This window comes from Terrapene carolina, unplaced genomic scaffold, assembly GCF_002925995.2.
Source record: "Terrapene carolina triunguis isolate 2854851 unplaced genomic scaffold, T_m_triunguis-2.0 Scaffold131, whole genome shotgun sequence".
NCBI lineage: Eukaryota > Metazoa > Chordata > Testudines > Emydidae > Terrapene > Terrapene triunguis.
In genome coordinates, this window is record NW_020664482.1 from 16,598,296 (window position 1) to 16,742,474 (window position 144,179).

At 44.2% G+C, this 144,179-nt stretch overlaps 3 protein-coding genes across 3 annotated transcripts; 1 reads left to right on the plus strand and 2 right to left on the minus strand.

Annotated features, from left to right (window-relative positions):
* The first annotated feature begins 6,480 nt into the window (after positions 1–6,480).
* VBP1 (VHL binding protein 1) lies at positions 6,481–23,016 on the plus strand. Its single transcript, XM_026653025.2, has 6 exons — positions 6,481–6,595; positions 12,532–12,656; positions 14,460–14,526; positions 16,962–17,060; positions 20,514–20,652; positions 21,758–23,016. The coding sequence occupies exons 1-6, from the start codon at positions 6,503–6,505 to the stop codon at positions 21,826–21,828; spliced, it is 594 nt and encodes a 197-aa protein (XP_026508810.1). The 5' UTR covers positions 6,481–6,502; the 3' UTR covers positions 21,829–23,016.
* Positions 23,017–27,270: 4,254 nt separating this feature from the next.
* RAB39B (RAB39B, member RAS oncogene family) lies at positions 27,271–41,432 on the minus strand. The gene is made up of 2 exons (XM_024202645.3): positions 40,829–41,432; positions 27,271–31,094 (listed from the first exon to the last, which is right to left on the minus strand). Exons 1-2 carry the CDS (start codon positions 41,041–41,043, stop codon positions 30,668–30,670), a joined length of 642 nt encoding a protein of 213 aa, XP_024058413.1. The 5' UTR covers positions 41,044–41,432; the 3' UTR covers positions 27,271–30,667.
* Positions 41,433–56,236: 14,804 nt separating this feature from the next.
* Positions 56,237–120,736, minus strand: LOC112108479 (synaptotagmin-like protein 4). The gene is made up of 17 exons (XM_024202626.2): positions 120,643–120,736; positions 102,305–102,867; positions 95,053–95,204; positions 88,408–88,519; positions 86,385–86,478; positions 85,518–85,599; positions 83,811–84,929; positions 82,179–82,277; positions 80,188–80,279; positions 79,275–79,376; positions 76,938–77,107; positions 73,385–73,487; positions 71,172–71,333; positions 70,239–70,317; positions 69,093–69,192; positions 63,785–63,990; positions 56,237–58,255 (listed from the first exon to the last, which is right to left on the minus strand). The coding sequence occupies exons 2-17, from the start codon at positions 102,403–102,405 to the stop codon at positions 58,110–58,112; spliced, it is 2,919 nt and encodes a 972-aa protein (XP_024058394.2). The 5' UTR covers positions 102,406–102,867; positions 120,643–120,736; the 3' UTR covers positions 56,237–58,109.
* Positions 120,737–144,179: the final 23,443 nt, after the last annotated feature.

The window sequence follows — 144,179 nt, forward strand, 5'->3', positions numbered from 1 at the left end:
ATGGCATAAAGGTCATAGAATTTCTGAACCAACTTTCAGACCTACACTTCTGAGTGTAATTAATAAAAGGAAGTGCCCAAGTATCCATGATCTAATGACAAAGAAATAGAAATACTGACTTAAGAATTGCTAATGTGCATTATTAGGGACTGAGAGGGTTTTTTGGTGTGCGTGTGTGGTGCGGGAAGGTGCTGGCTAAGGAGAGAATTATTATGGGAATGCTAATCAAGCTACAGAAATCTCTAACTGTTCCCTTCCCCCTCTCAAAGTAGTATGAAGAGATACAGTGTCATTTTCATAAGGTTAATAGGCTAGTTAATACTCAAACAAGTAATTGCAAAGGAAATAAAATGTGGAGAAAGCACAAAGCTAATGGAAGTGATGAGTCTACTCAAAGCTGTGAGGAGATTGATTTGGGGCATTGTGCAAGTACAGTTTGGAGTTAAGAGCATCATTTTTTATTATGTCCAACAAAATGTGATAAATGCAAAATTTCCCAATGAAATAACAGATTGGAGTCAAGTTTATCAAGCCCAAGGACTTTAGATTTTGCCCTCTATCTTAACCTATCTCCCTTTCACTGGCATATTTAAGTACATTTAATACTGGGTGTGGTGTGCCATAATAATGAATAAACATATGGCAGCTTCTTGATTTCATGTTCAAATTTGACATTTAAGTCATATAGAAATAGTATTAAAAGGCCTGAGTTCTACCTATATTCAGCTTCCACTGTTTCCAACATTAGTGGCCCTATTTTTGGCAGGTTTGACAAGGCCCTGTTAAATCTGCATTAGCTGTTAGTTGGTCATCACTTTGATATCAAAGCTGTGTCTCCTAACAGGCTTTCAACTGATGCATGAGTTTACCTTAGCAGGCAAAACCGGTTAGTCAGCTGTAAACTCATTTGATGCATGTTGGAACAGGGACTGTCTTTTTGTTCTTTGTTTGTACAGCACCTAGCACAATGGGGTCCTGGTTCAAGACAGACTCTTAAGCAATATAAATAATAAACCCAGCCATATAATAGTAGCAGAACTGTACCTCTGTACTGCTATTATGGCTCTTAATAGCAACAATATGGTTGACTTTTTATTCAATCTTTTTAATTTCTTTTGCAATGAGTAGTAAACATATTTGTGAGGTTTCAGCCCCCTACCTAACATCTAAAAGCAAAACCAAGATTATCAATAAAACTTTGCATGCAGAGAGAACTGGCTGAATGCAGGGGAGTTATGCAGGGGTCATGGGACGAGTGAGGGAATTCTTTCCCCGCAGCCCATCATGTGCTATGTTAAGAACAGTTGCTCTGCAAGCAACTGCAGTGAGGGTCCACCTGACCCAGTGTCACCCTAACTAGTGTGTCTCCCCCCTTCTATGGGAAGAATCAGCCAATCAGCTTCACCTTCAAATTTCCTGTGCATGCAACCTGTGCCAGAGTTCTTGCAAAGTGCAACTGCAATAACATAGTAGGGCAGCATGCTTTTTTGCCTCCATGTTCAGACCTCCCATGTAAGACCATATGGGTTGTTCTATGCTCTCTGGCTGGGGAGAGCAGATTTGCCCCCAGTGTTTACAACTGAATTAGTGGACGTTACTTGTATGTAATGGGCATCTGCCCCACACTGCCCTTTAAGGGGTTAATAGAGCCCTAGGGAGGCTGTGTGAAAAGCAGCCAATAGGAGAGGAGCTGTGAGGAGCAGCCAATCAGGGCCTATCAGGCTCATATAAGAAGAGCTGCTGGGCAGAGCAGATTCAGTGGTTCCCTGGATCTCAAGGAGGGAGGACTGGCTGCCTTGCAGGCTGAAGAAAGCTAGCAATCTGGACAGAGCAGTGTTGGGCAGGAACAGGGGAGTGAGAGAGAGAGAGAGCTCCTGCTGGCTGCTAAGACTAGCATGCTGAGGTAAGGGTGAAGAAGGTGCTGGGATTGCAGGGAAGTGGCCTGGGGAAATGTACTGAGAAGTTGGAGGGGATGCAGCATGTGGCTGTCATCTTCTGGGTCCCTGGGCTTGGATCTGGAGTAGGAAGTGGCTGAACAATTAGACTGCAGTGTTGGCCTCCAGAAGTGAGGAGCACAGATCGTCGCACAGCTGCAGGGCAGTGTCACGAAGAGGATGCTGCAATCCTTAGAATGATGTAGGTCCAAGAGCAGAAGTGGTGGCAACAAGACACCACTGGGAGTGGGTGTACCAACCTGATCCCTAAGATGACCAGCAGGTGCTGCTAGTGTGACGACTGGAGCCCTGTCATATTGTAGTAGATAGAGGAATATCACTTCTATGAGATTTAGGAACTCTTCTTGATGGGTATATTCTCCACTTGTATAGCTTCCAAAGCTCAGGCCTCCTGAACCACTTAAAAGCAGCACTGGAATAGAGAGCTGCCACCATGTGGCACCCAGAAGCCGAACAGAAATGGTGCTTTCTGCCCCATACCACTGCTAACTGCCAGTATGGCAACTGAATCATGTTTCCTGCAGTCTTGAATTCCAAAGGAGGTTCCTTCCAATGTCTCCTTTGAGGGCAGCCATGTGGAGAACTCATTGAGCAACTTCATGGGGGGCAGGCTGATGCAGAAAAACACATCTATGGGCAAGTTGTAGGCACACAGAGGAGCTGGAAACTGGCAAGGAAATGACCATTTTTATGGAATTACAAGACTGACGTCTTAAGAGCATCTTGACAAAGAGGTAAATTTGGATAGAAGCATAATCATATTATGCATAGGGACCTGACTAGCTATTGATTATAAAAATACGTTGGGGGGGGGGGGGGAGGGAAGGAAGGAGGCTTTTTTAAATTGTATCCTGTCATTCTCATTAATTGCTACGGTCTCAATTCCTTTCTGACTTGCAATCTTCCCACGAGGGGGTTCCTAGAATTGAAATATAAAGGTCAAATAATGTGGTTTTCAATTATTTATTACAGAAGCGTACAATAAAATAAAGTGAGCTCTCACTTTTTTTTTAAAATGACAACTTTTAGCTTGATCAACTGGAGCTTGAAGTCCACCTAACAATTACAAGTGGAACACATTTTTATAATTTTGAAGTATAAAAATAAGTTATGAATTGGTGCAGTAGGTTAGAGTCAATGTAGAGAAAGTGTTCTAGTACTCAGCAAGTAGTATGCATCAGTTACTACCTCAAATTTCTGCTATTTCTTGACTGGTTGAAAATCCATACAAGAATGGATCAAAGCCTCCGCTACATCAAAGACCAAATTTTGAACTATGAACAACGGTGACAGTTGTGCCCCTTGGACAATGCAGGTCACGGAACCCAGATGAAGCTTCTGGGATCTGGAGACAAAGCGTTCTCAGTGGAAGGGATCTGGTTATGGCATAATCTCCCAGAGGAGATCAGGGGAAGTCAGAGTCTGACCACCTGTGTGAAACACTGCAAACTTTCTCTTTGAGAAAACCTCGCTATCATAAGTGACGCTCACAATACGAACGCCCCCTTTATTCCTAAACGCCTACCACTCCGCACAACCTACTCCAAGTAGAGTTTTGATCCCAGAGAAGGAAAAATGCCAGAAACCCCAAGAATTCCACTGACTACTGCTATTGATTTCACATGGAAGGTAGGAATGTAAATATCGGTTTAAAAAGTTAACTGTTTAAACTAGTACACTTGTATCATTTAATGGGTTAACCAATTAAAGGGAGAGGGGCTGGGGCTGCTCCAGCCAGCTGGGGTTGGCACGAATGGGGCTGCTCTGAGTGGCTAGACTGGGGCTAGGGCTGCTCCGGCTGGATCTGGGGGTTAACTGTTAGGGTCGGTTAACCGGTAAGACTAATGCTTACCGGTTAACCATTTAATATTTTACATCCCTAATGGAAGGTACTCAGGATCCCTAACCTATGGTGAAGGGCAGCAGTATAAAACCCTATCATAGAAAGACATAAGATACACATGCTGGATATGATTAACAATGCTAATTTAAGCCCTGAAGCCTTGTTTTGCGGGAAGTGACATTCCTGTAAACATCATTACGTTAACAGAGCCATAAATATACTATCATTTGTTTTGTAAAGTCATGTCAATGCTCTGGGTCTATAAAGGTTGTAGCAGCATCCAGTTCCACAATCCTTTTCACAAAAAACTGGAGATCCTTCTTCCAACACAGAAGAAGCTCTTTGTGGAAAGATGCCCAGTTATTTATTTTAGAGAACCAACACACAATACAAAGCTTCTTCATCAAGCTCCTCAGTTCCTCATGCTCCTTATTCAAAACAAGGTTCACAGCACACACAAAAATAAAAAAAATACAGCATCTTTGGCCATACATTTAAAGATTAACTGTGCTGGGGCTGTTAACAAACTATAGTAATGCCCCTTCTCTGGGGGCACAGCTATGTTAAACCAGGACTATCCCAAGAATTAATACAACAGTATATGGTGACGGTCATCAAACCTCAAATAGGTTGTCAAGCATCTACAATGCTGAAGACTGATCTGAAGGTTGGTGATGTGGGAAGCACTTTACTTGACACTTTTTCCCCTTTCCTGCCTGAACCCACCAATAATAATCCAAACGATGGTAACAGAGGAGAACAGCAGAGAGATGAGCACCAAGGAGAGATGGGAGGTTGCAGGAGGGGGAGAGTTCAATGGGATCATCAGCAGAGCCCTTACTGCTCCTAACAGTCCTAGAGCCCTGAAGCAGGCCTGTGATCCTGCAGGAACCGCTGCCGTAATAGTGGGGGATGGGGGAGGTAAAATGTAACTTGTTGCAGGCGGGACTGGATGGGCAAAAAAACCCCACAGGCGCTGACTTTCCAATGTACAGGGGGTGGTCAAGCCGTGGCTCTGCATCAGGCCCTGCCCCCACCCCACTCCTTCCCCTAGGGCCCCGCCTCTTCCCACCCCATTCCGCCACCTAACCCGAGTGAGCTGTGTCCTCTCTCCTTTTTCCCGCCCCCCATGCACACCACGAAACAGCTGATCGCAGCAGGCAGGAGGCATGGGGAGAGAGGGGAAGCACTGAGTGGCAGGGCCCATGGGCGGGAGGTACTGGGGGGAAGAGGGGAAATGATGGGTGGGGGGTTGCCGATGGGTGCTCAGTACCCACCACTTTTCCCCTGTAGGTGCTCCAGCTGCCGCGGGGGCTGGGTTAGCTGCCGCCAGGGCCAGCTCCAGCCCTGGAGCACCCCCGGAGTTGGTGCCTGTGCCCTGGACTGCACTAATTTGTGGGAAAACACTAAATCTCTCGCCAGTTTGTCATAAACATGGTTTCAGCAATGTAAAGCAAGTTGTTTTAATATCTCAATTTCAGAGTTGGCGAGGAAGGAGAGAGAGTCCTGGGCAGGGCTCTGCCAGGGCCGGTGCAACCACTAGGCGGCCGCCTAGGGCGCCTAGTGGTTGAGGGCGCCTAAAAGCCCGCTCAGGCGAGGAGGTGGAGTGGAGGTGAGCTGGGGCGTGGGGAGGACCACCTGCACTAATGGGGGGGGGCACACAGGGGAACCGCTCCCCACCCCAGATCACCTCCACTCTGCCTCCTCCGCTGAGCACACAGCCCCCACTCTAATTCTCCTCCAATCAGCGCTGCAAGCCTGGGAGGGGAGGAGAATTAGAGCAGCGCCGACGTGCTCAGTGGAGGAGGCGGAGCGGAGGTGAGCTGGGGTGGACTCCCCGGGCGGCGGGGTTAGCTGCCGCAGGGGGGCTCCCCAGGCAGCGGGGTTAGCCACAGAGGGGGGTAGCTGCTGGGGGGGAGAGGGGGGCTGGGTTAGCTGCCACCAGGGCCGGCTCCAGGCACCAGCATAGCAAGCAGGTGCCTGGGGTGGCCAATGAAGAGGGGGGGCCACCTGGCCATTTGATGGCAATTCAGCAGAGGGGCCGTCACTCCCTCTCAGAGCGAAGGACCTGCCGCCGATGACAGCTTTTTTTTTCTTTTTTTTTTTTTTTCTTGGGGTGGCAAAAACGCTTGAGCAGGCCCTGGCTGCTGTGGGGGGGAGTGGCTCCTCTGGTGTGGGGGTGGTTAGCTGTCGGGGGAAGGGGGTTAGCTGGGTGGGAGGGGGGTGCAACGTAGAAGTTTCACCTAGGGCGCAAAACTTCCTTGCACCAACCGGCCCTGGTCTCTGCCCTGCATCAAGTTTCCCATGGAGGCAGCAGCACAGACAGTGAGAAGCCCCGCCCCACCAGAAACCCAGCAGCGGCAGAGCAAGGGGACAGCAGGCGGCTGGGACTAGACCACTCCCCCCGTTCCCTCTGAAGTCCCCTGCAGCGGCAGCGCCTCCCCCTCGCCCGCTATACCCGCGCTCCGCTCTCCCAGCCCACCGCTACGCCACGCCCACTAACCTATCCCACCCTCCGGACCCCGCCCATTCATCTAAGCCCCACCCATCTCTGGGCCCACCCTACCCTGTCAGTCAAAGAGCTGCAACCAATGGGCGCGGAGGGGAGGTGGGTTCCACGCTGACGCAGTGACGTAGGGCTCTTGGGGCTCGGCGGAGGGAGGCCGCGCGGACGCACGGCACGCACCGCCGTCGGTTCCCCAAGATGGCGGCGGCCACCAGCGGCGAGATTTGTTGCAGCGAGGCGCCCGCGGGCGGAAAACGGGGCCACCTGGGCATCCCCGAGGCTGTGTTCGTGGTGAGAGCCGCTCCCGGCGCCCGGCCTTCTAGGGGGCAGCGGGCAGAGCGGAGCCGAGCCGGCGGCGCCGTGAGGGAGATGGGCCCGTTCCCGGCGCTGGGGTCCCGGGGAGGCACCTCGCCCAGTCCCTCGGCCAGGCCCCGGGGTCCGTGGTTGGCTCTCCCCCACCTGCGGCTCTTGACAGGGGGTTCTGCCCGGGCTGGGGCTGCCCCCTGACCCGTAGCTCCCCCGGGTTCTTTTGCGCTGGCGGGCCCCGTTTCCGTGCGGCGGGGACAGGGAGGCTGCGCTGTGCGGGGTCGCTCCTGCTGTAACCGGCCGCTCAGGGCGCGGGTCCTGCTCTCCCGTCTGCGCTGAGAGCTGGCTGGGCTGCTGTGGCTCGCAACCGCAGTCGTTGGAGGCGCTTTGTGGGGCTGGGAGATAACCCTTGTGGATGCAGTTCTGGATTCAGCATTGTCGCTACATAGGTCGTGTCCTCTGGCATCTGTCTGCCCCAGACTCGGATACTAATGCAGTTTATGGTGGTGGGTGTGGGTGTGGGTTTAGGGAGTGGGTCGGTATCCGAAATCTGGGGTTTTCTTTTGTGTAATGTTCTATGACCTCCTACAGGTCAAACCGAGTAGAGTCTTGTACCGTACAACTCAGTGATCCCTGGTTAGCCCATTGTCCTCTTCATCCAAAGCAACAATACTCGGTGTGAAATGCTCTGTCTTTACCTAAAACCTTGTTTTCCCTTAAGGTGTTTTGATATCTCCAGAGCTCTTGGGAAAACTGTTGTTTTCCTGTACAGAGAAATTCTTTTGACTCTAAAGGTGGTGAACCATCTTTTTTCCTTTCAGAAAATTAAACAGCATCACGCATCTTTGAAACGAAGTGTGCTTTTTTTTGCTATATTGAATTTCCTTCAAAAGTCTGAGGGGAAAATAAAAATAAATAAATTTGCATTATGATCAACTTGCCAGAGTTTAGACTGAAAACTGACATGATCAATGACCATAAGTTATTTAGTTTGGTCAATATACTAATGAACTTGTAAAGGGAACTCGGTATTTAAAAAAGGAAAAGTGAGTTTGAAAAACCTTAATGGAAAGACTGAATATTGTGTAATGTGATGTAATAGGAAAAAATTTCATAAATTCAAAATCATTTTAGGAAGAAGGAAGTTGCCCTAATGGGTCAGAGAATCGTACTGTCTAGTCTGGTGTCTAGTCTTCAAGAGTGGCCAATATTAAATGCTTCACAGAAAATTGCTAGAATCCCTGTAATGGATATTTATAGAATAAGCTACTTATTTGGGAAGCTTCTAGTCAGTTAATACTTGCGACCCAAAGCATGAGGGTTTATATTTATCATAACTTTTCTAGTTCTGTATAATTTTACTATGAATGTCCTTTTGTATCCATACAAATGGCTAATCCTTTTTGAAGCCTAAGACTCAATTTGATATTGGGGCAAAAAGATCCACATGCATTTTATTTTTAAGTTTTAAATTTACCTTTCAAATTAATTGGCTGTCCCCTCATTCTTGTATTTTGAGAAACTTTGTGTATTAATAGGAATGACTGAATGACATTCTCTACCATTCATTAAACTAAGTCATGTTCCTTCTTATTCACATCCCTTTTAAAATAACCAGTGAGCTCTTTTCCACCTCTCCTCATATAGAGCTCTTCCCATGCTTCTAATCATTTTCCTTACCCCTTCGATTTCTGATACATATCATTTTGCAGTGCGGGCAGAACTGAACACTGGTCAGGATTTTCAGAGGTGATTTTTGGTGCTCAGTTTGACACTTCTTAAGTGTGACTTGATTTTCAGAAAGTGCTGACAAGTTGGGCACAGAATCACTCAACAGTTTAAAAATTGTTGACTGTTATTCAAGGGAAGGTAGTCCATCAATTTGTATAAAGGCAATAAAATTTCAGAATTATTTCACAATCTAGTTCTTTCTATAGCTTATCACTTTGGTGTTTTGACTGCTACTGAACAGAACTTTTTATTGAGCTGTCGGTGATGATATCTAGATCTCTTCTTGAGTGCTGTAGTTAATTTGGAACCCAGAATATATGTGTGTGTGTGTGTGTGTGTGTGTGTGTATATATATATATATATATATATATATGTGTGTGTGTGTGTATATATATACACACCTCCACCCCGATATAATATGACCCAATATAACACGAATTCGGATATAACGTGGTAAAGCAGCGCTCCGGCGGGGCGGGGCTGCGCAATCCGGCGGATCAAAGCAAGTTCGATATAACGTGGTTTCACCTATAATGCGGTAAGATTTTTTGGCTCCCGATGACAGCGTTATATCGGGGTAGAGGTGTATATATCTTAACTTATTTTTCCCCACGTTACTGCCTTGCATTTTCTAGCAATGAATTTCATCTGCCATTATCTGTCCAACTGCCTAGCATTTAGGAAGAGACAAGCTTTTGAGATTCACAGAGCTTTTTTTTCAGACCTAAGGAAGAGCTCCATGAAGCTCGAAAGCTTGTCTCTTCCACCAACAGAAATTGGTCCAATAAAAAGATATTACCTCACCTATCTTGTATTTCTCATGTCCTAAACAATGTCATTGGAAAATCTTAAACCATTTTGCTCTTTCTCTTGTCTTCCATTCCAGGTTATTAATGAAAATATTAAACACCTCGGTATGGACCCTTAGGGTATATTTCACTATACATCTTTTGCTACAATAAAAAGTTATCATTTATTTTCCACTCTTTGCTTTTTGTCTCTTCCACACATTTTCAAGGGTATTTAGGCTCCTAGAGATGTAGATAAGCACCTAATGGGATTTTCAAAAGTACAGTAACTCCTCACTTAATGTTGTAGTTATGTTCCTGAAAAATGTGACTAAGCGAAACGATGTTAAGCGAATCCAATTTCCCCATAAGAATTAATGTAAAGGGGTGGGGGGGCCATTAGGTTCCAGGGAAATTTTTTTTGCCAGCCAAAAGGCATTATATACATTTTAAACAATTTTAAACAAGCAATTTAATACAGCTGATTGCTGTGGGCAGGAGGCGGGGGGAGGCGCTGATCCACAGGTGGGAGGCATGGGGGGGGCTTAGGGGAGCTGATGGGGGACTGCTAGCTGCGGACAAAGCAGGCAACTAAACGATGTTATAGGGGAGCATTGCACAACTTTAAACAAGCATGTTCTGTAGTGGAGCAGGGACGTAATATCGAAACAACGTTAAGTGAGAGGAGGTTAAGTGGGGAGTTACTGTACCTATGCACCAAACTCCCAATGATTTTATTAGTCACTTTCTAATGTATGACAGAATGACCTCTATACCATGATTATTTAGTTTAGGTTCCCTTAATCCTTACTACTTCTTGGTGAGGGATTTTGTGAAAGACTTGAAAGTCCAAATCCATTATGTTCATCGTCTCTTTCCCCCGATATCTTGTTGCTTCACCAGAGAACTCTTGGAGACTGAAGAATCATGACTTTCATTTACAGAAGCCATGCTGGTCTGACTATTATATCATGTGAATTTAGGTGTTTTATAATACTTGAATTATTGCCATCAGTTTACTTGGCAGTAAAATAAGGTGCTAACTTGGCAGTAAAGTAAGGTTTGCAATATCCAGGATCATTCTTGCAGCTTGCTACTGTCTAGTCCTCTGGCATAGTAGCTGATTTTAATGAGAAATTGCATATTTTGTTAGTAACTTTTCCACCCCCTTCTCAAGTTCCTTCAGAACTCCTGAATGAATGCTATTGATCCTCTTGACTAATTGCTGTATAATTTGTTCAACTCACTTTCTTTTGACACTCCAGTCTCTGAAAGAGTCTCCTTTTTATTACTTGAAGAATAGGTTAAGGTAGATATTGCCATGTAGTCACTTAATTCTTTGCTTCTCTTTTGACTTTTAGCTTTGTATACTAGATCAAAAGTAGTGATTAGGTTTTACTAAGATTAGAAAGTTATGTTTCTCAGTGTGGGAAACGGACCTTTTCACGTACACCTACAGAACAGCTCTTCCTTTCAGTGTCATGCTACAGTATTTGGAAATTGATATTAACTTGGTACAGAAGGGATCCGGAGGTATTTTTCCAAGTGAATGAGGTGTCAAGTCTCATTGTATTACAAGTAGTTTTTAATGGTGTTCCATTGTGGGTGCCGTCTTGAATCTTTCATGTTTTATGGCTATTCTTATTGTGAATTCTTCTGCTAATGATATATTCTTGAATTGCCTTGAAATTATTGATGCATCTGCAGTGTCTGGCAGCCCATCTCATGTAGGCAACCAATTCTCTGATGTGTGGGTTGACTGAAAAGTGTTAATGAAGGTGTTGGTGACTTTGTACTCTGTTGAGAATGTGTATGAATCAGTGTCTAAACAGAGATTAATTCAATATGGAGTATGTCACTCCTGTTCAATAGGTATGTTGGAAATGGATGATAAATGCACATGCTTTTTGACTTGAATGAATGTATAACACCCCCTTGCCAATTAAAAGACCATCAGAGAGCCAAATTGTGACACAGTAGTGGATTGTTTGAAAACTGCAAAAGTGATGATCATATTTTGTCATCTCCAGATGGAGAAGGTAACGCCTTTAGTGAGCTGCTGAAATTCCCAAGTGAAAGTAAGAGTAAGAATTAGCACAGTTAATGCTGCCCCATGAGTTGGGTGCCACAGCTGGAATCTTTGTAAGCTATTTTCCTGGGAAAGCTGCTTGAAGTCTGAGGGATTTTGTGAACAGTTTTGCAAGTTGGTCCTAATACACTTTTTGCAAGCTGTCCTCAAGAGACAGGAATGTGTTTTCCTAGTTAAGGAATTAGTCTGGGAAGATGATTATTTGTAATTATAGATCATGCTTATATGGTGCCTCACATCCAAAAGGTGTTACATAAATAGCATCTATGAAATGCGGTCTCTTGACTCCCAGTCTAGTGTCCTGTCTACTAGACTTTGTAGATTATTTATCAGGAGGCAGCAGTGGGAACTCCTCCTACTTCAGATGAAGTTTGGAATTCACATTTGGTTGTTGGTTCTATGCTGAGACAGCAGGTTGACTGCACTTGCCTATTTGAGCAAGTGCACAGTGAGTCTCGCTAGCCCAAGGGGATTCATGCTGTCAATGGCATAGTAAACTATAATAAAACCAACCACTCGCCTGCCTATTTGAATAAATATCACTGCAATAAAGCATCAGTAACATACACAGTCTGTATTAATGGAACTGGGTTTTTTTTGTTTGTTTGTTTGTTTTTTGCATTAGTAAAGAATGGAAGCCTCTAGCTATAAAAGAGTAAATCGAGAAAGGGCCATATTTTTTTTGTCATCTAGCAAGATATATGTATTAAAAAAAGCTGTTAAGCCAATAGCTTGTGAATTAACTCTAACCATATTTTTTTAACATGAATGTCACTACTTTCCTGACAAAATACTCAACGAGAAATCTAAAAGTAGTGGCCCTAGAAAGTTTAATTCTTCGTATTGCAAAAGTGCCTAGACGTCCCAACAAAGATCATGGCCCCTTTGCTCTTGGCACTGTATTTATATATAGTAAGATGGTCCCTGTCCCAAAGAGCTTACAATTTGAATAGCCAAAGAGTGTGAAAAAGAAGTATGATCCATATTTTACAGATGGGGAAAATGAAATACAAAGAGATTAGGTGATACTACAATTTGAATGGAAAAGAAGATACAGTTTCATGTTGCATGTGGCTGAAACTGTAAGGCATACAGCACCGACAACTCTAGCATTGTGAAATACCTTCTATGTCCACAGTACATGATCTAGGTTCTAAGTAAGCAATGATCTGATTGATGTGTCAAGGGAAAATAATGATTGAAGGTATAAAATCACGTTTAGTGCAAAATAACTTTTGTCTACCTAATCTTTCTGATCACATAATTAGACCTTGGGTTTCTATAAAATTCTTAATTTTATCTTTTTCTTAAAGGAGGATGTCGATTCTTTTATGAAACAGCCTGGAAATGAAACTGCAGATGTAGTACTTAAGAAGCTGGATGAACAATATCAGAAATATAAATTTATGGAACTTAACCTTGCTCAGAAGAAAAGGAGGTGAGTTACAATTTTTGAAAGTTTGGAAATTGAAAATAAGACTTCAAAAAAAGGTTATATTTTGTTAAATATTTCCGACTGCCGTAAGAAGTGATAGGAAGTGTTAGCAGTGCCAATAATGCAGTAAATTTAGAAAGGTGCAACTCCACCTTTTTTCCCACAGACTGATCAGCAATGTCAGTAGGCCTGAGTTTATAGCTTGATAGACTTTAAGGCCAAAAATGACTACTGTGACTGTCTAGTCTGACCACCTGCATAACACAGGTCATAAAATTTCACCAAGGCACTTTTACATCAAGCTAGTAACTTTTTTTTTTACTTTTTGTTTTTATATGAAATATAAACACATAATAAAAGAAAATGTATATAAATATAGGCACAAGATAGAAATATCATAAACATAACAAAATTCAACATTAATTGTTTGCAAAACCTGGAAAAAGCAAAGAAAAAACCCCAAACCTGCAGAGGTCATGCAAGGCATCAGTTATTAAAGTGACTCAATAGATAAGTGAGAACATAACCTACGAGTGTCGGGGACTAGTATATATTAAACTTCAAAAGTATGCAATAGTTTCATGTATGACCAGACATCCTCAATTTTTCCAAGTGTTTCTATTCCAGTCATTTTTTTCCATTAATGCAATAGTAGAGAGCTCACTATGCCAGCCTGTGTATAAGGGAGGAATTGCAGATTTCCTATTTTTTCAAAATAAGTCTTGTGGCCACTAAAATAGTTATTGCAATCCATTTCTTAATGTTCACTGGTAGTACCAACTCATCCAGCACCCTTAAAATTCATAAGCTTGGAGAAGGAAAGATAGCATCACTTAGTTTTTGAGAGAGCACTGACTATGATGTTTCAGAACACATGCATTTTTTGACAGGTGAAGAGGACGTGTGAAAGCCCGTAACTTCTGCTCTAGCAAGATAATATCTTTTAGAAAGACATCGTCTTGATTTAAATACTTTCAAAACTTTTTGGTGTTGCTGAAATGAAATAAGATGCCCTGGGGTCTGGGAACTACGTTGTGGCAGCCTGCCTGCTTGGCTGCCCAGTTGCTTGTGAACCTAAGGAGTTGACTGAAATTGAAATGATTGTCAGATCCACTGCTGCCTGCCACTGAATAGCAGTATGAAACTGACCAGGCTTTATTAATTTTACTCAGCTGCTACTTTTGGAGAAAGCTGTGAGCAATAACAGAGGCAGATACTGGGGCTTGCTTTTATTGAGGGGGATCCTTATCTATGAATAACTCCAGTGCCTGCCTTTGCAGCCAACCTGGCAAGCTGCTGGGGAGTCTGGGTTGCCAAAGAGGTGGATGCACGAGCAGGGGAGCTGGCAGTAAACCAGGCAAGTTTCCATCAAAAGATTTGCTCAAATTGCCACATTCCCGCAAAACTTTTCAATTTTGATTAATCAGCATTTTCTGATGAATGTTCCATCAGAAAATTTCTGACCCGCTCTCATTTTAATTCTTTGCTCAGAGTAACATGCTTGTTCCATCAGAATTTTCCTTGTATTCGCTGTATTGATTAGAATGTTGGAACATGCCAGGTACACCCAGCCTCCCTAGTTAAGTGTACTTGCTAGGTCTCTTGTATATTCAGAAGTGAAGTGTTTGTGTTAACTTCTAGGCCTAATTATGCCTTTTTAACACCTGATTAAAATGAATAGAAAATGTCTGTAGAACTTGAGTTTCTAAAATGGAAAAAAAAAGGTTGGATTATATAATAGCTTACTGTTTGGGGAATCTATCTGTATGTGCAAAATACTAAATTATGACTGTTGTTAATTCACAGGCTAAAAAGTCAGATTCCTGAAATTAAACAGACATTAGACATTTTAAAATATATGCAGAAGAAAAAGGTAAACTATTTTGATTATTTAATGGGGTATGAATAAATAAAGTTAACAGCTTTTCCATACTAGCAGAAAACATTCCAATAAATGTTTTGGAGAGCACACATAATTCGCTTGTATAAAGTATAGTGGAATTATTCTTAAGGAACATAACTTTATTTACTAGCTTTCAGAAAGTTAACATTCCCACTGTAAACTTCACTTTTAATAGCTGCAAAAGATGCACTAAGCTTGGGCTCCATGGACTGTTGTTAGTCTTTGTAGCCATTTCTAATTTGTGTATAAAATCACCACCTTATAACATGCTGTCATCAAACTTGGAATTTTAACTTCTATTTTGAAGTAAAAGTTTACAGTAGTCCCCCAAAAGTTTAATATTCACATATTACTTCAAAAAAAAGGGCAGAAAAGTATGTTCTTTATTCTAGTTCAGGGGTCGGCAACCTTTTAGAAGTGGTGTGCCGAGTCTTCATTTATTCACTTTAATTTAAGGTTTCGCGTGCCGGTAATACATTTTAATGTTTTTTAGAAGGTCTCTCTCTATGTCTATATATTATATAACTAGACTAGTGTTGTATTGTAAAATAAACAAGGTTTTCAAAATGTTTAAGAAGCTTCATTTAAAATTAAATTAAAATGTTGATCTTACACCGCCGGCCTGCTCAGCCCACTGCTGGTCTGGGATTCTGTTCACTCAGGCCAGCTGTGGGCTGTGCGGGGCCGGCGGCCGGGACCCCAGACCGGCAGTGGACTGAGCGGCTCAGCCCACTGCAGCTCAGGGGTTCCATCTGCTGGCTCCTGCCAGCTGGAATCTCGGCTGCCGGACCCGCTCAGCCCGCTGCCAGTCTGGGGTCCTGTCCCTGCCCACATACAGTGGGTACCTACCTTCTCCCTGATTCTGGCCCATTCTTTTTCTCTCTCTGCACTGAGCTGAGGGTGGGAGTGCACTGAGCACAGGGCTGGGGGTGAAGGGTCTGGCCAGGAGCTAGAATGAGGGAGGGGGCTCAGGGTTGGGGCAGAAGGTTTGGGTGTGGGGCACTTACCTGGGCAGCTCCCATTTGGTGCAAGGGGTGCAGGTGAGAATGTGTGTGTGTGTGTGCAGGAGCTCCCGTTTGGTGCTCAGGGTGAGGGAGGGGATGTTGGGGGTGCAAGAGTCAGGATGTAGGGGGTGCAAGAGTCAGGGCAGAGGGCTGGGGGCATGTGAGGGGGGGTGCAGGTGTCAGGGCGGGGGGGGGTGGTATGTGTGGGGGTGCCAGAGTCGGGGCTGGGGTTGGGGGGTGAAGGAGTCAAGCAGAGGGCTGGGTGTATATGAGGGGGGTACAGGGCTCAGGGCAGGGGCCTGGGGGGTGTGCGGGGCTCAGGGCAGAGGGCTGTGTGTGTGTGTGGGGGGGGGGTCAGGGCAGGGGGCTGGAGGGAATATGCCCCTATTCCACCCCCCCTTACCCTAGCCCCGCCCTGCCCCCATCCACTCCCTCCTACTTCCCGCCCCCTGACTGCCCCCCTCAGAACCACCAACCCCCGTGCTCCTTGTCCCCTGACTACCCCCTCCTGGGACCCCTGCCCCTAACCACCCCCCAGGACCCCACCCCCTATCTAAGCCTCCCTGCCCCTTGTCCCCTGACTGCCCCCCTAGGGCCCTACCCCCTACCTGTCCCCTGACTGCCCCAACCCTTATCCACACTCCCGCCACCAGACAGACCCCCGGGACTCCCATGCCTATCCAACCGCTCCCCGCCCCCTGACAGGACCCCCATAACTCCCGACCCATACAACCCCCCCTGCTCCCTGCCTGCCCCAACCCCTCTCCACACCCCCGCCTCCTGAGAGCCCCCCCATAACTCCTGACTCATCCACCCCCCCCAGCTCCTTGTCCCCTGACCCTCCCCTCCAAAGACCCCCCACCCTAACTGCCCCCAGGACCCTCCTTGCTCCCTGTCCCCTGACTGCCCTGACCCCTATCCACCCTCTTACCATGAGGCTCCTAACAGCATGTTCTGCTCCGTGCAGAGCCAGACACGGCATGGCTCCAGGGGAGGGGAGAAGGCGGGGGAAGGGCCAGCGGCTTGCTGCGCTCGGCCTGGTGCTCCAGCCCGGGAGCGCGGACCCCACGGCTTGCCATGCCAGGAGAATGGGGCCATTTGCCCACCCCTACATCGAGGTGTGCCTGGGCACACCCCGTGCGCACGCCTATGCTTCTGCCCCCTGCCCCTGCGGGGGGGGGGAAGTGGAGGGCAGAGAAGAGCGGGCTGGGCTGGGCAGGATTTTTAATGGCACGCTGCAGCCTACCGGGACTCCAGCAGCAGCATGCCATTAAAAATCGGCTCGTGTGCCGTCTTCGGCACGCGTGCCATAGGTTGCCGACCCCTGCTCTAGTTTCTGTATTGCTGTCTTAACCATTTGCAATGCAAGTAGCAACTTCAAGTTCTGTGATCTTTCTTAAGGAATCCACAAACCCAATGGAGACCAGGTTTTTATTGGCAGATAACCTCTACTGTAAAGCATCAGTTCCTCCTACGGATAAAGTCTGTTTGTGGTTGGGGGTAAGTAACTACAGTATTCCTCTAAAATATTTTTTAAATTATTAAATCGGCAGGTTCATAATCTTATTTGTTTATTTCTACCACTCATAGCGGGACAAAATTCTGTGCAATCATTGAGTTTAATGGAGTTGTATGAAGTATGAGGAAGGTTAAGTACCTGGTGTAATTATGGTCAAAACTAGAAAAACAACACATTTTAGGTGATCAAGTAACTGGTCCCTGTACCAGCCTCCAGTGGGAGTTCAGTGCAAAAAGGTCTTCAGAATCTAGTACCTACTATTACATGGACAAGTAACTTGCATAACTATAGTCTTAATTTACAAGACAAAACAAGGCTAAGAAAATGCTGTAAATTCAGTGCAATAATTTGTGCAATTATATGCTGAAGGGAGGCACGCTGGTGTTGGTTTGAAAAGCTGTGTCTTGTTTCTTTTCCCATCTCTTCCATTTCTGACTTTACCTTAGCACTTGCAAGCTCTTCGGGGTATGGACTGGTTTTTTGTTCCGTGTTTATAAAGCATCTAGCTCAATGGGGTCTTGGTTCATGACTGGGGCTCGTAGGCACTATGGTAATACAAACTAATACTGCAATAATAGACATCTTAAAAATATCTGTGAGAACCCTTCAAATTCAACTTTCGGTCTGAAAATCAAGCTGTATTTTTTTTTTTTTTGGCTTTTGCATCAGTAATTAAGATTCTTCAGCTACCCCTGTGCAGCACCCTTGTCTTTGACTTGGCACATCTTAGCCAAGTTCCAGGTGCGGGGCCAACTGGTACATGGAAGCACAAACCAGAACAGACTCCAACTATCTCTCCCCCATAGCTGTTGGCTCTGCAGGGGTAACAGGAGAACCAAGTAGTGACACACTTTTTTTTTTTTTTTTGGTAAAGTCAAATATGACACACAAAATCACGTGGGCTAGAACTGTTGAGGAAGAAGCTGACATTTTTATATGGTGCCTTTTTCTAACCGTAATTGTACATTTTCAGTTTGCTTTTTCTTTATGTATAATGACCAACAACTGTCAATAAATTTTGAGCCGTGAATATTTAACTCGCAATCTTGTTGATTATGCTTGCAGCAGAACATGATGTAGCTAATCTGCAGTTTACATTGGCTCTACTGCCTGCAACAATAAAAACTGTTTTGTCTGTGAAGTAAACCTTACAGGGGCAATTTCAACATGTTAGGGACTTCATTTAATCTATTTTATTCAGTGCTCACACTTTTTAACATTCTGATGATCCATAAATTCCAATTTGCCAATCTCCAATTAAGATTAAATTAATCAGAATGATTAATTATAGGTATTTCATTATTGCACTGTGGTTCAGAATACCAATCCACCACTGCCTTGAAGGCACATGCCCAGTAAAGCAGTTTGTTTTGACAATTAGGTCTGCTAATATTTTTCTATTTGTCTTCTGTATGTTTAGCCATATATAGCCTCTTACTATCCTATTCACCAAGTATCTACATTGTATTTCAGATGAGGAAAGGATTTGTCTCGTATCTTACATATTTATAGGGCAGTTATCAACTTTGTATCTAAGCACAGATAACGGGTTGGCTGGGTCAAAGGTTTTAAACAAGAGAGATCTCTAAGTACTTAAGCAGTATCAGGCAGGGATATTCTGTGTTCATACATTTCCTTATCTGCAAAGATAACTAACTTACTAATGTTTATTTTGAGACCACTAAGTCCCTGAACTCCCCATGCCAGAACTGAGTCATCTGGTTAGGACAAAAACATTGTCTGCACACAGTTAATCTGCACAAAGGCAATCTTAGTGTGGAATAAGAGTGTCCACGGGGGCAGTTAGTGCACACTAGCTATTTTGGGCTTTCTCCTTATGAAGACAAGCATTTAGTGAGGGCTTGAAGTGCGGAAGTTTTGGAAACGCTTAGAACTTCATTCCAACCTGAGCATCCTTTTATTAAATGTTAACTTTTCTGAAGGATTTCTCCCTGGTCCCCATCAGTGTAAAAGCCTGAGAGCAGAATTCATATAGCTTTGGCTCCATGAAAGCTGTTGTGGGCTTGTAGGTGTGGTGTATTCAAATTCATTTACAACTGTCAAAATATGGGGCCAGTGTCTTTTTTGCATTGATTATTTGTTGCCATTAACTAGTGTTCATACACAAATAAATCTGCTACCAAAAATTAGTCATGCTAACAAGGCATTTTATGCAGTTTTTGGGAATGCCTTGACCTTACTGCCTCACAATGGCTTATAGCGTATATTGGTTTGTATTGGGCTGCGTATGCTCTGTTTCCAATTGCTTTCTTGAAAAGTTAAGGCTTTCTATATCAAGGAAAAAATGAATTACTAATATAGTGCATCCTCAGTCTCATGGAGGCTACCTGGAGGAGTTGGTTACTTGCCATAATGAGTTATTGTTCCAGAGCCATAAGATTCAGCATACACTGATCCAAACCAGTGTTGACAAGGTCTTTCTGTGGAATGTTTGCTCAATGTTGTTTGTTCCTTTCTTTGCCCCACAATCCTTCAAGAATGTATGTTAATGTTGTCTTCCACTATTAAGTGCCAAACTGCCATTTATGCCTTTGAAAATCGCTCCCAAAATGAGCTTAATAGTCTGGAGATATAACAGAGCTCTTCTATTCTGTGAAATTCCACTGAATGATAATACACTGGAATGATGCTAGTTGCTACATAGATGTGAAATTGTAAGCACCGGTCTCCAAATAAAGAATTAATATTGAAAAACTGAGTATAACTCTTACTCAGTACTCACAAAGGACAAAACTGCTCTGGGGTCTCCAGCACCTTCACTTGACATTGTTGGTCTTTCTACATGGGAACTCGCACACCGAGAGAACAACATATTAGCAATAAGATCTGCCATGTATATGTCAAAAAAGAATTTTGTCCTAAATTGCGTCAGATGGTTTTGTTGATTTCGGTTGTTGGGGATACCAGGGTAAGAGCATTCTGCTGTTGAATCTGGATATTTTCAGAAGACTTTATTAAAAGTAGTATATTGTTTAACATTTCAAAGATACTTTGGAGAAACTCTTGCTGAGGGAGCCGTCTTCCATTTTGAAAAGAAATGTTAGAATTGTGTTAATTAAAATGTATGTAATTCTGAAGACACTAAAGTCTTGCTTTTGTTTTTATGGACTGCTGGCCACAAATGCAGCAAGCATCCATTTGTTGCTTTAAATGACATGGGGAGCAATATTTGCAAGCCTTTTGTGGGTTTTACTTCTCAAATACTGAGGTGATAGAGGCCGAAAATGGATCCCTGCATTGCACTTCCTTTTTGTTGTCACAGCTTTGGTGTATATCTGTGAGTGCCTGTCTACATAGTAGGTTAAAATCAGTCTGAAATGTTTGTAACATCCCCTTGGATAGAGTTAATGCTTTCCTTAAGGTGTTCAACCTAGAGTAAAAGCTTTATTAAAATTAAATATCTTTTCTCTTAGGCCAATGTGATGCTTGAATATGATATCGATGAAGCCCAGGCTCTGTTAGAAAAGAATCTGTCAACAGCCACAAGAAATCTTGAGTCCCTAGAGGAAGACCTGGATTTTCTTAGAGATCAGTTCACCACCACAGAAGTTAGTATCCTTTTGGAGAAAAACAACTTTAATTTAAACACTGGTACACATTTTTCTCACCTTTCCACAGATAAATTTCTTTTTAGAAAGAGAAATGCATTATTCAGCTCTGCTTATTTGGTTTCCCTAACCAGACTAGTGGATGGAGGATTAGCAAGTAGCTGTCTTGAATGGTAATGGTGGACCTCGTGTCTCAAATTCTGAGCAAGGGAAGGGACAATTTAATGCAGCACAGCTAGTCCCTGTTGGAATTCCATCTCTTAATAGACAGAGCAGGAAAATGGGCTGCCAAGGCAACCTATTGTGATGGGCACTGCTGTTCTAAGTGGGTAACTTGAGGACATAGACTAGTGCTTAGAGTTGGTAGCCAATTGGATTTATTGACGCTTCAAAGCAAAATGGTTCCTTGTCACGACTCTGGATAGTACACAAGTGCTGTTCTTTGAGTTCTCCACCAGCAGAATGCCTAATTCAACTGCCACCTTGATGCTCTTCTGAGAAAGAAAGCCAGTGCTAGAACCATGTAAATGAACCTCTCTGGGGAGTCTTGATAGTATCACATTCATTTTGCATTATGTTTTTGGATTGTCTGCTTTAAACCTGCCTTTAACAAGGAGCACAGATTATTTACCTAGTTGAAGACTGATACTTTAGCTATTTATTAGTACTGGAGGGGAGCTGTTAGGGTTTCAAATGTTGCCAATGTTAAAGGACATTCAGTGCCGAATAAAGTCATGTATGGCTGAAATAGGTAAACGTTGCAACCAAAAAGGGATAAGTTGTAACTGGAAGCAGTTTTAGCTTTGGCACATAGGAGTGGAAGTAAATATGAAGGGAGAAATGTCTGTGCAAAAATATTTAATTGTTAGCATGTAGATCCTCTGAACAGAGGTTGAGTAGTGACCATGTATAGCTGCCCCATCAGTTGTCAGAATTTCCACAGCATCAAGGTTCTGCACTGCAGTCAGCTGTTTTGTTAATCAGTTTCTATGTTGTCTGTCATGCATCAGTGAAACAAGGAAGATTAACTTGGATTGAACGTACTTGGCTGGTTCTGCAATTAGTTATCTCTTTTTGCATTATAGCAGCTTCCTTAACTATACCCTCAGATATGGCTAGAGTTTATAATTGGGATGTAAAGAGAAGAAACAAGGATGACCCTTCCAAAAACAAAGCATAGTTCTACTAATTTTAAATGTGCTTATGATTTCCAAATACTTTTATTTTAAACACCCCCGAAATTCATCCTTAAGGGACTGAGTTAAGTTAATCATTTCGATAAATGATAAAATATAAAAAATCAGTAATAATGGTGAGCGCCATTTTATTTATTTGTAAACTCACAATTTGGTTTCATGCATGCTTCATGAAATTCTGAATTATTTGAAAGGATACCACACGGTCCAACAAAGGGCATAGCATTTTTGACCAGTTCAATCTGTTTGTCATAAGTAAATTCTTTACCTGAAGGTTTGTCTAAAAATGTGAGGTGCATGTATGAAATTGAGTTTAGGACATTTTATAAGGTTATTGTAATGTAAGGGTTTACTTGTTTCATGTTTGCTGATGTGTTGTATACACTTGATGAGGTTAAAAATAACTTTGGGGTGGGGAAGACATGCCGCTGATAACTTAGCAAACAGAGAAAATACAGTGAAATCCTGGGTTTCATTTCTTAGTCAATTACTGCTTTGGCAACATCAACCCATAAGCATTCCCAGAGATCCACTTTGGATAAACTTGATTTTAATCAAGTTTGGGTTAGCCAACTGATAGCTACTGAATTTTCTGCACTTTACATACAACAGTTCATAATTTGTCTTCAGAAAAGAACAATTAATGGATTTCATTCAATAAACAGCACAAGCTATGTCAAGACTGCACATCGTCTCGCCCCAGGCCCCTTTCACATACACGCACACACTGTTTATCTTTGCAAATATATAGAACTAGGACCTCAAAATGCTAATATCCTATAATACAAGAAAAACCCCACTTACAGCCCTTAGACAAGAAGATGACTAGTTCAAATGTCTTAACACTTTTGCAAAGCCTCCTAGGTGAAACCTGTATTAAATACGGATGGTCTATTTGAGCACAGCTTCTGTTGTAAACAGGCTGAATATTTTTTTCAGTTATAATGAAGCCTCACAAGATTGTTGCCTTTACCTCTGCAGTTTCCTCCTAAAACAAAATGCACACATGGTGGTGAAATTAGTGGTTAGTATTTACACTGCTGAGTGACTGGTAATACAGGTTTTGCTAGAAAATAAATGCAAATGTTAACTGTTCTATCTTCATGTAATAAACAATATACCTGTAAAGTTTTTGTACTTTTATTTCATGATATTAAAATAGTGAAACTCAACACTTGTGGCGAACATCTCTTTTGTGAATCTTTCTTTTTCAATGTAAGATGACAAGTCTTGCACCTAAGCTTGTATAACTCTTCAGTCCCTTGGAGGGGGGAAGAGAAACTTGGGTGAATCAACAGGTAAAGAAATTGGCTAGACTGAAGAGGGGAGAGATGTGCCCAGACAGGAGGAGGTTACTGTAGCCCCAAGGAGACACTTCCATGCTGGGAAGCAGGATTTGAGGACTGAATATGTAGAAGGAATAGATACTAATGTTAGAGTCCCCAGCTACAATTTGGCAATCTCCTGAGTGGGAGTAGTCCAAGCTAATTCCATGATTTCAAGTTTGAGATCTGGGGAGAAGAGTGCAATTGTCAGAAGTAGGGAGAGAGATTAGGAGGGAAAGTGAAAAGTTCCGGGTTTATCACATTTCAACAAACCAGTGGTCCATCTGCAAGGAGATGAGGGTAGGCAAGTAGACTGCAATCTTGACAAAAGTGACACTCTAGAACAGAGGTGGGCAAACTTTTTGGCCTGAGGGCTGCATTGGGTTTCGGAAATTGTATGGAGGGCTGGTTAGGGGAGGGGGCCCCTCCTTCCCCCCCCCCCCGGGACCCCTGCCCCATTCACACACCCCGGCTCCCTGTCCCCTGACTGCCCCCCCAGAACCCCCACTGCCCCATCCAACCCCATCTCTCATTCCTGATGCGCCCCCCCGGGACTCCTTCCCCATCCAACCACCTCTTCTCTCTGTCCCCTGACTGCTCCCTGCTGTCCCATCCGACCCCCCCTCCTTCCTGACTGCCCCCCCGAGACCCCTGCCCCCATTCAACACCCCTGTTCTCCTGCCCTGACCCCTATCCACACCCCCGTCCCCTGACCACCACCCCGAGCTCCCCTGCCCTCTATCCAACCCTCCCCTCGCTCCCTGCTCCCTTACCGCGCTGCCTGGAGCACGGGTGGCTGTCAGCGCTGGAGCCGGGTCACACCACCGCCGCGCAGCACAGAGACCAGGAGCTCACAGCCCCACTGCCCAGAGCATTGCGTCAGCGGCGGGGAGGGGGAATTACAGGGGAGGGGCCAGGGGCAAGCCTCCCGGGCCAGGAGCTCGGGCCGGGCAGGAGGGTCCCATGAGCCGGATGTGGCCCACGCTGTAGTTTGCCCACCTCTGCTCTAGAAGGTCACTGACGAGACTAGTGAAAATAGACACTAGAGACCCCACTTTCTTACTAAAAGAGCACAAAAGTTAAATATATATACCCGAGTATCCAGTGAGAGCCTGATCTAAATTATGTAGTTCCTAACCTTTCTGAGATTGAGACCCATATTTGTGATCTGTACCTGGGCATGCCATAGGTACTGCACCAGTTACTGCATCTTACCTGTTTCTTGTCCTTTTTCTTTTCTCTGTACTTGGCGTGTTTTGCTTCACTTTCTCAAATGATTTTCTTCTTTTGCACCTTGAAGGCAGCAGTTTCTCATTTCTCTTCCAGATCCCTCCTTATTCCCTCCACTCCTTCCCTTTCCTTTTGGTTTTGCCAAAGACTAACTGAAGAGTTTTCTTCCACGTGAAAGTTCTGCTAGGGACAATTATTTCAATAAATCGGGAGATCTTGGGCCTGGTAGCACAGTCCTGTGGGTGAGTAGGCTGTGGAGTTTGGGGTAATAGTTCTATGTGAAAGTGAAAGGAGAAAGCAGAGAAAATAACTGACAGGAATTACTAGGTGAAATTCTACAGCCTGTGTTATATAGAAGATTACAATGACCTCTAAGTTGTGATCTTAAAATTCACCAGGACACACACTACCCCTCTCGGCAGGCTCAGCTTGTAGATTTCAGAGATTGTTGCTCTCCTTGGTGCTTCCCTTTCCTTCCCCCCTGGCTTCCTCTTGTCATGCTTGGCACATCCTGGTGACTGACTTTTTGTCCCCAGAATGCAGGCTTCTCTGCTGAATGCTCCCAGCTTCACACTTCTGATAATCTGGTAGCCTGAGAGTGGCTCGCGAGCTGATTTTCAGTGGAACTCACACTGCCTGGGTCCTGGCCATCAGTCCAGGGGGCTCTGCATTTTAATTTAATTTTAAATGAAGCTTCTTAAACATTTAAAAACCTTATTTACTTTACATACAACAATAATTTAGTTATATATTATAGCCTTATAGAAAGAGACCTTCTAAAAATGTTAAAATGTATTACTGGCACGTGAAACCTTAAATTAGAGTGAATAAATGAAGACTCGGCACATCGCTTCTGAAAGGTTGCCGACCCCTGCTCTAGAGCAATCAGCAGAGGACCAGAGCTGGGAGCAAACTGCCTCCGATAGAGAGAAGCAGCCCATGCCATGGGGGCAGGAAATTGCTCATCAGCTTGCTGTCTAGGCCAGGGGCAGCAGTTCCTTGACCTGGGTTTGAAAGTTGGCAGACAAACCAGGACTACTGACGGCTATTCTGCTTAGCTCTTCTCCCTCTCCCTCTCCCTTGTACTTGCCAGAGAGATCCATATCAGTGGTGGCGCTGGGACAGGGACATGGCAGCAAGGATTTTGTGGTGGCCTGTGCGATCCTTGAGAAAAGCATGTGACACTAAATGGTGCAGGCAGCTCAGGAGCCACTGCCCTCACTGCTTCCTGTCCAGCCTCCTAGCAAGTGACTGCCTCTTCAGGGGCTGGGAGAGGGGGAAAGGAATCTTGTTGTTTCCCCACCCTCCTTGACTCTCTCCCCAGGCAGATTATATATACAGGTCCATTCAGAACTACCCTCATAGCGTGACTTGTGAATGCTTGTGCCAGGCTGGTCCCCTAAAAGCCATCTCTCAAGAATTACCTGCTGGAATTTGGTGCACAGCATTTGCAGATGATGTCTGTTGAGACATGGTGAATGAATTAGCAGAGATGGGGTAAAATTGGTTGGATAAACTCTTAGGAATTAGTTGCCTACCACTAGCTTTAAGAGGCTAGGAGATGCGAGAGAAGAAGTGAGTACATAGAATGGGAGTGTGTTGGCCATTGGAACAGGGTAATTACCGCTAATGGGATTAGAAGGGTTCTGCTGTTTTCTTTCTGCTTTCCTAGCCCCATTGCCCCAGTCACTCCCAGCTGCGCATGCTCAGGCTTGGCTCATGTCTCTGTGCCAGACTCCGTTTGCTCCTTCTCTATGCTGAATGCAGCAGTAGACAAGAAAGGGGCTAGTGGATTGTTGCTCGTGGTTGGGAGCTGCCCAAAAAGTGTGAAGGAATCACATAAGAATGTTTCTAGTGAGGGGCAACTGCAGGCCCATGCAGTTTTCCACTGTTTTTCCCCGGCACCCTCTCCCCCAAGGTGAATTAGTATGAGTCTCACATCGGGAATTTCTGCCTAAAGCCTGTTGCAAAGCTGCTCTCTTTTGGATGGCTTCAAGGTAGTGATTGCATTTCTTCACCATGCCCAGTAAAAAGTCAAACTAAACGTTTACAAGCCAGCAAAACTATTAGCAGCTAGTGCTTTGGAGTAGAGAGGGAAGAGCAATAAAACCCAAACAGTATCCCCACTAGTTGCACCTAACACGCAATCCTGAGAATTTCTGTTTTGAGCATAATGAGCAAGCAGAGCCATTCTGTTCATGGTGCAGGGCCAACCTGAAAAGAGATTGAAACCTTTACATATATCTCGCTGCTAAACATGGACCTGCTAATGGGTTTCTGAACCGCTCCCCATTCCAAGCTAACTGATCTCTGACCGGTGGAATATATCCTCATGCATACAGCCTACAGATAAGGATAGCCTTGCTCTGGTTTTTGTTTTTAAACCATTCTTTAGGATTTGATTGCAAATCCTAGATACTAAGTAATGGTGTTTTGAAGGAAAAAACCTACAGATGGTCTAACTGCAGATTCTGGCTATTTGGTCTTATTCTCATATTATAGGCTCTTTACGTTCGCTTTGCTTTATATGGGGCCAGATCAGCAGCTGGTAGCATGTATTCTAGCTTCACTGAACTCAGTGGAGTTAGGACAAGTTACACCAGCTGAGGATCTGGCCTAGGTTGCTTTAATATTTTGAATAATGACTGTAACTGTCACTGGCTGTGAAGCACTGAATTACTTTAAAAAAAATCCATTGGGTTTTTAGAATAATTCTTGTAGAGCTGTATTGACTTTTGATAGACCCCTATTGATTTTCCTAGGATTCTTTCACAAGGACAATGAGCGCATCTTGAATAGTGGCCACCAAAACAGGCATCATTAGAGAAAATGCATGGTAGATTTGTTGTAAACAGAGTGCATGTTGTTTATTAGTTTGTATTGGATTTTCAGTCATGGTTGCTGTGTAGAAGTACAGAGTTACTAGATGGCTTACTGATGAAGAATGGGAGTGCGGGGGAAGGAAAAAACACAAGTTTTTCTTTACAAGATTTGAATTTCACATAATCACTAACAATTTTGCTAAATACAAGCATGTTTCATTCACATACAGCTAAATACAGCGGGGGGTTTTCACATTTCATTACAGTGCATAACAGAAAGCAAGGAAAAGTGTACAGTATACTTTATTCTGGAGGTTCTGAGAAATTCCAGTCCAACATGCAGATTGTTTTTAATCTGTGACCTGTACCACAAAAAGTTTTGTTTTCCTTTGTCCTAGAGTAAAAACTCCAGGATGTTTCTTTTGAATGATACCACCATCTGATTTCTCTAATGCCTCTTGCAGTAGTCAAAGCACTAAAACCAGTTGTTAGAAAAGAATGTTTATCAAAGCCTATAAGGTTTTTCATTTTAGAAAAAGAAAAAACAGCCCAGACTTATACACATGACTGTATTACATTGTCTATTTGTTTTTATAAGCTGCCTAGAAAATGCAAGGAATTAGAAAACAGGTGTACACAATGATCTTTTATTCAATATTAACCATTTCCTTTTGTTTCATTATTTTTAAGTAGTTAGTTTCAGACAGCACAGATTTTTTTCTCATACTGTACTTTTTTTGAACTATACTTACAATACAAATGCAAGGTTTACTCAAAGCCTGAACAAGCTTTATGATTTTTCTAAATTTTATATTTAAATACTAAAAACCCAACCCCACTAACTGAAATGTAGATTTTCTGTATCATTAAAAAAAAAAAGGAAATGCAGGAAAAAGCTCAATCATTTTCCCCATCAGTGAGGTCCTGCTATGCTGGCTCATGAGACTTTGGTGATACAGGAAACATGATAGGCCCCAAAAGTTTTACTTCCATCTATGTTCACAGAGTATTACTTGATTAAACCAAAGTCTCTACATTTAAGACAGATTGTTGTTTAAACTAGAAAATCTGAGACAACTTTAGAGCTGACTCAGCCTTGAAAGGCTAAAATGGTAGCTTGGCATATTTTCCATTCAGTGAATAAAGGTACATAAACATTGGACCCTTTTAAATATGGCTGCTCTTGTTCGTGAAGGTGAGAGACTGACAACTCTGGGTAAATGCTGCATGTGCCTCACCACACTCCACCAATGCCCCTCAGTTCTCGCTGACGTCAGTGCAAGCTGAGGGGGGATCGCCTGCAATACCCGTGTTGTTGTAGGTCTCTCCTGAGCCAAGATTCCCAATCATGCCAAATTGAGCCATTCAAGAAAGAGGTTTTGTAATGCACACTGCAGACTGAGGGCCATATCTACCTTCTCTTGAAATCATTGGAAAGGCTTCCATGGACTTCAGTGGGAGTTGAATGGGGGTCTTAGAGTTAGGCCAGCAAGCTGAATACAATTGTGACCTAATCAAGATTGACCATTGGTACTCAGAAGTAAAAGTCTGTAACATTTCTCGCAGCCAACCCCCATTTCAATATCCTCTGGATCTACGTTTGCTGCCTATGAATTCACAGTGGCATACCATGTTTGCTCTCACCTGCTGCGCTCAAGGATTGCAAATGTTACTAGAAAATTTAAAGGTAAAATATTATTCATTTTAATTTTTTACAGCTTTCATACCTAAGCAATGGTCTTGTTATTTTTATGATACCGTCAGGCTCAAATGGTACAAAATACAAGAACGGATCTGAAGAGAGACAGATTCAACTTGTCAGAAATCATACTCTTATGGAACATGGTACCTTAGAGGAGCAATTAGAAGTACTTTATTCTCGTCTACCTGGAGGCCTGTATTCAAATGCTGGATCTCTTGTGTGGTTTGCCTAATCCCTCATAACCAAATTAACAGTTTGGCTTGTAAAGCTCGCAAACTTGAATAGATGTCACTGTATGTTTTGCTAACATGTTGATCCTCCTCAGCACAATACAGGCGCATTGTTATCCTTCTGCATTCCAAAAGCTTTAGTTAATACAGTACTTACATGAAGCAAAGCTGAAATGGTAGATGGTGTTCCCAGAAAATGGACACTTAGTTATAGCCTTTGTAAGTCAGCTACCTGCCCGGTGTAGGCCCCATCTTGGGTAGAATATAAATAAAACAAAGAGAAGACATTTTCTCCTATGCTTCTCTCTTCTTCCCTTTTCACCCTCTCAGACACTTCATCTCTATACCCCTCCTTCCACTTCCTATTTCTCTCCTTCCCCAGATGCCAGTAAAGAAAGCAACACAATAAGAGCAGGAAATGCTGCCACTAGCCACTGCTTTCAGTACTGGAACCAGCTCTTTCCCTTGTTCTTTAAAAGAAAACCCCACCTTCCAGGATGTATGATGCTCTTGATTTAAATCTTCTTTAGTTTTCTTTTGTTCTTTCCTTTTTTCCTAAGGAGCAATGTAAGTTTACAGTGAAATGCTGCCAACATCACTCTACTTCTGACAGTAAGACAGAAATATCTGCATTTCCCACCTGACTGCTAATCACTGGTTGCCATGACCCATCTGTGAGATACTGGATCTGAGGATACACTTAGGAAGCTTTATACTCCTGATCTGTTAATTATATTGGAAATCCATATAGTCGAGGTACTTCTACTACAATCATGTAGAGAGATAATAAGTATTTATAAATTCATCCGATAATGATAATTGGTGCTGTCATGCTGGACTTGGCCCTTAGTCTCAGCTAGGCAGGGCAAGGAAAACACCCCTCTTCAGGGGGATGGTGATGCTTAAGTTTTAATTATCAATAAAATAACCCTTATTTTCCTTTTAAAGTACCATATTATAGTCTTAGTCTATGTTTTAACGAGGTACAAGAACATTAAGCCCCAAAAGTGTGTGTCCCACATCTGTAAAATATGTTTCTTTTGAGTTAACCCTGGAAGTAACATTCATGAATGGAAACCGCATTATATTCTAATCTTCCTGGAAATAAATTGTTGATGCAAACCAAGATTTTCTCTCTCCTCTCTGTGTGTTGTATTAATAGACTGTTCAGACTGTGGCTTCAACACATGGCATAGAAAAACAGTACATGTAAAATTCCCTGTTCTGTACCATCTCATTCAGATCCTCTCTTGTTCTTATGCCTCCCGTCTCCTATAACATAAACATGCACCTTTGTTCATTCTCACATAGGTTTGTAGCCCACCCCCCCCAGTTCTGAAAGAGGTTATTTGGAACTGACCATTTCTTTCCTGGTTCTGTTCCTCTGGTGTCCAAAACAACGTGTGAGGCCATTCACCATGCTAGTGTTACAATCCCTTTCCATCACACTGAGTTCACTTAATAGAGTATGTTTGATTAGTAGAGTTCATCATAGCTTTTTTCACTAGACGTGATTAGCACAAGCATCTCCTATCTGATTTCACCACCTCTTCTGAAGAGTGCACGACGTTTGGTACAAACCCACTCTTTACCCCTTCCCAGCCCTCCTGGATCGAAATTTCCCCCCTTTTAACAAGCTCGTATATATCTCGAGTCAGGTCAGTGAAGGCCTTCTCCACGTTAATGGCATCCCGAGCAGATGTCTCAATGTACTTCATGCCATACGCAGCAGCCAGTTTCTCAGCCTCGTGTCTAGTGACTTGCCGCTGTGTGTCAAGGTCGCATTTGTGACCTACCAAAACGAAGACAATCTGGTAGGGCTGGACGTGCACCTTCGTCTCTTCTAGCCACTCATGGACGTTCTGGAAGGACCTGCGGTTTGTAATGTCAAATAAGAGGAGCCCGCCTACTGAGTTTCTGTAGTAGGCTCTGGTGATGGATCTGAAAAAGAACCCCCCCGCCCAACAAGAAAGTAAAGATCATTTTAGAAGTTGAACATTTTGGGGGCAAGTTTTGTCCTTTTGTTGTTGGTGGTTGAAATTTGCATTTTCCCAAACATTTTTGACCAGCTCTATTTGCTCGCAGGTAGTTGGGTTCAAAGATTTATAGGCAAGAAGGGGTCATTATGATCATGTAGGCTGACCTCCTGCATAACAGGCCAAAAGAATGTCACCTGATAATTTCTGCTTCAAACCCACAACTTCTCTTTGAACTATAACATCTCTTTTAGAAAGACAGCCAGTATTGACTTACAGACTTCAAATGACAGAGAATGCACCACTTCCTTTGATAGGTTATTCCAATTGTTAGTCTCCCTCACTGTTAAAAATTACTGCCTTATTTCTACTCTGAATTTGTGTAGCTTCAGCTTTCAGTCATTGGATCATGCTGTGCCTTTGTCTGCCATCTCAGAAATCTCTTCCCCAGCTACACCATGATCAAGTCACTTCATGTTTAGAGCCACTGTACCATACCCCTTCCCTAAAAGGGGTCTTTTTGGAACCAAGCACTCAGCAGGTTCTAGCTTTTTGTAAGGCAAAGAGGATGTTTTCAAAGGTCTGCAGTGGAGTTGGAAGCCAGACCCTAGAAACAGTGTGAAAAATCAGAGGCATCACGTGCACACACAAACGCACTTTCATTCTCTTACGGCTGCTGTAATGGCTTGTGGTAGAGGCATCACAGCCAACACATTGCTAAGGAACATTCAAGCCGCTCTCTGGTGCAACACCTGCTTGAAGCAAGGTGTTGGGGACAGGGATATTATTGATTGTTAGCAATGATACAGTTTAATAATAATGCTGGTTGAAAATATGGGGAACAAATTCCACTGACACTGTTGTCCCTTTTGAGGGGGGAAGGGGTCAAAAATATCAATCTTTTCCAAATGCTGGCACCAGCACTATTTGTTCATTATAATTTTTGTTGCCCTGCAAGACTTGAACTCATGGGGCTAGAGCAACAGAAGCCTTTACACTCCTAACTGCCACTTTTGGCACCTACGTTCAAAATGTAGCCCCTCAACCCCCTGCTCGGTTGCTGCCTAACCCTGGAGGCACCCAAAGTTCCCGGGCACCTAAGTTTCCCCTGCTAAAGTCTCTGCCCGTAGGCATATGCAAATCCATCGAAGTTCTGCCACTGCTGATGGAGATGGAGTGATTAGAGCACTCACCTGGGAGGTGGAAGACCCAAATGCAAATCCCCAGTCTGCCTAAGAGGGAAGCGAGTGCCCGAACCACGGGGCTGTCGGGCATTCTGGGGTGGGCTCACTCGATCTTTTGTGTTGCAGCTGTTTCACTTTGTATAAAATACTTCAACAGTCATTGGGCCAAAGAACGAATGACTCTATAGCCATGAGATTCTCTAGAGCCATGATGCATTCTCCCCGCAGCCCCAGGTTCCAGTTCCCTGCTCCAAGGGCTAGCTAAGTATTTTACACAACACGGAACAGTTTCAACAGGAGAGAGGTGTGACGTGTATGGCCCCTTCCTGCAATATTCTCAGCAAACCTTATTGAATTAAGTTTAAGTGTCTTTGGAGACCATTGTATTAAATGCAAAGGTTAAGTATTATTCGGGGGCTGGATGATCAAAGGGCTATATTGAACAATGTGTAGGGTGGCCAGACAGCAAGTGTGAAAAATCGGGACCGGGGTGGGGGGTAATAGGAGCCTATATAAGAAAAAGCCCCCAAAAGCGGGACTGTCCCTATAAAATCGGGACATCTGGTCACCCTAACAATGTGGCAGACAAGAATGGGCTTTTGGGACAATAGGTATGACATGGATTTCCTGGGGAATCACTAGGGGGAGGAGAATGCAAAGTCCCCAGGTCCAGTTATCCAAAAACCCAGCCGTTGGAAGCTTGGCCCTGCGGAGAGGACCGTTGTCTGCTGATTACATGTTCCCAGATCAAAGGGCCAAGCTGGACACAGGAATGCTGGACCTATTCATGGCTGTTCTGGTTCTGAGCTAAGGTGGTTATGAATGTGTAACCACAAAAAAAAACCCTTGGTGGGTTTGGCTGGACTGGCACCTACCAGAGCCCTTGTTGGCATTGGGGTAGTGATCGTTAATAAAGAACCTACATGCATGTTAATAAACTGAATTGTTTTTAATATTTTCTCTGTAATGCTTTTACCTTAAGAATAAATGTGCTTGCTTAGAAAGAGCTGTGGGGTAACTTGTAACTGCTGGCCATTACAGCTGCTCATGGGCTTTGAAGAGAATGGAGAGTGTAGATGTTGGCCTGGTGATGCAGTCTGGCTTGGTGTGGATATCACAGGTTAGATAGGGAACTGTGCAGCCTGGAAAAATCCCAGTCAGGAGGGCCATAGTCAGAGATGTGGTCTCTGCCCAAGAGAGGTGATGACTAAGGAGCTGGAAGCCTACAGTGGGTGCCCTTGGTGGAGTATGATGGGGAAATAGAGGTGGTGTTGCCCTGAAGTGGGACAACCCCCACCCCAGAATACCTATAGCCAGGGCCGGCTCTGGCTTTTTTGCTGCCCCACGGGGGGGGCTTGGTGGGCTGGTGCCTGGAGCCGGACCTGCCTATAGCCTGGTGGTTAGGGCACTCACCTGGGGTCAGGTCCCTGCTCTGGATCAGACAGAGTGGGGACTGAAGCAGGGTTTCCCACACCCTGGCTGAGTGTTCTAACCAGTGGACTGTAGGGTAAAAGGGGGCCCGCTCCTTCCCCTCACATGTTCATAAGAAAGGACTGACCTGCTTTAAGCACCTACTGCAGGAGAGGGTTCCTGGCTCTGAATCCTGAGTGGAGGGAGGCACCTAGCCACCTTTGACGGGCAGGGCTTAGGCCTCCCCCCATTGGCTAGCTTAGGTGGCTCCCTGATCAGCGTGTTGGCTTCTGGCTCCCATTGTTAGGCTCCTGACTCTCCATCTGCATTGTCTAGGGAGCCTGGGGACTGAGGACTCCAGTGGGCAGCAGGGCACCTAAAGTTAGGCATTGCAACGCTGAGCCTAAGTCCCCTTTGTGGATCTGGCCCATGGTAACTGAAGCATCTGGATTTTCAGGTGGAGGATGAAAAATGAAGGCCCCCTATACGTGTTTTACAGTCCCCAGGCATTACTAGCATGAGCGCTGTTTTTCTTTTCTGTACAATATGTGGCATACAAGAGTCTGACCCAACTCCCTTTGCTGTCAAATAGGAGTCTCTCCATTGCCTCCAAGAGAACATGGCTCAGGCCCACAAAGAACGGCTCCTACATTAACACTCATGTGGGCTGATTTGCCTGACGGAACAATCCCAAGCATACAACGAAGTGTAAGAAGGGCATTTTGATTGGCATTAGGCCTCTTCCTTTTGTTTCCAGCTCCACTGAATTACGGCCATAGGTACTTGATCCTTCTACTGATTTAGGCCCCAATTCAGTCGAGCACCTGTGCACCTGCTTTTGCTTCGGTGCTTTTGCTATTAGGCTTCTAGTGGAAAATAGCAAATGCCAATGGATTTGTGTCCTTACATGCCTGAGGTCTGACCATTCACAGGTTCTCTGTTCTCACTGCTGCAAAAAACAACATGCCGGGAACCGCGAGGCACCTTACAAGAGCTTTGTGAGCCAGGGCAGCTGCATGTGCAGCGAGAACTATGACGTGAGAGCAAGCCAATCTGTGTATTATTCAAATTGAAGTACTACAAAACAAGCCCGTGAAATTTAGCCTGAGCAGATTTACATTTTGATGACAACTAAACTTGAGTAAATACCAAAGAAGCTGTAAAATGATTGCTGACTGGTGTTTTCTGTGCAGGTTAAGGGATTCACTGTCAATCCAGAAGGAAGTATACATTTCTCCCTGGAGGAGGTCATGCTCCTGAACACTCTTTCCTTTGTGGGATCCTCCTATTTCATGATGGAACGTATTGCTGCTCTTTTATCATGGCACAGGAACCGATTTCTCAATCTAGAGCAACCAGAATCATAGTGAGGGGTCAGTGGGTCCTGCAAAATCTTTGTGTAACCAGAGAAATTGCCCCACAAATGACTATTTGGGGCGCCCAAGTTTTGCTTTATCAACAGCAAGCACCACTGCTGTAAATAAATAAATAAAATAAATATATGGAGATATACCTATCTCATAGAACTGGAAGGGACCCCAAAAGGTTATTGAGTCCAGCCCCCTGCCTTCACTAGCAGGACCAAGTACTGATTTTGCCCCAGATCCCTAAGTGGCCCCCTCAAGGATTGAACTCACAACCCTGGGTTTAGCAAACCAATGCTCAAATCACCGAGCTATCCCTGTAGTGTGATGGTAAAAGAGCCACAGGGCAGAGAGAGAAGAGAACACGGAAGAAGAAGGATTTCTTGCCTGTGCTATAGATAATCAATGCCCTCCCAAGTCTCTGGCTCCAAGACATAAGCAGCTCTGAATATCTGGGTGATTGCTATCTAGCCAGGTTCTGGAGCCTTTAAGTTCTCCCCCTACACTGCACAGCGCATACTGCTTCCTAGTGTATTCAGTGCTTTAGCCATGGCCCCTCTTCTCTCTGGGGCAAACTCACCAGTGATGCAAGAGGTGCCTTAGAAATATTTACTAGGACGTACGTTAAACACCGGGAATGGTGGGGTCTCAGATCATACGGATGGTGAGGCCTCCCACCTTTGTTGAAAGAGCAGGACACGTCTGGGGAGGGGAGGATTCAATCTTTAAGCAAGATGCCCTTTTTCCAAAAGGTTTGGCATGAGAGAAGCAATAATAAAACCAAAACCAAAATGAAGCATTTCGTACGGTCAGAGAAAAATCATTTCCCCTCCCCATTGCTCATCTTTCAGCCTCTGGAGCTGTCATCATTTCACTGGTTAAGAGTCAGGCAGGGTTATTGTTAGGATGAAGAAAGAGTTCTCCTGCCCCCATAGTCTAGCCAGGATGGACAAAGACCCGAATTTCTACTGTAAAAAGCACCAGGAAAAAAATCAATATAAAAAAAAACACTGAACTCCCTTTTCCAGATCTTCTTTGTATGGCATCAAGAATGAAAAACTCAGGCATGAGTCCATTTTTCTTTTTGCTCCTTTAAAGGTCTCTTTTAAAACTGTGATGTCACTATATACGAGTACTATATACTATTTTTACAACATTGTGGAGGTTTCTAAAATCTGTTTGCTCGAATTTCTTCTCCCGGGGACACAGACTTTTCAGGAGTACTTGTGGCACCTTAGAGACTAACAAATTTATTTGAGCATAAGCTTTCGTGGGCTACAGCCCACTTCTTCGGATGCCCACGAAAGCTTATGCTCAAATAAATTTGTTAGTCTCTAAGGTGCCACAAGTACTCCTGTTCTTTTTGCTGATACAGACTAACACGGCTGCTACTCTGAGACTTTTCAGGCTTGCCTATGAAAGCTAGTACCAGTGAAATACGCTAGCACACTCATGGTAGTGTAGGGCAATACTGCACTAGCTCCCAAACATTTTTTCATAGGTTGAACTACTTCTTGAGATGCCCTTTCATGGACACACCCCAGCTTCCATGTCTTCGCTACAGCAATTTCATTGTTTGCTTACATGGAAAAAGTAATTCTAAAGTAGTAAGTAGTGTTAAAGACACAGGTGAAAATAAGCTTGCTTTGATCTCACGGCTGTGGCTACTGGGTTATTTCCTCCTGTTTTGTAGCTGTGCTGTTCCTGGACCTGGATTAGGGTTAGAGCAGGGGTCTCAAACTCAAATGACCACAAGGGCCACATCAGGACTAGTACATTGGCCCGAGGGCCGCATTTACTGACACCTCCCCCCCGCCGCCCTCAGCCCCGCCCCCACTCCAGCCCTTCCATGAGGCCCCACCCCTGCCCCGCCTCTTCCCACCCCTTCCCTGCCCCCATTCCAACCCTTTCCCTGAAATCCCCACCCCAACTCTGCCCCTTCCCTGCCCCCAGGGGTGTGGCGGGAGCTCAGGGCAGGGAGTTGGGGTGTGTGGTGCAGGAGGGGTGAGGGGCGCAGCAGGGGGTCAGGGTGCAGGGTGTGGCAGGGGGCTCAGGGCAGGGGGTTCGGCTGCAGGAGGGGTTCGGGGGGTGGGCTCCGGCCCGACGCGCACCGGGGGCAGGGCAGGCTCCTTGCCTGCCCTGCCCCCGCGCTGCTCCGGGAAGCCGACGGAACCTGGGGAAGGAGGGGCACGGGGGGGGTGTGGCTGTTGCTTCACACACCGCCCCCAGCAGCTGCCATTGGCCGCGGTTCCCCATTCGCGGCCAATGGGAGCTGCTGGGGGCGGTGCCTGAAGCAACAGCCACACACACCACTGCGCCCCTCCTTCCCCAGGTTCCGTCAGCTTCCCGGAGCAGCGCGGGGCAGGGCAGGCAGGCAGGGCCCCCCCCCGCCCCGGTGCACATCGGGCCGGAGCCGCTCTAGGAAAACACTGGGGGAGGGCGGGGGGGCCGCAAGGAGCTCGCGGGCCACAGAAAATAACCCCGTGGGCCGCATGCGGCCCCCGGGCCGCGTGTTTGAGACCCCTGGGTTAGAGTTAGGAATACTTCCAGCATCCTGGAATGATCTTCCTGGATCTGATTCTGATCTCAGTTATTCTGATGTAAATCAGGTGCAACTCCACTGAAGTCTGTGGCTCAGTCAAAGTTAAGCACGTGCTCGAGTGCTTTGCTGAACCAGGGCCCAAAACAACATGGTCTGTGGGACACACAAGATGCTGTGGAGACCAGTCTTACCCAGCGTGGACCTAGCTGGTTTGCTGTCCCAAATGTCTGTAATTCTGTGATTTCATGTCTTCTTGCCTTGAATGTGCTGCTGAAGGCCAAGTGATTGGGTACCGTTAACAAGAACAAAAGACTTTGCAACCTGTGTTATGTGAAGATTTGTGTGGCCACCTGCAGCCCAGCTGTCTAATTCCATCAGGCAGCCTTCCAGCCACTTACAGGAGAAGGGAAAGATTCAATCAGCGATGGACTCCAGCTGGCAGTCTCCTGCTCAGGTGTAGAGCAGAACAGGCAGAGAAGCTAGGATGACCAGATGTCCTGATTTTACAGGGGCAGTCCCGATTTTGGGGTCTTTTTCTTATATAGGCTCCTATTACCCCCCACCCCCGTCCCGATTTTTCACATTTGCTGTCTGGTCACCCTAAGAGAAGCTAATCAAGATTTAGAATCGCTGGGCCAAATTAAGACCTGGTCCAAATGGGTGGAACAGCATTAGCTGTAAATGGGCTAGAATCAGGGGACAAGTAACTGAGTGGTGTAATTTGCCCCCATCTAGCATTCAAGGTGTGCGTAAAACAAGGGGTAAGTAGCCTCAGTATTCCCACTATTTCTAAGGCTTTAAAGCACAGAAAAAATATTGTAGGGGAAAATCTTTCAAGCCTTCTTTATGCAGCATAAACCATGGGGGTGGGCACACAGTGGCATAAGCTCATTTTTTTAAAATTCCTGAACAGGTCACCTTTACATTCCAAGCTCTAAGGATAGAGTCTGTATCAACTGAAAGCTGGGAACTGCCCTCTCCCAGTGGTATAAATCTGGTGTTTCTAGCCCTGAATGAATGCAAGATATTAGACCTTAAACATGTCACTAGCTAAGGACTGAACATTGTCCATCCCGGGCCAGAGCTAGTATCATCTGAGCAAATGGAGGGAGGGATTCAGCTACTGAAATGTTTCTGAATCAGGTTAACAAAAAATGGCAGCTTTTTGAAGCTGCTCGGAGGTTTGGAAGGATGAAAGTGGCCCACTAGGGAGTTGGATGAGTCAGCAGAGCACAGGTGAAAGAGATATGATAAATACAATTATCACATGGCTGCAATTTACCACATGGTTCTGCAGTGAATCCCGTGGCTATCCCCCCATATTGTCCTTTTCTTTGCTAATGAAGTCAAGTTTGCTACCAATTAGTCTCTTAAATTACTAGTCCCCATTCAGTATTCAGTGCTAGAGGCTGTGAGGCACGCTACCACAGTACTCTCCCTATATGTAACTGTTATTCACAGTCAGCCTAAAATCCTTGATCTCCATCCCATAGCCTAGAGCCTTCAATGGAACTGCTGCACTTTTGACAATCCGGTTGCATATTTAGATGCCTCAGCTAAGGCCTTAGGAACCTAACTTTAGGCAACCATGTTTGAAACGCTTGTCTGCTGTTTCTTTACTCCAGCCTGTTCCATGTTCTTCCTTCACCTTCCTGCATAAACTGCATTTTTGATGTGAAGAAGGTAACAATTTGCAATGAATTTGCCTTGACTTTCTCTGCTTGGTGAATATTTATGCCTGTTCCCATAGCTAACACGCAGAGATCTGTTTTGATTTATTTTCACTCGGGCCAGTGGGAGGCAAACAAGCCTTGTTATGTTTCAAAATCTTCCATTCATCCTCCGCGGTACAGAGAGAAGCTGTGTGCTTCTGTATAACTTGGGCAGACGTTAATACACGCTCAGAATGTGTATTTTGCCTACTACATCTTTTTGGGCTCAGCAGAAAATTAAAGACGAAATCTTCTCTGTGCCATTGACTTCAGCGGGAGTCAGACGTGAACAAAGCAACTAGGATTTGGCTCTAAATGGAACTACATCTCGGTCTCTGTGTTACAATTTATAATTTTGGCTTGCTCAGTATATTGCACAGATACGTACAAATCAAGTCTGAAGAGGGTATGTATGGTGCTACATCTTGCTGCTTGAAAGACTGTTTAGAATTCCAGTTTGCATAAAATAGTATCAATGGACAAATAATTCATAATGACATCGAGTGACCATATTTCAAGGCATAAGCATTAACTGCATTTTTCTGGCTTCCAAGGGCCTGATTTCTCAACCTTCACATATTAACAATGATGGTTTTTCTAATCAGAGTTGTACAAACGCTTTCAATTTCATTCATTCCACCTCTGAGGTTTGAAGGTATTGTTCTGTTGCATCAAAAACCAGAGCAGGCTTATTGAATGGAAACCCACCTAGTTCTTTGTGCAAAAGGCAAAGGCCTCACAGAAAAAGGTGAACAGCTGCTAGCTAATTTCATTCACTTTGGGCTGGAAAACACCCCCAGCCAAAGGGGAAAATCCAGATTCCCTCCACCTAACACACTTGAAAAGCCAGCTCTGCTCTCCGGCCCAACAACCAAGGACCAGCATTTTCTCCTTGTCCAGGTGTCTGAGGGTTGCAGTGTAGTGAGGGGCGAACCCCGGGGCAGATCTGATGGGTGCTACAGACAGGCCAGTTAGATTTGCTCTAGCCCGGGCGGGTCTTGCTGCCTTCCCTGCTCCAGTGTCAGATGGTTGCCCAGGCCCGCGTCCGGTCACAAGGAAAGAAGGAGACCTGGGATGCGGCCCCTGCAGCCTGTGGGCGCTGCCTTGAACACAGGCGCTGTTGGGTCCCACGTTAGGTGCTTCTATCACCTCGCCCTCCTCCAGCTCAGCCTCCGGGAGGCACCGGCTGAAGCCAGGCCGGTCTCGGGGAGCTACACCGCGCTGGGTGCGGGCGAAGGGCCCTGAGCCAGGCCCGCGGGTTGGCTCCAGCTTTGCTCTGTCGCCTGGAGCGGGCTGGCTCCTCTCCCCCGGGCCGCCCCTGCAGCCCGCACTGCGCGGCCAGGAGGCTCGATCGCTACCCCAGCACCACGGCCAGCCAGGGCACTAACTGAGCCACCCCGGCGGGCTGCAAACCAGCCCCGGGCGAGCTCGCTTCCCCGAGCCAGCGGCGCTCGGGCGGGCACAGACCCCACCGCCCCTCCTCTCACCTGAATCGCTCCTGCCCGGCCGTGTCCCAGATCTGCAGCTTGATCCGTTTCCCCGGCTCAATCTCCACCAGCCGGGAGAAGAAATCCACGCCCACCGTGGGGTCCGAGACCTGGGCGAAGCGCCCCTCGGTGAAGCGGCGGATCAGGCAGGATTTGCCCACGGTGGAGTCTCCGATCACGATCAGGCGGAACTGGTAGAGCCAAATCGCTTCCATGCTTCCCCCCAGCGGCTCGCCCCTGCGCCCAGGTCTGGCTTCGCTGAGCGCTGCGCCCAGGGCTCGCCTGGTGCAATGCAGCCTTTGCAAAGCGCCTAGTACCAGGCACGCTCCACGCAGCCCATGCCGAGCTCTGCGGCCGGCAGGTGCCCAGCGGTTCTGCTCACAGTCCTGCAGCCGGGTCCAAGGGAGGCACCCAGCAGAGGGCGCTGTAGGGCCACTGCCCACCAGAGGGCGCGCTGCCTCGCCCGCACTGCCCACCAGAGGGCGGCTCAGTCTCCCCGCAGCTGCTAGGTTCTGGATCTCTTATTTAGGAGAGAAATACAAGCACTACAAGGGCAGGTCTGCGTGGAAGGTGGGTATCAGGGAAACCTTCAGAATGCGTGGGATCGCTCTTCCCCTGGCCAGTCATGGTTTCTGGCTGCTGGGAAATCTTCTCGAGGGAGATGCGGGTGGCAGGATTGCACCCCCGCCTCTGCCTCCAGTTCTGCAACACACACGCAAGATGTCTCTGCTGGAAATGCAAAGGTCAGATGGTCTCCATTTTGCCCCAAACCCGCCTAGATTTCCCTCTTCGCCACCTCGTTGTTTTGCTTTTTTAATCAGGATCCAACATGCATTTTGCTACTGATCCGTATTTCCCTTTGCAATTGCAGAGAAATGCTTTTGTAATTCATTGAACAGAACTTGGCAATGGCTGGCCTAGGTACAAAAGCAGAAAAGGGGTTGGATTGAATGTCCAGCTCTCATTCAAGGGCTCCAACCTTTTGTTTTCTCTCGCTGTGTTAACACAAATATCTAGAGCTATAACTCAACAGCCTAAATCCAGGTCAGCAAGGAAGGACTCCAAGAAAAGGTTCTGAATCCCCCTCTTCGGTACCCCTCACCCAAACAGAATCCACCCTGCATACAGGAAGATCAAAGCCTCCAGGCTCAGGAAGTCCGATCTTGATTAAAACAAAAAAACAACCCGATGCTAGAAGGCTTCCTAGGCGCTATTATTCTGTGCCTCCAATCAGGAATCACAAAGGGGATAGTCCTCAAGGGCACCCGGCTAGCTCCAGAGCAGAGGTTTCATTTCCCTGCCGACAGAAGAATCGCAGCCCTTCCTCCAGTGTGGACTTCAGTCGCAGAGATGCCCAGGGTTGTAAAGATGGAGAGCTGGTGAATAGGGGATGCTGGGGATCACAGAGCTGATGAAATGGCAGCAACATCAGCACCAAACACTCTGACTCATCATTGGCATCAGCAGCTACTGTAATCCCCAGGATAGAGGAGCAGCCACCTTTTGTCTTACTCTACCACATTGACTAGAAAAGAAGCTATCACCAAAAAACCGAACACAACAGAGATTCATATTTTAGCTGAAGACAAAGGAAATTAGCAAATGGATCAACCTGGTAAAACGAAGAGGCACATTGTGCAAGGCTCAGCCACCTAGACATGCTGGCAGTGAACAATATTATCATGATTTATTATTTCTATTTTGGGAATCCCCATAATGTGCTAGGTGCTGTCCTCATGTGTAGAAGACACTGTCCCTGATCCAAAGAGCTCACAGTCTGGATAATGATGCTTTTAACTAATGGAACACTTTGTACTTGAAATAAAATAGCTACACTGGTATATCTTTGCAAATATTCACCCCTAAAACAAGTGGCTAATGAAAAATATTCGAATGACGAATTATTTAAATATCACAAAACTCATTGATTAAATTGGACCACTTTTATTCTAGCAATGTTTTGAATGAGCATTCCTGTCTGCTACACAGTGCTGAGCATAGTGCCCGGGCTCTAGAAGCAACAAACGATAGTCTTTTGAGCAACATCAGCATGCTTAGTGCTGTCCAAACAAAACCACAGAAACAAGTAGCTGTAGCTAGTAGCTTTCATCCTGAAGGAGCACACAACATTTTACACATTTACCCATCACTTGCAATGCAGCCGTCTCTGGAGTGGAACATGGCAGCTCTTTAACACCACATAGCTGCATCATACATCAGAGCCATGTAGGACAAGCTAATTAGATTATAAACTCAGGGCGGAGACTATCTTTCATTCCGGTGTTGGTACCTAGTACAATGGCTCGTTGAACTTGACTGAACTCTTTAAAATGGAAAAACAGTATGCTGAAAATGACACCAAAAATGTTGATTGAAATTTTTAATGTAGCGAATCATGAAAAATTCAAATGTTAAAAGTGTGGGCAATTGTTGGATAGTTTTGATTAAGAAAAAGGGACATTTTTGGAACAAAAAGATTTGGTTTTGTTCAAAAAATTTCTACTAACTCTAACCACTGACCTGGTAATAAATAATAAATGAAGAACAACTGTATCCAGGTGACACTGCAAGGGCATTTATTTAGGCAGATGTGAATTTCCTAACTTGGAATTTTACCAGGATACTTACTTTAGTGTTTTTATTCCTGTAAAAAATGTCAAGCGATTTTTAATGGACTTTAAATATATAATTTATTAATTTAAAATATTTACCCAGGAAGTTCTCATTTCAGTAATATCTTGGGAATGGAGGGAAAGGATGCTTCAAGTAGCTACAGAAATAGGGCAACAGCGTGATATTAAAAACTTTAATCAAGGTTAGCTTTAAATTAACCAGAGCATTGTTAACAGTAATACTTGGCACCTATCAATTGTATTTTACCCAACAATTTCAAAGCATTTTGCAAATGTGAATTAAGCCTCACAACAGATCTCGCTGTTTATCACTATTTTTTCACACTCCTCCCCCTCACCCCCATGTGTGTCTTACATTTGGACATTACAGAAGGCTAGTGAATCTAATGTTACAGTTATTATTAGTCATTATTTTAGAGCACTTCAGCGTGTATTAGCCACTTTAAAGCATTTCTAAAAGACAAAGACCTTGCCTCTGTCCTTACAGGATTCCTAGTGCACAGCAGCTGAAGGACATGGCAAACAAAAGAGAAGGGATGAGTACGGCAAGGGTTACAATAATAAAACCACTTGGTTACTCAGCTGCAGGCAAATGGACAGCTCCAAGGTTGCTAGCGTGTGCCTGTATTAACTTATTTTCTGTAGGTGACACAAGAAGAAATGTACCTAGGAGAGCTATGAAGAAGGAGGAGGTGGCATCATGAACTGGGACTGGGAGGATGCTCCACTAGAAAGAGGCATAAATGTGAAGGTGGGTGAAGCTAACAAAGAGTCCCCAGGCCTGGTATCGTGGGTGTGGCAGGTAACTGCAAAAGAGCCAGGTATGTGAGCCAGGGCTGAGTTCACAGTCTGATCACTGAGCTCCAGTGTGGTTTTCTTCAACGTGGTGGGACTGAATCCCGAGGAATTCCCTGAGCATCAGGGCCTGTATTTCCCACCAGACAAGCCAGTAGGGTCATAGGAAATATCCTTATTTTTATTTCCTTCAGACACATGAATACAGATGACCATAAACGGCATGGCTAGGCAGCCCAGATGTTAATTAGTAGCAACTGAGAAAGCAGAAGAGAATGAGAGCCTCCGAGAAATTTTGTTCTGCGGCAATTTTGGAAAGTGATAAAGCTGGTGCCTAAAAGAAACAAAAGTGTGCAAAATACCTACTCGGACTAGCTAGCTAGAGGATGTGAACGTTTTCAGTCGGGTCAGTAATCTGCAGAGAGCATAAATGGACAGGAGAGATCTTAACAATGCCACATAGCGTATCAATGATCTGTGGACTCTTTCTCATTGCTGTAATGATAGAGTACTGAAGGAGTTCTTTTAAAAAAATGCTGTTCTAAAGGTCAGCAGAAGATTTGTGAACTGCATAGTTCAGCCTATGGCAGAAAGTTTCAAGGCTGCCCTGAGGCACCATTCACATCAGCACACCTGGAGAAACCTTTGGCAATAAGCTAGCAGCCAGTGCGATTCAGGGTTCCTTGCTAGCGCCCTTCATGTCCCACACGCTGTCTCTTTAACGCAAGCCTGGAAAGCCTCATGCCAGCTTTGAAAATGGCCTCAAGCCAAATTCGTGACACCAGCTTAGCATATTGGCAAAAAAGGGTCTAGCTCCTTCCCTCACTTTTGCCCTGGCAGCCCCCTGAAATCAAAGGGTAGAAACAAGGCCAGCATTTGGCTCAAACTAACTGATGTTAGCCTCAGAATTGGGCTGACAGTTAACCCCTCGCAGGACCACTCCAGTGCTGGCAGAGCTGAACAGTTATGTAGTGCAGCCTAGGGTCAAGGCCCCTCTGCCAGGTGGACGGGGCTTACCATGTAGTCATTGTAGGCCTGGATGTAGCTAAAACATACATTTGTTTGCTGAGAGTGTCTTTAGACTACAGAGGACCTGCCTTACTCAGAAACTTGTTTTAAGACAGGAAAAGCCAAGGGCCTGAGGAGAGGCCCTTTTTCTGTCTACTCTGCAGCATGACTGCTGTTATTGTCATACTGATGGCTGAGGCTTTAAGTGTATTTTGCAGGCAGAGGGCTTTTAAAATGCATTTCTAGCCCCATTTCAAATCTGTGCTGGGCTCGTGTTGCTGTGCACTGAATTGCTGTGCCACTCCAGAGGCAGCCGCACTTTAGTGAAAGGAAGCACTGATAGCTAGATAGTTTCAAAGCCAGTTTAAACACGTAACGTCAATTACAATGGGAAGCGAACCTCCGAAGCCCATAGGCACCGCTGAAACTTTCCGCCCTAATCCTTAACTCTTACACTGCATTTTTCACACATAGATTGCTTTATTATCCCCATTTTGCAGATAAGGAAACAAAACCAGAGTGCGCTAGCAGGACTTGCCTTATCTCCTACAGCAAGACGTGCTATCGTCTGTTCTTCCCTACTGTGGCAGGGCCTAGCTAGCTATCTTCTGGGCAAGATGCCCCTGCCAGCAGGAGTTTGCAGGAATTACTCTGCATCTGTCTGTAAAGTGCTAACACCTGTACGTATGGTAGAGGAGTTCTGCCTTCCTGCGCAGGGTTCTACCAGCTGCCCTCTTGCTGCAGCTGCCCTGCACTCCTAGTGCCTTGGAACTGAGTGTGTCGGGGGTGGGGGGGTACAGAGGGGAGGGGAACAGTAGTTCCATGGCATAATCTCCTTCCCCCAGATCCTGCACATGCCCCTCTGCTCCAGGGGCAGGGCCTGCGCTACTCTGATCCCAATGGATATCCCCACAGGAGTTAACACTGTGCCAGGCAGGCCTAACACAAGCCCCGGGCCTGTACCGCCTTTGGGGAGGGGTCTTTTCACGGGAGCCGGGCTGAGGGAGTTGTGCACGAGCTGCCATCTCTACAGAGGGGCTGGTGCACGGCAGGGCTGAATCATTCCTTTTCCTGCCGAAGCCTGGCATGCATTGGGTTTGGAGGCTGCCCGCTCAGGCTCCTCGCTGGGCCCCAAACTTCGTCCCTGAGGGGCCTATGCAGAGGAAACGCTGTGACATGAAGCTGACAGTTTTCTGTGCCCCCCCTGCCCCCCCCCCCACACACACATACACAGCCCCTGCGCTCTGTGGCAGGCAGGTAGGACACTGGGAATCACTCCTGCACTGAGAGCTGAGTGAGTTTTCCTCTGCCTCGCCCAACACTAATGAGATGAATCAACTGACGACTGAAAATAGCACAAGTGAATTGTGACTAACTAGCCAGTCATTGAAGGGCGTGTGTGTAAATCCTTTCGCTCCTTGGCCATGCAACGGGGTAAACGCCAACCACTGGGGGTTGTATTTGCTCTTCACTCTGCTCACTGGGCACCTTTGCTGGCCATGAACTGGAGCTCCTGGACAATGCTCCCCAACAGCCTGATAGCCTCCGACGCTGCTGACTGAACAGCCTGCCCCCCGGGGCCAGTCTCCCTCCCATTTCAAAATTCAGCCAACTCTGCCGCTCATTGCAGTATAGTGGGTGGAAGCGTTTGATCAGCTGGTACATAGCTGCACAGAGCGCCTTGGCCGATGGCTCCTTTGTTGCTGGCCCTGCTATTGCACTGTGGTGGAGACCTGGCCGCGATGGGGCAGTGATATGCATTGCTATTCGGTGTAGCCCTGAGAGAGGCTGTAATGAAGCGGCAGGCGTCTCTACGTCCCACACTGCATCTGGTGCCCGCAGACATCTTCAGGCTACGCTTGTTGTAAAGTTACCCAGTCTACAAACAACGAGCCTGTCTGAAAACCCAGCCCCGTTGCCTCTGGGCGTGACTCAGTGCAGCAGAGGGGCAGGGGCTGAGCCAAATGGTAAAGGCAGCGGGGAAAAATGCACATTTGCTGTCTTGCAGTATTCTTGCTGTGAACAAGGAGGGGCCTTCACAAGAGTCACAACGCTCTGCCATTTCAGCAGCAGCTTTCAGCTGCTGGGGGTGCATTGCTTGTCTCAAACTGCTCTCAGGGGACAGGGGCTAAGGGTTCCTTTTGGCACAGGGACCACCCCAGAACTGCCTGTCCACTCAGGCCCCAATCCTGCTCTCTTTGGCCTTCATGGGAGCAAGAACAGATCTGGGGCACCACAGATGCAGAAGACATCTTACAAGTAAATAAGAAGCGAACTTTCCTGCTCACAAGAGAGAACCAACACGGGGCATAACAAGGGGGCCCACTACTCTCCTGTAAATGAAAATGCCCTCCCTCCCCTACCCCAAATGAACATTTCTCATTGCAACCAAATAAATCCCCCAACCTCCCAGCAGTGGAAGCCTCTGCTTTGACTCTTGTCTCATCATTAAGCACACTCATCCTGCGAGTGTCCAACCATGTGCCAGCACTGGGTGCCACCGCTCAACTACCAGAGTTCCAGAGAACCAAACAGCTGGCAAAAGTGCTCTGGAGAGTCCAGATTTTCCTGCGGAGGTGATACATGGTAAGTGCTATGGGAACATGTTTACAAGGAAGGTATTTGTGCTGAAAATGTAAGCAGGCCCATTCTGAACATCTCTTGCTGCTACTGTGCAGTGTTGTAGCCATGTTGGGCCCAGGATATTAGAGAGACAAAGTGGGTGAGGTAATAGCATTTATTGGACCAACTTCCGCTGATGAGAGAGACAAGCTTTCAAGCCACACAGAGCTCTTCTTCAGGTCTCAAGAAGAAGATGAAGAGGAAGAGCTCTATGTAAGCTCGAAAGCCTGTCTCTCTCACCAACAGAAGATGGTCCAATAGATATTACCTCACCCACCTTGTCGCTCAGATGGCTTGCTGTGAGGTTGGCAAGCAGCTGTGCTGTAGCAATTCTCCTCAGCCATCGCAGCCCTATGGCAAAGGAGAAGTCTCTCCGATTTAGGAACACTATACGCCCTTCAATGAGTGCAACAAGCGTGTCCCCACCGTTCTATAGATAACTTGCTGTCTCTTCCCCAGACACTGTTGAGCTGCAAGTTAGCTCACGCAATGGCCAGAATTGGTGCCTGTGTTACTCTTCCTGTGGCGCGTGCTAATGGGAAACACCCATTTTCTGAAATGAAGCTGGTTTTTCTAGGTGAGGCAGAGCAAGGGATAGCTGATCCTGGGAACACTTTCACACATGCATACCTCTGTCACATGAGTAGGTCCATGGTCTTCAAAGGGCCTACTCCAGGGAGCAGAAACAAAGAGGTGCATATAGCTTTGCAGGCTCAGAACCTTATGATTCACGGCATGAGCAGCTACAGTGTTTCTTAAGCTTTTCCATTCTGTGACCCCCCCATAATACAACATCTAGCCAGCGAGAATAGGAGGGTGGCATGACCCCCTCTCCCTGCCCCCAAAACCTGTTTGTGATGCCCTGGGAGTCACAGTCTCCAGCCTGAGAACCCATGATCTGCGATCACTTGATGCTGCTGCTGAGACACTAACTTCTGAGTTTAATGCTTTTGTTTAATAACATTTGCTACAGTATTTGGAAGTGGTTTGAAAATTAATTGAAATGGTTGATTAATAAAAAGACAGAATTATAATTAAGTGCCGCTGCTAAATGGCTAAAACTTGATTGATGAGGCACTTTTTAAAAAGCGCACTGGAAAAACAGGGTTTATATTTTTTTCGCAGAAATTTGAGCATAAACACAAGGATGCAGGGAGACTCCACACTGACATCAGACACTCTAGGCAGACCTGTGCTAGGAGAGCTATGGAAACGAGGGGAACAGCAAAGAGCAGCCAGGGTTTTTATATCACTTTGCTTTTAAGTTTGTTAATTACACTAAAAACATTTGCGGGTGGTGTCTGGACTCCAGTGAATGCTGGGGCGGAGGGAGGGCCTCTCCCCAGGGCTAGCCCTAAAGGAGCATTCATGGTGTCCGCTCCTGCGGTTAGTGCTTACTCCGGTGGGATCACTCAAGTGAGTAAAGGTTCATGGGTTGGGGCCTTTGACAGCAGAGATGGGATCCATTCTGAGGGAAGCGCACAAATTTAATCACCCTGGTCAAAAAAGCTGGCAGTGAAATCCTGGCTCCCTTGAAAGGAGAGTTTTGCTTCAGTGGGGACATGTTATCCTCATGGTACTACGGTGTTGTGACTTGATTGGCCACTATCACTATGTGCCTCTGGAGCAATGAGAACATGTCTCTCACCGAAAGGGCAGTGCCACCATCAGCACTGTTGGTAGTGCTGTGATTGTTTGAAATGGGAGGTTCCTTTTAGAAGGAAACCACTGTCTTTGTCTCCGTTACAACACGGCACATTGTGGCAGTGCGGTAAAACCCTGTCACCGCACGCAGAGGCGCTATTGACCCATGGGCAGTGATGGCTAAAGGCCAAAGCCCCAGCCAGGACCTCAACACTGATATTTACTAGGGCCCTTTGCTCCAAATATTGTACCATTTAGCCATGATTTATGGCCCTCATAAACAGCCAGTGCTTTTTACACCCACTAATTGGCAGCTGGAGATTTAAGCCATCTCCAGTCTGATGGCAGAACTACCACAGGAATACATAAAACCCTGCTCAGCACCGTATACTCCATGCAATTTTAATGCCCTTTTGGTTTCCAAGGATACTAAAAAATAAAATCAATCAAGCATACGTTACTGCAGCGCTGTTTGTGCATGAGCCTCACAACACGGCACCCTGCCCCTCTGCTCACAACGCTGTCTGGAAAAGTGCAACTTTATAATTAAATGTAGCTTTCACCAGTCTAAGGACTAGAATAACCAGATTCCACAACCGGGAAACACAGGACGTGCTTTTGATCTCTTTTTCACCAATGTAACTCCATTGTCTTCCTGGAGTTACCACCTGATTCACGCTGCTGAGAGAGTAGAGTCGGGTCTACAGGGAGAAGCCGTGGTGAGTCTATACGCTTTGAGGGCTGATTCGCCACTGCCTTGGATAGTCAGTTACACCCACTCGGATGACACCCACTAAGCAGTCAGGCTGCTCAAGCTGCACCTTACACTGGCTCTGAATTTGGACCCTGATTCTCCTTTCACATACACTAAACTCCATGGGATTTCGTCCTGGTGTACACTGGTGCAAATCACAGCAGAATCGGGCCCTGTGTAGATACTGACCGACCCACTGCTGGTGCATTATAGACAAATAGATCAATGTGATGGATTTGATTAAAATTAACTATCTGCAACAGACAATTTATTAGCTCATTACACAAGTAAATCCCCTGCTAAATTAGACACATCCTGGCAGCTGTGAAGCCAAGACCGATTATAGTACAGACAGAACTGCAAATGTTCGTACACGAGAAGCGCCAACTGTTGCTTGCCATTGTAATAGCCAGAAGCAGCAAGAAGACGGTAAGAGGATTATTAGTTTGATGACACCAACAGTTTGCAGGGCCTTTACTGACAAGTATGAAGACAAAGGTACAAGGGCGCCCTAAAGCAACTGAGAATTGAGCCCACAGACTCCACTAAACTTACTGGTTTTTTTTTAAAGCGCATTTTATGATGGTTAAAGGTGACAGCCCTGGAGCCTGAAGGGCTCACACCGTCCCAGGACAGGTATCACGCGATTGACCACAGTAGCATTACACAGGGTGTCAGTTTGGCCCTGTCTCTTGTTAAAGTACTAGAACTTATTGTATGGTGCCCTGCCATACGGTGTGCAGCGTACATTTTAGTCTAGCCCCATTAGTCAAATAAAGGAAGGACTCACAGTATGTTTTCTCAAAAAGAGCCCCAGGCTCCCTAGCAAAACACTGATGTCCCTGAAAATGAATTACCAACCATTGCTCAGTGTATTGCAGGTGTGCGGTCGGGTCCCTTATTTCAGACTATGTTCAAAACGGCACAGGCTGATTGGTCTACGTGGCAGTTTTCCCATTCAAGGATTCCAGCTGGCCAGCTAAAACTCAGATTAAATCCAAGAGCAGAGCCTCCGTCAGGAATATTATGCCCTTGTAGCCCTGAAGGTCTTTCCAGTGAGAGCACAGGATCTCTTCATACATAAAAGAAACCCCACACATCAGGAAGAATTAATAATGAAGGGAGGGGAGGGTGTAGCAAGTTTTCTCCGTGCAGCCTGCCTTTAGCTATTTACGTTGTTAGAAAATGGTTCTATGGTTTCCCCTTTGAGACGTGCCATCAATCACTTGTTTAGAGCTGGAACGCTACTTTGGCTTGCTGGCAGCCTGCAAGGTCAGCTTAGGGATGCTACACGTTTGTTCGACTGAAGTCAACGGCAGTGTTGCGATGAGCTGTGAACGGGCCCTACAATGGGCTAAGGGCCAATGCAGCTGGCATGTGTTTTGAAATCCTGGGCTGAGACTAAACACAACACATGATTATTCCATCAGCTACGCTTTTATCGGAAGCGCAACTACTTGGTTCGACACAGTATTGGGGGTTTTGTGGCTGTGTGTTATTAATGTGTTTCCATTTTACAAATGGCATTGTAAAATTAAAAAAAAAATTAAAATTAATGGAGATATCCCGTCTCCTAGAACTGGAAGGGACCTTGAAAGGTCATCGAGTCCAGCCCCCTGCCTTCACTAGCAGGACCAAGTACTGATTTTGCCCCAGATCCCTAAGTGGCCCCCTCAAGGATTGAACTCACCACCCTGGGTTTAGCAGGCCAATGCTCAAACCACTGAGCTATCCCTGTAGCATGAGCCCCTGCCCCTTTATAACATCCTTTGGCACATTTGACGACTTATCAGGTTCCCCCTCAGTCTTCTTTTCTCAAGACTAAACATGCACAGATTTTTTTTTAACCTTTCCTCATATATCAGGTTTTCTAACCTTTTTTGCATTCTTTGTCCACATCTTTCCTAAAGTGTTGCATGCAGAATTAGATACAATACTCCAGCTGATGCCTCACCCCGTGCTGAGGAGAGCAGGACAATTACATCCCATATCTTACATGCAACACTCCTGTTAATACACCCCACAATGAGAGTAGCCTTTTTTGCAGCTGTATCACATTAACTCCTATCCAATCTGTGATCCACTCTAACCCCCAGATTCTTCTTTGCCTAGTCAGTTATTCCCCGTTTTCTAATTGTGCATATGATTTTTCCTTCCTAAGCATAGTTCTTGGCATTTGTCTGTGTTGAATTTCATCTTGTTGATTTCAGACCAGTTCTCCAATTTGTCAAGTTTGTTTTGAGTGCTAATCCTGTTCCCCAAAGTGCTTGCAACCCCCCCCACCTTGGTGTCATTTGCAAGTTTTATAAGCCTATTCTCCTCTCTCTTATTCAAGTCATTAACGGACATATTGAACAAATAGCAGACCCAGAACTGACCCCTGAGGGATCCCACTATATACACCCTCCCAGTTTGAGAGTGAACTATTGAGAACTGGTCTTTGTGCACCCATGTTATAGTAATTTAATCTAGACCACATTTCCCTTGTCTGCTTATGGGAATGGCATGTGGGACTGTATCAAAACCTTACTAAAACCAAGATGATCACATCTACTTCTTCCCCCCCATTTACTAAGGCAGTAGCATTGTCAAAAAATGGAAATTAGGTTGGTTTAGCAAGGTTTGTTTTTGACAAAGGCATGCTGGCTATTCCTTATAACCCTATTATCCTTTAGGTGCTTAGCAATTGATTGTTCAATAATTTGCTCTCGTATCTTTTCCCGGTATTGAAGTTAGGCTTACTGGTCTATGATTTCCCGGGTCCTCTTTGTTCCCCTTTTTAAAGATAAGTACTACGTTTGCCCTTCTCCAGTCCTCTAGCACCTCCAAAAATTCTCAAAGATAATTGCTTCCATTAATTCCTTAAGTACCCTAGGATGAATTTCATCAGGCAAGGCCCCTGAGACCTGGTGCTTTCTAGACATATAAGAGCAATCATGGAGGAGCCCAGACCCCATATAGATGGAATCTCCGTTTCAGAAATGGTTCCATCATTCAGTATAATTGTGCCTGCTTGGTACTTTTGAAGGAGAAATCTTTACTGTGTTGGGCCTGATCTCACACCACTTTTATGCTGGTGTAAACGTCAATGGAGCTACTGGCTCTAAGATCCAGAATCAGGCTCACTGTCAAAACCCTGTGTCTGAAAACTGGCAGGAAAGGGTCAAAATCCAGATCTCTGTTACACTGATCTAATTGTCTTCTAGTGCTTTTTTTCTGGCATTCATGAAATAGAACTAGCTGCAGTGGGAAAAGGTGCTGCTCTGCAATGGTGAACATCACGCCCAATGGTTGATGTTGAGTGTAACACCCACTTCCCATACCTTACAATGTCTTTGCAAATATATTTTAGTGTGACATTTTAACGAGTGACCCAGTGTCTTTCTGACAAGCTTCTTGACATCAGCTGCCACTGTGAATAACACACACACACGGAACAATCCTCCTGCAAAAAACAAACATGACTAACATACCTTAGAGATGGGAAAAATGTAAATAAATAGGGGAGATGTTAGTAACTAAGAACAACTACACTGAATATACACTTATCAGGAACTGAAGTGTGGTTTATTGATTTTGTTTCTCTCACACACAGGTCAGTTTTACAAATTCCTTTTGGTTTATTTAACCAGCCCACAAAATACCATATTTCTTCTTTAAACACATCTTATTACATAGATTTATGTTGTTGGGGGGGTCTACTAATATTTCTCTCTTCAGCTTATAAATTTCACAATAAGATCAGTTTTGCTTTTCTCAGTCTTGGTCAAGATTAGAGCTGGGCAAATACTTTACTCAACAAATGTTGACTTTTCCTATCCAAGTACAGAAAGTGATTCCCTGGATACTCTTCAAGATTATTCACCCAATTATTGCTGGTAATTTGCCCAAAGATTGTTCATGACCTGTTTGTTCCAAGTAGTTGGTTAACAATCTGAGCAGGTCTGATTAGACACAAGTCACATGGTATGCTTCTGCTTCCTGACTGGAGGAGCAAAACTTCTTATAATCTGGCTTCCTCTGCACATCTTGCTATTGGTGAATTAAAAATTTGCTACTTGAGCAAAACACTCCTGCTTGTAAATTCACTCGCAAGGTATCTGCAAAAAGCAGATACGAAAGAGGCAGAAGCACGTTCATTCTTGAGTGCAGAAGAAGGGTCACGGGGAGTTTTTCCTGCAGAATTTGCCCAGCTCTAGTCACGATATTAACCTTTTCATTTTAAAAAAGGGCCAGATCCTGTAACCCACACCCGTAGGCCTACTCCAGACTATAGGATTACTTGTGTCCCACCAGTAATTAGTGGTTGCAGGATCTAGCCCTAAGGACCATAACTTCGGTTTCAGCTGCATGCAAAGACACACGTGACTTCAATGAAGCTGCATGTTTATATCCAGGGGAATTATGGACCTAAATATATTTACTATGTATAAGAAGAGCCCTCTCTTTTGAAGGGAGTTTGTTTAGTCCATCATACCAAAAAAATAATAAATAGATCAAAAGGCTTCTGACTGTATTATTGCCAAATTAATCTGCAGCACATGTCAACATGGACCTGTGCTACAGCAGCCTATAACATATAGATACTTTACCTCTTACAGGTTGAATTCACAGATTACAAATGTCAATGTAAAACACATACCAGTGGCCATTAATCTTTTATTTGCTACAGGTTCCTCCACTCCTACGTATGACACTGACATGTGACAAAGTGCCTTGCATTTTTGCTGATAAAGTGCTTTCTGTTTATTAAGTGAAGCAGATATGACCTCCTACATTACACATGACTATGCTACCACTGTATTATGCCTGGCGGTGTAATCTTTTACTCTGATGTGCTAATAAATACAAAAAGCTTCTGAAATTAATCAGGGCTTAATTTACAAAAAACAAAACAACCACCACCCAAAAACCAATGCAACCTTAAAAAACCTTAAAAAACCTTAAAAAACAAAAACAAAAAATATATAGATCACAATATCTTGGGCCAAACTCATCCAAACTTTGACACCAGGGATGAACTTGGCCCTGTAACAATGATTATTTCACTTTGTTGGCACCATATTAGGAAAGAACTGAATCTTGGATGTAGAGCTAATACGAATATGAAATAAATACTTAAAAAGTAATTTGAAAAGTTCATGTGTGTGTAAACAGCGGTTTTGGCACATTCATCACAAATGTACAAACACTGTAAATCACTGAAAGGAAAAAACAAGTATGTATTTACATTATGGCCCAAAATGTTAATACCCATTATTGACAATAAATAGCACTTCACTCCACAGATAGTCCCACAGAAGTCAGTGGGACCACTCAGAGTAAGGCACTATTCAAACAATAAGAGTATCAGAATCTGCTCCTATGTAAGCAGAAAATCAGTATGTTATAGGCCAGATGTTCATACCCTTACTCGGGTTTAGTAGCACCTTAGCCAAGGAGTAATCCTCTCAACTCTGATAGCACTATCCATGGAGTAAAGCATTACTCAATGTAAAAGTACCTGAATCCACTCTGAGTAACTTCATTGAAACCAACAAGGCTACTCAGGGTAGTAAAGTTAAGATTTTAAATTGAGCCAGTCCCAACCATGGGGCCAATCTAGCTCCTTTTGTTCACACTTCAGAGATAGTCAATGGGATAATTTGTGTGAGCGAAGTGAACCAGATTGCGACTCAGACAATCTTTAGTATCTCTTTCTCTTCATTTGATCTTGTTTTCCTATGGCAGGGGTCCCCAACGCGGGTCTAAGTGCGCCCGCGTACTGGCCGGCAGATGAGCATCCGCCGAAACACTGCCGAGAAGCAGCAGCATCCAGAGGCGTCGCCGCCGAAATGCCGCTGATTTTCGGCAGCATTTCAGCGGCGACGCCTCTGGATGCTGCTGCTTGTCGGCGACATTTCGGCGGATGCTCGTCCGCTGCCACGGTCCTCCGTGGCTCGTCGCCTGGCACCTGCCAGATGAAAAAGGTTGGGGACCACTGTCCTATGGGCTATTGCTTACTGCTTCAACACTACAGTTGGCCAACATTTTTCTAACATTGGTCAAAAGTTAAAGGATTGTTTTACTAAAATGAATTTAATGAAAAAGCTACCTACATCAACTTAACTTTTCAGGGTTTGTGAAAAAAAAGTGTCTTGATATTCTTAATCAAAAATGTTCTCTATCACTTACTTATGACCTGTTTTTTGGTAAGCTGAAAGTCTGTGGTAATCTAAGACAGGTGCTTTGGTAAACAAATAATTAAAAAAAAAAATGGAAATTACGAAATCCACAAAACCCAAAAAAGGCATCAGTTTTGAACCCTTCAAAAGGAAAACAAACTTCAACGGTTTTCGTGATTTCCCCCCACATTTCTCAACCAGCTCTACTCAGCCTTGCAAATTGCTTTTAAAGGTCAGATACCTAGAGAAGAAATTTCTCCAAGAGTAACCACTCTGGACTAGGCAAGTATGATTCTGTTTAGTGGCATTGCCTCTATTTTATTTTGTATATATAGGATTACTCAGACCATACTAACGATAGGTATAAGGAGATCATTTGGTACCTGAGGGAAATCATTCTATTTAATCAGAGTATGTACATTTAAAGAAGAAATTACAAAGCTGCATTTAAAATTGTTGCAAAATCTCTACTGATATGCACTGGATAGATGCAAAATCCCCAAAAGCTGCTATTTAATGATAACTCCAACACAGACCGCAACTTGTTGACATCAGTCGAGAGAAAGGAAGATCAAAGAAGTAGCCAGAGGTGCAGGGAGCAGTGGGAGATTTCACCAGCTCTTTTTACTATGTAACTTGTTACTTTGGTGCAGTATGTACAGTCATGGAATACTTACCTTTCCCATCAGTTCCAAAAATCTCCCTCCTCTCCTTGGCTGCAGTTTTGACCTTTCTTGATACACCTCATGAGTCTGACAGAAAGGCTGCTTGCTACACATCTTAATTTCATACTTAATGTTTTATATACACAAGGCATTTGAAAGAACGGATTTGGCCCAGCAGCAATTTAATCATATTTTGTATTTGGCTGAGTGCAAACTAATTTATATTCCACTGCAGTTTTCCTTTAAGTGACTTGCCCAAGGTCACAGAGGAAGTTTGTGGCAGGGTTGGGAATAGAACCTGTATCTACTGGGCTGGTACATTAGCTGAAAGACCATCATTCCTCGTTTCCAAATAAAAACAGTATGGAATTAAATTTACTGAATTCTTCTCTGATATCTTAGTCATGTTGCTACATTGTCTGCTCCAAACAGTCCTCTTTCTGCAGGTTCACCTTGGATCTCAAAGCAATCTAAAGTGGATTTTTCCTCTGGGTCATTGCCACATTATCAGTGACAGATGGAAAGGTCTCATTTTGAGATGATGCTTGCAATCCTGCAGCCAGTATGAAGCGTGCCACGTGAAAGGGAATATGGATAATGCCAAGCTGCAGCTTTATTACAGCTGTCTCACTGCACAGAAAAACAGCACAAAAATCCAGTAACAAAATAAACCCTGTATTAAAAAAAAAAATATTTACACTTCTTCCCTGCCAATGTACTGAGAGTCTAATGAAATCTAAGGTAGAGTATATAAATGATTAACAAAAGTAACCATTGGCCTCTTGCTAAGATCAAGCATAGCATCAGTTTAGCATCTTCTAAATCCTCTACTGGGGGATTAACACCACTTAGCACCTACCATCTTTAAAGCACAATGCAATCATTATCTAATTAACCTGACACCTGTGCAGGTAGGGGAGGGCTCCATTCCCTGGTCACGGGGAGCTTCCCAATTCTAATGAATATGCTCATAGTTTTAATTGTACAACAGAAGTTTCATTTCAGTTTCCTCCTCCCTGCCAGTGAGCGCAGCGGCAGCGATCCTTCAATCCATTCATTGGAGGCTGACATCATTTCCTGCCAAAAGGCCACTTCCTCCTGTGTGGAGTCCATCCAGTCCACGGAGATACCATAGCTAGTGCCTTAGAAAGAACAAGAAGGAGATGATCATGGCAAGAGCTGCAGAAGAGATTTCTATTACATCCAAGAATATTTAAATGTAATCTAGTCCTTCATTGGGGGTCCAATCCGGAGGAGTGCTGTGCACCCTGAACACTTACTGTTCCACTGCTGAGACTGTGAATGTCAGGCCAAAGTCAATTTAAGTGCCCAAAGTCAGAAGTCCCTTAAACGCAACTTGCAAAGAAAAATTATATTGGGCTCATACCTTTCTTGCCTTTTTTTGATCATAAAGAAGGCCTTAAAAATTGTGTTTTTAAAAGGAATTAGTTGTGAGTGTATGTGTGGGGGGGAGGGAGTAGGGGAAGGAGGTTTGTGTTTTTTGCTTGTTTTAGACCAGCAATTCATCGCTTGTCTACCTTGGAAGCACTAGTGAAATGATGGTATCACAAGGTTTCAAGAGACTGAAAGCTCTGCTAATAAGACAAGGGATTTTTAAAATCAGACTGTTGAAAACCTTTTGGTGTTGTTAAATGTGTATTAACACCAATGCTTAATGAACATTTTGGAGAAAGGATGCTGTTGTTAAATTTTTAACAACCCTAGTTTAATTGACTCCTAAGACTTCAGAATGCATACATGCGGAGGCCCCAGGTCTTGGAGCAAAACTAGTGAACACCAGACTTGACATTCCTGATATTTAAAAAGGAAAAAATAAAAAAAAAAAAAAAAAAGTTTAAAAAACTCTTTTGTGCCTTTTTTTTTTTTACATATTATATGTCTGTCATCACCATTCATCATGTTTACCTTTATATTATATCCCTTTCCACTACCCGCCATTTGATTCCTCTGTTTAAGCTCATACCCTGCAAACACTTTACACACATGTAATTTTAAGCACACAAGTAGTAGCCCCATTGAAGTCAACAGAATTACCCATTTGCTTAAAGTTAAAACGTGCTTAGTGTCTGCGGGATTGGGCCATATAACATGAACATTTTGGGCAAGGACTGCCTCTGTATGTTTGCACAGTGCCCAAGACAACTGGGACCCAATCCAAACTGGGGCCTCTGGGTGCTAGTGTGAGATAAAATGATAAACAGATAACAATGAAGCAGCAAAATAAGGCACAAGCCCAATTTCTCCAAAAGCCTCCCTTAAAACTATACTTTAAAGATGCATCAAAATATGAATGTGAATGAACCAAGATATTTTAGGACTCATTCAGAATATTACTGTATCCTGGGGCATTCTATCTGGTAGCGATCCAGAGCTACTCTGGCTTACATTTCTTTCATATAGAAATCAAGTTTTTGATACTGTAAGAATGTGTACATTTAATTCCAATTCAATTACTCTGGCAATTCTCATTTACCTAGCACTTGGCTTTAAGTTCAAGCAATAATCAATTTGTAAGCATCAGAGGATAATAGGGTGATAAGTAATAGCCAACATGGATTTGTCAGGAACAAATCATGCCAAACCAACCTAATTGCCCTCTTTGACTGGGCTACTGGCTTAGTGCACAGGGGGAAGCAGTAGATATTACTAAGGCTTTTGACACAGTCTCACATGACATTCTCATAAATAAACTAGGGAAATGTGGTTGAGATGAAATTACTAAAGGTGGATGCACAATTGGTGGAAAGATCATCCTCAGAGTAGTTAATGGTTCGCTGTGAAACTGGGAAGGTGTATATGGTGGGATCGCTCAGGGGTCAGTCTTGGGTCTGGCATTGTTCAATACTTTCATTAATTATTTGGATAAGGGAGAGGAGACTGCTTATAAAATTTGTGGATGGTGACACTAAGCTGGGAGGGGTTTCAAGCACTTTTGAGGACAGTATTAGAATTAAAAATCATCTTAAATTGAAGAATTAGTCTGCAATCAACAGGATGAAATTTAATAAAGACAAATGCAAAGTACTCCATTTAGTAAGGAAAAAATCATGTGCAAAGTTACAAAATAGGTAGTACCTAGCTAGGCAGTAGTACGGCAGAAGAGGATTCAGGTCTTATAGTGAATCACAAATTGAATACGAGTCAACAATGTGATGCAGGTGCAAAAAAAAGTCTAATTGAGATAACAGAGGCCTTAGCTGGAATACCATGTCCAGTTCTCGGCACCATACATTGAGAGAGATGTGGACAAACTGGATAGAGCAACAAAAGCGATAAAATGTTAAGAAAACCTGACCTCTGAGGAAAGGTTAAAAAAGCTGGGCATGTTTAGTCTTGAGACAAGACTAAGAGGGGACCTGATAACAGTCTTCAAATATGTCAAAGGCTGTTATAAAGAGGATGGTGACCAATTATTCTCCATGTCCACTGAAGGTACAACATGATGGAATGGGCTTAATCTGCAGCGAGGGAGATTTAGGTTAGAGAGTAAGAAAAATGTTCTAACTATAAGGATAGTTAAGTACTGGAACAGGTTATCGAGGGAGATTGTGGAGTCCTTGTCACTAGAGGTTTTTAAAAACAGGTTAGACATATGACTGTCAGGGATGGTCTAAATATACTTGGTCCTGCCTCAGCATGGGGGTGGGGTTGAAATGGACTAGATGACCTCTTGAGATCCCTTCCAGTCCTATACTTCTATGATTCTATACCACTGCCAACCAGAGAAATGTCTGACTTTGGACCATATCATATTGGCAACAGTGAATCCCGAATGTGATATTTTTATATCTTGTTTATTAGCTTGTTGTAGCTGCTATTTCACAGTTGGGAACTTCATAACACTCTTGGTGACATGTTAGGAGACAGAACACAGAAGGTGTGCTGGCAAGTCCCACACTGTTAAGTAGGTCTGAGAGGAAGATCTTCCAACTGCTACAAACGTTTTCCAAACAACCCCTGGGGAACTGTTCATCCTGTATTATAACCCATTGAAATTTCCTCTGCCTCTTCCCTCTCAGCAAGGCCTCCTGTAACAATTTCCTGGTCTAATAATAGAACTCTAAACTGCATTCATTTTTGTGAGTTATACTTGTTGCACTTTAACAGTTTCATGTAGAAAAATAAAATCTGCCAAGGCCTAAATGTGGGACACGCTGCAAGCTAGCCCACAATGAGCACCAGCAGAAAAAGGCACAGAACAGATTTCAACAGAATGGAATTCATTTCTTTAGCATCAATAATGTTGATTATAATCTCTGCATTAGGAGGCAACATTTTTTACGTCAACTATGTGTGTTAAAGGCAAAATGACTTGGATAATAGCGTGGAGAGTATGCTTATAAAATATGCAGATGACACCAAGCTGTGAGGAGCCATAAGCACTTTGGAGAACAGGATTAGAATTCAAAGTGACCTTGACAAATTAGGAAAATCTTTCTGAAATCAACAGGATAAGTTCAATAAAGATAAGTGTAAAATACTTCACTTAGGAAGGAAACCCCCCCAAACAAATGCACAATTACAAAATGGGGACTAGCCGCTAGCTGGCTGTGCTGCTGAAAAAGGATCTGGGGATTATAGTGGATCACAAATTGAATACGAGTCAGTGTGATGAAGTTGCAAAAAAAAAAAAAAAAAAAAAAAAAAAAAAAAAAAAAAAGGCGGCTAATGTCAGTCTGGGGCATATGAACAGGAGTGTCATATGTAAGATACAGGAGGTAATTGTCAATTTACTCGGCACTGGCAAGGTCTCAGCTGGAGTACTGAGTTCAGTTCTGGGCACAACACTTCAGGAAAGATGTGGGGTTGGAGAGAATCCAAAAGAAAGCAACAAAAATGATAAAAGGTTAAAAAACCTGACCTACGAGGAAAGGTTAAATACATCTGGGCATATTTAGTCATGAGAAAAGAAGATTGTGATCAGGTCCCCCCTCAGTTTTCAAAACATGTGAAGGGCTGTTATAAAGAGGACAGCGATCAGTTGTTCTCCATGTCCACTGAAGGTAGGACAAGAAGTAATGGGCTTAATCTGCAGCAAGGGAGATTTATGTTAGATATGAGGGGGAAAAAACAACCTAACAGTATGGGTAGTTAAGCTCTGGTACACACTTCCAAGGGAGGCCGTAGAATCCCCAACACTGGAAGTTTTTTAGAATCTGTTGGACAACCACCTGTCAGGGATGGTCTAGGTCTACTTGGTCCTGCCTCAGAGCAGGGGGCTGGACTTAAGGTTCCTTCCAGCCATTCATTTCTAAGATTCTATGAAGATCTCCCCCTGAAAAGGGGGGGGGGGAGTAAGACGGAAACTGAAGCGAAGAGGCAACAAAGGACGACTATCCAAGTGAAGGGCAGCGAAGCACTGTGTCAGAAGACACAATTTCTAATGGAGGTCCATATAGAAATCTTGGTACAGAAACATGGACATCAGCTATATCCCACGCTTTGTCTATCTGGTCTATTTAGGAGCCACAGTGGCAGAATACATCAGCGTGTCCCTGACTTTAAGCGTCGTAATCCTGGTGAAATAACACACTTGAAGTTGGGCACATGTCTAAGTGCCTGCCTGAATTGGACCTTAGACTGTAAACTTTGAGACAGAGATTGTCTCTTAACATGTTTATACAGCATCTAGCACAATGGGGTGCCAATCTCATGGGGGGTTGTCAGCACTACTGTGATCCAAATAAATCTAACAATATTTATGTCCAGCAGACTACACTTTTCCATTTTGTGCTTTATTTCCAGCTACCATAATCTCCGCACTGACTGTGCGCCATGAGTACCCAGTGTGCATCCAATGCCATTGTAAGGTATTCATTATTGGTCTCACTTGTAAATGTCAATATATTGTTATAGGAGGGAATTATCCGGTGGTGCTGATACACAAGTTCTTTTTCTTAATGTGCAAGCACTATTCAGTCAATGGAGAAGTGCTGCACTTTATCTGGGGGAGCTGTTGCAAACAGAAGTAGAGCCAGTTCTTGGGATGGAGTTGCTTCCTAGGATCCAGGTATTAGTCCCAGGTTTTGCAGGACTGTCCTGCTTTCACCTATAAAAAACCCCTGTCCCGGTTGAAATGGCTCCTGTCTTGCAGAGCTGGCTGGGCTTGACTCCCTGCTCCAGGCATTGCAACCTGCTTTCCCTCCTCCTGTGCTCTCTAATTTGCTCCTTGATCTGAGACCATGTCTGCCTCCCCACGGGCCTTTCCTGGCCCCTCTCCAAGCCTGGTACATGCTCAGAATGTTGGAGCAGAGCCCAGCCAGCCCCTTGCGACAGGAGTTGCTGCATCAGGGTGAGTGCAGGACAAACTCTCTCTGCAACTCCCCCACCCTCCCACCCTCTGGGGGCAGGCCCATCCCACTTTAGCCCATGAGAAAATTGGGAGGGATATTGGTGTCTGGGCTGAGATTCCTGAAAGAGGGGTTTGCCAGCATGCCATTTGTGACCACCTCTGACCCAGGACTGGCGTGTGCATGTAAATCCAAGTTACACTTGGAATACACCCGCACTCGTCACTGATGTCTCCTCCAACATGAAGCTGACCTGGAAGGCCCCATCATGTTCTATGGCTTAGTAGAGCGGTGACAATAATCAACAAAATTGAATTTAAAGAAAAAAAAATCTACTGACTCAAATAAGCATCCAATTACCTGTCCCAAGGCCCAGCCGGATCCCTCCAAGGAAGTGATTGGTTAGTTTTTCATGATCCCACACAGTCAGCTCAACACAGGCATCTTTCAGATCTTCTGTGTGGAATCCATCGTACACGATAGTGTGATTAAAAACAGGGTTTGGGTCTCTTTTAATAACTCTGGTCTTCTGGTAACTCTTCTTACTGGTGTCTGGAAGCACGTAGCTTAGCAAGGAGAAAAAAATACATCATGTAATGCAGAGAAACAAATTTTTAAACTATTTTCTGGTTTTATTTTTGGTAAGGATGGATCTGAACCAAATTTCTGGGTCCACCGACTCCACAATTGTGAGCTTAGGGGAAATTTGGTCTCAATTTAACAACTAGTCTCTAGAGACATTAGAACAGTCAGAAGTTTTAAATGAAAGACTTTGTCATAAGATTTCATCTTAAAAGTGAAAGTTTTCATGAAGAATTTTCTCTATTTTAAAATGTGATTGTTTTGGCAAAGGTTTGGTGACCATTTATAAAAATTATTCATTTTCATTTTATATTTATAAAAAATAAATTTGACTTTTTTAAAAATAAACAATGTCTTGAATGGACATTAGCACAAGAACCCAAATACTGGGATACTTAATAATCCAGCACCAATCCTAATAATAGTTCTGGCCACATCTCAGCACAAATTCTAAACAAGACTGAAAGTCCTACAGGATCCAACCCTAACACAAGCCCAGGGATTCCTACAAGAAATACACCCAATAGTAGCCCTGGTACAATCACTGGCCTCAATCCAAAAACAAACACCTACTGACCCCAATCCTACACCTAGCATGGTGAAACCTACCAGCGCCAATGTTAGCCCTGGTTAGAGGACCCCCATTGGCCACAGCCCTACCCTAGGCTGGGCCCTCTTCCAGCCACAGATCTCTTCCAGTCCCAGTCCTAATGGCTCTAATCCAAACCCTAGCCTGGAAAGCTCTACTGATCCAAACCCTAACCGTATCCCGGAAAGCCCAACCAGCCCCAAACTCTAATCCTAGTCTGACAAGCCCTACCAGCTCAAAACCGAATAGGTCAGCAAGCCCTACTAGCTCCAACTCTGGCCCAGTGAGTCATACAGTCCCCACCCCGGTCCTAGACTAGCAAGGCTTACCAGCCCCAACCGTAACCTGAGCCCGGGGCCCTCTGCTGGCCCCACCCCTAATCCTAGCCCAGGGCCTTGTTGTATTAATTTAGATGGAACATATGGGCCCAAAGGGTCAAAGGTGTTAAAGACCTTGTCACTGTCCAACATTAAACAAGGTTTGGGATAGAGAAACCTCAGCCTGCTTAGTATCATGGCAAGCCCACCTTTAAAAACCCTTTAAAACCATTTATTAAAGATACAGAAAAGAAGAAAAACACAGTTAACGCATCTGAAATGTAAAGTATTAAATAAGGTTTTCACTTTAACACCATCTCTTGTTCCCTTTCCCTTTAGCTAGAGAGATTTTAGAAGGAGTATCCTCCTTAGTCTCTTAGATGGTAACTGTCCTTTTTGGGGAAAAGAGAAGAAGTTAGTAGAGATGGGCTGGAGCAGTCATTGCTGTTATTAAAGTCTGATCCTGTTTCCTAGAAGAAAAAACAAGATGAAAGAAAAAGAGAAGAAACAAAAAGAACAGCAAAGATAGAAAACGTAGCTTCTGTTTCGGCACTGATTCTTGCAACCTCACAGCTGGGAAAAAACAGGCACAGCACACAGTTGTGACGTTGCACTCCGTAAGGTTTTATGGAAATATGCTTATGAATGTAAATATGATGTAACTGGAATATGCTTTATGCAAAAGGTCTCTTGTAAGGTATCATTACAAAGCTTATAAACTACTGAGGGTGTTCATCCTATTTGTATGTATGTATCATTCTTGTATCTGAAGCTAGAAATATGAAGTATAACTCTGAAGTCCTATTGTAATTATGCAAAGCGTGGGCCATTAATGGTGGGGTTGGAAGCTTGATGGCTCCCATTGACTAAGACAATTGGTTGTAAATGGCTCTGTTTACTTGCAAACCTCCCTGGGTACCTGCGGGCCAGCCCTGGAAGAATGAGGTCTCGCAGGACATGTGACCATGTCACAGGATACTGTAATCCATCTTAAACCTGGTGCTTTTCCATTTAGAAGGAGGGGTGGGGATCCAGAGAGACAAAGGGTTCCCACCTTGGGCCAAAGCTATAAAAGGGGTTGAAGCAAAACAAGGGGGGGTCCCACTCATGAGAAAGCCCCTGCTTTTCACCTAAGATGCCTGCTGGAACTAACAAGGACTGTACCAGGGGAAAGGATTGGGCCCAGACTAGGAAGGAGTCTAGTCTGTGAAAGAAGCTTATTGGAACATCTCTGGGGGTGAGATTTACCTGTAAACAGTTTCTTAAATGTATTAGGCTTAGACTGGCGCATTTTGTTTTATTTTGCTTGGTGACTTACTTTGTTCTGTCTGTTATTACTTGAAACCACTTAAATCCTACTTTTTATACTTAATAAAATCACTTTTGTTTATTAATTAACCCAGAGTAAGTGATTAATACCTGGGGGGGGGGGAGCAAACAGCTGTGCATCTCTCTCTATCAGTGTTATAGAGGGTGGACAATTTATGAGTTTACCTGTATAAGCTTTATACAGAGTAAAATGGATTTGGACCCCATTGGGAACTGGGTGTCTGGGTGCTGGAGATAGGTGACCTGCTGAGCAGTTTTTGGTTAAAGTCTGCAGCTTTGGTGGACCAGACCTGGGTCTGTGTTGCAACAGGCTAGCGTGTCTGGCTCAACAAGGCAGGGTTCTGGAGTCCCAAGCTGGCAGGGAAAACGGGCTCAGAGGTAATTTCAGCACATCAGGTGACAGTCTCGAGGGGGTCTCTGTGACTGAACCTGCCACAACGGTCTTACCAGCAATTTTGAGATTGGCAAACTTGTACCAGCATCAAGCTGTTTAGGGCACTGCTTTTAGCTGCTTTTCTGTTCACAGGCTTACAGCAGTGTTGCAAAATATACAGTCTTAGCTGACTAAGCCAGACTCTTATCAGACAGAAGAAGAGAGAGATAGGAATGAGAACAAGGTGGGGAAGGAAAAGAACAGAAAGAAGGGGGACAAAGTCTCATGTTGCAGTTGGTATTCAGGATTTAGCTGAAGCCAGCAGAGGTGGGGATGTCATTTTTCTCCCTCTCTCTGACCCAGTCTGGTCAGGACAACTCTTAGTATTGGAATAAAGAGGGTCTGGGGTCCCAGGAAATGGTGCGGGTGGCAGGCATGATGATGAAGTTCACTCCAGTAGCCAATTTTTCCTTCCAAAAAAAATCTTTAAGGATCCCCACCCCCCAAAGGAATAGCCCATCCTTTCACTATTTTGTCCACCAATTAGGCCTAATTTCTGACACATCAATTTTGATCTCACATGGTCTTGTTTACCAAGCATAACAGTCCTTGAGTTATATCAGTACGTCTTTTTGTTTGGAGCAGTTCAGTCAGTCTGTCTTCCTTTTGCAACTTTCCCCATCAACAACATTTGTTGTTGCAGGTTACTGTAACACTTCATGAACTTTTACTCATTGTTCACAGTTGAGCTCACAAATTAGCATAAATCTGTAGGCCCAATTGTCACAACAGCCCTCTGCCAGCCCTAACCTTAGCCCTGGGGCCCGCTGCCAGCCCCAAACCTAACTGTAGACGGGCAAGCCCCACGGATCCCAACCTTAAACCAAGCCCGAGCCCTCTGCCACCTATCCTAATATTAGCCGGGGCCCTCTGCTGGCTCCATTAACCCTAGCCCTGGAGCCATTGCCTACCCCATTCCTAATCCTTATCGTAGTTCAGGGCCCTTTTCTGGCCTAACTGTAGCTGGGCAAGCCCTGCAAGTCCTAACCTTAACCCTAGCCTGAGGCCCTCTGCTGGCCCCATTGCTGACCCCGAACTCGATCCCTTTCCTCAACTGTAACCCCCATTTGGGGATGATATCCTTACCATTCCAGCAGTGCTACCTTCAACCATTCAAAAGTCATTATTTAAGCTAAAAAAAAAATTGTGACATTGGACTTAAATTCATGAAATTTTAAAAATATATTTGATTTTCTTCTATTTCTCATCTTGTTTGGGATTTTAGTGTTCATGTGTTCACATTTGTATCCCCAACAAGTAGGCTAAAAATCTTTCATTAAGAAAAAAGCAAGGTAAAATTATGTGTAATCATTTTTATTTGGGAGCTAGGGCTCTCTAGAAAACATTTAAAATTGTGTTTTGGCAGCACTCCAATCCACGTCAACTCAAATACTTGCCCCAGAGTCCCTTAATGGCAACTCACATCCACATCCAAGGTGCCCTACCCACCATGAACCTAGGGGACCAACCCCTGGTTAAATGACACTTACAATTTCAAACCTTAAATCTAGTCTGGGGTCCTCAACCTGGCCTATCCCTAACTCTACTCAGTCTACTCTGCAGTCTACAGTACTCCTAACCTTACGTGAAGGCCACTTACAGGCTCCAACCTTAAACATATTTCAGAGACAGAAATCCTGTACAACAACAACATTAAACTTAGTTTGTGCCCTCACACCTCCCCACAGTCAAATCATAGCTTGGGCCCCCAAGCTTTGCCCTAACCCAGGGTCTTGAATTAGGCCCCAAGTCAAACCCTAACCCAGCAACCACCACCAGTTCCCATAGTAACCATTCATCCCTAACACTAATCCTGGGTACTAACAGCTCCAGGCCTAACCCTAGTCCAGAGAACTCTACAGGCCGCAATTCTCACCCTATAGCTCAAGGCCGGCACTGGTCACAACACATTTAACTACTACCCTGGCTACTCCAACTTGTTCCAATTGTAACCCTGGCCTGAGAACCGCTATCAGCCCTAACTCCAACCTTACCTGGGGCCCACTACATGTCCCAACACTCTCGTATCCCGGGGCTACAACTGGCCCCAACTGTAACCATAGCCCATAGACTAGATCTTGTCAGACCCTGAGGCCCTCCCTCCATTTTTACTCAATCCTCACGTAGGCCAAACTCCCATTGATTTCAGTGGGAATTTTCCCAGAGTAAGGGCTTCTGGATTTGCCCTATGGTGAACAACAAAAGGCAATTCACTCCAGATGATCATAGAGAACAGAGCACTGCACCGGAGATAGCGTGCGGCTATTTATAGTGCAAAGAACTGATGCACTGCTAGATATGACCATTAGAGGAAACACGCCTCCAAAAATAGGTCTCCAGGAAGGTGTGTATGTGAGCCCTGCATCTAAACTAAGATCTTCCCCACTTATGTACATGGGAAAAAGCTCATACAATTACCATTTCACAAAGGAGTCAACTCCGGAAGGGCGCAACTGTGGGAGGTCCTTGCTGTCTTTGACCCAGATATGAACTTCCCCAGATGAAGGATTCTTTGGACCTGCCATTTCAGAAAATAGAACGGTTTTCAATCAAGTCCTAATAGTAGTCAGCAAGCAGAGGAGCAGCTTCCTTCACTAAAGTGTGAAGGGGTGGATCCAGGGCCCAACTCTGCCCCCTACTTCCCGCAACACAGAGCAGCTAGATACCAGCTGGTGTGCAGCTGCTTATCAGCTTGTTTGTCCCAGTGAAATTCTCCTACGAAGAGACACTAGACACAGCACTTCCTCTCACGGGCCAACAGAAGGTGCTATACCCCCGGAAGAACCATTTTATCAGGACAGTCTGGCTGTGTAGCAGCTTGGGAGGTGGAGACAGTATGTGCTCAGAGGCACTGGCAGGACTGAAAACCTCTCTGCACCATGGAAGAGAGGAGATGCCTAATCTGCATTATTGAGGGGAGATAGAACATACCCATGTACTCTTTTGCTAGCCTCTTTTCTGCTCATATCAACCTAAATCTGCTGTTGTCCTACTGCCTCCCACACCCTCTCTTCCCCCTTCAGAGAAACATTTCCTTTGGACCCTATCAGAGGTCCAAGCAGACAGTAGTCCCCTGGTTAATGAATGTTTCTTTTTGTTACAGAGCCACTGCCCAACGTTTCAGTCTGCAAGTGCCCCTGTCCTGGCAGTTCATCTCCACCCAAGACTAACACAGAAGGATTTCCATCCCCTTTCCCTCCATAACACCCCACGTTGCAGCTACCAGCCCCCATGGTGGAAGAAGTCTCAACAGGGCTCCATTCAGAACTTGCCAGCACTGCTGTCTTAAAACGGTGGGCAGAGTGCACTGATGAGGGAGACCAAGCTCCTGTCTAACCCAGAGCTGAGCAATGAACAGCAAAGAGTTGATTAAAGCACAAACCATACACAACCTGCAGACTGAAGTACAAAGCACCTGCGGGTCTTCATTCATGCAAATCACAAAGACCATCTCTTGCTCTAATGAGATTATCCTTTAATGAGGCCTTAAATAAACTGGGTTGCAAGCTGCATGCCCTCTAGGCACAGGAAATATTTTTTCTTAATGTATAAAATATATTTTACCTAAGCTTCCTGGCGGGACATACTTAATAGACAGATTCATCACTCCTCGATGATCCACACCATTAATAGCAGAAAGGCTCTGAAAAAGAAAGATCCAGGATAGGCGAACCATGCGCTTGTAGTAGCGTAAAATACACGGCAGCATTTAAGATCAGTAGGGATGTTCACACAGATAGTCCTAGGGGCTGGGGCAGTCTGTTCTCGGGGGAGGGCTCTTCACTCTGAGGCTTTGCTTCCTCACTTTGTCTGTCAGAACCCAAAGGCCCCACACTGGTTTGTGATTTTATGAGTCCAGCTTGAGACACATTAAAGAGGCTTGGTTTTTCAGAGGGCAGGTGCTCATTACTTTCTGAAAATCAGGCCTCTTGAAAGGGATCTCAAACCGGGCATCTCAACATGGAGGCACCAACAAGTCAATTGTCACTTGACACCCAAGTTATCGGACTGTCAGCGTGTGTTGCAATGCCTAGTTATAGAAGGAAAGAGGTTGTAGCATCGAGATGTTCTAATAACCTTCTCCTCCGTGCAGCATGTGAAGAAAACAGAATTAGAATGACACTTTTTGCTTTGCCTGGACCACCTTCCGATTAATTTCCAGGTGCAATGTAAACTGTTGCCTTTGACGTAGAAATTGCCATGTGGTTTGGGTCTTGCCTCTCTGCTCTCATTCTACTGCGGCAGTTAGAGATCAGATGAGGCACTAACAGATCCCAGGTTTGCATTGGGCAGTTACAGTAACTTTGCAACTGATGCCCCACTCCCGCCCCAAAGGCGCCATTTCCAGGTGGAGAGCGGTGTCCTTTCATTGGCGCTGTGCCATTCTGTCAAGCTGTTAAGATATCGAGTTCAGAATATTTTATCAAAATGTTAAAGATCAGAAACTCTCAAGCATAATTAACAAATTTAGTAGGATACCAGCTGAGACATACTTACCCGTGGCTTCAGCATGTACCAGTTGAGTTTCTTGTTGCTCCAATCCCAGCTGGCTAGGTCTATTTCTATCTCTCCCAAGAAGCTGTTACGTCCCAGTGGGTCATTGTGCCACACGGAAAGATTTAATTTTTGGATCAGCAACACCATTTTCTCTATTTTATACTAGAGAGGAGAAAGAGAGGGTTGGACTGTTCAAAATATTTTGCTTTTGTCTGAACGTTAAATAGAATTTTAAGATGGACCTAATTTTTCATCATTGCAAACACAAAGTAGTAACCTGTCTCAGTTCAGCCCAAAAAAGAAAGAGCCTATAGAAAACAAACCAAAAGACACCAGCTCGGTGCTTATTTCGAAGGATCGGGCCCCCCTTCTTTGGAAAATTATAAATCTCGTGTCAGCCTAGCTTTGTCCTGCTTCATACTCCATTCAGATATTGCTAATGCCTTTTTCTGGGAGCAGGGAAACAATGACTTCTGTTTTTATAAGGATACCCCAATACATTTATAAGAATTATTAAAAAGGATTTTTTAATTTGAATTAATCCTTCGAGCTCTCATCAGTAAGAGCATAGTGGTGAATGCTGCATAGTCCTAGGTTATGAATGGGAGCCAGTGCAGGGTAGAGGAAATGAATAGCTCAGGCACAGTTGGTCATAGGGGCTCTCAGAACTCATTAAAACTCCCTCTTCCAATCCCCAGTATTGCCAACCCTAAACACTCAAAAGTCATGAGTCAACCCTCCCAATAAACATAAGATTAGCTTTAAAAGCCATGAGATTTGGAGAGAGAGAGAGAGAGAGAGAGAGAATACATGTGGGGGTCTTTTTATTGGCCCGCTGCTTTTACAACCTTTAGGATTTACATTTTCAAATTTTCCTTTGCAACCAGGAACGCTAGAGTTTTTTGCCTTTAAAAGAAAGCGGAGAGTCTCATGTTATCACAGGCCTCCAGCAGCTGTGGCTTTAAGAAACCCACCAAACTACCATAAGACTCATGATAAAGTCATGAGGGTTGGCAACATCTCAAATCTCTGATTTCGGGGATTAAGAAAGGTTTTAGCTAATCTCCACTTTTTTTGCGTTTGTTTAAAGTAAGTTTGTAGCCTCTCGTTCTTGCAAAGCGCCTTGAAAGTTTAACCCAAACAACAGGGCTGGATACTGGCCACCGATTTTAGCAAAAGATCTGCGGTTATCCGCAAGCCCCCACTTCTCCTTCCCCACCCAGCTCCTCCCCAGGCTTTGGGGTCTGTTAAACCCTCACGCATATTTTGGAGGACCCCAGACCTATTTATGCAGTGGGAACAGTGGCACCCCCGGACATTACTGATGACACTAGGGTCACTAGCACAAGCTCCCTCCAAGCCAGGACCTACACATGAGCAGGGTTCTTTGCTAAGCTGCCAGTGTTAAGAGCAGAAGGGAACCAACAGATTATCTAGTCTGCTTTCCTGCATATCAGAGGCCAACAGCACCACCCAGCACAAAACCCAACAACTGAAATGAGACCAAAATGTGATAGTCCACAGGAGACTAGTCTATTATGTGCCACAGGCGGAGAATAGGAAGGACCGAGATGCACCAGTGCCTGAGGCTCCTGCAATAGCAGGGAAGTGATTGGGTGAGATGAGGAGAGGCTGTTTGATAGCCTGGGCTAGTGGTCACACAAGCCTGACAGCTAATGCCTTGAGTGCTCACCACAGTTTTGACAGGTCTCACTCTGTGGTCTTGGTCAAGTTACTTAACCAGTCTTAATTTCATCAGTCAACGATTACCCACCTTATAAAAGGGGATGTGACACTTCAGTAGTTAGCGTTTATAAAGGACTAACATTCACCAGAATGCACACACAGAGTTAGTTTTATCCCATGTTGCTTTTGTGAGCTGTATAGGCCCAGTTCCTTCTAGTTATCTATCCACATCACAAAACCCAATATAGTATCCTTGCTGGCAGCCTCACCCTAGAGGTCAAAGCATGAGTGAGCATGGTGGCTGGGCTATCTTCTGTCATGGAGCTAGCCTGCTTAGAGCAGGGCTGGGCGACATCGCAGGGGACACCAAGCTTGAGGGCCAGATCCGAAGCAGTTAGGAGTACCCACAATTCTGAGTGAAGTCAACAGGGGTTTGCAAGTGCTCAGGACTTCTAAGGATCAGACCTGGGTGTTACTAGCGAGTTCCAGGTGTGCTACAATAAAGCTCGTCAAAAAAATGTTCTTACTCTTAACACTTCGTTGTAAATGGGATTCACTGTTCTCTTCTTCACTGAGGTTTTTCTCTTGCCCATTCTAGCTTTGTCTGGGAGCAGGTAAGTTTTGACATATCTGGAAAAAAAAGAACTCCAGCTGAGTAACATTCCACACTGCCATGCTCCAACAAACATGGGAGATTTCTGAACTGTTACATGGATAGGAAAATCCAGAGGTGGATAAGGAACTGGTTAAAGGGGAGACTGCAGCGGGTAGTACTGAAAGGTGAACTGTCAGATTGGAGGGAGGTCACCAGTGGGGTTCCTCAAGGTTCAGTTCTGGGTCCGATTTTATTTAATCTATTCATTACTGACCTCGGAACCAAATGTAGGAGTGGGCTGATAAAGTTTGCGGATGACACAAAGTTGGGAGGCATTGCCAACTCGGAGATGGATCGGGATATTCTGCAGGGAGACTTGGATGACCTTGTAAATTGGAGTAATAGTAATAGGATGAGATTTAATAGTGAGAAGTGTAAGGTGATGCATTTAGGGATGACTAATAAGAATTTCAGTTATAAGCTAGGGACACATAGGTTAGAAGTGACTGAGGAGGAGAAGGACCTCGGAGTCCTGGTTGATCGCAGGATGACTATGAGTCAGCAATGCGACGTGGCTGTGAAAAAAGCTAATGCGATCTTGGGATGCATAAGGCGAGGTATTTCTAGTAGGGACAGGGAGGTGCTGCTTCCGTTATACAAGGCGCTGGTGAGACCTCACTTGGAGTACTGTGTGCAGTTCTGGTCTCCTATGTTTAAAAGGGATGAACTGAAACTGGAACGGGTACAGAGAAGGGCAACTAGGATGATCCGAGGAATGGAAAACCTTTCCTATGAAAGGAGACTCGAGGAGCTTGGTTTGTTTAGCCTAACCAAAAGAAGGCTGAGGGGGGATATGATTGCTCTCTTTAAATATATCAAAGGGATAAATACCAGGGAGAGAGAGGAATTATTTCAGCTCAGTGCTAATGTGGACACGAGAACGAATGGATATAAACTGGCCGTGGGGAAATTTAGGCTTGAAATTAGACGAAGGTTTCTAACCGTCAGAGGGGTGAAATTTTGGAACAGCCTTCCGAGGGAAACGGTGGGGGCGAAAGACCTCTCTGGCTTCAAGATTAGGCTAGATAAGTTTATGGAGGGAATGGTTTGATGGGATTACGTGATTCTAATCAATTAGGCAATAACGGCCATCGCTGGTAAAATGAGGGTCTGGCTAGAGAATCTTGCCTGTATGCTCGGGGTTCTACTGATCGCCATATTTGGGGTCGGGAAGGAATTTTCCTCCAGGGTAGATTGGCAGTGGCCCTGGAGGTTTTTCGCCTTCCTCCGCAGCATAGGGCAGGGGTCGCAAGCTGGAAGATTCTCTGCGACTTGAAGTCTTTAGATCACGATCTGGAGACTTCAACAGCAGAGTTAAGGGAAAGTGGGGGGGTCAGCTTTTGTGGCCTGCATCATGCGGGGGGTCAGACTAGATGACCATATTGGTCCCTTCTGACCTTAAAGTCTATGAGTCTATGAGTCTATGAATTTATGCTAACAAGAGACCTGGAGTTGACAATCTGGAAACAAAACTAAGAAACCTGTTAGAATATTCACTTGGCTTCTGCGTGAAGTTATAAATTGTTCAGTGGAGATGGATGAACTCTAATGAAATCAGGTGGCTCCCTAGCCAGTATGTAAAAGTGGTAATGATTTAGAAAGCATTAGAGACCATTTTCTGTAACAGTAAATGGGGTAGTGGATCAGCTGTCATACCATAAGATATCTGTACGTGCAAGACCGCAGTGACATTGTGCAAGGGTGAAATAAGAGAGGAGGAGAGATGGGATGTCTCAAGGGGACTGAGCCGGTCATGTTTGAGTCCAAACTGTGTTGGTGGTAATCAGAAGCTACCACCGTCTGAAACCATCCAATTGCTAGTAGAGAAGCATCCACATCAGAACCACCACTATTACAATTAGGACCAAAGTGCTCTTTTTTAGGTATTCTTCACAGAGAGGCCAAGGATTGATAAGGCACGAAATGGACACAGGAGAATATACCCCAAACATACTGTGAAATTCCATCCTGGACAAATGCTCTATTATCTGTATTGATCTGCAGCAGGCCCAAGGTGAGGGATGGGAGGTCTTCTGAATGCTTTGTGCTTTGGAAATGCCTGTCTAGCTTGCCACGCCAATACAGTGTTGAATTTGCCTGAGAAAGGAACTACCCTTTCACTCCCAGAAGTGATCACCGCCAGGTCAGGATTATGGCACATAGATGTGGGGGAAATTTGTGTGTTATTGCTTGGGCGACAGAGGATGATCACATGGATAGGGTACTGGATTAACAGACCTGGGTTCAATTCCCAGCTCTGCTTCAAACTCCTGGTGAAGTCATTCCATCTCTGTGCTCCAGCTCCCCATCAGTGAAATGGAGATTATAATTCTCCCCTGCCTCACAGGAGAATTTATTAATGTTTGCAAGTCATTCAGATACTACGGCGATGGGGCCACATATGCATGTACATAGATTTCCTTTCAGTGTATGGGGCACCTGTACACCGGAAGGAACAAACACATTTCTAGGTTCAACATTTGCTACTGCAGAGTATTACTTGTGCATCACACCAAAAGTGTTTTCTTAAAATTTCCCCCTTGCCCCCAATTGTATTGTGGGTTTCTATGCTGTAGAATCTAGAAGACATTCCACTGAAGCGTCTACAAAGCTAAAAGGGAGGTTATCCTTTTCAGCTTCACATGATGGAGAATCACGGACATCCACAAATGTGTTTACAATGTTGTGATGGTGGTTTTGCCACTACATGCCAGAGGTCTCTAGGAATCAAAACAAACTAGTGTCTGTGCATAAGCAGTATCATGCACCCATCTAAGTTCCGTAGCTGCACAGCAGGCTATCAAGATGGGGAGAGGCGCCTCGCCCCCAGTCCCAGCCTCGGAGCTGCTGCGGCAAGAGAGGGCTGGGGGGGAGGGGGGGGAGTCCTCTCTCCCTGCTGCAGTCCTGGGGCAGTCTGCACCCCAAACCCCTCATCCCTGGCCCCACCCCAGAGCCCGCACTCCCAGCCAGAGCCCTCACCCTATACCGCACCTCAATCCTCTTCCCCAGCCCTGAGCCCCCTCCCGCACGCCGAACCCCTCAGCCCCACCCCCGCCATATTGGTGCACATAATAAAATTCATTCCGAACATGGATGTAAAAAAATTAGAGGGAACACTGGCACCCATATCCCCTATTGACTTCAATAGGATTTCCAGGTGCTTCGCCCCTGTCATGACCAGGGCTTGAAGTTTCAAAATCCCATTCAAATTTAAGTCAGTGGCAAATCCCTTATTGATTCCAGTGAGTGCAGGGCTGGATGCTAGTAAAGCAGTACTGCCAAGCCAACGAGAGAAATCTGGAGGAGGGAGGGAGGAAACTAATGTTTTCTGTTTAGAAATGTATTGAACAGGTAAAGCAAGAATCCCCTAGGGCAAGCGATCAGGCAATTTCTAAATAAAACCAAAACAAATAAGCCTCACTCACGGGTCAGATCTGCCTTTCTTCTCATCCACCACAGCCAGGTCCTTGCACTGGGAAACATAAATCTGGAATTCTCGGTTTTTCTCATCATAATCCAGAGCAAACTGAACAGTCCCTTGTGCATCCACGCTCCCAAAATCACCACTGTAAACGCTGAGAACGCTACCGCTTACCTGTCCGGGCAGAAGAGTGAGGTTAGTGCTAATAAGGCAGGCAGCCTCATTATGCTGGGAAAAGGCAACCATTAAAGTACATTCACAGCAAAACACTCTGCAAAAAACTCTGCACTTGATCTTAGCTGGCTCATGGGTACCAACGTAACACTGGCCCAATTCATGTGAGGAAGGGCTGTGGGATCAATCCCTCTGGAGTGCAGGCCAGGCACAGGTGGGAATACTCTTTCAGGGCTGTGCTATAGAAATACTGGATGTCTGAATTCACCAAATGACACACAGAATTTTTCTCATCCTGAGATCTCAAAGTGCTCTGAGAATAAGGTAGCTGGGTTGCCTGGCCACAGTAGACTGAATGAGCCATTTTACCCCAGCACACATCAGGACAGCTGTCTGTTATTCTAACCCAATATCACCACTGGATTTTTCAGAACAGAAATAAGTTGAGACTACCAGAAACTCATTACACATAAATCTACAATTATTGGGCCAAATCCCAGAGTGCCTTACTCAATTGTTATGCAGTTTTTATACAGGTTGATTCCCACTGATGCCAGGGAATGCCCTACCTGAGTAAGGACCGATGAAAAACTGAGCAAGAACCTCAGGATTAGCCCCATTGTTACTATATTGTTGGAGCACTCTCAGTGTGCATGGTGCTGTACAAAAAAAAAACAAAGAAGAAAACCCCTGCCCTGAGGAGCTGATGTTCTGTGAGATACATTCCTTTGTGTGCCTGGTTGCCAGGACATACAAATTGTGCATCTGCACAGAGAAATGGATCGCTAGACACCTACAGTCTTCTGAACTCAAACACAGCTGTGCAATTGCTCACTGGCTTTGGGCCTCCATTTTCAAAAAAAAAAAAAAAATATGGCCCATCCCATTGCCTTCAATAGGAGCAGGTGATTAGGCAGAAATAACACACAAGCAAAGGGTAAGTTCCAGTACACCAATTACTTCGATTCATTGAAGGCATATGTTGATGGCATTGCAGGATACAAAGCAAGTCATTAACCTTCACAACATCCCCTGGGCAATATTTCACTCCCATTTATAGGGAGTTTTCCCTGCTATTCAGCCTCCCCTTTCTCCCTTCTTGACTTCATTCCATTACCCCTCAGGAATCCCCTAAATATTTCCTCTCAGTTTTGGGAGCCAAATTCACTGCCCTAATAAGGTGCTGCACTGGCTTACCCCAGCAGAGAGTTTAGAGTTGGATTTTCTAAGGGTACGTCTATACTTACTTCCTGGTCCGGATGTAAGCGATCGATCTTCTGGGATCGATTTATCGAGTCTTGTCTAGACGCGATAAATCGATCCCGGAAGTGCTCACCGTCGACGCCGGTACTCCAGCTCAGCGAGAGGAGTACGCGGCATCGACGGGGGAGCCTGCCTGCAGCGTCTGGACCCGCGGTAAGTTCGGACTAAGGTTATTAACGTAGCTGAATTTGCGTACCTTAGTCCGAAGTGGGGGGTTAGTGTGGACCAGGCCTAAAGCACCTTAGTGAGTTAGACACACAAGACCTGTTGAAAGCTCCTGAACTCACTAGGGCAGTTTTTAAAAATCCCACCCAACATACCTTCCCCATACTCCTCTTTTCACCTAGCTAAACATATTTAGATCATGTAATCTTCCCTCAGATCAATTCCCTTAGTCCCATTTTTGTTGTGCTTCTCTGAACTCCCTCCAATTTGTTGGCAACGGAAAGATGGTCTTGCTGTTGGGGCACTGGACTGGGACTCAGGAAATCTGAGTTTGGTTCCCAGCTCAGTCACATATGTCCTGTGTGTCCGTGAGCAAGTCACTTAATCTGTGCCTCAGTTCTCCAGCCATAAAACCAGGGTAATAAGCCTTCCTTTCTCACCACATGGTTAGTTTTCTCTATTTAGACTGTAAATAGCTTGGAGCAGAGATTTTCTTCTTATTCTTGGTTGCATAACACCTAGCACAATGGGACCTTGATCTTGGATGGGATCTCTACACACAAGCTATAACAAATAATAGAAAGAAAATACAATCATTACAGTAATCCTCCTCCTCACAGCAACAGAATGCCCAGAAATAATGGGAGACTCCAGGTGCCATAGCACCAGAACTAAATGCAGCGTCACTGCATCCTACCGCAAACCTCTTTTTAGCACGATGAGCCCATTAAGTACCTACCGAAGAGACTGATGCCATGTCAGAGGAGTGGCTGCCAAGGCTAGGAGTCTTTTTGTGTCTGTTAAACTGGAAGCTGATTTCTGAAGCAGTGTCCGATTCCGTCTGTGCAGAAAGTAACAAGCATCTTTAAACACTGTGGTACGAGCACTCTGAAGCATGACGCACAAAAAAACAATCTCTCAGCGGACTCCCATTAGAGACAGACGCAGGTTAGAAGAATGTTTAAAAGGAACGTAATGCAGGGAGTCTCCTCAGGGATATTCCCTCGGACCGACTGAAAGATCATCATTAATTGATGACCAATGGAGCCGCATGCAATCTCCCTGGCTGAAGAGATCACCACAATGTTACGGCTTGGGGGAGAACGACCAAGGAGAGAACTCCTGGGTATCCTTCAGGGCTATTTCTGTTAAAAAGGATTTTTGATTCAACTTCCCAAACCTAAGGCATAGTTTAGGATTATTCAGGGTCGGCTTTACGGAAATTGGCACCCTGAACAAACTTGTATTTTGGCACCCCAGGGCCCCACTGCCTCCCCCCCAGTCCTCACTGCCTCCCCACCCTACCCCCCTCACCCCTCGGTCCTCACTGCCTCCACAGGCTCCCCACCCGGCACTCGCTGCTTTCCCCAGCCCATTGCCCCAAGCTCCCTTCTGCGGCCTTGCACCCCAGGCCTGCCCTGCTCCTTGACCACAGTGCCCCACTGACCACAGTGCCCTGGACGGTCGCCCACCCGTAAGGCTGGCCCTGCGAGTGCTCCAAGTGGCCATACACAGGTTCATCTCCAGAGTTTATGGTTTAATCAACACTTAAAAAGAGCATTTGCAACCATGTATTTTACTGAGATGAAGGTTCTCAGTGGATGTGATTCATGTTCAAGTTGGTGGAGTTTGGGCTACACGCACATCCCTACCTCAGATAGAAGGACAGGGGTGGATCTGCTCAGCTCTTTGGTTCGTTCGGGCTCAAGAAGTTGATGAGTTATCATTTGCGGCTTATTGTACGCTGTAGGCACAAAGGGGAAAAAAGGCAACAAGTTGTCCTACAGGCTGAGGCAGGAAAACATAATGAAGACAGACCCAAGTTTCCATTAACTGTGGCATGTACTGTACATAGGGCTTGGGATGACCTAGGGAAATGTTGAAAGTCACTGGAGTTCTACCCACTTACTTCACATCTGAATTTAGCCCTATAAGTTGAATTGTATCCCTGAAATACTTTTTAGCTAACTTTTCTGAACTATTTTCAATGAGTTTTCATTATATTTGTCGGAGTATGTAAACGCCCTCTAGTGGCTAATTTAATTTAAATATGAACCTAAAGAATTGTGTCACTCACTGTCTTCAGTCTGAACAGTTTATCTCCTTGTTAATTTAGGATAGAATGTAAACACAAACAAAATTACTGATATTTTCATCTCAGAGTATTGCCTGCAGTATTCAGTGTTTGCAAAAAAAATTCACTAAGTGTTTGTGCCTACAATTTAGGAGTTGTATATGCTCTCCTTCCAATACTTCTGCTAAAGACAGGCAGATGCTTATTTTGAATCCAACTTTCTCTTTGTAGTTATGTAGGTACCTGATCCAAAGCCCACTGAAGTTCATGGGAAGAATCCCATAGATTTCAGTGGGCCTTGAATCAGATCATAAGTTATCAAATTCATTATTAATATCATCTAATTTGATCTTGAGGCTGCATGAGATATGGGGGAAAAGGCATCTCACTCCTTAATTATTGTTAAGAAGATTGATGTTGGTCACTAACATCCAACGACAAGTTCTGCTCCCAGTCACATCAGTGTAAATCAGGGAAACTCCACTGAATTTATTCAGTTCCTCCTGCTTTACACCGGTGTAACTAGGAGCAGAACTTGGTCCTGAGATTTTGGTCAGTCTTCAAACACATGGTTTGCACAGTATATATTATATTTATATTAAAAAAAATCAGTTACTGCATTGGCACGGACTAGCTGGTTTTCCAGAACATTGGCTCTTCCCCCTGAGATGTTGCCATAACTCCAAAATTAAACAAACAAGAGTGGGGAGGGGGAGGGAAAAAAGAGCCTGTTGTATTAACAAAAAATAGAGTTTTAAAAATGTGCCATGTTAAAAAGAGGGTTAGGTATTTAAACAGCCAAGTTAAATAAAATCTATTTGATCCTTGTTTAACTTCTTTCCAATGACTAACCCCTTTCTAAAACAATGGGCTTGATTTTAAGATTATACACACACAAAACATATCAGTCATGAAGGCCAATACATCCTACCAAGCTACAATGATCAAAGTGCCGAAGCACACTCTCAGCACTATAGAAACCTACAAGTCATTTTCACCTCTAAACTGGAACACAATAAGCTGCTGATTCCAACCCTCCCTCCAGGTTTATTATTTTGCAAACAAATTACATCAAAACAACACTACAGAGTTGGTTTTGCTACCTTCAGGGCTTATGGCTCTGAACAAAACTTCATAGCAATCTTAAAATAGAGGCAGAAATCCTGGTCCCCTGTGCAAAGGCCAAATAACGGAGCTGTGCAGTGTGTAGGGACCTGCTGCAGCATCACCTCTTCCAGCCTCTCCCAACACAGGGATTGCAGCCAGCAGATCTGTATTCTGCCATAGTTCCCCCCCTCCCACCATGATGCCACTGATTGGACTGCCAATGCACAGCCTTTTCACCAACTCACTGAAGCTCCCAAGGTTTCACCTAGAAAAATGTATGACAAGCCAAAGACGAACATCAACTTGGTAGAGGTTTGCTGGGTGTGAATCAGCTTTCTAATTTGATGACGAAACATTCTTTGCTTAGTCCCCGTACAAGAACCCAATGGCTGCAAGATCCAGGCCATAAAGTAAGAGCTTATGAAAAACGTAAAACAAAGAGAAAAGACAGACATTACTCACTCTCACTGGTTGTGTAAATGTTCACCATGCTCTTGGCTAGATTAACGCTATTCGCTCGTGCCAGAGCCATGGCAACAGGGGATTGATCCCCGTCGTCTTCTGGAATAAAATTAAAAACCAAAGCACCAAAATAAGCAAATGAATAAAAAGAAACAATAGATCCAGGGCGCGTGGGTCTCACTGTTAGTGTCCTAATTATTTAATTACCATGCCAACTGGATTAAATAAAGGAGGAGATTCAAAAGCACACGTGGCAGTTTAGGCACCTAACTCTCAGTGACTTTCAGTGGGAGGCAGGCATCTAACAGCCATTTGGGCCTTTGAAAAATCTCCCCCAAAACAAAACAAAAATGTATTTCCATCATGGAAAAGGCAAACGATTAAAGGATTAATCTAGTCACCAAAATAGACCATCACAGGCACAAAGCATCCCACACAACACCTGGCAGGATCATTCCTGTGATAACGTGTAGACAAAGAAATTTAAATAGATCTTTGAAAAGTTGCCCGGTACCTACATCGAACACTTCTATTCACTGAAATTGCAATTCAATATTTCTATGTTAGGAGAAATAGGGAATAAGCTATGACATGGCAGCAAGACTTGAAAATAAGGGCAGGTGAAGTTTAAAGAAAACGTTTTTAACTAGATCCTAACTTGGTACTGTTCTAGGCCATGATAAAAGTAGAATGTGGCTAGGGAGACTGCATATGAAACTGGGAGCCTTCCACTTGTCACTGGCCACAGGAAGACAGCCCACATTTTAAGAAAAACAGCTCCAGTATTGCAAGTACTGTTTTTCCACCTTCCATTACATGCTGGCACAGTTCACTTTGCTTACATGCCTCAGTGGGTGCTACTGGGGGGCAAACTCACCCCTCAGGCAGTTAGGCATATCAAAGCAACATTAACACGAGGAGGAGCAGGGTATAAAAATCCAGAGAGAGATGAAGAATGGCAGTGCAATTAGTTGTGGTTGCAATTTTGTGCATAAGTTTAATTATGGATAAAATCTTGGAGGCCTGAGAAATGCCCAAAAGTCATTACTATCTGAACACTGTTTGGTGGCCTCAATTCAATTCCTGATGGAGAGGTCTCCATATCACCAAAGCAAAAAATCCAAATAACCACCGCACTAAATTAGGCATCCTGGTGTCTGATATTTCTAGCAACACTTCAATGGGAAGAACAAAAAAACAAAAACAAAAAGTTTCCTGTAATAAACCCAAAGGCCTTTTACAAGGACATGCATGTAACGAATTAACATGAAATCTCTAGGTAAAAGCTCTCTGATGGCAGCCTCCAGAGAGAGTGGAGTGAGCAGACAGACTGAACTGTCCTCCTCCACAGATTAGGTGACTCCCAAATCAGAGATTAGGTCCATTATTGGTGGGGTGATGTGAGGAAATTGTTCAGTACTATTGCCCATTCTACAACAAACCTGTGGCCAAACAGAGGACTTGTCAGTCTCCAAAGCTGTTATCCTGGCACATTCCACAAGCACTAAAAACTTTATGCAGGAAGTAAAGGGGGAAAAAGGGCCTTAGGGAAGAGAATATGCAGGGAAGTAGAAAAAAAACCAAAACTACTTGTTAGGACTTCATAGGGGATGCAGGTGGAGTTCTCAATACCTGAGAATATAGCTGAGTCAGTTCCTTGAATGACTTCTCTCTCCATGGCTGGATCCTTGGACCTTAGGTTGTCTGCAGGCTCACGTGTCTTAGCCTCAGGGAGCTCTCCATTAGTTTCCATGTTTTCTTGAATGCCCAAATCAGACCTTTTATCCCTATCACTATCACTGTCTGAATGTACAGGTTCTATCAATATCTGAATCCTACTCGCCAATGAGTCCACCTTGCGCCTGCTTTCTTCAGGCATGACATATTCATCTGCAGGCGTTTCTGGTTCAAATGTGCTGCTGGGCCCCTCTTTTGTGGGCGATTCTATTTTGATTGAAGGCACTCGCACAGGCAGTTTGGATCTCCTCAAGCAGCGTTGTGCCTTTCTCTCCTCCTCCTGCCTCCCATTACTTTCAGTCAATGAATTATTTCTAGTAACCACGGCCCCTTTGCTCTTGCCATATGTAGACCTGGCCATAGAGGAGGCTGAGCCCTTCCTTGAATGGGCTACGTAGCACGGTTCATCTTCACTAGAAGACAAGGTCACTGTTCTTTTATAGGGAATTCTGGTTTTCATGGACACATTGGACTTTTCTTCACCATTTTGGCTTTGATTAGACTGATTAGAGAGAGAGCGACTCAATGTGAACGGTCTCCCATTTGACCCTACCACACTGGGCTTTTCAAAGGACTCCTCTGAAACATTACCTGCTACTACAGTATCTGCACCTTTCTCCCAAAAGTTCCTCAGGTTCTTGAACTGTTCACGATCTAGGCCGATTTCCTCATCTTTATTGCTCATGGAAGAGATGACATAGTTGGCTCCTTGCTTCAGAACCAGATTGTTGTCTTCCTCTCCAGACAGTAATTTTGAGCTTTTAAGTGACTCTCTCTTTGCATGACTGCCCTCAGTCTGCTCTGTGTGATTCACAAGAGTCTCTGACCTGAACAGGCCTTTGCTTGCTTTCCTCTTGACTGGTATCTTGCTGGCAATATTAGTGTCTTTGGGGGGAGCGTTCTGCATTGCTGGGGTGCCACTGAGCACATCAGGAACCTCCACCCCAGAAGAATAACTGGACTGAGCCATATCCTCTTCTGAGAGCTTGGCAGGCGACGGAGGTACTTCATGACCTACAAAAACAAACATTCACAGCCTGTTCCAAGAGCTCACAACATCTCACCAGAAGGTTTGTGTTACAGCTGATCAAAAAGAAAAGGAGAAAATTTTGGAGACGTGGCCAGCATTCCCTCCCTCCCCTTTTCCCCACCCTCAAATTTAGAAGTTTCAAAAACAAAAAATTCAAAAAAAACCCCACCCAGCTCTAGTTTGTCCCTGTGAGGCGAGGTAAGCAGCACTGCTGGCACAGCTTTGACTCGGTTTAGATATTATTCATATGCACTATTTGTGATGCACTAACAGGGTGCTGTACAAGAGACAGAAGACAGGTCCTTACTCTGAGGAGTTTGCAAGCCAAACAGACAACGTATGACACACTGAGGGATCCAAAAAAGCTTTAGTCAGAGGGTTTCTCTCCCTGCTTCCTGTCTTTGACATAATGTGCTGGAGGGTTAATGTTTGTGTGTTTCAGGGAACCCATTCCAATGTGCTGAGGTAAGAACTTCCCTTCATCATACACACCAAGCAATGCTTTGTACCTAGATGCCTTCCATGCTGCATAATAAAAGTCATATTGCTGAAACAGCAACAAAAACCCTTACCTTTTTCAGACAGTTGCCAGTTGTCTGTTGTACTTACTCCAGTGTTGCTCTCTCCTGGCGAGACATCATTTACACTGGATCTCTGCAGGGAAAATAAACCCCATCAAGGTATAAACATCTGGGTCTCTCTCACCAGTTCAATTCTCTGCCATTGTAGAGGTGTCAGGCATTGGGGCACCTCAGTACCTCCTGTTCTCTGCTTATGGCACACAATAGTTTAGTCTCCAGAGGGCTTTAATACTATAGTTTAGTCTAGATTATTGGGCTCAATACAGGGAAAGCTGGGTGGGGCTAAGGCCTGGTCTACACTACGACTTTAATTCGGATTTAGCTGCGTTAATCCGAATTAACCCTTCACCCGTCCACACTACAGAGCCAGTTAATTCGAATTAAAGGGCACTTAAAATCGATTTCTGTACTCCACCTCGACGAGCGGAGTAGAGCCTAAATCGATTTTGTTAATTCGAATTAGGGTTAGTGTGGCCGCACACCACCGAATTACTGTGTTTAAAGTAATGGGGTAGTGTGGCCGCACACCACCGAATTAATGTAGTTAAAAACCGAATTAAGGTGCTTAGTGTGGCCGCGCACAATCGAATTTATACAACCTGTTTCCCAAATTCGAATTATCTAAATTCGGATTAATCCTGTAGTGTAGACATACCCTAAGTAATTTGTGATACAAGGCCAGACTAGATGATCAGGTGGTCCCTTCTGGCCTTAAATGCTATAAAAACTGGAAAGACATTGTCTTGTACCTCAGCATAAACACCAAGCAGCCAGTCTTTGGAGCCCTTCAGGTAGACATAGGCTACGTACAGATCCCAAGGATAATCAAGCAAAATATAGAGGCTGTGTGTACACTACCTCATTTAATGAGGGTGGCAGTATGACGTTTCTTGGTTTTGGCTTTGGCCAGGTATTCTGCTCCTCTGAAGAATCCAAAGCAGTTGTACTGGATCTGCAGAAGATGAGAGACGCCTTAGCAAAGATGTAGATTCCAACACCAAATGCGAAGGCACATTTTGTGGGGAGATTTTTCAGGGTGACCTAACCGTCTTTCATGCCTGCTCCGTTCTGTTGAGCTAGTTTTGTTACTTTCATAGTGTGTCTGCTCTTTGTGCGGACATCTCTCTGCTCAGATCATCCAGAGCCAGTGACTTCACTTATTTCCTTCATTCGCATTTGGAATGGCTTGGTGCAGATAAAGGGCCTGATCCTTGACTCTGGGTACTACTGACAACTCTCCCATTGCAGTCAATAGGGTCTTTAGAGACATTGCTCAATAAAAATAGAGGGACAAATCCCTAGGTTTCCTTGGGGTCAGATTTCCCCCTTCTGCAGGAAAACCTGAGGGAATAAAACTCCGTGGAGATTCCTCCACTGGAATCTCCTTCCCGATATGTTCCATCAGAGGAGTACGATTGGCACTGGTGCAGAACAGATGGTGGGTCCAGCTCCTAAGAGACTCTTATTTCTTAGCTGTGCCCTGAGGAGACACAGGAGACCAGATCCATCTGTGAGAAGGCTCCATGCCACTGCACTGGCCTTTGTCAGCTAGCCCCTGGCCTCTCCCTACCATCCGGCACTGAGACTCCAATGGAGTCACTCTGCTGTGCCTTCCCTAGCTGGAAGCTTTCCTGAAACCTCTGCCTTAAAGGGAGGCATCGATGTGTATTTCCTCCCACCCACCAATGCCCACTCCAGCCCAGCCCAGCCAGTGCAATCTGCTGCTCAGACATGGCTCCCCAGAGATCATGCTGCCATGGAGGCAGATGACCTTTTCTGCACAGGAGAGGGAGGCCCTGGGCATGACTGGGCCCCCAGCTCTTCTTCATTTCACTCCAAAAAGTTTAGCGGGGTTTAGACATTTATACGGACAATGGGAACAGCCACAATGACATTGGACAGGATAAAAATAAATCCTATGGAATACAAATGCTTCAGAGCAGAAGTCAATTGCTAACTGCCTGCAGGTTGGGAAGAAACTTCCCCATGACCCCATGTGATTGCTTGCCCCTTTCTTGGACAGTTCTGGCCAACATCAAAGACTGCTAGTCAGATCCAATACAGCAATTCCAGTGTTCAGGTTTGACCCCCAGGGGACTTTTGCCCAAGTGAGGACCAAGAAAAACAGTGTAAAATCTTGAGGATTTCAGGATTTGGCCCAAATGAAATTTAAAGAACTTCTGTACTGGCAAAGAAAGTACACAGAACATCCTTCTGCAAGGAAACTCTTTTATACTGTGTCCTTTATTAAATACTCCCCCTAATAAACCGCATTGAGCATGGCTGCATCGTTGTGCCACATGTTTAACAATTCATTGCCTTCCTGTTTCTCAGAAGGATTTCTTATTTTGCAACAAACAGAAATGCAAATATTTTAATGGTTTATCCAGAGCTTATTAATACTGAAGGCAGTCACCGCTTTTGCTTGTACTTTGATGGGGTATTTTTGCCCAATCAAGCTATGATGCGGCGTACAGAATTGTTAAAAGGGGTGGCAAGGAACTGCCAAGAAATGAACAATGTTCTAAAACAGCTTCTTTTGTTAATGACACTCAGCTGCAAAAAGTTAAACAAATATAAAACCACCATTTATCTGAAGAGTTATCAATAATATTCTGAGATAGGCCATTGCCGCCTTTTTGCTGGCCCCTTATCAAATCATGCAGGAAAAGCCTTGATGGAATAAACACATTACCAGACCTTTATTAAGGGAGGTTAATATCTAACAATTCCTTGAAAAGTATTTTAAGATATCCCTTAGTAACCAAAGGCTCAGTTAATGAACCAGGATCTTGCTTGTTATGTTTAATTTTCATGAACAATAATGGAAAGCCTGTGCAGCCAATATGCAGCACTGAAACGGTTGTCCTTCGTCAGTTACCTCTCGGCTCCCAAGTCTGGAGTGAGTTCAGGGAAGAGAGGACTGGTTGCGTTTGATGGCAGTGAAGCTGCTGTGTCTTCCAGGCTCTGCCGGATGTGTTCGTTAGGCTCATCTATTATATAACAGAGAGGATTGGGAAATGACATTTTAATTAAAACTGTGACAGCCGCTATGTTTTATTTTGGTGCAAGCAAACACTTGTTAATGATTCATACCAGAGCTAAACCGTGAAATTAACGCAGGGTAATTGATAGAGAGGCAGGCTGGCCGGCTCTCCACTCCCACATTCTCGCTCAAAAGATCTGCCGGTTTCAATGGGGGTGGAGAGTGCAAAAGAGACATGCACACACACCACTTTCAAAAGCAGCATTGGCAAAAGCATGTCCCAGTCCCCTGTGATTTGTCAGCATAAACAGATCTGGCAATGACTACTAATGATAGAAGCTGTCAAACCAGCTATAAACCTTAACAGGACACTGCAGTGGTGGTCAATAAAGTTAATCCATTCCAGGATTTGAATTCAGCTATTTCCTGTTTTGACTCAAAGTCATCTGATCTTGGCAAACAGAGGAGGAGGCCAGTCAAGTTAATAAGAGAAGATCCCTATTGTTTGTACTGGCACAGGGCTAAGCTGTGTCTTCTGAATTTTACTGAACCAACTGACAGGGGGGAAAAAACCAAGAGATGACAGTAACATTTAAAGCAACATGCCAGGGTACAAAAGCTGCCTTAGAAACTCAACTGTCAAATATATCTACTGTACAACAAAAAAAGGGTTAAACTCTCAAACAGGGATGAAAAAAAAGTCAACTTGTTCTGAGCAATAGAAATTACATGGTATCTTAATATATTTATTCACCACCCAGCAAGGTCTATTGCACAGAGACAATGTACCTCTTACTAAACCTGCCAGCACTCTTTAGATTATATTGTATGAAACAGACCATACAAGGGCTCCTGTTCAAAGGCCCAATATACCACATTATATAACGTGGGATCCCTGGCTGTTCAGCTATTGGTTTGCAAAAACGTGGGTCAAACAGCAGAGAAACTCTCTATGGACAGGTTATGATACAGCGGCTTACTGCATCCACCAGGATTATTGAACCTTCCTTGGAAGCATCTGGTGCTGGTCACTGTCAGACCAATCACTGAACCAGGTGGATGACTATCCGAGCCAACATGGCAACACCTACATTCCTAAGATCTGAAAAATCAAGCTGGGTTTTTAGTCTGTGCAGTATCATGTGTCAAAGGTTCTGCAGGCCAAATTCTGTCCTCGCCTGCATCTATGTAACTCTGTCTTCATCTGGGTTGCAGAGGTGTAAATGAGGGCAGAATATGGCCCACGTAATTGGAATTTAAATAACAGTTCTGTTGGTGATGCACAAGCCAGAACTTTCCTAGAGCGGCTGTGGTTCTGCCAGTCTTACAGGAGTAATGTGAGCAGATATAACCCACACTCAGTGGCCTGCTCCCTGTATGTAAGAACGTGCCACTTTTTACTCATGCAGTGTTGTACAGCCTCACTCACCGTGAGTCTCCATTTTTACATCATCTTTTTTCAGAGAACGGCACAAGTAGTATTATTTAAGTGTACCAAGAAAAGCCACAGAGCTGTAACATGGTAAGAAGTCTCCTGTTGGCTGGGCACATGCGGAGAACTGGCAAATGACAAGCAGTGTACGTAAAACCAAGCTGATGGGTACAAGCAAGAGCTTCCTCCTCCACCCTAACATTCTTGCACCCGAGACAGCAAGACGCAGACAGGTTACTGTTCTGGAACCAGAAGGAGAGGGGGCAAACACAAAAACCTCTCACATTTATACTTGGCCTATTCAAGCCATGAGAGGCCTCAACAACAAACAGTTGCATTCACTTTGCAACTCACTATGAAACCCATCACATCATATTCGCACTGTTGCTAGCTGAGCAGCGTGAGGTCTTCATGTATTCTCATACTGGCCACCTAGATTTCTCCGTCAAATCAACGATCATAACTGAGTTTTTAATTACAAATGGGTTGTCAGGGTATTATAACCCACAAAAGCCAGTAAAGTGGCCTTGGTAACTTTAAGACAGATACAGTGAGAGGCAAGTTCCACCCTGAATTAACAGTTGTTCAACCAGTTTAGCTTGCCTAGCTATTTCTTTAAAAGAAAAATACATAGGTATAGCTTAAGCATATGGCTCTAATACTTCAACTCCTACATCAGCTCTCCTTTCCTTATTGCATTAAAATTCAGACCTGCATTTGACACAAGATGAAACACTAGAAATTGTACTAAAGGGAACCATCCTGCATTGGTAGGGGAAACGAACTGGCTGCTCAACTAGGTTTGACAGCCCTCAGATGCTGATTGTCAAAGGATAAAGAACAAAGAAATTATAAATAAATTAATGAAATTACCTAGTCTGACAATAAGCTAAAACAGCTGACTAGGCAAACACTTACCATCACATTCCTCCCAGGATTTAAAAAACTAGTTACAGTAACTCCTCGCTTAACATTATAGTTATATTCCTGAAAAATGCGACTTTAAGCTCTACAAGGCAGCACAAATGGAGGGAGAGGAGACAGCACGGCAGACAGACACACACCCTGTGTGTGAGAGAGAGAGATGCGCATTGCCCCTTTACGTACGCTGACCCCACTCTAAGTAGATCAGGAAGTTGAGACAGCAGCTGCTGCCAGAAAGCTCCCTCCATCCTGAGCCCTGTTGTGTTCCACCCCCCCACTCTATGGAAATGGGATAAGCAGGGGGCAGGAGCAGGGGGGAGGAGGACACCCTGATATTAGCCCCCCACTTTCCCCCCCGCCCCCACACAGCAAGCAGGAGGCTCCTGGGAGCAGCTCCAAGGCAGAGGGCAGGAGCAGCATATGGCAGTGTGGGGAGGGACAACTGAACTGCCGGCAATTGATAGGCTGCTGGGTGGCTGCTGCACAGGGAACTTAGGGGAGCGGGGAGCTGATGGGGGACTGCCGGTCCAGGCTGGTTCCACGCCCCTACCAGGGATGACTAAGTGAGGAGTTACTGTATCTCCAGGACCTGGGAAATTCACTCAATGCCAAGCCATAATCATTCTATATAGCCTGTCTCCTTTAGGGCTTTATGCTGCTGCCGATCACCATGGTATCCAGGGCCGGCTCCAGGCACCAGCCCACCAAGCTTGTGCTTGGGGCGGCACCTGGAGGGGCGCGGCGCGGTGCGGTGCTCCGGCTCCGGCCGCCGGGGAGAGCGGAGCCCCGGCTGGGCTCTCTGCCCTCCTCCCGGGGCTCTGGCCGCCAGCGGAGCCGCGGCGGGCTCGCCGCCCTCCCCCCGGCGCTCCGGCCAGTCGGGGAGAGCGGCCCGCGGCCGGGCTCGGCACCCTCCCCTGCCGCGCTCCGGGGGGGCGGCGGGAGGCTTTTTTGCCTGGGGTGGCAAAAAAGCCAGAGCCGGCCCTGACGGTATCAGAGCATCTTCCATATCGAACAGCAATAGTGAAAGTCCCCAGAGGGTGTAACTTGGTGTGACTTCATTGTCATGGAGTCTTTGGCACTTTTCCTTTGGAGTCCAAACTCTGCTTGTAGTAGGGCTGTTAGGATTTTTTAGACTTCAAAAATTTCCTCTATTTCCCTTTGGTAGCAGCTAAGGGTAGAAGGGACTGTCAGTGTCCAGTTGGGTAGGACCTTTCCAAGTCAAGGTTCTCTCATCTCACTTCATAACAATGCTCAGAGCTTTAAATCAGGATTCAGAGCCCTAGACTTGTGGAAGCATTGCACTAATCTTGTTAAATGAACACCTACCTCTTCCAATCAGATTTAAGAACTGACGGCAGGGTGAACAGTTCTGATCTCCAGAGGGAAGGATAAAGGTTGGCAAGACAGCAATTAAACGACCTTATCTTACTGACTTCAGACTCCACATAAGCCATAGGGTATGTCCCACTTACTTGCATGGGCCAGGTTCTGCTTTCAGTGACACCAGTCATTCTGGGGTAACTTCACTGCCAATGGAATCACACCAGTGTTGGTGAGATCACCATTTGCCTCTTACAGCTGAGAGCAATTGGCTAATACATTAATACACAGTAATCAGAGAGGGGATTTTAGCATCTGGCCTTTGGTAGAAGTAATGGCTCCAGTGCCTGACCTTTGTCCCATAATCTAAGCTATAGAATGGCAGTGGGAAGGTTAATAGGAGGAATTTTATGTGGAAATAATAAAGTAATATGCTGCTCCAGTGATTTGAAATCAGTCTCAGATTAGAAAGAGAAACAAGGAGGAAGGGGAAGAAGGAAGAGAGGGCAAAGTCTAACCACAATAATAAACAGTATGAAAGTTCAGCAGCATTTGTAATGTCCTGTTTAAACAAATATTGATCACACAGCTCAAGACACATATGCAAAGACACAACCTATGTGGAGTCTGAAGTCAGTGAGATGAGGGCGTTCAATTGCTGTCTTGCCAACCTTTATCCTTTGCCTCTGGAGATCAGAACTGTTCACCCTGCTGTCAGTTCTTAAATCTGATTGGAAGAGGTAGGTGTTCATTTAACAAGATTAGTGCAATGCTTCCGTGAGTCTAGGGCTCTGAATCCTGATTTAAAACTGAGCATTGTTATGAAGTGAGATGAGAGAACCTCCACTTGGAAAGGTATAAGACACATGTAGTCTATGGCACTTTTCCTTTGGGGACAAACTCTGCTGGTGCTAGGGATGTTGGGATAGTTCAAAGGAAAGAGCAACCCCCTCTCCTGGAGCACATCAAGAAGGAAATGCAGAAGGAGTCCAGTATGGAGAGCAGGTGGCTATGACATCAGATGGAGCCACACTATAGAGAATTTTGAAAAATTGGAAGGCAACTCAACCGGGGTTCTACAGAAGAGCAAAGCACAATTATATCACTGAAGACCTTGGGCAGCTTTAAGCAAAGATTGCCATCAGGACCATGGCTTCCTGGAATCTGCTGGAGCCAATAATTAATCAGGCATGTCTGTATATCTGCGATTTCCCACCCTACCAAAATAATTAAATCTGCAGACTGCACAAGACTGGCATACAGTTCCACAGCATTTCTGCAGAGTCTTACTTGGCTCATATTCAGCAGAACTGGATGTGAATCATCCCCAGTATTATTTTCCACAAGTGTTCAGTAAAGAGTGCCAAATGCAGGCTGGTTATATTTGGACTCAATGCACAGCCCTACCCATATCACAAAGAGCCACACTATTCTCTTCAGTGCCCTTAGCAGTCGTAGGAGATTTGTTCTGTTCTATATACAATGATGAATTTACACGTGCGTGTCAAATGAAGTACAGTGCATCTTGGAATTAGGGCATGGTCCCAGACACACCCTGGCCTTGGTGCCAATCAGACATTTTCAGCACTGTCTCCGCACACTTTGTTGTTCCCTTGTAGGTGAATAGACCTGCCGAGTTGCCTTGTCATTCTCTTGTTAGAGGGGCAAGGATTCCCCCTCCAGCAGAAGTGGCAAAAAGCACAAGGAAGGAGGCAGCCATCCACATGGAAGCCCTGAGGCAACTCCCTTCTAGCTCCCTCCCTGCCATCTGAACTCCACAAACCCCTCTGAGGGATGGTTCACATCCTGGAGGAGGAACCCTAGTAAGGTAATAGTGATGGCCACAGTGCTGACTTACTGCGCTCTGTCGAGTCCCGAGGGACTGAAGTGGGAGGGAACAATGCCATGGAGAGCAGTCATCACTTCCAGCCCACCCCTCATACATCCGAGCCCTGCCGGGTGCCAGAGTGTCTTCAGGGTTGAGGGAAAGAGGAATGATGCCAAGGAGGAAGCACTCACCTCTGAGCTGAGAAGCACCAGGACTCTGTCCCCTCTACTTGGGGAAGTGGAGAGGATGAGTTGGTCATAACTCACATTTACTGCATACATGACAGTAGATTTAGACTATAAACTCTTCAGGGCAGGGACTGTCTCTTGATATGCATAGTGTTATGGGGCCCTGATCTCAGTTGGGACCCATAAGTGCCACTAGAGGAATAAATACCTTACAAAAATCCATAATTTAATATGAAGGGATGGTGAGATGTGGAGAAACCATGCCACTAATCTTGGGTTTCCTTGATCTAACAAACAGAATACAGTACAGTATTCTCATTCTCACTACTCAGTCAAAGTGAAATCACACCAGAAACAGTAAAAGACATTTTCAGGTTGTGGTAAAACAGAAGGTCATCAGCACAAGTCACCTGCCTCTGGTCCCCACTAGCTGTGTCTGCAGAAGGCACACTAGCGAAGCCATTTCTAACTGGATTGCCTGTTGCTAACACTTGTGGGGCCTTTGGACCCAGTTTATTGAGGCTACGTTTTTAATGGAGAAAGCAGCCCAGCGCTGAGGACCCAAGACAGGTACTATGCACCATTTAGTCCTAGCTAGTCCCCAAAACAGGGATCAAGTGCACTTGATCTCTGCAGCAGGGTAAATTTCACCTGTAAGCCCGAATGCAGATCCAGTTATATTTCCTAGTACTGAAAACAGTTCACAAACCCCCTGCTGGAATGTCAATGTCAGGGTTTACAAAGGCTAGTACCCCAAAGGCATGGCATCTAGGAATCAGACCACAAAGTGTCTGGGTCTCACCTTTTTCTGGTTACCAGCAGACTGCACAGTAATGTAATGTACTTACTTTCCGGTTTCTCCTTTTTCTTTCTAATGGATGCTCGAAGCAGGTCTGGCCCCTCTAGCTCCTCTTGAAAACGTTTTGCCTTCACTTCATTAAACCATTCACCAGTCACAAACTTTTTCTTCTTTTCATCCTTGAGAGAGCCTTGTAACCGTCTGTATATTTAAAAAAAAACAAACAAAAAAACACCACACCCCTGAACAAGTGATGCACTAAAAATACACTATATTCACAAATATTTTACTGATGCTGGCCAGAAGTCACGTAGGAACCCTGACTCCAGCCGACTGAGCTCACTGAGACTTTGGAAAGCCTCACACAGTATTCTCCATCCAAAACACTCTGCACGTGAAAGTCAGACATTCTTAGAGTTATTTTTAATTTATTTAAAACCCAGCCGAACATGGGATTTTTTTAATGCATTTCCAAAATGTAAACCTGCTGATAATACTAATACTCTTCACCTTCCATATGGAGGATCTCAAAGGCTCCTTTACAAACATTGCCCCCCAACCCTTCCTAGGAGGTAGAAATTACTTCAACCCCATTGAAATGTGGCTAGGATGAATCACAGCAGCTGATTTAAAAATTAAGGACAGGAGGTGAAGAATATCACACCCAATTGAACATGCAGGGGAATTTAGGTGGGCTGAATATAATTACTTATGAGGGAATTCGGGAAAGACACTGGGCTTAAAAAAAACAAACAAAACACACCTCTTTTACTAAATGTGCCACAGGATCATGCGTAACTGCAAGGGGACAGGAACCTGGTTTTACAACTCAGCTGCTTCCACCTGCCTAGCCAGGGCACTGGTTCAGTTCTGATCAAGAGGGAAGAGGGACATCCACTGAATCACCAAAACCATTTTCTGCAGCAAGTGCATAATCCTGAATAGTTGCCCATTCAGTTACAGACTCACCCTATTCCTGCTTAAATTGTGGATTAATTGAGATCACAGCCCAAGGGAATACAGCTGCAGGTCCATCACATTTAAACTTTTTAATAATGTAGGCTTCTGTGTTTCCTGTGGAAAACTCATCCAATACAGTATGTTCCAGTAAGTAAAATACTGAATCCACTCTCTCTCCAATTTTATAGCTGTCTTGCCCAGCCAACTGGTGACTATTTAGTAGAGCCTGTCCATAACCAGTCAAGACCAACACTACCATCCCTCCGGTCAGGAAATGCATATTTTAATAAAACCACTGTAAGCAGCAGGGTAACATACAGTAACTCCTCACTTAAAGTCATCCTGGTTAATGTTGTTACGTCGCTGATCACTTAGAGAACATGCTCGTTTAAAGTTGTGTAATGCTCCCTTATAACGTTGTTTGGCAGCCGCCTGCTTTATCCACTGCTTGCAGGAAGAGCAGCCCCCGTGTGACAGCCATCCAGCGGGCTATCAATTGCCAGCAGTTCAGCTGTCCCTCCCCCCACTGCCATGTGCTGCTCCAGGGAGCCTCCTGCTTGCTGTGCGGGGACCGGGGCGGGGGGAGGAGAACAGGGCTCAGGACAGAAGGAGCTTGCTGGCAGCAGCTGCTGTCTCAATGCGCTGATCTACGTAAAAAGACAATCTACTTAGAATGGTTCAGCGTACTTAAAGGGGCAATGCGCATCTCTCTCTCTCTCACACTCACACACACAGGGGTGTGTGTCTGTCTGCCATGCTGTCTTCCCTCCCTCTATTTGTGCTGCCTTGTAGAGTGAGAGGCTACATTAACAACGTGTTAACCCAGGGGTCGGCAACCTTTCAGAAGTGGTGTGCCGAGTCTTCATTTATTCACTCTCATTTAAGGTTCCGAGTGCCAGTAATACATTTTAACGTTTTTAGAAGGTCTCTTTCTATAAGTCTATAATATATAACTAAACTACTGTTGTATGTAAAGTAAATAAGGTTTTTAAAATGTTTAAGACGCTTCATTTAAAATTAAATTAAAATGCAGAGCCCCCCGGACCGGTGGCCAGGACCTGGACAGTGTGAGTGCCACTGAAAATCAGCTCGCGTGCTGCCTTCGGCACGCGTGCCATAGGTTGCCTACCCCTGTGTTAACTCTTGAGGGCTCAGCCGAGTGCTAGTTCATCATTTAGCAGTAAGGCATTCCCTGGGAAATATCCCTCCCTCTTCCACCCTCTGACTTCACCACCTCAACCACGCTTCCCCATCATCATTGCTGTGTACAGTATTAAATTATTTAAAACTTATAGTGTGTGTGTGTGTGTGTGTGTAGTCTTTTGTCTGGCAAAAAAATTTCCCTGGAACCTAACCCCCCCCCATTTACATTAATTCTTCTGGGGAAATTGGATTTGCTTAACATCATTTCGCTTAAAGTTGCATTTTTCAGGAACATAACTACAACGTTAAGCGAGGAGTTACTGTACTACATAGGCAGCAGGTGAACAACAGGGCCGCCCAGAGGATACAGGGAGCCTGGGGTCTTCGGCAGCCGGGGTCCTTCCGTTTCAGGTCTTCGGGGCACTTCAGCGGCAGGTCCTAGAGCGAGTGAAGGACCCGCTGCCGAATTGCTGCCAAAGACCCGGAGCAAAAGAAGCTCCGGGTCTTTGGCAGCAGGTCCTTCACTTATTCGATGGCAATGAAGGACCTGCCACCGAAGACCTGACGAAAATTCTCGTGGGGGCCCCTGAAAACTCTCGTGGGAGCCCGGGGCAAATTGCCCCCCCCCCACCAGCTGTTGCCATCTGTACTCACAGTGAGTAAACCTTTACTTCTTGAGTTGTCCCATTCATTTCAATAGGATTACCTGCAGAGTAAGGGTGGCAGAAGCTGGCCCCATGTTGGGTGACGCTTCTGCGCACAATTTTTTAAACACAATCCACAGTGAAACTTAGAAATTGGACAGCTCACTTGATTTGTGCCAGTCAGCTAGGCAGTAAGAGGGGGATCACCTTGGTCGGTTGGCCTGGTAACTAACCTTACGCGTTTGGTAGGTCAGACACAAATAGCAGTATTTGTCGCAGGGGAGATGCAGTCACCATGAATGTGCGAGCTCCCCTGGTAGATGAACATTATGTGTGAGGACTTTCCCTCAGTGAGTTTTGACACTCTGAACTGCATAGAGATAAGAGCTGGTATGAAGAGCTATGCTGCAATTTACCTCTCGAAAGGGCTCCTCAAGGAATTGATTGGCTCACCCAAGCTCTCTCACCATCAAATATTATTTATGGTATGAACTGGATTAGAGACGGACTGAGCGAACACACTCCATGGGGCTGCTATGCTTTCCAGGCATTGCAAACGTTCCATGACTGAACACTCCTACGCAGTACAGCCAGTCACATCCTCCCAGTAGCTATTTGTCTAGTAAGTGGAAAGAGCTCAGAACACAAGACTGAAGAAAGCAGACAATGGGACTCAGATTTTCAGAGCTACCAATAAAGTTAAGGGAAACCCAATGGCTATTTCCCCTGCTCAGGTTAGAAAATCCCAGCATTGTACTTCCCCCATTGACTACTTCAGTTCCTTCCCCATTCAAATACAAAGATAGATGGTCATAGACAAGAAGAAGGGAGTGAACTCTTGTAGTGAGATCAAAGAACTGGGATCTACTTTAAGCTCTGCCCAAATAACTCCTTCAGGAACTTGAGCAAACTTTCAACTCTCTGAGCCTCAGTTCCTATCTGCAAAATGGCATAGTAATATTTTCCTCATGGGGCCACTGTGTGGCTAAATCCATGAATGTTTCTCACTCAGACTGAGGGCCCTATAAAAATCCTAAGCATTGTAACAAACCTGTGGTCACCCAAGAGCCGTATGGTTATCACAGTGTTGCACACCATGGCCACTGGGAACTTCATGATGACAATGAGGAAAAGACCCTTATCCTCCTGCTCCAGCACTTGAGATAAAGGAGAATCTCCTTCGCTCTTAATAGTATAGTGCCCATGACACACAGTTGAGCGGTTGTGATCCCATCCATTAGCCGGTTTTGAGGGATATGCACTAGCCAGTTCATGACAGTATCATTAACAGCTGCACTCCCTCATTATTAATGCAGCAAGTAGCTGAATCATGCGGCAGGAGTTTGAAACCATTCCCCAGCCATCTGAAAGAGGAAAGTTAGTACAAAGCACTCCTACTTGGACGATATCAACGAATGCCAAACAAAGATCACAGCAGCTGTGTCTTTCTTCATGATATTTTTTTTTATAACTGCCTGCCCACAGAATGGGCAATTTGCCTGCCTGGTGCTACAAAGCTTAGGTCAGAACAGCAAGACAATTAAGATGGCTTCATGCATTAACTGGACAGGAAATCCCAGCGAATGGTACTTGGGGAACATGGATCTTCAGCTGTCCCCACACATGCAAATCCAAGCTGGAGGCACTGGTAGTTTGTTTTGGGGGAGCCTGTTTGGGGTAGGTTTTGTAGGCTCTGCACTTTTCTTTTACCTTTGTCTGTCAATCCCTCAAGTATCTTTCATGAGCTCCAGAACATCTTGAGCCAAATTCATGCCCCAGCATGCACGGAGCCAAACGCATCCCCTGTTGAAGTTACATACGAGTATGAGGGATCAATTTGGCCCCTCAACGCCCTCTCTGGACAGCCCTTTTTCTCCTGGCCACCACACCAAGCAGATTTTTGGCATACAAGTACTTAGCTGTCCTTCCCGAGCGCTCCTCTGTACTGTAACTGGCCCTGGCACACTCCGCTGACGTGTTTGGCACCCCAGCTAGTAAGTTTTTTGTTTGCTAACCTGTACATTTACAGCACAAAAAACTTTGCTGAGTTAGCTGGCTCTACCTCCCGGTACTCAATACAATTCAAGGAAAAGGTTTTCCAACCCTCTGGAGATGGCTGAGGGTGCCAGAGGAAGAAGAGCCACCAAGATCCAATTACCAACAAGCGGGGGTATTAACCCAGAGGATACAAAGATATGAAGGGTCAAATTTGACCTGTTTCAGAGCAGGTGTGGTGGAGAAAGGGCACAGACCCTGCTTGCTGCAGTATGACATTCTGTTAGGAAGCAGCATTAGAATTTAGTGCTTCTGTCAATATTACAGACTCCCTATTATCCTCTAACCATCAGCACAGCTAGCAGAATTCCCCAGCACTAGGGGTATACCTAGGTTCACCTACAATGCTACTCTTCCTGCAACAAATCCAGGGAAGGGTAATGCTTTATCCAAACTCTAAGAGTTGGGAGCTCACATCCAAAACTCCCATCAGGTGGGAGGAGAGGGACAAGGGCCATAAACTCAGAGAACATCCCCAGATCACCCCTCTGAAGGGCCTTGCCCTGCATGTAGTTAGCTGGCCCCTCACTCCACACTGTAGTATAAAGCAGAGTCCATGGAGAGTGGACTCCTCTGGACTCAATGCTAACATGTCCCAGAACACATGGAGCAGCATGCTTGGCAGAACAAAGGGAGAACACACACTATTAAAGCCATCTCTCTCCCCACCATGGATCTAGGGCATTTTGTGGCCTAATTTCTAGTCCTTTTCTCCCCCACTTTGGTGCATACAATGGAGAAAGTTTTGGACCAAAGACTAGTAGAGAAGTAATAGTACATAAAAACTAGGGGATGTATTCTGAATTCACTGACACTAGTGGAAATCCACCGTACCTCCTCTGACTTTACTCAGCTTCTCCCAACTACCACCAGAGTTTTGCTCAGAAGCAGGTCAGGCAGTGAAACCAACCATGGACATCCCCTATAGAAAAGGGCTGAACCAGGTCAATTGTATTAGAGTAGGGCCCACGAGCATCACCACAGTTAAAAATCTGTTACTCTTTCCAAACTAAGACCTGGTTCACAGGAGTTTAAATGTGCATAAAACAAACAAACCAAACCAACTGCAAATGGAAACTTTGCCAAAATTTAGCAAAGAAAAAAAAAAAAAACTACAACACACACACAAAAAACAAAACAAAAAAACAAAAAACAACAACAAAACATACCACACAGTATGGCCAATTTATTTTGCATTTTAGAAGGGCAATCATGATATTAAAAGCATAATTTGGATTAGTGCCAATAATAGTTTTTGCAATCACATGTTCTTTCTGTCTAAAGACTAGCGTACACTAGAAAAGGTTTGTTAGTATATGCCCTCCAACTCTCCTCATGCAGATGCAGCTTATATCAGAAAAAAATTGCATTTGGTATCGCTTATACTGGTTCCCTGCACAAATGATGCTAGACTGGTATAACAGCCTCTACACTAAAGCTTCTGCCAGTATAGAACCATAATGAAAACAAAAATCACAGCCCTACCCAAGATTGCTCTGCTACAAAAAGATTAGCCTTGACTCCAGTCATGCTTTCTGACATTCCCACCCCACCACTATCTGGTCTCTGGAGCACATTTCTTCTAGCCAGAGGGCAGGACATATGAAGGCGCCTCAGAGGCTGCTGTAGAAGTGCTACCTACCCATCATCCTAGACAGCACGTCTTGCCCTCATGATGGGCACAGGCTTTTCTGGCTCAGCAAAATATCATATCACTAGTGTAAACTGGCATAATTCCATTGACTTTCATAGAGCTATGCTGGCTGCCCCAAGTTTTTAAGCCTTGTGCTTACTACCAACCAGAATAGCTTAATGGCTGGCATTTTAGAAGTGGCAGCAGCAACTAAACACAAACCAGCCACAAGTTAAACAAACAAACAAAAATCAAACAGTGGAAGGATGGTGTTCTGGTTAGGGCATTGCAGATCTGGTGTCTCTTCCTGGCTCTGCCACAGCACTGTGTGTGGCCTTGGGCAAATCACTTAACCCCTCTGCCTCAGCTCCCCATCTGTAAAATAGAGATTGTATATTGCCCTCCCTCACAGGGCTGTTGGGAGGATGTGGTCATTAATGTGCATCGGCACTCAGGTACCACAGTGAAAATCATAATGGAAAAGCCTTGTAAGTGTACAAGGTAGAGATTTAAAGTCCCATTTAAATAAATCCTAGGAAACATCTACACTCCAAGGGGGGAGACTCACATCAATTGCTGCTCCTGTATTTTCACTCCCATCACTCAAACAGGATTCCAAGCATGTGAGAGTTATTGTTGAAATCAGAGACAATTGTGCCCAGCTCTCGTGGTGGCCACAACAGGGTGGTAGAAAAGGCAAGAGGGGAAATAGAAGGATTCTTCAGGCTCTTACAGTGAAGGGGGGGAAAGAACCACTGCAGCCTACAGCCCTCACACATGCACACTGCTGGGAAGGGTGGGAGTGGGGAGATCATAGGCTGATGAGCCTCACAGATCAGCATGTGTGTGCACTTGAGCTCTCTTACCTGATACGATCACTGTCTTTTTTCTTCAACTCTGCATCTCTCTGCAGAACCTTCATAAGCTTCTCATACTCCTCTTCTGTCAGAAAGCTTAGGTCCAGCATCTTCTCTGTAATGATCGCCAGCCAGCTGGAGCACCGACAGACCAGAAACTATTTGAGAGCCAATTGTGAGAGTGCCATCAGCAACCCCCTGAGCAGAGGGGCTCAGCGTGCCAAACAGTATTAGAGCTTGAAAGAAATACTTCACAACAGCATGGCTTGGAGGGAAATTGCATTAAGATTTTGACTCATACTTCAAGGCACTAAGCAGTTCTCTGGCATGGTTTTCTATACCGAATGCCTGCTTGTGCTGGGGGAGGAGGGGAAATCTCTCCACAGTTATGTTCCTTCCTTTGCCTCACACAGTCAATCAAATATCCAAATATAGAGAAGAGAGCTTCCCACTGGCTTTAGCTGCCTCAGAAGAGATGAAGGACCGACTCCGACATTAGACATCCATCACTAGAACTTCTGCCATATGTCCTTCTCAGTATAGAAGTCATCTGAAGTGCAGTTCAGTTGTTCCTGCAAAGAAATAGCACAGAGATGCCTTTATAGATAAACATGACATATGGTGACTGAATGTGTACATTTAGGGTGTTTATTTGTTCTTAAGCACAAGTCCCATAGCAAGCCGTCCCGTCTTTCTCCCTATCTCTGACAGCTCTCGATACGGTATCAGTCTAACCATGATACAAGCTTATTTTAGTCAGCTTCAAAGGAACTGGTAAATAGCTTCCCTAGCACACTGCTTCTAAAACAAACAGGTAAGAAACACAGGCAAGGTATTAATTCACTTCACCTCCATTTCCCCACCTGTAAAAGGAGATGAATGTCAGACACTTACCCACTTAAGAGATCCACAAAAAAAAAAAAAAGGTATGTAAGTGATAACTGTTATTGTTGGTTAATCTACAAAAAGAACTTTCATGCTGCTCATTTAGTAATGTGTGTGCATGTCCCCTTACTGTTTGAATAGCAAATACAAATGCAGTGTATGACTTTTAAATCATTCTGTGGTCCTGCTGGCACTGAGCACAGAAGTGGAGAGGGGGAGCAGATCACATATTGCTCTGTTACAGTGTGCCCCACGGCTCTAGCCAATTTGAGCATAAAGAGGTCCCTGATCACCTGTAGATGAGTTACCTCCAGGTTCTGTCACTATGAAGAAGCAGTAAGGGAAATTAAAGGTGGTCTCCAGGTAATGATGAAAGATGCTCGGTGGGTGTTACCTACAACACAGAATCACCTGCTTTGCACACATGAAAAAAACCTGTATATCCATGGAATACAGCAATTCTACTCTAGTCCTTTAAAGTGCTTTCTATTTAAATAGGCAGCTCACAGAACTACATGGAACAAGAGCACTTTTCCCAGTGTTGCCAATTCTTGCGATCTGATCATGAGTTGTATATTTGGCATTTCTTAAAGCCTCAGCTTCTGGAATCAGGTGATAATGGGAGCAACTCAGCTGTCATTTAAAAGAAAAAGGAAAACACACCTAAAGTTTCAAAAGCCATAAAATGAACTCAAAAGGTATTGTTTTTAAAATTCCCTTTTGAATTTTAAAAGCGGGGGGAGGGGGAGATGACTCAAGATTTATGTATATTTGGGGTTGCTAATGCTGTTTTTGTCTGATCAACGTCGTATTTTCTTACCTGTGTTACCAGTACCACTTTAGTGGATTAAAACAGAAATACTTAAAAAAAAAAATTTCACTACTTCTGCTGATTAAATGTACATTTCATGCAGCTTGGTATGAAACTGCACAGAGCAATTTCACGTTTGTTTCCAGTCACTTTTCCCTACTGGTTCTCATGCACTATCACAATGATGAGTTTAACCAACATTTCCAGGACATGTTTAAGTTCAAATAAAATGTACCATGAAATATTTGTTACTCTTCATTTTGACAAAACTTATTTTTAACAAAACCTGAAATTTGGGCCAAAACTATTTGACAATCTCTCCAGCAATGACTCACATTTACTTAGCAACCTAAAACTACAAACAAAAGATTACCTACATATAAAGCATCTACTAGTTAAAGTATCCTGTTTTACTCTCTGGAAATTGTATTTTAGTAAATTATTTCATTATGGTATAGGAAGGGAAAAAAGGAAATTAAAGCCCACCACAATCAAACTGTCAACACCCTCTTTTTTTTTTTTTAAACCTGTTTTCTAAACGAACAAACAAAAAAAACCTACCCAAACTACCTGAAGCATTTACTGTGGAAAAGTTGTTTTGTTTTTAAATTGTGAGAAATCTCCACCTGCTGTTTGGGTAGCTGATTTCAATGCTGCTAAGCCATTGGGACCAGCCACGCAGAAGTAAACAGAGATTATTTGTATAGGAGCTAAGCAAAACCGTCACCTTTATGATTTTAGCCAAAGCATTTCTTGATGTTTGCTCTGCACATTACCACACCTCTGTTGCTGTGGACTCAGGCTTGAAACAGGAAAGCCTGCAGTTATTCACCACAGTATTTTAAGTTAAGGGCAATAGCGTGTAATTTGTTTACTAGTATCTAGAGGCACAATAAATAGGAATAAAATCAACTGACATCAACTGTATGTTATCATGCAGGAACACGGCATTCTGTAACACATACTGCTTCCATAACATTTCTTACCATAAATGTCATAAGTCTCATTTGTTCTCTCTCTCTCTCTCTCGCATTAAAATGCTTTGCTATACTGGAAGTAGTCCTCTCTCCTCCCAAATCTGCTATGGGAGAGGGGTGACAATATATTGTAACGTTTCCCTATTCAGTAACAACAAGACCCATCCCTGCATCTACTGTACTAGATGTCTAAAAGGGTCTTTTAGATCTAATTATCTTGATAGGAATCTCTCTGAAGGAGAACCTCCTAGAAAGATCAATACGAGGAAGGTTTGTTGAGCAGAGAAATCCAGAAAGGTCAAATTGGAATAGTCTGTTTCCAGATCCACAGAAACCCCACAAAATGCAGCATGACCAACGTGGAGGTGGGCTATCTGATAGATCTACTGCCACGCTCTTTCCTCGGTGCCATCCTTCCAGGCTGGCTGCACCCTTCACTGCAGTAGCCTCTGTCTCCCTTTGGGCCTCTTTAACGTAGACCCAAAAAGAAACTGCTGCTCTGGTCACAGCAGCAGCTCATTCAAATCCAAAACAAATTCCATGGGGAATGTGCTGCTGGCATGAAGCTACTTGTGACCTATCCAAACCGCTGCATGCAATGGAGATGTGGAGTCTATTCTTAAAAGGAGCTCTGTACAAAATGGCATATGGGAGTCTGTATTTCTGGCCTCTCAGTTTACAAGTGAACAAGATTCCCCTCTTCCCCTCCCAGCCCCAATGGCAAGAACTGCAGACTCAGCCTGGGATCTCACAGTCAATCTGGTTCCCTTCTAGCTTTTGATTAATCACCAATAATCATATTTCTGCAGGCCAAATTGTGCCCTCAGTTATATGTGAAAGACCTTACTAGAGTTGCAAACTTTAGCCCTGCTGTTGGAACTTGGCTAACGAACTGTTGATGATTGGGCCAGAACACAGCCCAGCTCACTCTCCCATATCTATACTGCCTCTGAAGTGCTAATAACTTATTTTTGTCAAGAAAGTCAGCAGTTTGACTCTGAATATACACAGGGAACTGTGCTGTTGAGAAATTATATGAAATTGGCATGTTATTATTCAGTGCACTATAACAACTGGTGAAAGGGAGAGGTCCCAATTTCAACATCAGGGGCTAGATCCTCAACTGGCATAAATGAACACAGCTCCATTGAACTCAAGTTCAATGGAGCTGTGTCCATTTATGCCAGTTGAGGATCTAGTCCAAAAATCAGCAATCGATTAACTTTCCTCCAATTAGCCCTGTTCTCTCTCTATAACCAATGGCACTGAGCAGACATATAAATTGGTATACCCCATGCACCAGCCCAAAATCCCAGGACAAAAAAGAGTGAGACGCCAAACACCAAACTTTCTCTGAAGCATTTTTATGTTTAGAGGGTTAATAAGACGTTGTGACTTGAAGGGAATATATTTGTAATCTACAGTCCCAGGCTAAAGTACATTTAGATCCTATATCGTCCTGGACCATGCTGGAGAGCTTTTTATTTCTCTTGTGCCCTTTTGCGACCTGACTGTTTGCTGTGTGCATACACAGTACCAACTATAACACAACTGAATTACCTCCACCCACCCTCCAGGCTAATCTAATCAAACTCAAATTACCAGGTTATTCAAGGGTTTGAACAAGGGTTGTACAAATAACCACCCGTGTAAAGAAGGTTTAAGGGCTCAATTCTGACTCAGGGAAGTAGTCCAACAGACTACAAATAGGAGGACTTGCAGGAATAAGGATTACTCATGTGCATAAGTGTTATAAGGCTGCACTCTAAATTATTACAAGCTACTACCTTCAAGTTATTTTACCTTTTCTTTACAGAGCAGCCTGCTTTCTTCTGGGTTTTTTTTCCTCTTCTTTTAAATTATAAACCAGTTTGGGTGAAGACTTGCGTGAAAATGAAGCTCTTGTTAGCCTAGTTATGCATGAAATCACTGCCACTTTTGGAAAGTTGGCTACTACTAGAAGACCCGCCTTCTTGTGTAGGCATAGCTAAAAAGCGCAGCAAATGGGCTTCTTAACGAAGACTAATACAAGCCATCAAGATAAATGGTGCCAGAAGAAGACTGTTGCTGTTAGCTGTTTACAGACATTTGTCAACTATAGATTATCTGCAGGGCACGCCAGTCTCAGATCTCATTTCACAGTGTACATCCTGTTTCTGAGTGTTGCATGTCTTCTTCCTCAACACTGGTATGTTCAGAGATTAATGATACCACACACTGCAGGCTAAGCGGATTCCATTTACTCTATGGTGTTCTGCATACAAAAAAAAAAAGAGAAACTGAGCCAAATTAGAAGCTTTAATCTGCAAATTTGGCAGACAAATCCCATTTCAACAGCCACTGCTAATGCTGGCTGAATACCTGACAAGTTGATACCACGTGTGGAAGCAGAATTAAAAGTTTCTTCCACACACACTATCACCTAGATCAACAGAGTCATCCAGATCTGGACCACATCACCTTCCAGAACAAAATGGGATATGGAACATATACAGTTTTCCATACTAATTCAAGACACGGGAAAATGTCAGTTTAACAAAATAATCTCCTTCTTCTGCCTAACACACAACAAAACCGGTAAAAGGAGATATTGTCCCCTGCAAGACTATTCAAGGCAAGGCGAACACAGCCGCATGCTGCGGAGGTCACCTATTCTAGCCCCCCTTCCCTCCCACCACCACCAAATAACTTGTGACAGTGAAACAGAATTACAGACTGTAGAGCACAAGGAGGTAAGCACTTCACAACACATCCATCAGTTAAGATATACCTGGTAGGCTGGGACAAAAATAAGGAAATTGCACCATATTCAAAAGCAGAAGCCATAGTAGCAATTAGCAATACACGTTTGGAAAAGGTAAGACATTTGGAAGACTCAATTTGCTTTTATCAGCAGAATGGAAGAAAAAGCCAACCTGTTACTGATAGAAAAGACCACTTTAAAAGAGGCAATCTTGAAAACCGATATAAAAGGCTCTAACCAATAAGGACTGGGCCGATGTCCACAGATGTCAATGGAAGTCTTCCTATTGCCATCAATGGCCATTAGATTGGCCTTAACTGAATTCTTAGATTTCAGTGAAGCAAGATTTGCAGTCCATGGCAAAACTTCCATTGACTTCAATGGGGCAGAGTTTCACCCTTAGAAGAGATAATCTCACAAAGAACCATTTCAGGCTCCATTACTGTTGACAGCCATAGAACGGTTCATGCTTCTACATATTACTATTTTTGAAGATCCCAGGCCAGATCCTTTGCTGGCATAATTCCACTGACTTCAGCAGAATTCTGCCAGGAGAGACCATAGCCCTCTCATGGAATTGAGCCCACAAAGACACAGGAGCTCCAGATGGGGCTATGAAACAGGTGCAAGGCTACCCTTACCTGAGACAATCCTGATTGTATTAGTTAGAATTACCACTTCATTCAACAAATCAACCAGAAAACAGACAGGATAACTTGGGAGTGTTTGTCAGGACAGGCTTGAGACACTAATAGGGAGCGAGCTGGGACTGGGAGTTGCTGGCTCGTCCCTAGCCCCAGCCGGGCTGTCCTGCACCATCACATAGCCACATTACTCAAAAAGGGGCATTAGAAATAATGCTTTTTCCATGGCAACAAGAAGCCACAAGGACGACGTGTTTCCAGGATTGCATCCTCAGCAAGCAACACTGGGAAATAAAGAGGAACTCAGCATACTCAGGGATGCCCAGATAACACCATTACTAACAACTTGATTGCTGGTTTGTTTCACTGTATTTTGTTCAGCATTTGCACATATCTGTGCTCCATTTTGTCCATGCAAATGTATCCTAAAATGAACCGCACAGTGCAGATGCAAAGAGCTGCAGAGGAAGAGAGAAAGTAAGTGATATAGGGAAGGGATTGGGGGTGAGAAGTGAAAGTTTTCAAATGAGATTTAAAATGGATATGAAAAGAGCATGGAGAGGGGACGGGAAGACTGTTAAAGATGGCCGGCACAGGAGAAGGCTCTCACACCACAACTGAAGGCACAAAGAGGACACAGTTGGTAGGTAATGGAAGCTGGGAGGGTGGCTACAAAGTCTATAGAGAGCAAGAGGTTTTTGCAAATGCGAACAGGCTCCTGAGCTGCCAGGGAAAGCAGAACCTCAGTCAGAGCAACCCCACTAGGAATCTAAGTGATGAGAAACAAGATGGCTGCCCCTGGACTTGAGGAGCTATTTGTAAAGGAAAATACACAAGGACATTGTATAACCTGGGGCCAAAACCAAATTTTTTTAACAAAACCAAAGGTCTCCAGTCATTCCCAAAGCCACAATGTCCCCTTATTAACAAAGTGGCTTTATATGGATTAAACCACACACATGAAACTAACAACAACATCCAAATAGCGTGCACAACTCCTGATACAGCTGCATCCATTAAGTTCACTGCCTAGTTTTTGAACTGTGCCTACACTAGAAACTGGAGTACCTATATTACAGCAATAGGCAGCAACAGTGCAATTTTACCAGTGCTAAACAACTAGAGTAGATCAGTCTCAAGGTGCTTACACTAGCACTTACCCCACTGGTCCCCCCAAAGCTGCCGCACCATTGGTTCTATTCTTTCTAATATAGATTAATAGGTCCTCATTGTGAAAGCCGGGCCTACAGTCTGTCTTCCTAGATGCATACATATATCTGTAGCCATATTAAAACACATACTGTCTGCTTGCCCCCAGCTTACAGAGCTATGTAGATTGCTTCGTATCAGAGGCCTGTCCTCTTCATTATTTACCACTACCCTAATTTCTGTGTAATCCACAGACTTCATCTGTGATGATTTTATGCTTTCTTCCAGGTCATTAATAAAAAGTGTTAAATAGCGTAGGACCAAAAACCAACCCCACCAGAACACACCCATTCAACAAGGATTCCCCATTTACAATTACATAATGAGACACATCAGTTAGCCAGCTTTTAACCCATTTAATGTGTCATGTTAATTTTATATCTTTCTAGTTGCGTTTTTTTTAAATCAATGTCATGCAGTACCAAGCCAACTGCCTTACAGAAATCTAAGCATATTATGTCAACACTGTTACCTTTATCAACCAAACTTGTAATTTCAAAAAACAAAAAAAAACAAAAAAGTTAGTTTGACAGGATCTGTTTTCCATAAAGTCATGTTGAATGGCATTAATTACATTACCCTCCTTTAATTCTTTATTAGAGTCCAGTATCCACCCTTCCATTATCTTGCTCGGGATTGATGTCAGACTGACAGGCCTGCTTGGGTCATCCCATTTACCCTTTTTAATTATTAGCATAACATTAGCTGTCTGAGTCTTCTGTAAGTTCCCTGGTGTTTCAAGACTTATCAAGAGAAAAAACAAACAAACCCCAACATTAACAGTCCAGTGAGGTCCTCAGCCAGCTCTTTTAAAGCTCTTGCAAGTTATCTGGACCTGCGGATTTAAAAAATGGCTAATTTCGGTAACTGCTGTTTAACATCCTCCCAAGATACAAGTGGAATGGAAAGCATGTTATCTCCCCCGCCCCCAATCTAGACCAGCAATATTTATTGTAATGGACAAATACCATTGCTGGGGTTCTTTTTGATCCTAATATACTTAAACTCTTTCTATTGTCCTTAGACAAGGCCAGAGATTTCTAGGTCCGAAGGTACATTAATACAGATGCAGTCAGCAGAGTTCTAAACTGCACATACCAGTTTCTTTTTCAGATAAGATCAGTTGGTTGAGAGGGAGAGTGGTCAGTGTACCATGCTTAGAATGTAAAATTTAGAGCTTCCTAGGCTGCCGACATGCCCTCATCCTCAAAAGTGAGCACAATCTAGTAGCTAACGCACGGGTCTGGAAGTCAGAATATCTAAATTCTACTCACAACACTATCACTGACTCGGTATGTCTACACACAGCCATTAAACACACATGGCTGGCCCATGTCAGCTGACTCAGGCTCTCGGGGCTTAGGCGGCAGGGCTGTAAAATTCCAGGGTAGATGTTTGGGCTCGGGCTGGGGCCCAGGTCAGCGGACGCAGGCCAGCCATGGGTGTTTAACTGCTGCGTAGAGCAACCTTCATTGTGTGGCCTAGACATGCCCCTAACTCTGTGCCCCCGTTTCTCCTCCCCCTGCTATAAAATAGAGATATTTTTCTACTTCACCAGGATGTTGTAAGGCTTAATTCATCTGTATGTGTAAAGTCCTTTTTACATCTTCAGGTGGAGTGCTTCACAGAGGTGCACAATATTCTTCTTAAAATAAGATACACCACCAATAGTGACTGAGCCACCTTAGCTTTGGCAAACAATGAGTGGCTGTAGGCTAGCGTGTGGAAATTGAATTAAATGTAATTGTTTCTAATGGAGTAACTTTTCAGAAAACTATGGACACAACTCTCCTCTCACTTAGACAGCAATATAGTTGCATGGACTGTAATGGAGTTCCATTGCTCAGGAAAAAAAAACCACACACACCCCACATCCCAAGATCAAAACATTTCATTCAACCAAAAATAAATGAAAACTTTTCACTGAAGATTTCGAACAGAAAAATTGACATTTCAGGTAAACCCAAAAACAATTCACACCCCTCCCCCAATTTTTTGGAACTGCCAGTGAACCCCAAAAAACTCCAGTTTTGCACAGCTCTTGCTGAAATGGTCTTAGTATCATGGAAATTGCCATAATGGATCGTGCCAATGGTCTAGTCTAGTTCAATATTTGACAGAGGCTAGTACCGGACACTTCAGAAGACTGTGCAAGAAATACAGTAATGAACAATTCTGCACTAGTAGTAGGTTTCTTAACCCATCAGATAGTGTTCATCTTATGTTAGGAATGAAGCATGAGGATTTATATCCCTCATAAATGTGTATCTTACTTAGTGTAACTGGCGTTATTTATATAACTAGACTTCTAATGCTTCACTAAACTCTACTCATCTCTCCCCTTCCATGATATTTTGTGACAGAGAACTCTGCAGGTGAATTTTGCATTACACATATTAAAACAGAATTCCTTTTATCAGTTTCAAATGTTGCCTTTTAATTAGAATGGGTGATCCCTGGTTCTTTTATTATGAAAAAGAATATGTAGACCTTATAGGGTTAAATTAAAGAGACTGACCGTACTTTACACGCATCAATGCCTTAAAAAAAATTGTTTACAGAAAAAGGTGACTCAGAATCCACAAACCAAAACCCCTTTTCTGTTAATAAACTGTTAATTGGATTCTTTAGTTTAAATATTTGAAAGTTCTGTTTACTTCATAGGTGGGGAATATTTGCAAAGCTTCTACAGGATGTAGTTCATTGTAGGTGTATTGTTAGAACACAAACAAGCACTGCCCACAGGGATACAGAGTAAACCTCTACTGTCCACTTTAATAGGCATGGCAGTGTCCCAAATGCAGCAGAGGATGCCAGCATTTTAAAGAACTTGCTATTACTGTAGCACAAGAAGGTGGCTAAAGTCTGTTCTGTCTCTATCTTCAGTTTGGAATCCCTTGTAGATGCAAGGGACACAAGGTAGGAGGGAAACAGGGAGAATAGGGTCTAGATGAAGGTTCAGGTGTACTGAAAGTGAAGAAGTTGGGTGGGAAACTTTGTACAATGCTCACTAGGCAAGGTGGGTGAGGCAATCTCTTTTATTGGACCAACTGCTGTTGGAGAGAGAGAGAGAGGCTTTCGAGCCACACAGAGCTCTTCTTCTGCTCCTATACTGCACAAGGACATTTTCTGGACTTTCAGAGAATTTGGATTTACACCCCCCAAATAAAGAGACTTTTCAGAAGATATTCCTCCTGCCACCTTGCAATTACCACTTTTATTAATTGGTAGAATTTCTAAACTCCCAATCCTCATCATGATCCATCCTTGAGCTCCCCATGAAATCAAGCCTGAGTGCTGTTCTACTTCAACTTCCATTATGGAAACATCTTGTTTTCCCCTCACAACACTTAATAATGCTGCTCTTCACCAAAGAAGAAGAAGAAAAAAAACCTCACCACATTATATCTATGCATTAAATACGTGGCTGCCTGTTTTGTAAGTGCCTGTTTATTTGTGAGGCAACTTGAAAAAGGCTGTGTAAAAATAAAATAAACAGTGCTAGGAAAAATATCTGCAGGTGAGATCCTATCAGTCCAAAGCCCAGGAATGATTCATTTGAACCACTGCAGGAGGATGGCATGTATTTAGACAAATCATCTCACATTCCTGTACTTTGAACTTGTCCCCTCCTGTTTGTCCATATTCATCCTTTTTAAACACAGTTTGAATCTGCTTTACTGTGCCACCTTTAAACAAACAGGATAACGTAAATTAGACTTGTTCTAATGACGAAACTGCAGGATGGGAGGAGGAGGACGGTTGCTTATTACCACTTTTGACTTCTTTTTCGTGACCCCCCCCCAGACACCTGCACACCCCAGGGCTGCTTCACACCCAGAAGGATGTCTTCATTTCCTTTTGCTTATTACAGTCAGTCCCTTCCCTAACCTCACTTGTTATGAGCTCAATGGCATAGCAACTACTTGGTAATCAGGGAACGGGTCAGATCAACTAAGAGATTATAACTACACTGTAGTTAAGCCTCTGTCACTGCATAAACGCCCATTGTCATATACCTCATCCCAGCAAGCTCTTTAGCAAGCGAGAGTCAGCATTCGGTGAAGAGCCTCAGAGTGGAAGTCCTATTTTCTTCCCAACAATATTAATAAAAAAAACTTATTTGGCTACTTCTAATGAAGAAGGAGCTCATACCAGGCTGAACACCCTGGAAGCCAATTCCTCCCATACCTCTCAACTTGCCAAGATCTAAAATGTGGGACGTAATGCAATACAAAGACCCAACACACACAAAAAGTTACTCATGCAGCAAACTTAGGATGCCATAGGATTCCTTCCTTCTAGTTCAATAACTCTTTCCATAATCTCAGTTTCATGATTCTTTGTGATGTAAACGACAACAATGAAAGAGAGGAGATTCCAATGTAGTAAGGTGCATAGGTAACTTGGACTAAAACAAGTGACTTGAAATGAGCTACACTTGTGAGGTAGGATTCCTTTTCGAGGCTATTAAAATAAGCTGTCAGAGACAAATATTTTACAAATAATTGCAGTGCAAGGCGGTCCCAAGCTGCAAAGTTCAGTCCCAGATCTGCATCCAGATCCCAAAATGTTTCTGTGTCAGATTCAGTGTTTTGGTTTAGCCCAGGGTCATGAAAAGGGCCAATAGTAAAGCTCAGATCTAATTTGGGATTTTTAATCACCCACTCCCCTCCAAATTATAGGAGTGTTCATTTCTGGAGTTGGGTCCAGACCTAGTGTTGTTTTAGATATTGGACAGACATTAAATATTTAAGGCTTCAAAAGAAAAAAAAAAAAAACAAATCCCTCTTTTCTTACCTTGCAAATCCCTGAACTGCAATACAGCAAAAAGAAACTTCATTTACAGTAATCCAATTAGCTACGGTTACACCCTTTCCTAGCAGACATTCTTCGGTGGGAAAACACATCCATACATTGGAATATTTTTGAACAAGTCAGCTCTGTTTGGGCACCCATTTTCTAGGTTTGATGTAACTCTCCAATACAAACACAGACTCAATCACACATTCATTTACTGGAGCAGGTTTCATTTGATCAACAGGCTGGATGAGGAGAGCTGGCAGGACACTTTTGGCAGTGCTTGTTAGCCAAGAATATGGAAAACAAAATACTTGGGCCCATTCCCTCCCTTCCTCAATGCTCCACTGTTACTTCAAAGGTCCCCAAATTAGAGTCCATCCAGTTAAGTGTGATCCATAACATCTGAAGGGGCAGGGCAGCTCGCACAACAGGAAAGGGTCAGACTGAATTTCATACTGAAATGCAAAATAAGTGCAACATTCATTACGTAGTGAAGACCAAGTTGTGCCCACATTAAGGCCTTGTCTATACCAGAAAGCTACACTAGCTTAACCAAAGGTGATTTTAAGCAGGTTCAGGTAAACTGGTGCAAACTCCTGTGAGATGCTCATTTCAGTTTTGCTTAAGATGTTTAAGTTTCTGGTTTAAACCAAGCTGAAATTCAAACAAGGACTGCAACCATTTGAAATCAGTTTAGTAACTAATTTGACTTTTCTGTCTAGCCAAGATGTTCTTTACAGCTGTGTAACCCCACAGACATGCATTAATGTTCCAGGGAGACAGGGGAACAGGACATTTCAGATCACAACTGGTTCATTTGCGTCATTGAATAAAGTTTTTTTATTTTTTGAGCGTTCACATGGAAAGTTGTCATCCTCTAAAACCTTTTATTTCAATGGCAGAGGCCAAAATTTTGCCGTCAGTTCCCCACATTGCAACCCTACTGACCTAATTTACTACTGCAGTGCAAAACTGCACCATACATTAGACCATGGCCTACCGTCCCCTTCCACAGAGAAGCCTACAACAGAGACAAATCCCATTGCAAACTTGGAGATGAGCCTGGCCAGTTTCCTCTGAATTGGCTCTCTGCAGCAAGGGAGAACTGAGGGAAACCTTGTAATGCAGGCTAGATTTACAAAGGCCTATACATACTGCTTCCCAAGTTCTTCTCCATGGGTGTGCATGTCTGTCAGGAACCATGCTCCTGGATGTTCTCCATAAACAGTTGTCCCAAATCTGCCCTCAGGGAGGTTTCAATTTGTGGAGAAAGAAACTGCACCAGATAATGGTGATGAGGTCAAGACTGCCATTCTCTTCTATCCTCCCCAGCACCTACAGAGTATCCAGGAAGGGGCTACCAAGGGGGAAGCACGCAACAGCAAAACTATTCCCCCATTCTGTATTTGGGGACCTAGTTCCACTGACTTGGATTACTCTTGGGATTACTTCCCAAGAGTAATCCAAGCCAGTGGAACTAGGTCCCCAAATACAGGGGCAGTTTTGCACTGCAGTAGTAAATGAGGTCAGTAGGGTTTCAATGGGGGGAACTGGAGTCCTGCCCATATTTACACACCTGCCACCCCAGTGACAGTTGACCCAGGGTGCCGAGATGTAGTAAGTGCAAAGGGTTGCAGAGTTGTATCAAAGGGCAAATTGGGGCGTATATTGGATGATGCACATTATTGTGCATTGTAGCATTAAATTAAGCCAATAGGGTTGCACAGGGGTAACCGAGAGTGTAATTGCTCAACTTGAACAGCTTGCAATGAGGTGAGCTTATTCAAGTACACTGACAAATATGCCACTGAAAGTGAAAGTCAGTAAATTGTTGTCCTGATCTACAACATTCTCCCCCCCCCCCAATATTAATTGTTCCATTAGGTTTAAGCTATAAAAAGTTATTTGATTTTGATTCCACAATCAAGAAGATCAGTTCTTACCTCTCTGTGCAGATTTGCAGTTTACTGACAACGGCGGAACAGGCTCTTATTCACTTTGACTTTACTACCACGTTACTTAGATAATTTGTTACTGTTCTATTCTTCCTATAACCTTTTGAATTGTAGATAACAGTATTGATTTAGAATGCAATAAAAGCATGCCTGCCCTACAATGAAAACATTGTCCTTGCTGTGCCTTATAAGGCATCTAAGGGCTGCCTACTTGCAAACTATGGGGGGGAGGGCAGGGAAGAATCTTTTGACTCAGTGTTGCAGGTTTATTAAATGGACAGGGTCAATTAGCTTGGGGCAGTCGTTTTGAATTTTTTGTGTGTGCCCCCCCTAAAAGATTTCAAATGGAGGTGCAGAGCCCTCTGGACTATCTGTGGACTCCAGGTTGAAAACCACTGACTTAGGGCTAACAAAAAACAAAACCCCAACACCACACACAGATATTTACACTTCCACTACAGAGCCATATGGGACCAAGTAGGAGACCAGAAACTCAGGGAGGGCCCCCTTTGTAGAGTTCTTCCATGCGGGAGGGAAAGAAGCAGGAGGTTCAATCCTCAAAACCAGCAAATCTCCCCCCTCACCCTCCAAAATCCATGAGGAATGTGTGGACGACAGGGCCAACTTCATGGCGGATCTGTGACTGTCCAGGCTCCTATCAACACAGCTCCTTCAGAGAAGCTCCCCCCACCTTCTGCTAGACCTGTAATCCCTCTTCCCCCTGAGAAAGAGGGGTTATCCCATTCCCCCCCCCCCCATGTGTGTATGAGGAAGTCAAATGCTGAATGAGTCACTATGAACTTACTCACAAAAGTTTGGCATCCTGCTACATCTGGGCCATGCTGACTATGTCCTGTCCCCTCTCTTCCCTCCCACCCCAAAATGATCATTTGTGAGGGTTTGGAAGTGAAGAACAAATGCCATACGTAGCCTGTCCCTTGAGTGCCATGACAGAAGCAGAGGTTACAACATGGCCTATATGATCTGGCTGGGGATGTGAGCTTGATTCTAAATATATGATATGATATTCACCACTTAGGGAACAAATATATTATTAATAATTAAATTAATGAGAATAGCCAAAAATAGACATTACTCATACAAAACCATTGTTTACATAGAGTGATCAGCTGCAGAGAGAACAGAAATTGCCAGCACAGCTCTAAGAGTAGGGCTTGTTATTATCCACAACAATGGAGCATGAACAAGGAAGTAAAATAAAACAGGCCCAGAGGAATTAAGGATCACAGGATAGAGGGAAGGCCGAGGAAAACAAAGACAAAAGGAGCAGGAAAAATCCAGTGGGGGGTGGGGGTGGGGTGAGGGTGGGGGGGGAAGTTCTTCAATTCCAGGTTCTAAGAAATATCTGAAACAATACAAAGCAGAAAAACAACAAGACAGTGTATTGACAGCATCCCTTAGAAACAGCTATTGATGTAGCAGCTGTCAGGGACATCCACCTACTTTATAAAAATCTCTGTATCTTAGGGAAAGCCACCTGGAATGTTTTTCCTACTATTCCAAATGCATCTTGGAACTTTCTTTTTTTGGTTGTTGCTGTTGCTGCTGTTCATTTCCCCCTCCACCCCATGCTTGCCTCGATCTTATTCTTGATACTGGCCATAAACCATTCTTTATAATGGATTGCTAAAAGCCTTGACAACACAACTCATGAAAGTAAGTTTCATTTAGGAGATATGATTTAATGGAATGAAAATTCATATGTCCATAGCTCTGACCATGTTCAAGAGAGGTCAAAAACCAAAGACATGACATCAGTGTTCTTGTACAGTGACAAGGCATTTGGAATTGGCAACAATATGAAATCATATAGGGCATGATCCAAGTCCCAGTGAAGTTAATGGAAAGACTCCCACTGACTTAAGTGGTAATGAGTTCCTTATCCCACATCCATCATATAAATGTGTACTATAGTAGATTGTCAAAGTCTGCAATGATACAGTCTCTATATATAATAGTGACAGTATTTCTATAATCACTTTACAAAGCTGGGTAATATCCGACATGCTTAGAAGTTAAGTGTCTTGACAAATGTCACACAGCAAGACAGCACTAGACCAGGGAATAGAACCCTGGAGTGCTGATTCCCCATCTTTATCCACTGGATCATACTGCCTCAGGGTACATCAGGATTTGTAAGCCAACATTTTTTGGCAACAAGTGAAACAAATACGGGGCCCTTCACTGTATGCAAAAACAAGAGTGTCGTACCAACTATCATTTCTAACCTCTAAACTTCTAACATTAAGGCAAATTCTCATAATCAACTTCTAACACTAAAGTTTAAAGCCACCTTTACAACACCCAGATTTTAGGTTGCTAACAGGGCTAAAAAGGCTTCTGGCATAAATTAGAGCAGTTCTGGGGGTGCTCTAATTTATGTCAGCCTCCCCATGGCTGCCTATGGGCTGCACAACAGCCCCATGTCCCTGTGGTGATAAGCAAAAGCCACACACACCCTCCTACCCCTAGCATAACCCCTGCACTGGAGCCTGTGAGGGGGAAGAGTAGAACATTACAGTAGCCATATCCTGCTGAGCCCAGAGCATATTGTGGTCCTGGAATGGCATTCAGGGGGCAGAATCAGCCCCATTATTCTTCCTTGATATTAAATCAGATATTCTTCCCAGGCCACCTTCATTTGATTTTCTTGCTAACCCCGATTGCCATTCATTTTATTCCACCCATGCAAATTTGCCTGAACCATCTTCAAGATATTTCCTCTTATATCAGGGAGCAAATGTTTCTGCATTCTGGACTGAGGGCGGAACTATATACCTGCTGACAAGGTTGTCAGCAGGTATATAGTCTCTGATCTCCACAAAGCAGGATTTGTTAATCCACATTGTGACAACTATTAAAAATCAACATAACTTTGCAGATGTACCAGCATCACATTTGCAGTTTAGATAGGATTAGGTGGCAATAAAACAGTAGCAGGGTGTGTGGGGGGGGGAGGGGAATAGCTGACTATCTCAATGGCAACCTGTTTCCTGGTGACCAATACACTCTTCATACTTTGCTTCAAAGTGGATTTGTTTGCCCCCCCTTTCCCATCTCCTCTTCCTTCCCTTTTCCCAAAAGCAACATGAATTTCAAAGTTTAGGTTGTTAACTTGCAGAGAGCAGAATGGCTCCAGCTTTCTGCAGGTAACTCAGAGATTGGCCGAGCTCTCCCTTTTCTCTTCTGGCCATATCTGCTGGATGGTAACTTGTAATACTTTTTAAAAGGACAACCTTCAACTTTGCAAATAAATATGCTCCATTCAGTGCATATTAATTATAACGAGAGATGAGTGAGGCTGAACAGCAAAATGGATTTCAGTTTCAACCTTTCTTCCCCACAAAGTTTGGGGCTGGTCAGAAATTAGATTTACTTCAACTCAGAGATAAGCAAGGCAGCTGCAAAGCTGGGATCAGGGGTCTGATTCCAAAGACCTCTACTCCCAAAGTTTAGGGGGTGTTTGGATCTGGACCTGTCCATGGTATACTTGTTTTCAAAGGAAAAACATTTTACATAAACTTAATTAATCTAGCCAATTACAAAAAAAAATAAAATTATAAGCCAGGTTTGGGCAGTGTTTTTGAATCCCCATTTCCATAGTTTTACAAACATATTTTCCTGCTTTTTAAAGCTATTTTTCCTCTCCCCTGTTGCAGTGGAAGCTACTCACATAACAAACAAGGGGGGCAGGGGAGTGGGGACAGTAAGTTAAGGTCCTGATCCTGAGATCGGGGTTTCTGGCATGCACCTAATTACAGGATCAGGGCCTAACGGGGGGAAACAGAGACGTGGACTACACAGAAAGGGCCTGATCCTGCATTTCCTTGAACCTCAGGGAGCCGTTTACACCTATGTGAAGTGAGCACGAAACTCTAGTGTTCTGATCCAGTACCATTTTATTCCCCGTTTGCACAAACAGCAGAACCAGGTGCGCGCCAGCGGGGAGTCACCCCGGTGCTGGCCGGTGCACCAGGTACACGAACTGGACACAAAGGAAGGACCCGAGTGTGTGTGTGGCAGGGGGGGAGGTGATTTCTCAGAGGTAAAGGTGATTTCAGGCAAATAGGGTCAGGTTGATGGTGCGTCTCCCGGGCCAGCCAGCGAGCCTGGTGCGGCTCGGAGGCATCCTCGACCCCAGGTGCCAGTGCAGGGGGGCGCAGGCAGCTACCCAGCCGCTCCGGAGCCGGGGCAGGGCACTCGCTTAGGGTGCGGGCTCGCTGCGAAGCCGGGCACCTGGCAGCGGCTCCGCAGCGTGGCTGGCCCCGCCTGAGAGCGGGCGGACGCGGAGTCTCTTACCTGGCAGAGGCGGCTGGGCGCACACGGAACAGCGCGGCTCTCCCCCGGGGAGCTCATCCCACCGACGGCAGCGGGACAGCGGCTGAGCCCCGTGCTCGGCCGCCTGCAAACCCGGACTGGATCTCGCACGCGCCCTGCCCCGCACTAGAGCTGTCCTGTACCTAGGCTCCCGCCCCTTGTAAAACCCGGCCTGGATCCCAGCCCAGTGACCAGAACAGCTGCTGGGCCCAGGCTCCAGCAGCTTCAAAACCTGGCCTGGATCGTTACACAGTGACTCCCCCCGGCTCACACCCAGCACACCTATCCGCCCCACAGGGTGCTGTGCCCAAGCACTGGCAGCCTGTATGCCAACCAAACCGGCCTCCAACAGGGAACTGAAAACCTGAGGTGCCTCTGCCTGGCTAGATCGCCCGCCCACCTCCCCTAGGTACCGTAACGGACCCCTCCTGCAGGGTGTCACACCAGGGTTGTGATACCCCAGCCCCTATGTGCCTAGGAAAGTGCTGGCTCCACCAGGAGCTTGGAGGCAAGTGTTGTAGGTGCTCCATGCACTAGGTTCTACAGGCACTTCCCCAGGGGGTCGGGGGGGAGTGTGTCCATTAAACTGTCACAGAGTCTTAACCGGGGCTGCCATAAGCAGGGCCGCCCAGAGGATTCAGGGGGGCTGGGGAAAAGCAATTTCAGGGCCCCCTTCCATAAAAAAAGTTGCAATACTATAGAATACTATATTCTCGTGGGGGCTCCTGCGGGGCCCAGGGCAAATTGCCCCACTTGCCCCCCGGGCAGCCCTAGCCATAAGCTAATGATGCTTATACCCTTGGCACAATTAATAGTCACAAGCAAAAGAAGGGCCAACAGTTCCCAGCCAGCCCCTAGCAACAGCCTAGTCGAGGGGTATGAGGATGGGTCTCCTCTGGCCTTGTGGCAATGATACATCCTCCCGGGATCAATGACGCACTGACCTGCAGATCCTTGGCCAGGGCTCCGTTCTTCTGTCCAGCTTCTGTAGACACATCCACACAACCCCCTCTTCTGCGGGCTGCTCCCAAACATCTGCCTGACATGGCTGCAGCTGGCTCCCTGTCAGCCTTTCAGGCCGGTTCCCCAAGCTGCCCATATTCTTTCCCCAGACAGCTGCTAGGCTGCCACTCCTGCCCATCTCCAAAGCCTTGGTCCCCTCTGAGCGTATGTTGTACTTCCCATTCATGAGCTGGAGGGACCATGGACTCCTCTCCCAGCTGCGTGTGAAGATGCGAGCCAACAGTACCCAGCAGTGAGCCCGCAGGTTCCGAATTTTTCTGCCATCAAATAAATTTCAGAGTAAATATATATATTATTATTATTATTTTATTTTAAATCAGAAGAATAATATTAAATGAACATGGACAATTGTGAGGCGTAAGAGCTGTCTTCCTTACGGCCCTTCCAGCATCTCTGTTCCCTTTTCAACATCATTTTCAGAGGAGTAGTTCATGCATTGTTTCACTCAGGGAGGCAGCATTTTTATAGGCCCTGAGGTTTTGGAGGCAAGATTGAGAGCCTGGGAACCCTCCTCAAAGCAGCCTGATGCTGAGGCCAAAGGCCTGATATTCGGCATGTATGATGCCAAGTCTTCTCCTTCCACTCATACTCATTGTTCCAAGGTACCTCTCAAACAAACAGGAGGTACAGCTGATTGCTGTCCAGTGGGCTCAGTGAAATGGTATTTGGAGCCCAATCCTCAGTGAGTTGGTCCAAAATCCACTGCCTCAGCAAGTGGCACTAACTGGCATTCTTGCTGGCAGACTCAAAAGAGAGGCCAAGGGCTGAATGGACTTGGAGACCAAGCTAGCTCTGGCAGTGTCCAGCTACATGCTGTGTGAGGAAGAATTAATTCTAACCATACCCCCCTTTTAATAATTAGTTAAAATACAGTTATTCATTTAGGCTGAGATTTTCAAAGCCTCCTAAAGGATCCACATCTCCTCGGCAGCTTTGAAAATCTCGCAGCATGCTGTTTTAGTGAGAAATACTGGCTATTGGTCCAGTTCGATAGCCATTACTCATACAAGTAGATCCACTGATTAACCCGTCAGAGCAAGGTCTGCAGAAAGGCACCAATGGGTGACTTGTTCTGATACCACTTACCAACATTCAGCTATGAGTTTTCATAAATATGGAGACCCAGAATTCACATATTGCTGCATTTTTCAGTGTAATTATTACAAAATCAACATGAAAAACCTCCCTTCTCGTGATGCTCTGTTGTTGCTGCACAGTCTTTTTGTTCCTGGACAGTTGCCAGTTCCACATCATAACTGGCCTGTTGATGACTATAATTTATGCAAATCATCTAAGAAGTTTCTGCCTCCTACTCAGGGTAAGGTTCTGCATGGCACTGAGCACTTCCTGGGAAGTGGTGACTCCACAGATCCTAGTGAGGTCAACGGGAGAGAAGGGTGCCCTTAAACCCTTTCAGATTTAGACTGTATTTATCAGTTTTCTTTATTATGTCATTTTTAAAGAAAAAAATATACCTGAACATGTGAATGTTGCAGTTATTTCCATTGCCAATAGAATCAAAAATTGACTCAGACATTTAACATATAACATGAAAACAGGTACAGATTAATAAGTATTTCTATATTAGTCAGAAAGCTCCAAGTAAGAAGAGCATATGGCATTAAGAATATCTAAGCAGTTAGATCTAACATAACAGCTCTTTGCAGAGCAGCCAATTCACTCATGCCTTCCACCCACATTTCTGTTCTAGGTAGTATAGTGAATTACTCTGCAAGAAAATGTGACCATCTTCCCTCACATGGTTTCCTGAAGGAAAATAAGGTGAGATAGTAGGAATCAAACATTCTAGGGATATGCTAGTCAACAGCTTATTCAGACCAATAAACATGGGACTGGTTCTCTCCATGCAGGACAGAAGTCATTGGGAGTTATTTATATCCCATGGGGGCAGGGACGGAGAATTAGCCCCAAGAAATTTGGGGTATGGCTGTAAAACTGCACTGTATTAACTAGAAACCAGATCCAAAACCAAAACTCCTGACTTGCACTGGACATCCAAACTCCAATCCGGACCCTAATTTCTTTTTTTTTATAGTTTAGTGAATCAAAAACCCAGATCTAAACTTTCTCCCATTTGGGAGTTTGAAATCCAGATCCTAATTTGAACCAACTCAAAGTGTGGAGAGATCAGGTTCAGTCTTCAGACTGGGCCCATTGCAGGAGCAGGTTCAGCTATGGCTCAAAGGTTCTGATCCATGGTCTTAGTTCAGTCCCATCTCTATTATAAAGATTTTTATGCATATCTTTGCATAATCCTTTTTAGCATATCTTCAGCAGTTATGTGATTGGTGTCCGTTGTAGCGGGCACTGCAAGGTGAGCCCTTAATTCCAAAGATTTTTTTTTTTTAATGTTTGGACAGCTATGTTTTCAGCACCTGCAGTTTAATTGAATTTCTAAATATCTGCTCCTTCTCTCTCCAACAGCATCTAGATTGGATTCCATTTGAGACTTCAACTAGGCTTAAATTGTGGCTGCTGGTCTTGGGTAATTTGGAAAACAAACAGATTTTAAAAATTCCAGAGGAAGTGGTGCATTGGCTAGGTCAAGTATGCTGTAGCCTGGTCTGCCCTGTCCCTACTCCTGGTAACTGGCACACTGCCTCTCCTATGTCGATACATTGAATTAAAGACACATATGATTAACTAGAGAGAGATACAACTTGTTGATAGCGTAGTCGTTTCCTCTCAGACAGTGGACAATCTGATCCAGAACACTTCAAGTGCATCTAAAAGCCACATTAGAATAAAAGAATAGTTCAGTTCTGGAAAGATTTGGTATCCATGCTAGAAAAGAGCAAGTCGTCTACATGGACATGTTAAGACAGGGGTTCCCAGAGTTTTGCATAGCATGGACCACATTTTAATACACAGATTGTCTCATGGGTATGTCTCCTCCCATTCATGATCTCATAACATCGATGTAGCAGCTACAGCAATTGTTCCCATGCAAAGTAACATTAGGGAAGTATTTAATGCATTTTAGCTGTATTTTAATACAATTTAGCAATCGGAAACCTCAGTATGTCAGTCAGTTTTCTGCAGACACCAAAAAGCAACCTGTGAATCTCTCTTTGGGAACCGCTAGTTTGAGAAATAACCACTTAGGACCAAATTTATTTAATATGCATTGTGTGGCATATCTATTTTCTCCTTGTTAATACTGGTCCTGTGTCCCTACACACAGCCTTGGGGTAGTGACAGAGAGCAGTGCTGAGCAAATAATTCATAACAAATATCAGATCAGTTCAGCCTCTATCTTCCACTGGAATATCCACAAGTAACTTGTGATTTTTCCCCTACTACGTTTTTTCATTCAAATGTTTTGTTTTTTTCCCTGCAAATATTTTTACTTTATGGATTGATCACTACAAAGAATGAGGGAATTATTCTTTTTTTTTTTAAATAAAAAATCATATGTACCACAGGTTACCTGTGTGATATTACCCTGCCTGACTGCAAAGAGTTAAATCAAGGGTGGCTGTAAGGGGGAAACTAAGAGGAAACAAAACAATGGCAAAGATAATTTGTTATCCTAAAGAACACCAAGGATCCTGGGGGAAACAACAGGGAAACTGTTAAGTGGGGAATATCCTTGACCTGGCAGGCACCCAGTAGGCTGTCAAAGTTTACTCCTATTGGGCTGAACCTAGAATCAATGGGTACACTCAGAACTTAAAGATGCTAGCCTAGGCAGGAAGGAGTGCGGGTTGAGAAGGTTTTCAGCAGTGGCTGGAACTGAATCCCTGACAGAAAGAGACACAGAAACTGCACCAAGTAGTCTGTTTTCCCCAGCCTAGAGCTGAAGGTGACTGGGCTGACTGGCACTTGCCTAAGCTTGCAAAGAAAAATTAAGGTGTAGGTGAAGGGAGAGATGCATACAGGCCTTTTATGGGTTTTACCTGCCAGTGTTTTCCCCAGGAATTGAAACTGGAGGAGGGGGGGGGGGGGGTTCGAATTGGCGGGGGGGGGAGGTCAGGGCCGATGAGGGGTGAGATCGTGAGGGTGAAGGTGGGCTCTATGGCACCATAGTAAAAACTGAAAAGTGTTTCATAACCATTTTATTAGATTTAACTCATGTTTTAAAATCATCACACAAATTAAAGTTGGCTACTCAAGCCTTCTATGAAGCACTACATCTAGATCCTTCTTGGTTTCTTTTTATAATTTTGCACAACTCTGTTAATTAACTTCTTGAATGCAATGTGTTCATCTTTGGTGGCTTCTAGTCTGTCCGCTATTTCCATTCCTTCAATTGATATGCTCATTAGTTCATTCACATGATCAGGCAGGCAGAAGGCGACTTCTTTCAGAACACAAAATTCTATTCAATGGAGGCAAAAGAACACTCAACTGTAGCTATTGTGACTGGGAGTAGCAAGAGATTAATTCCTACTTCCTTCATCCCAGGAAACATAGCACAAAGATTGGGTCAAGCCACTAGTGATGATAAAAAAGAAGTTGAAGTCAAATCTTCATTCATTCGTCGTAAGATATTCCACTCTGTGTTCAAATTCTCTATTCTGTCCTGAGCACATGGCAGCCCCATTGCTGGTAGTGCCTCACTCCACTCAACTGTCGGTGTTTTATAGGACAGGAACCTGTAAAAGCTACGTAGAGGTTGAGTAGAATCTATAAGTCGCTGTTATAGATTTTTAAGAATCAAGTCTGTGTACTTCTTCAGTTGTCTTAACAAACACTTTTTGTCCTCTTCACTTAAGGATTCAATATAAATGCCTTCATTAGTCAACTTCTGGACTGAAGTCTTTGCTTCTTCCAGTACTTTTTCAATGGATAGCTCTCTGATTGATCCAAATGTAGCTTCTATTCCTGGACAAAAATCTACTACTGTTGTAGCAGATGCCTGGATGGCATTGTTTAATGACCCAAGTGGTTTCAACCGTAGACTTACAAGAGAGAGAATGGCAATAGTCTTCTCTGAACATAGTAGCAAAAGTAATCCACCAGCCTCACTACTTAGATCCATTCCATCTTGGTACATACTTTCCAAAGCCAGTAATAATGGCTGGAGTAATTTTAAGACAACAGCCAAGGATCGCTCATGAGAAAGCCAGAGGGTTTTCCCAGGTTGGGCTAATTTGAACTTCAGTCCCAGTGTATCTTCTATATTTTCCAAGATATTCAGTCTTTTTGGACTCTTGCTGAAAAAAGAATATAATGAAGACATTAAATTTATAGCTTTTCAAATGTTTTTTGAAGCGTCTGCAGCTCGTACTAGCGCTAGTTGGAGTAGATGGCCTCTGCAGTGTGTATAGGAGAGATTAGGGTTACACTTTTCTCTGAGCAAAGCTTGTACTCCATGATGTCTTCTAGAGAAGTTTGCAGCTCTATCAAATGCACAAGCAGCCATTTGTTTGGAGTCCAATTGACAAGCATTTAACTCTTCTAAGATGTGGGTTGTCACACATGTGATTTATATAACTTGAACATCTAGAAATGCATCTACTGGCCTACCACTGACATCAAGATAACGTACACAATGACTTAATACTTGATGTCCATTTGCATCAATGCATTCATCAGCCATGTATGCAAAAAAATTTTGTGGTGAGAGAATTCTTCACTTTTTCAACTGTTGAGTCTTTCACTGTTGCACCACATGCTTCTAGCCAATCAGTTGAGTTTCTTGCAGAAAGATAGTGAGCATTTGCTTGTCTTGTTCAGAACCAGTGTTCAACTTCAGGATGAACAAGTGACAATGCACTTAACTTTGGCCTCCAGTTTGTAGTATCTCTTGCTTAAATAGAAAGTATGATGCCACACCCATGTTTGTTCACATGAACTGTGTTGTGTCTCCAGCATTCCTAACAGCCTCATTAACACTCACTGGTGTTGTCCTTGGTCAGTGGAGACTCAAAGTTCAGAAGTGCTTTCACATGAGTTCACCTCCCAGGTGGGGGGCAAGAAGGCACCTTACTCGTTCCTCCAGCTGCTCACTGTTCGCTCTGGCCACTGTTGTTCATTGTGCCACCGTTCACTCCATCGCTCTGTTGCCAATGGCCCTGCACCGTCACCTTCTGCTGCCACCGTGACCTCTGCTAGTTGGTCTCTTGAGGTTCCACCCAGCTCTCAGTGATTTCAGGTGAGCTCTCAGTGGGGGAACCTCGCTGCTAGTGCAGACTGGGCCGTCTCTTCCACTGAAACACTGTCCCACAGCAGGTCTAAAGACTTAGACCTGATTTCAGCTGTAGTGGTCACTTAACAAAACAAAAGACTATCTATGGAGCCTAATCAGCTCTGTCTTTAAACAGTGGAGAGGGGCAGGTCAAATAATACTTGTGACTCAGGCAGACCATCAAGCAAAACACCTGTCCGTCCGTCCCGTCCCCCCCCCCTTGATGCCCTCAATCAGCACAGGCTAAGTACAGTTCTACCGCCCTTTACTCATACAATAAGAATAACATTTCATTACCCCTCACCCTGCATTCAAGTGATTTGTAACCCAACCCCAGCCAAAGTCTATCACTTGGGCAACGCAGGTCTGTTTGCTGGATACCTAGGTAGATCAGATTGTATTTACATTCACACCTAGTCCTGAAGCCTTTCCCCCCAGCCCCTAGCTCATCACTAGCTGTCAGGGAGAGCTCATTTAGACTTTGCTTACAAATCATCATTTGAAATGATTAGGTTGGCCAACATCACCGAAATGAATGCATTGACATTGTCATAAAAAACAACAGCTGTATAAGGAAGCTAGTCTATGTTTATACTTTTCAAATCTATTATACTTTTTCAGATACACGTATTTTATCATACACCATATGTGCTTTTAAAGTGTGTATTTCAATTTCCAAACAATCACTAAACTGGCAACCCTGCATGTAACTAGTTCACAAAACTGGAGGGGGGGGGTGTTGGGGAAATTCGGGGGGGGTGTACACTCCCCTGAGGGAGGGTGTAGGGAAATCCCTGCCTGTTGCCCCTGTGTGCTATGTACCGTTGGGTGAATAAATAATGCTTTGTTTTGAAGAAGCTAGTTTTGAGTCACTTTAACCAGCTCATTGGTCACAGGCTTCTGGAGGAAAAGGCCTAGAAGTGCCCAATTCCATTGGGCCCGTTGGGTTAACGCAATTGGGAGCCAGTGGGGCTGCAGCCTAGGGCTCCAGTCTCAGAGTGGTCGGAACAACTGTATGGTTCCATCTTGAGACAGGTGAAGAGAGCGAGGCCGGTCGCCGGAGGGGTGCACTCAAGAGAGACTAAAGGGGCTCTAAAGCTCAGCTTGCCTAGTAACCCTGACAATCACTGATTTGCTGAGACTTGCTGAGTCTACATGGTGCTGGCAAAGTGGTGTAATTTGTAAAGCTAACTAACTGCCCTGTGTGAACCCTGCTGCACACTAAAGGTACCTAGTTCACATTAACATAGTCCTGTTTGAAACGGGACTACGTTAATACAAACTAGACACTGTGTAGAGCATGGAAGCTGAGTCTACATGTGGCAGTCAGAGCATAGCACATTAGTGCACTTTACAAATCATCACATGCCTCTGGTGTGCTTTCCTGGTGCTGTGTAGACAAGCATTCTGTTCACATTTAAAATGTGGGGGGTGTTGCCTAATTATGATTGATGAGATAAGTCCCAGGGTTTCCATTTCCTGAGTAGATAAGGGTGTGAGCACTTCCAACATGAGTACCTCATTCATGCACATTTCAAATTCATTTTCTGCAAATACTCGTGCATCTGACCTTGAAACCCCTTTTTCACAACCATTCAGGCCAGTAGGTAGATTGGCCTTATTGTTCCCATTTTACAGATGGGGAAACTGAAGGAGAGAGGTTAAGTGGCTGAGTTCTAGCTCTGACTCAGCTATGTACTGTATGATAAATTAGGTAACCTGCCTGTAAAATGGAAAGAAGAACACTCAAGTACTTTTAGAGCTGTGGATGAAAGTATTAGATTAGTGCCAACGTATTATTCTTTTAACTCAGCTTTGAAGTCTCCATTGTGAAACTCTTCATTTGTGAGGCTGCCACGGTTAGTTGCGCATTTTTCAGTTTCAGCAACAAATGAAGATGTGCAAACTGGGTGTGGTAACTGCAGCAAGAATTTTATTGTTCAGACTCAACAGGGCCTAATGTAGCTCCTTACGTTTACAACCACAACTTTCCAGTTGTTGGCTGTTTATCCCAAGTTCAGGCTGTTATAAGCTTCCGATTGGTAATGACCCTACAGCAAGCAGCAGGCTTGGAAAATGTTAGTGTCTATAAAGCCTCAGAAGCAAACTATGAATTGGAATGTACAGGTTGCAGGGAAGTAAATTATTCTTTATTAGATGGGAGAGGGAATCAGAGTTAAGGTAACATCATTTTTATTTCAAGGCTGCTATTAAGACTATTCATTTTCAGGAACAGAAAAAAAGCTGAGTTGCAAGTTAACGATAAATTCAAATGGACAGAGGCAATTTTGCAACAGTCTGCAGAAGCAATGTAGAAATACAGTTTTACTGCAGCCTGTTATTTCCAGCAACTATGTTTGTCTCATCGGTGAGTCTTCAACTGTCTTAAGGAGAACAACAGGCAGCAGTTACAACAGCATGAAAAAGCGGGGAGGAGGGGGAGACACACTCTCACACCTGTATTTATTCTTCTCTGGTTTGGGTCCTAAGAGACAGCCTCTGATTTATGTCTGAGGGTTGGGCCATTCAGCAGCTTGATAATACAGGATGCTGCAAGCCTCCTGGGAGGTGCTGATTGCTCTTAACTCCCAGGAAGTGTTCAGCATCTCTTGGGATCAGCCCAAGGACCTTCTCTCACTTCCTAGGCCCAGACACATTGTTTTGTATAGGCAGGAGCGATGGCTGAGGATTGGAGACCAGACCAGGCTTTCACCAGGGAGAGCCATTGTTTCTGGCTCTAGAATTTGCTTCCCCCTTGGTCTAATTGAACCTAAGGACCTGATCCGCATCTGTCCCAGAATTCTGCTTACTGCAGATGAGAAGACAGAGAGGGTAAAAGAGGCTTTAACCACCTTTGAGCTTCCTTGATCCCCATGGAAACCAGTGGCTGGTTAAACTCTCAGCATAATTTAAAGCTGCCTTAGGGCTGCTCTAAATCACCCAATATTGTAATAATCCTTAGAGGCTGTTATGCTGGTCAGGAATCAATGAAATGGAGCATGCTTCAGCCACAGCTCCTGGGAGGTGGTGAGGTGCCCATGGTGTTCCAATGTGAATGAAAAGTGGAAAGTAACAGATTGTTAAAGAAAAGGGGTTTAAGATTTCAAAGCTAAGATCTCTCTTAGCTCAGAAGTGTTTTCAGTATTTTTAGCTGTGACTTTCAAACTTCAGCAAGGCTGCCCAAGGTAGCTACAAACTGTAGAGCAGGATGACTAATACTTTCAGCATTTCTACACAACTCAATGGTAACGGTACCCAATGTGGCAGCATACCAGAATCACAGGCAACTATTTCATTATACATTTCAGCTGCCCCACACGTCTCTGCAGCTTTTCTTCCGTCGTAATTTGCTGAATAACCTCACTGCCAAAATTAATGGCAGCACCATCAAAAGAACACAGCGCTTGTACATGACCTTTACTTCCTACCATATTTTCAAAGCTCACCTCCTTCTATTGAAAACAAACTGGCTCTCAAGTTGGCTACTGTGTATTAGCATTTAAATGTACAGAGGGCCAGGATGAAAAAAACAAACACAATCCCCAAATCACCAATATAAACATAGAAAAGGAAAAGCCATGAATATAACTTTAGGCTCAAAGCAAAAATATGGTACAACTGGGAATGCATATGGTTCAATTTGTGTTTTTAGTATCTGTGAGCCTGTGACTCAGCTGGTGCAGAATAAAGATGGATCATTTTAAATAGATCACTCCAAAGTCAGTTGTGTGTATTATTTACTTGGTTAAAGCAGGAAAACAGCACAGAAGCCAAATTCTCAGCTGGTGTAAATCAGTGTAGGTCCACTGAAACCAAATGAAGCCGGACTACTTTAAGTCAAATAGAGGATCTGGCCTTATTTCATTTGGCATTGTGGATCATCGGATTTTTTTTTTACTGACGCAGAGTTGAGTTGTTTCAGTTGGGAACTGTGGCCTTTTCATGTTGAGATATAAATCTGTGTTGCTTAGCAGTGGTGGGTATGAAAGATTCCTGATAACATCTTATTCAGCCCTGCTCGTTCTGAAAGATTTTTGATAAGACTTTGAAAACAGAAATTGGCTCATGCTTCAGAGAGAACCTGTCAAGGCCCTTTGAGAGACTGATCAGGTGTCATAAGTCATGGGGGGAAAAGGAGTTATTTCACAAGTCACCTATGGCAAAACCACCACATTTCATAGTGTCACTCCCCTCCTGACCAGCAGTGACATCGAGTGTAGAGACATATACCTTCAAAAAAGCATCCTTAGCTCTATTAACATAAGGGTCTTGATTCTGCAAACACTGGATCCTGACTTATGCAAGTACTCAACGGGACTACGGACCCGAGTCAGGTGGGCAGGATCTGGTTCCATCTCAGACATTAGACACCAAGAAGTCATGTAGGGTTTAAGGTACTCTTTATTCCAGTGTCCAGTAAGAAAAGCAAGTAGCGCCCCAAATGACCAGCATGATGCAAAATTACATGCTTCTGACATACACAGGAAAGCCCTTGTGGAAGGGGTTTTTAAAATAGATCATTCCAAAGTCAGTTGTGTGTGTTATTTACCTGGTCAAATGTAAGGCCTATATCATGTGGTGACTCAACAATATCACATGGGGACTCAAAAATGACTGTTATGAAAGAAAATGGATAAAAAAGTTTACACGGGGGAGATACAACATGACATTGCTGTATTGGCCACATACTGTCCTCAATCCAAGATGGCAGTCCCATTCAAGTCAATGTAGGCATGGGTGTAGGGTAGTGGTATAGCAGCCATTAAACCACTACTAAAAAAATCCACATAGCTATTCTTGAGGTGGCAGCGAGCTACAGCCACCCTTGTATTTCCAGGTCTGCACAATTTTACTTTAGGGCCATCATCTTAGTAACACGTGTGTGATGCCTATTGCATAATGTATCTTGAGGAATCTGCTATTGATGTTCATAACACCTGCAATAACCCGGGGATCCCATTGGAAAGGACAACCTAGAATAGAATCTGGCTTCTGAAAGAACCAGCAAGTGGTAACGCTTTTTGTTTTGCAGCTGTGGAAGGAAACGCGCAATTGCTGGGTAGTGCTGCTGAAGCGCTGCAGACGGATGCCCATTGAGCATTCTGTTCACTGCCTCCCTCTCTCATCCATGCACTGCACACTCCCTGACAGGTCAGCGGGCAGTCTTTCCAAATAAGCACTCCTTGTTAACGTGGTTCATTTAAAACTGCAGTGCCCCACAGGAGGAAATTAGAGAGTCCCTGCGGTCAAAAAACACATCTTGGCATGTCAGGAAAAAATACACACTTCTTTCATACAGTGATGTAGGTGTACTTAAAATATCAATAACCGGTAAGCAGAATTTTGCTATACTCTGTACAGTAAGAATAACTATGTTCTAGCAACACGTCTCCCTTCGGCTTATGAAGGAGTTTTCCCAAGCAAAGCAGTTATTAGAAGATCAGAGTGTGATATCACCCAAGACAAGATAACATTGAGGCCGAAGTGCTTAGCAGGATTCACAAAAGGATTAGACATTTATATGGATAACGAGAACATCTGTAGTTACATTAGACAAGATACAAAAACATGCTCAGAGATATAAACCCTCAAACTTCAGGACAGAAGGCAACCGCTAACTGATATGTTGTGAAGAAACTTCCCCTCTCAGCAGGTTAATCTATAATTCTCCACTATCAAGTTTCTTACACCTTCCTTTGAACTATCTGGTGCTGGCCACGGTCAGAGCCAGGGCATCAGGCTAGATAAAAGCAGCGGTCCATCTGACATGGCAATTCCTATGTTCCGCTGCATGATAGAGAGGTGGATGTAGGTTTTGGAAGCGTGTTATTTACTTTTGTAATTTGCTGTGTTAAATGGGATTTGGGATTGACATAGCTGCACATCTCTTTGAAAATGCACCATACTGCAGGCAGACGATTCAGGTCAACAAGATATTTTGCAGTAGTCATGCTTTTTCAACCCTGGCATTATAATGACTTCCCCTCCCCCCCGCCGTTCTGTGTCATAATGCACATATAGTACAATATTTCATAAAATATGTACTGCTTGTAAAGTCCAAAACCTTGATTTTTCTGGATCATTCAGTGCATAAGCATATAAAGCATACTTTGGACAAACTTGTCTAGAGGTTGACTTTGATTTCCAATGCTGAAACTATATCTAGTTGATTTTTTTTAAAAATACACATGGATATTCCTCCTTTATAGAAGAATACAAAAGCTTTCATTAAGATCTTGCTATTATTTAGGGCCTGATCCAAAATCCACTGAAGTCAATGGAAAGACTCCCATTGCTTTCAATGGCCTTGGATCAGGCCCTTAACAACAAACTCACCATTTTGAACTACAATTCTCCATTTCCTAATTGGATGCAAATACTGTAAGTAAGTCTCCGTGTTTTGTGGGTTGTATGAGTGATCCGACAGACATCAGTCCAAGGACTGATAGTCATGTGAATTTCTGAAAAAATATTCATAACTAGAATCTAAATGCCAAGGGAGATGAAATAATTCGGCATTTACTGCATTGATAGCGGTTTGAAAGAGCAAAGAATTTCAAACAGAAGCAGCAATGCTTAGGGTTTGATTCTGATTTCTCATCAGTGCAAATCAGGAATATAACTCCACAGCAGTCAGTGGAGTTTCAGATCTCATGGACACCACTGCATCAGGCCTACAATGCATAGGACAGGTATAGCAATTTCAGTATATATAGGGCAAGTACTTTGTTACCAGAACACCACGCACCTGGAGCCATGTAGTTCAGATTTCAAATCCAAATCAGCTTTGGATGATGATTGGGTTTAACTAACCCTAGATTTCAGTGATGTTACAAGCTCTCTATTATTTGCTGGCACTGCTGACAGCTATTTCAGTGCACCTCAGACTGTGGGGTAGAATTTCTGTCGCTACCATGACCCAACCTGCAATAAAAAGTCACATTATTTTATACACCTAGTGCGAAAAGAAATAATATTTTGTTCTCTGCAAAACTTCTGCAGCGTCTAGGCTCATTTGCACATCCTGCAGCACAAATGTCAGTCAACAGAAGGGGAGTCTCCCCATTCGCAAGGGGAAAAACACTGACTCTTGTGAGACAAGGCCATGAAAACAGATAGTAGTCAAGATATTGCAGGTACAATGGCAGGTTGAAAAGAGAGAGAGAGAGAAGGTGGGAAAAGTGTTACCATTTCTGAGTCTGAAAAGATTCTCCTCTCCTCCAGGCTTTGTAACAACCTCTACAATGGAAATATTCTGACCCAGAGTGGGAGATACCATTGACTAGTAATTAAAATGGGAAACACAGTCAGGTTAACAGACCCTGCCTCTGACTTACTGTGACCTTTGCCAAGTCACTTAACTCTCTGGACTTAGTTCACCACTGGTGTAACTCCAGTGAAGTCAATGAAGTGAAATGAGTAGTAAATTCAGTTCTCTGTGCCTCATTTTACCTACCTGAACACGACAGAGGTGTCATGAGGCTAAGTTAAGTTTGTGTAAAGTGGTTTGAATGCCTCGGATGGAAGGTTGTAAGTGCAAAGTACTGTTATGATTAAGTGTATGTGTGGAACACCACTCTTCGGTTGCACTAGTGCCAAATCCGAGCAAGCGGTGCTGTTACATGGTGGCCAGAAAAAGCAATTGCACGTTTTCCAACCCGACAGCCCCAGGCAAATATTTCATGTAATTCCAACCAGCCTAACTCCACCCTGTTTTCATCTATCCAATAGGCTGGGTTCTGTCATTGGTAAAAAGAATTCTGGTGGTAACTCTGTGCATACTGGGCAAGCCAAGTAGTTCAGAACAGCACTTATCAGAATTAACCACGAAGAGAGACCAATCCTCTTTCCACTGAAATCAACAAATGTTTTTCCCATTGACTTCAGTGGAAGCTAGGTCAGGCCCAATTTAAAAAATCCAAATATTTCAATTTGTGCTGTACTCTGATTTCACTAATTTGGCAAAAAGTCAGTGCTCAGCCTAACCACAGAGGGAAAAAAAAAAAAAAAAGAGAGAGAGAGAGAAACAGTGGTTTGTCATTGTTTTGGAAGTTAAACACTTAGGGTAAATCTCCCATTGACTTAAATGGGAGCAGAGTTAGGCCAACACTGAGTGCTTTTGAAAATCTCACCCATAAGGCCCAGATCTTCAAGCCAATGTAAAAGGATATAGCTTACTGAGATCAACACCAACTGAAAATCAGACCTAGCAGAGAGAGCATGTTTATTTTCCTGGAAATGTGTTCGGTTCAAGTATGTACCAGTAGGTCAACCTGAAGCCACAAATGTAGTATGTTAGTGACAGCCTGCAAATTGCATAGTTATAGCTGAATTATTAAAATATTAATGACATCTCTGATTATCTATTTCTACCCAGTTAAATCTATTAGTTATAGGCTTATCAGAGACGCCTTAAATAAGAAACAATGTCCAGTGTGCAGCATGCTTCTCAAGGAGCAGCCTCTTCTGATCATATTTCCAAGTCTTCTGCAGACCTTTCATTCTAATTGTGATATATGCATCCAAACACACAAACCTTTGAACTGTGTATTTTAAGATTTAGGTCTGACCTGTTTTGTTTTCTTGCTCTGATTCCAAAGTGCTATGTCAGATCTACAGTATTCTCATGAAGACACAATGACATTAGTGGCTTATGTGCACCATGCATGTGGGTATGTAAGACTGTGCAATGCATCAAAGGTGTAGTTTAAGGTAATAGGAAAGAGCTAACTTGGGGACTCAGTACTTGGTTGATCGCAGCTATTGAGAGAGACTAAGGCCCCAATTCTCAGCTATGCCCAGAAAAAGAAGAGGGTGTGAAATGTTCATTCATTTGCGTTCCTATCTTGCAAGGGTGTTGTGAGGCTTTAATGAACTAATGTGTATAAAGCTTCTGAGATATCTACCAGGAAGATGTTATATATTATTATATGTATAGAGCCAAAAATGTGCTATATGCTTTAGAGACTTTCAGTAAAAGAGGCTACACTGCTGTAATCATCTTAAAGTATAAAATAAGTAAATAAATTGGGGTGAGGGTTCTTTTTATTTGTCTTCTGGTTTATGAGCCTTTAGGGTGCACACGTGGGTCATATTTTAAAGCTTTTCTCTGCAACTATAAGGGCTAGAAACTTACTTTAAAAAAAATGGAAGCTGAGGTTCTCATGTAGTCCCCTTTTTCCAGGAGCTGGGGCTGGAAGTAAAATATGACGCATGATTAAATCAAGGAAGCTGGCAGCACTGACATATCTCAGATGAAAGTCTTTCAAATGCAAAGATTCTTAGGCTGAAACATACAAGTAAAACACCAGACTCTTCTGCAGTACATGGCTTGAATCCAAAGCATGTGATGCTGTGTTAAATGGCGTCCGCACACAACAATTGCACATGTTCCAATCCTATGTCCCACTTCCACAAGCACTTATGCACATGATTAACTTTAAATGCATAAGCGGCGTTATTGACTTCAGCGGGGTTACTCACATGAATAAAATTCGGTCTGTGCATAAATGTTTGCAAAGTTAGGGAATTATTGGCTGTTGGTAACAAACACTAGCCTACCCACATTGGATTGAGTTACATATCAAATCCCAGTGTTCTACTTTCTGGTCATAAACTGGGCAAACTAGTGAAAACAAAATCATTGTTAGGGGAATGAGCACTTAGAAGATGATTGTATAGAAAGAATCCACCTATACCACCAGTCTCCATATCAGGGCACAGAGAAAGAGATAACTCTGGCCTCATTATCAGCTACATCAGCACAGTAGAATAAATATGTTTTTGCACCAGATTTTAAGACACTAATTTTGCCTGCAGTGATGTACAAGGACGGATTGGAAGATTTTCAAGAGCGTCCTATATGCTTTAATGTACAATGCATGTTAGAGGATTTATATATTACTGTTATGATGTAAGTCACCAGATGGCGCTGTTACACACAGTTTTACAACTGCTTTTCTTTGGCTTGTGAGCACGGTTCAGTGTTTGAATACAGGCGGCAGATTTGTTAGTTAGGTGCTGCAGTTTCTTTTTGAGAGTTGTTGTTGTAAGCAGTAGGAGAGCTTGCTCTCCTCTTTAATCTCCCTGACAACAGTCAATTCTTGTGGCAGAGCTGCTCCTGGGGATCTGGGTGTTGGCGTTTTGGCTGTGTCTCCTGAAAGAGAGGTTTACCTGACTGCTACTTGACCCCCTCTGTTCAAGGACTGATATATACAGATCATGAATAAAACAAGTTACACAAAGAATACCCAGATTCCTTGTCACTGATTCGTCCTCTAGCAGGAAGCCGACCTGCAAGACCCACCTCTGGACAGAGAGGTGACAATTGTAACTACACCAATGCAGACAGTACTGCTGCTTTTATTGACTCGTTTAAATCAACTTTCTCTGGGCAACATGATCAGATATCAGCACGTCACAAGGTTACATTCAAGCTGTCACTAGTGTTTATGGGCTTTCCAGCTGATATCACGATGATTAATGTCTTCCCAGCTGGGCTGATGACGTACAGATTACTGACAGTTTGATTCTCAATTGCTGCCTTGAAATTTCCAAGCTCACTCCACACACGTTCATCACAGGATAATAAAACTTAGGTGCTCTCAAAGAATTAGAAGTATAAGAACACAAAACAAAAGATCAGAGTCTTGCTCTGCTGCTGTGTCAGATACACAGACTGTCTGCCAAAGCCACCTCAAAGACATGACAAGAAAATGACACTGCATTTTAGGTTCAATGCAACCAGTTTGCTTTAGATTGTTGTTTATGATCAGGATAGTTCAGCTGGCTGTACTACAAATGTGCTGTTGCAGGATGTCATAACCAAAACAATTAATTAGAATAAGAGTGACGAGATTACTATCAAAGCAGGATTTAAAAGGTCAAGTCATTGACAATACGATTAAAAATCTCTTCCTACGGCAAATGTTGGCGTGAAAAGAAGGAAAATTAAAAATCAGAATAATAGAATTTAGATATGGAGAAGGCCTATTAGATCATCCAGGTTGCCCCCTACTTAGGTGAGCTCAATCCCTACAGCACATTTCCTAGTGTTCTACCAGTCCAACTTTAACAGCCTCCAACACAACCCATAGGAAAATATTCCATGGCTTGTTACTTAATTTCATCCCATTAGTTATAGCCATTTGATCAACTCTAAATAATTCCTCTCCCTCTTTGGTGTTTATAACCTTCATGTATTTGTAGACTGTTACATATTGTCTTCCTTTGTCACCAAGGAAAGCTATGTATGTTCATTCCCCATAAATCAATCTTCTTATGCCCCTCGCCATTTTTGTCTCTGAGCTCCCTACATCTGCTCAGGATCTTTCTGGGAGCGATGATATAACAACGTCAGAGGGCAAAGGCACCCCATACTGGTGCTCCCTGCCTTCGTTTCCATTCTGGAGGTGGGTCTCCAGAGTCAACACATACGAGACTGAGCTGGAGATGTGGCCTAGCCCTCCAGCCCAGTCACAAACGCACGTAACCCCTTCCAGGGTACCAAGAGTACCCATGAAAAAAGTTCCAACAAACAGAAAGATTCTTCTGCCCTTCAGGGTCTTCACTTCAGCCCCACTTTGGGCCATGTTCCCAGACCCTTTCTAGGCTACTTCAGAGAGTCGGTCTGGCTCTGGGATAGAGCACTCAGCCCACGGGGCTCCATTCCTGGCATCCTTCCCTGCTCTGGGATAGAGCACTGAACTCCCAGGCTGGTTCCCACTGAGTATCTGGCCACCTAGCTCAGGCCTTCCCCAAGAGTTTACCTGCATCCTGTGGTTCCAACTTCCAGCCTGAGCTCTCTCAGCCCTTTCCTAAGGCTCAGCTGTCCCCACCTCCTTAGTTCCGCCTCCTGCATCAGGCTGGGATGCAGCTAATTAACTGTGGCCCTGCTGTGGCTGCTCTTCTATCCCTTTAAAGGAGCCAGGCACCCTGTGACATGTAAAAAAAAAAACATGCGTTAAAATTACAGAGAAGGAACAGGAACAAGATAACGATGGTTGTTAAAGCTGATTGGTGCCTTATTTGTATACAGATTTTAAATGCTTATGGTATTCGCTTAAGGACTGTTTCTTCCGGATCAATCTGCCTCCTGGCTTTAGGTATCTCCATGCATGGCTGCTTTGGAAGCAGAAGATGTGCTGCTAGGGGAGTGCGTTTTTTAAAAGCTGCTCAATAAATCGCTTGTTTGACAGTCCACAAATCTGGGCAACCAGATGACCTGGGTTGTCCTGAAGACCTCAAATAAGTGAGGTAAGATAGCTTTGAATGCTTACATCTGTGTCATGTAAGATAGGGAAAGACTGGGGCACAGCAACCACTATTTCATACCTGAATCAGAGAGCAGAGTGAGGTGCCATGGCCACCACGAAGGGATTGTTTCTCGTTAGGCCTGGTCTACACTGGGGGGGAGGGGTGTTGATGTAAGATATGCAACTTCAGCTATGGGAATACCGTAGCTGAAGTCAACGTATCTTATTCCGACTTACCTCCCGTCCTCATGGCGTGGGATCGACGGCCGCGGCTCCCCTGTCAACTCCGCTACCGCCGCTCGCTCCGTGGAGTTCTGGAGTCGACAGGGAGCGCGTTCGGGGATCGATATATCCCGTCTTAACGAGACGCGATATATCGATTTCTGATAAATCGATCACTACCCGCCGATACGGCGGGTAGTCTGGACGTACCCTTAGTTGTTAAGCAAACAATCATGAGACAAACAGTGTAGAAGAGCAGAACAGAGTAGCAGGAGAAAGAGAAATACCAGTAGGGGGAGGCAGACTTCAGTCTCAGGATGCGTGCGAGGAAAAAACCCAAGCGAGTATTTCTTTGGCAGACAAGAGAGAGCTGTAGCTCAGAGGGAACAGATGGCAAAATTATATTTTTTCAGGGAAGAAATGCAAAAATCAATGCATTGCTAGCAGACCTAGACTCACTTAGAGATGGGGCGGAGCTACAATGTTTGGATGCAAAACAAAATGTTCCCACCAGGCTTGGTTACATGAATGCAAAACCAGTGTAAGCGAGAGGTGAATCAGGCCCACAGTATTTAGATCCCGAAGTCTGATTTAGCCCACTGTGGAGACACGGATCAGCTGTGACGTTTGGATCAGATTGAACATGGAAAGGCGTTAGCAAGACATCTTCTGTAACATGACTAAAGACTTACTGAGGCTCCACCTCAATAAGCTTAGAGGCACATATTTAGCATTTTGCAATACAATGCATATGTGCAAAGGAACAGAGATGAGACTGCTGTGTGAACCTTAACTCTGCATTTTCTGACTTCTGTGCAACTAAATTCCCAGGGTCAGATCCTAGCTGCAATAAATCAGCACTACTCCATTAACTTCAGTGGAGATATGCCAATGTACCCCAGCTGAAGAACTGTCCCTCAATCTCAGTATGGCCAACCCCAAATATTCAACAAAATTCATCAGTCAAACCCCTATAATCATGAGATTGTTTTAAAGCCAATGAGACTTTTAAAAAATAATACATTCTAGGTTACTTTAATTTACCGTCTGGTTCCTGGGCCTGTAAGAGGCACTTGATCCAAGCTTTTCTTTGCAACCATAAGGGCTAGAAATTGACCTTTGTTTTAAATGACAGATGAGATTCTCTCAGAATCACATTACTCCAGAAGCTGGGGCTTTAAGAAAAGCACCAGATATCATTAGAGTTGGCAACAGTACGACTTCTAGTGTTGCATTAATATGAATGTGTCTAAAGCATAAATGTAAAGGAGGTGCAAAACTGTTAGTTCCATTGTAATTGTACCTGTTTTATAACAGGTTTACATTTGGTCCTGGGAGTCAAAAAAAGAAAAATCACAATTAATTTCTTGCACCTGTTAAAATAGTCAAGGGGCTGCTAAATGAAGTTGTTACCAGGGCCGGCTCCAGCTCTTTTGCCGCCCCAAGCAGCGAAGCGAAAAAAAGATAAAGCCGATCGGCGGTACTTCAGCGGCAGCTCAAATCGCGCTGCTTCCTTCTTCGGCGGCAAATCGGCGGTGGGTCCTTCTCTCTCTCTCTTCCTCTTTGGCGGCAACTCAAAGAAGAAGAGAGGGACTGAGGGACTTGCCGCCGAATTGCCGCCAAAGACCCGAACATGCCGCCCCTTTCCATTGGCTGCCCCAAGCACCTTCTTCCTTCGCTGGTGCCTGAAGCCGGCCCTGGTTGTTACATCCATTCTTAAACCAAAGACATTTTTCCTTTTAAATGTACAGTAGATGCTGCACTTCAGCTTACATATCTTTCAAACCAAATTCTAGAAGCAGCATCCACTTAACCATGTCAGGAACTGTTCACTCATGTAATGTGCAATTGCATGAGACAAATTTTTAAAAATGAAACTTTCTAGCTGATAAAGCTAATAGACTATCTAATCCCCAAACCCTTTGAAATATGAATCTTTTGTTTTGTTTGGCTTCAGAAGTTAATCTCAACTACGAAAAGGTTCTAGCAACCCAGGTTAATTGTGCATAGTGAAAAGATTATGTGTCAAGCAAAAAAGAAAAAGAAAGCCAGACCCCAACACAGAAGCAGTTTATTGTAACTTGACTCAGGTTTACTTTGATTTTGTCACCTAGACCATGGAACAAGTAAGCTGATTCTTTTACATTGGTCCTTTTCGATAAAGCAGGGCGCTGTCTTGTGAATCATTACTGTGTGAAATGAGCTAACCAGAACACTCTTAAAAAAGTCTAGCACACAGGAAGCGCTGAACTGTTTGCTTACCTATCCAGGGAAACTAAGCAAGAGAGTAAAAGTCATCTTTTATATCAAAATAATTGCACTGCCAAATTTTTCTCCAAATGCACAATAACTAAAATTCCAACGCCCAATCTTATGAACAGTTTCATTGGGAGTTTCGTGGCCATGACAAATGCAGATTTGGCCCCTACTTCATTCCTGAAATATCCCAATTGTAAAAGGACTTTCAAAAAAACTAGGGGATGTCACTAGCAGCTAGTTCCCAGTTCTTAAGTATTTGTCCCAGGAAAGGAGGTGGAGGGAGAAGATAGAAAATATTAGTCAACCTTGAAGATTTAGGGCCTGATTCTGAAGTCATTGCACACGCAAAACTCCCACTGACTTCAATGGGAATAACATGTCCACCAGGGTTATGGGTCAGCAGACTTACTAAGAACCATATAGTGTTCCTCGATATGTATTCACAGCTGAGCGTTCAAATAAGCACATGGATACGGCATTACTCTGGTTAGAAGAGATCTCCCATCCAGGGCTCAGATGGTGAACACTGAATGAAAGGTATTTTCCCCTTTCCATTCAGACTTCTTGCCACAGATTAAAGGTCTGATCCTGGAAGGTGCTGAAGACCTTGTGCAAGGTGCTGACCACATTCATCTTCCTTCGATGTCAGAGGGAATTGAGCGTGCTTGTCAGGAAGCACTCTGCAGCTCTCAAGGTCAGGCCCTTATTAAACTAACTTCTTTGTTTCAATAGTTTAACAGGTGGAAGTACTTCCTCATGCATTCCAAGCCCTGATGTAGCCTGGCAAGTTTTATGCAAGTAGCAACAGATATCAGCAAAGTATGTGTGTGGGGGTCCTCTTTTAGATTGCACTTAAGATCCAGGGAAAGCCAATTATTTTGTAGTAGCTAAGACGGGATGATAAAGACAAGGTTATTCTGTGAAAGGATTCAAGCCTATTGCATGGTTCAAGGTGGTTACCAGACAGATAATGAGTGATGGGAAGAGATAAAGTTCTAATCTGTCCAAACTCACAAGTAGACACATTTCTGTGAGGCTGCATTCCACACAGATTTCACTTATTTATTTTGATAACATTTGATAAATAATAATGATAAATGCCCAGACAGGCCTTTGAGCTCTCCCAACAATTGCAATTCACACTCATTAAAAGACAACAGCCGATAATAACAGAGTGCTCATCAATAATCAAAGGACCCTCACTTATAACTTGTACCTCCTAGTCACCTGCTTCCCCAAATCTCAAGAGAAAATTTCACTTTGCAGTATGTCCAGAAGGTTAATAGACCTGATGGACCAGAGAACGAAGCGCATTCCAAAGTCAATGGACATTTATTGAGAACACACTATAACCCGCTCTCCCTTATTTAAACCAAGGGCACTCCAGCTCATGTACCTCCAGTGATCACAACCATGGCAGTACAGCATAGGGTGAGAGATGGGCCCTCAAATAACTAGACTTCAAGCCATTTAGGCCTGAGCTCCACCAGGGAGCTCACAGGCAGCTAGTGTAGATTGCAAAGGCCTAGAGTTATGCGCAGTTTCTGCACAACCCTGTATATCAAGCACGTTGCCACATTCTGGATCAGCTTCAGCATCTGAATGGC

Bases quoted from the DNA above. Each gene is read 5' to 3' on its own strand.
- VBP1 (XM_026653025.2), top strand. From the start codon at position 6,503: ATGGCGGCGGCCACCAGCGGCGAGATTTGTTGCAGCGAGGCGCCCGCG. The intron at 6,596-12,531 runs GTGAGAGCCGCT...TTTTTCTTAAAG, and splicing joins TCCCCGAGGCTGTGTTCGTG to GAGGATGTCGATTCTTTTAT. The intron at 12,657-14,459 runs GTGAGTTACAAT...GTTAATTCACAG, and splicing joins CTTGCTCAGAAGAAAAGGAG to GCTAAAAAGTCAGATTCCTG.
- RAB39B (XM_024202645.3), bottom strand. From the start codon at position 41,043: ATGGAAGCGATTTGGCTCTACCAGTTCCGCCTGATCGTGATCGGAGAC. The intron at 31,095-40,828 runs GTGAGAGGAGGG...GTTCTTTTTCAG, and splicing joins GCCGGGCAGGAGCGATTCAG to ATCCATCACCAGAGCCTACT.
- LOC112108479 (XM_024202626.2), bottom strand. From the start codon at position 102,405: ATGCTGGACCTAAGCTTTCTGACAGAAGAGGAGTATGAGAAGCTTATG. The intron at 79,377-80,187 runs GTAGGGATGTGC...CTTTCTGCACAG, and splicing joins CCCCTGTCCTTCTATCTGAG to ACGGAATCGGACACTGCTTC. The intron at 63,991-69,092 runs GTAATTGTATGA...CTCCTTGCTAAG, and splicing joins GTTGACTCCTTTGTGAAATG to CTACGTGCTTCCAGACACCA.